The sequence below is a fragment of the Lolium perenne genome, chromosome 4, assembly GCF_019359855.2.
Source record: "Lolium perenne isolate Kyuss_39 chromosome 4, Kyuss_2.0, whole genome shotgun sequence".
Classification (NCBI taxonomy): Eukaryota; Viridiplantae; Streptophyta; class Magnoliopsida; order Poales; family Poaceae; genus Lolium; species Lolium perenne.
The window spans coordinates 6,111,453-6,248,118 of NC_067247.2; the positions used below are offsets into that span (position 1 = coordinate 6,111,453).

The 136,666-nt window shown below is 45.8% G+C and overlaps 3 protein-coding genes and 1 pseudogene across 4 annotated transcripts; 1 reads left to right on the forward strand and 3 right to left on the reverse strand.

Moving 5' to 3' along the window:
• Nucleotides 1–9,544: 9,544 nt before the first annotated feature.
• Nucleotides 9,545–10,372, reverse strand: LOC127346516 (uncharacterized). Its single transcript, XM_051372809.1, has one exon. The coding sequence runs from the start codon at nt 10,370–10,372 to the stop codon at nt 9,545–9,547; it is 828 nt and encodes a 275-aa protein (XP_051228769.1).
• A 19,981-nt stretch (nt 10,373–30,353) lies between these two features.
• On the reverse strand, nt 30,354–33,477 carry LOC127349416 (transcriptional repressor ILP1). Its single transcript, XM_051375171.2, has one exon. It carries the CDS (start codon nt 33,354–33,356, stop codon nt 30,534–30,536), a length of 2,823 nt encoding a protein of 940 aa, XP_051231131.1. The 5' UTR covers nt 33,357–33,477; the 3' UTR covers nt 30,354–30,533.
• A 267-nt stretch (nt 33,478–33,744) lies between these two features.
• On the forward strand, nt 33,745–51,952 carry LOC127349417 (uncharacterized). 2 transcript variants are annotated; one of them, XM_051375173.2, is made up of 2 exons: nt 33,745–33,853; nt 51,143–51,952. In XM_051375173.2, exons 1-2 carry the CDS (start codon nt 33,748–33,750, stop codon nt 51,820–51,822), a joined length of 786 nt encoding a protein of 261 aa, XP_051231133.1. In that variant the 5' UTR covers nt 33,745–33,747; the 3' UTR covers nt 51,823–51,952. The 2 variants fall into 2 exon arrangements, with proteins under 2 accessions (XP_051231133.1, XP_051231132.1); XM_051375172.2 differs by lacking the exon at nt 33,745–33,853 and adding an exon at nt 49,517–49,673.
• A 402-nt stretch (nt 51,953–52,354) lies between these two features.
• LOC127346517 (uncharacterized) lies at nt 52,355–67,759 on the reverse strand (annotated as a pseudogene).
• Between the last annotated feature and the right edge of the window lie 68,907 nt (nt 67,760–136,666).

The window sequence follows — 136,666 nt, forward strand, 5'->3', positions numbered from 1 at the left end:
CACTACATCTCGCCGCCATCAACCTTCAACGTGCTTCTTGACTCCTACTGGTCCGATTAAACCTTGGTTTCTTACTGAGGGAAACTTGCCGCTGTGCACATCACACCTTCCTCTTGGGGTTCCCAACGGACGTGCCAACCACACGCATCAATAAGCGGAAGCAATTCTATGATTAATACCATATTTAGCAAGAGTTTTTCTAAAACCACCATGAATAAAATGAGAACCTCCATCAGTCATAATATATCTAGGAACTCCAAATCTAGGAAAAATAATATCTAAAAGCATTCTTAAAGAGGTCTCACCATCAGCACTTTTTGTAGGTATGGCTTCCACCCATTTAGTAACATAATCAACATCAACAAGTATATGAGTGTTACCTTCTGAAGAGGGAAAATGCCCCATGAAGTCAAATCCCCAACAATCAAACGGTTCAATAACAAGAGTATAATTCATAGGCATTTCATTACGTCTGGAGATATTTCCAACCCTTTGGCATTCATCGCAAGATAAAATAAACTTCCTTGCATCTTTGAAGAGAGTTGGCCAATAAAAACCTGATTGTAGAACCTTTTGGGCGGTTCTATCTCCGGCATGATGTCCTCCATAAGCACTACCATGACATTTACTCAATATCTCTTGTTGTTCATATTCGGGAACACATCTTCGCAGAATACCATCCACTCCTTCTTTATATAAGTGTGGGTCATCCCAGAAATAATGCCTCAAGTCATAAAAGAATTTCCTCCTTTGCTGGGCTGAAAAGGTTGGAGGCAAGTACTTGGAAATAATAAAGTTAGCATAATCAGCATACCAAGGACTATCTCGCGAGCTCACCTTTATTACAGCCAATTGTTCATTTGGAAAACTATCATTAACAGGAACAGGATCATAAGCAATATTTTCCAATCTAGACAAATTATCAGCGACAGGATTATCAGCACCTTTCCTATCTACAATATGTAAATCAAATTCTTGCAACAGAAGTACCCATCTAATAAGCCTTGGCTTAGCATCTTTCTTTTGCATAAGGTATCTGATTGCAACATGATCAGTATGAATAGTAACTTTTGAATCAACAATATAAGATCTAAACTTATCACAAGCAAAGACTACAGCTAACAATTCTTTTTCAGTAGTAGCATAATTTCTTTGAGCAGCATCAAGAGTTTTACTAGCATAATGAATAACATTCAATTTTTTATTTACTCGCTGTCCAAGAACAGCGCCTACAGCAAAATCACTAGCATCACACATAATTTCAAATGGTAAGTTCCAATCAGGAGGTTCAACTATAGGAGCAGTTGTTAAGGCTTTCTTTAGAGTTTCAAAAGCTTCCTTACAATCATCATCAAAAACAAAAGGTACATCTTTTTGAAGAAGATTAGCAAGAGGCTTTGAAATCTTGGAGAAGTCTTTAATGAACCTCCTATAAAACCCACCATGACCAAGAACACTACGAATACCTTTAACATCCCTAGGATAGGGCATCTTCTCAATTGCTTCAACTTTAGCTCTATCAACTTCAATACCTCTCTCGGAAATTTTATGTCCCAATACAATTCCTTCATTAACCATAAAGTGGCATTTCTCCCAATTAAGAACAAGGTTAGTTTCTTCACATCTCTGCAAAACTTTATCAAGGTTCCGCAAGCAATTATCAAAAGAATTCCCATAGACAGAAAAATCATCCATGAATACCTCTACAATACTCTCGCAAAAGCCATGAAAAATAGCAGACATGCATCTTTGAAAAGTAGCAGGAGCATTACATAAACCAAAAGGCATACGTCTATAAGCATAAGTTCCATAGGGACAAGTGAAAGTGGTTTTCTCTTGATCCGTAGTTTTAACAGCAATTTGTGAAAACCCAGAATAACCATCAAGAAAGCAAAAATGAGTATTTTTAGATAACCTTTCTAACATTCGATCAATAAAAGGCAAAGGGTAATGATCTTTTTTAGTAACCTTATTAACTTTACGATAATCAATGCACATTCTATACCCTACAACTACTCTTTGAGGTATGAGCTCATCATTATCATTAGGCACAACAGTCATTCCTCCTTTCTTAGGAACACAATGCACAGGACTAACCCATCTACTATCAGCAATAGGATATATAATACCAGCTTCAAGAAGTCTTAATACCTCATTTCTTACCACATCCTTCATCTTAGGAATTAGACGACGCTGAGGTTCAACAATAGGCTTCGCATCATCTTCCATATTAATGGCGTGTTGGCAAATAGAGGGAGAAATCCCCTTCAAGTCATCAAGAGTGTAGCCAATAGCACCTCGGTGTTTCTTCAATATTTCCAATAACCTTAAACCCTCCTTAGAAGCATCTTCACAGAAAATAATATGACCATCCTCCACATTTTCAGTCACAAGATCTTTAACTATTGCAACAGCAGGTTCAACTTTTATTTGTTCTTCAGGTTCTTTAGGTTTCTTTTCACTTTTATGAACCGCACTATTTATAACAGAGTACTCCTTCATTTTAGCAGGGAAAGGAGTTTTTTCAATATAAGCTTCAGGAATGACATGATCAACAGTTTCAACTACAACACATTTATTAATAGATGAATCAATTTTATCTTTATACGGTTCATGATACTTATCAAAGTTCTTCTTAGGCAATTCATAATGAGATGCAAAAGCTTTATAAAGATTTGCAGCAACTTGAGAATCAAGACCATAAGTAGCACTCATATTACGAAATTTATCAGTATCCATAAAAGCTTCAATGCATTTATAATCATAATTTATACCTGATTCTCTATCTTTGTCGTTCTCCCATCCTTCAGTATTTTCCTGGATCCGATTAAGAAGGTCCCTTTTAAACTCTTCTTTGTTGCGCGTGAATGATCCAGAACAAGAAGTATCCAGCAAGGTCTTGTCTTCAAAAGAAAGTCTTGCATAGAAATTGTCAATAATAACATTACCAGGAAGCTCATGAATGGGGCATTTGAGCATTAAAGACTTCAATCTCCCCCACGCTTGGGCAATACTCTCTCCATCATGAGGCCAAAAATTATATATGCGGTTCCGATCCTTGTGAATTTCACTTGGAGGATAGAACTTAGAATAAAACCGGGGCACAATATCATTCCATTCAAGAGAATCCCCATTATCCAGTAATTTATACCAATGCGTCGCTTTACCAGACAGCGATATAGAGAATAGTTTCTTCCTCACTTCATCCATAGCAATACCTGCACACTTGAATAAACCGCATAATTCATGTAAGAACAGTAAATGATCTCCAGGGTGGACAGTTCCATCCCCTGTATAACGGTTATCCACTACACGTTCAATAATTTTCATAGGTATTTTGTATGGTATCTCTTCCTCACCTGGCGCCTCATCCACTACCTTTGCAGTAGTAGTAGATTTTCCAAATAAAAACTCAAGAGAAGATCTCTCCATAATGAATTATGGCAGCAGGCAGAAATAAAATCAGCACAAACAGTAGAAATTTCCCTTACCAATTCCACTTATCAATAACGCTTCACTCCCCGGCAACGGCGCCAGAAAATAGTCTTGATGACCCACAAGTATAGGGGGTGTATCGTAGTATCTTCGATAAGTAAGAATGTCGATCCCAACGAGGAGCAGAAGGTGTTGACAAGCAGTTTCGATGAAGGATTCACTGTAAATGCTCACAGACAAGTATTCAGGGGGGTTTGATGTAGCAGATGAATAAAGTACGAGTAAGTAAAGTGCGAGAGTAACAATTGCAGCGAGTGGCCCAATCCTTTTTAGCACAAAGGACAAGCCGGTTTGTTTACTTATAATGACCAAACGTTCTCGAGGACACACGGGATTTTAGTCTAGTGCTTTCGCTACATACGGCTAATTAATCTTCATTGTTTTGATAAGTCTTGTGTGGGTGAACCTGTGCTAATGTACCGCCCTTCCTAGGACTAATACATACTTGTGATTATACCCCTTGCAAGCATCCGCAACTACAAGAAAGTAATTAAGATAAATCTAACCACAACCTTAAACTCTGAGATCCTGCTATCCCTCCTGCATCGATATACCAACGGGGGTTTAGGTTTCTGTCACTCCGGCAACCCCGCAATTGGCAAACGAGTACAAGATGCATTCCCCTAGGCCCATAAAGGTGAAGTGTCGTGTAGTCGACGTTCACACGACACCACTAGAAGAATAACACCACAACTTAAATATCATAACATTGAATATTACTCAACCATACTTCACTACTAACATTTAGACTTCACCCATGTCCTCAAGAACTAAATGAACTACTCACGAGACATCATATGGAACATGATCAGAGGTGATATGATGATGAATAACAATCTGAACATAAACCTTGGTTCAACGGTTTCACTCAATAGCATCAATAACAAGTAGAAATCAACACCGGGAGAGTTTCCCCTATCAAACAATCAAGATCAAACCCAAATTGTTACAGCGGTGACGATGTGTGATGACGCGTAAAGCACACGCTCGTTGGGAACCCCAAGTGGAAGGTGTGATGCGTACAGCAGCAAGTTTCCCTCAGTAAGAAACCAAGGTTTATCGAACCAGTAGGAGTCAAGAAGCACGTCGAAGGTTGATGGCGGCGGGATGTAGTGCGGCGCAACACCAGGGATTCCGGCGCCAACGTGGAACCTGCACAACACAACCAAAGTACTTTGCCCCAACGAAACAGTGAGGTTGTCAATCTCACCGGCTTGCTGTAACAAAGGATTAACCGTATTGTGTGGAAGATGATTGTTTGCAGAAAACAGTAGAACAAGTATTGCAGTAGATTGTATTTCAGTAAAGAGAATTGGACCGGGGTCCACAGTTCACTAGAGGTGTCTCTCCCATAAGATAAACAGCATGTTGGGTGAACAAATTACAGTTGGGCAATTGACAAATAAAGAGAGCATGACCATGCACATACATATCATGATGAGTATAGTGAGATTTAATTGGGCATTACGACAAAGTACATAGACCGCCATCCAACTGCATCTATGCCTAAAAAGTCCACCTTCAGGTTATCATCCGAACCCCCTCCAGTATTAAGTTGCAAAGCAACAGACAATTGCATTAAGTATGGTGCGTAATGTAATCAACAACTACATCCTTAGACATAGCATCAATGTTTTATCCCTAGTGGCAACAGCACAACACAACCTTAGAACTTTCTCATCCTTTGTCCCGGTGTCAATGCAGGCATGAACCCACTATCGAGCATAAAGACTCCCTCTTGGAGTTACAAGCATCTACTTGGCCAGAGCATCTACTAGTAACGGAGAGCATGCAAGATCATAAACAACACATAGATATAACTTTGATAATCAACATAACAAGTATTCTCTATTCATCGGATCCCAACAAACGCAACATATAGAATTACAGATAGATGATCTTGATCATGTTAGGCAGCTCACAAGATCTGACAATGATAGCACAATGGGGAGAAGACAACCATCTAGCTACTGCTATGGACCCATAGTCCAGGGGTAGACTACTCACACATCACACCGGAGGCGACCATGGCGGCGTAGAGTCCTCCGGGAGATGATTCCCCTCTCCGGCAGGGTGCCGGAGGCGATCTCCTGGATCCCCCGAGATGGGATCGGCGTTGGCCGCGTCTCTGGAAGGTTTTCCGTATCGTGGCTCTCGGTACTGGGGGTTTCGTCACGGAGGCTTTAAGTAGGCGGAAGGGCAAGTCAAGAGGCGGCGCGAGGGGCCCAGACCATAGGGCCGCGCGGCCAGGGCAGGGGCCGCGCCGCCCTATGCTCTGGCTGCCTCGTGGCCCCTCTTCGTTTCGTCTTCGGACTTCTGGAAGCTTCGTGGAAAAATAGGCCCCTGGGCGTTGATTTCGTCCAATTCCGAGAATATTTCCTTACTAGGATTTCTGAAACCAAAAACAGCAGAAAACAGCAACTGGCACTTCGGCATCTTGTTAATAGGTTAGTTCCAGAAAATGCACGAATATGACATAAAGTGTGCATAAAACATGTAGATAACATCAATAATGTGGCATGGAACATAAGAAATTATCGATACGTCGGAGACGTATCAATGTGCAGCGGTGGAGACGGCGGTGATGATGATGGAGATGATGATGATGATGGAGATGATGTCCAACTCGATGGCGGTGACGATGGCGTCGATTTCCCCCTCCGGGAGGGAATTTCCCCGGCGGATCTCAGCCCCGCAGAGGCGGCTGTGACTCTTCGCGACCTATCCCCTGGAGCTTAGGTTTTCGGGACGAAGACGTTCGCGAAGAAAAGGAGGCGAGAGAGGGCTGTGGCCCCCCTCCTCACAGGGCGGCGCGGCTAGGCCTTGGGCCGCGCCGGCCTATGAGGTGGGCCCACCTCGGGTCCCCTCGGCTCCCCCTTCTGGCTCCCTTCGTCATCTGGAAAAATAGGATTTTTCATATAATTTCCGTCAACTGTTGATCTTCTGAAATATTGCATTCTGACGGCGCTTTTTCCAGCAGAATCCTGACTCCGGTGCGCGATCCTCCAATAATCATGAATCATGCAAAATAGATGAAATAACATAAGTATTATCCCCAAATATGAAATATATCAATGAATAACAGCAAATTACGATATAAAATAGTGATGCAAATTGGACGTATCAATGGTCCATTCAAGGTCCTCAAGCGCATCAACGACAATGCATACGTCATCGACATACCAACATCCAAGTATTTGGTGAGCAACACATTCAATGTGTCCGACCTCTCACCCTATCATGGCGATGAGGAGAACATCGAGTCGAGGACGACTCTTTCCCAAGGGGGGGGGAGATGATACGGGGTGGACTTCGGACACCGCCGCCTCAAGACCAACAAGCCCTCCTCGTGGTCCAATGACACGAGCTCGAGCCCAAGCCCTACACCAAGAGGTGAATTCGCTCCTTTCCACGTATGCTTTTGATACCCCTTTGGATGGCTTGCTACTTCATGCAAATACCCTATGTTCAATCAGGTACATCGACCAAGACGCGAGCCATGGAGACCAAGCCAATGGAGAGAGAGCTGGAAATGATGAAGATGGAGCTACAGTGCCCAGGCCGGAACTTCCGCCCCCCCAGGACCGGAACTTCCGGCCAGATGCCTTCCAGATGCCTTCCAGCACCCAGAGAAATGGATGAAGCCGGAACTTCCGCCCCGAGGGACCGGAACTTCCGCCCACCGAAACTTCCGCCCAAGTTCCGCCCTACTTCCGGAATTGCGCCAAAACGCCCCTGGATGTTACTGCGAGGAAATGGAAAAATTCCGGAACAAGGCCGGAAGTTGGCCGGAACTTCCGCCCCGACCGGAACTTCCGGCCCCCAAGACCGGAACTTCCGCCCATGACCGGAACTTCCGCCCAGGATGACCGGAACTTCCGCCCCATCGAACTTCAGCACAACAGCACTTTTCAGCGTGTAACTTATCCCTTCGCCCCCACCTATAAATAGCCTTGTTGGCTCAGATCTGAGATTAGACTTGATGTGAAATTAAACCTGAGCTTAGCTCACCCTTGTGGGAACCCTACCTAGATCTTTGATCTTGTACCCACTCGGGCTCCTTATCGACTCGTGAAGATCTCTTTGGTGACTTCTACCGTTTGTTTGATCTTTTGCTTGCACTTCTACCTATTTGGTCTTTTGCTTGCATTTCTATCAACCTTCCGGTCTTTTCACCCTTCTAGATCTCTCGAGCTTCGATTTGTCGATCTCTTTGCGGAACTTCTACCGGAAGGTCTTTTCTCGCAACCTCTATCGAGTTGGTGGTTCGGGCCAACGAGGGAAAACCGATTTGTGTGCATGTGTGTGTTGTATCCCCACGATTCCCCCTCGCGTTCTTCGTGTTCATCGCGTTCATCCACCTCCCCCATGATTTCCACCCAAATCCGTGAAGATCGGGCACATCCTTGGGCTTAGCCCTTATCACATGGTGCATACAAATAGTAGTCATACATGGTGCATATAAATAGTAGTCATACATGGTGCATACAAATAGTACTCATACACTAGATGAAGAAAATAATAGTAGGAATAAGGCTTATCCATACAGATGACCCACTAAGTATCATCTCACTGACCACGGCCCCTCCCTCGACCACGCCTCGGTGGCTGTCCAGCCTGAAAAGGTGACGGCGAGTACATACAGACAGGTGGCTGCCGATGTCGTGGAGGAAGCATGTACCCCTGCTCATGCTAACTGTACTGCGTGGGATCTGGAGGTGAAGTTTGATGTTGACTTGAAATCCAGTCTTGATAGCTCTGCTGTGTTTCGTCCTGATCCTGAGCACTGGACCAGAAGGATCGTGATCCGTACCCCGTCGACATATGTCCCTCACCTTTGATTAGATTAAAAAACCGTTAGTCGATCATGAGGAAATTCACACATGGTGCACAATTAATATGGATAGTGATGAATTGCTTACCCTCTGGCTCATCCATACGGGGACGCCACCCGTAGTTAGGCATGGGAGATTGCTGCTCCATGCCGAAACCGCCACGCTGCCAATACTCGTAAGTAGGCTCCTGCTACTGCTGGTTTTGCCAACCAGAACCTCCTTCCTGGTTAGGAGATGGTGGCCTCGGGCTCGGCGGTACCTCCATACGTGGGCGTGGGGCGTGCCGCGGCTGATGCACCTGCAAAGAGGGACGAGGTGGCCGCTGTGCTGCTCGGTACTCGGCAACATCCGAAGATCGGGTGCATGTGATAGTCGCGTAGATACGACGTAGTTTGTCCTGAAGACGCTGTGCGAAGGAGGCGTGGTGCTCATACCGTCCAAGAAGTGGGCCGGAGGAGAGCGAGCGTGCATACTGGGCGGCGTTATCTTGCAGCTCCGCCGTCAACACGGCCTACAATTGTGAGCTCAAATTAGTTATGCACGAAGTTGTATGACTCAGCTAGGTTGGTAGTCATCACACCATACCTAGCTCCATGTGTGTCATGCAGCAAAGACCACCTTTCTAATGGCTCGTGCTCTATCCACTTTGCAAAAATTTTAATCCATCATCCAGGCCTCCTTCTAGTATTGGGTGGGTCAAATCCAGGCTGGTCACATAGCCCAATAGGATCTGGCTCGGGGGCTACTGGAACCTGTGTACCCTGTGCCACATCTGCTGCATGAGCTGCTGCTAATGCAGCTCGGGCGGCTAACCTGTGCCGCACATGGTCCTTAGTGAACTCATCCAGCTTGCCACGGAGAAAAGTGTACTTGCATTCTTGATTCTGCTTGCACAACTTCTTGAACAGATTCATAAGACCCTTGTTCCTAAACTACGAGAAGAAATTGGCCCCCAGGTGGCGCATGCACCACCTACTCTGCATATCCTGCCATGGCGTCTCTTCATCAGGCCCGGCTTCTATCAGCATCTTGATAGCCGCAAGTATATATGCATGCCTGTCATGGAGCACGCACACATTTTCGCGATCTTTCACTACCGATTTTTTTAACTGCCTAAAGAACCATAACCAGCTAGCAGTGTTCTCGCTCTCAACAAATGCAAATGCGAGAGGCACAATTCAATTGTTGCCATCCACTCCAATTGCTGTCAGAATCTATCCCTTGTACCTCCCAGTCAGAAAAGTTCCATCTACACACATCACCGGACGACGGTGCATGAAAGCCTCGATGCATATGCTGAATGCGAAAAACACCCTGTGCAGAACCCTGACATTAGGGAACTCTGGTATCACAAAGTCTTGTATGTCCACATGGGTGCCCGGATTCCGGTCCTTCAATGTCTGCAGGAGACGGACGACATCGTCATAAGCATCATAGAAGGTCCTGAATCTGTTCTCCAGTGCCGTCTGTTTAGCCCTCCATGCCTTGCCATATTCAATTACATACTTATATTGAAGGTGAACTCTTTTCTGGATGGCTTCAACCCCCATTGCTGTATTCTCTACAATCTCCTTGTAGAATAGGCGAGCAATCAGAGTGGATGTAAGGTTTCGGTGATCCTTCAACATACTCTTAAGGACACATGTGTGCGGCACGAAGTCGCTCACCACCCATGTTGTGTCATACTTCGGACAGTACCCATGCACCCTTGATGGACATCTAGCATCGCTGCAGACCACTGTCAAGAATTTCAGACTTGAAACGGTGGTTCTGAATACCCTTTGCGTGTTCATTGCCCACTGAGTGATTGCTTCCTGCAGATGTCTCTTGTCAGCATATCTAGCACCAACTGAGATGGTGTTCATGTTGTACTCCCAGGCAGAATCGTGCCGATCATCGACTATCATTGCCTCCGACAAATCATGGTTCCAAGAAGAGGGGATCGGATCCTCCTCTTCGTTATCATTTGAAGTATCGGATCCACCGGATTCATCTGAGTCAAGCTCATAGTCCACTCCATCCTCGTCTTCCTCGTCCATCATGTTCTGCATCTGGTCTTCTTCTTCGTTGTCGCTTTCAAGCTCAACACTACCGTCATGACTACCTGCTGCATGGTTACTCTGCCCGGATTGGAAACTGCTGCCACCAGCATCAGAACTTTGACTGCTCTGGCCTGGATGGAACTCACCCTTGCCTTCTTGGGAATTCACCACCTTCGCCTCGGGAAGCATTAAGGCGATGGGGTGAGTTCCCCTGCGCTCGCACGCTTCCAACCAGTGCACCCACTGAGAGGTCCGCTCAATCGGCTTCAACCGCCAGAAAATCTGGGTACTGGAGCTGCTCCACAAAGGATGCACACCAACAGTGTATGCTTCGGGATTAAGCCCGAAATTCACGGTCAACCACTCCTTCAACTGACTAACTCGCCATGTTTTTGGGTTTGTCAGATGCAACTCCTCGTACTGAAACTTGCTCAGATCAGCTCCCATCGGAGTTGTTCGGACCGTGCCATGACCGAAGTAAACAACGAATTTTACTCTATCTGACATATCTGCTCACCTATACAAATTACAGACTCGTCAAAAAAATCTAGCACCTACACTCCAAAATAAATAAAAATCTAGCACCTACAGTCCTAAATAAATACTTTCTACCGGTACATATTTCAGTAACTAATCTGTGAAGCTAACGAACGCAACATGCATTATGATTACACCATCTAATATCAGGAATTAGGGTTTACCCTTGAAGCGTGTCAAACACCTCGGTCAGCAGGTTCGCTCCTCCACCTCGCAGCAGCTGCACCACCAAGCAGCAGCTGCAGCAGCACCACCACCAGCTCCACCACCACCACCACCACCACCAAAACGCTCCCAAATCTAACCCATCTATAGATCAGGTGATTCTACAACACTTGGTGGTGAAATAACACCAAAATGTAGGATAAATCGCAGCTAAATGGGAGAAAACAGAGGTGGAAGAGCTGAGAGAATGAGAGAGTGAGAGGAGTTGTTGTGAGGAAGAAGAGCAGCGTCGCGCCGGTCGATTTTATGCTGCGGAATTTCGGGGTGGAGAAACCTGAACTGCCCGTGTCGGGTTCAACGACGCCGATTCCTCCACCTCGGGATTCTGCGACCCAACAACTCTGCCGGTGGCAGGCCGACCGGCCGACACTGCTTTCCTTGGGATTCCGTCGCCCGACTAAAGCTGTTCGGGTTCACTGACTCCGACACGGCGTGGCACGGCCTGGCAGGGATAAGATTCCCCTCGTTTTGGGGTCCTGTGCCCTGATTTTCGAATTTCGGGTTCTACAAACCCGACGGTGTATTATTTCTGAAATTTGCTGAAAACGAATATTATTTCTAGATTAAATAATAAAAAGTGTATTTTTTTAGATCAAAAATAATAAAAAGTGTATTATTTTAAAAAATCGCCATATACTGAGTAGACAAATACCGGATCTTGCTTTCTTTTCTTTTTTTGCGAGAAAAAAATTATATTAATGCGTCGATGTCCTACGTGGATGTCTGAATCGATTTCTTGACTGATATATATGCCATTTGTCATGGAGTAGGACTTCCTTTATGCGGGCATATGGAGAACAATAAGAATATATCGATCAACAGCTGAAACGTTAAATTGACACAAGAAACACATGCCTATTAGTACAAGGCGCAACCGAAATTATTTCTCCTAACACACGGCAGGGACGACGATTCTAAAATCCTTGACTAGATAAATTTCAAACACATGTCGGAAAACCAGTAGCTAAAACCTTGGCATGATCCAAATTGGAGCAGGCAAATGTAGCCAAGGATGTAAGTTTGGCCACACATAGCCAAGTTTCTGCATACTCCTCTTTTTGATATTCCATATACCAAGATCATTTCTTAAAATTGGACCGAAGTTAAAACAGTCGTCCGTTAGGTAGATGCAGTTTGGCTCGAACACCTGAGAGTCCTTAATTGGGAGGCACACCGCGCAGTTTCACCTGATGAAGAGTGCATGGTCTCTAATGTCTTTTAGCTCCACCAACTTTTTCCTTTCCTTGTCAACCTTGAACACTAGTATCTCATTTGTTGTGACCTCATCGGTGAGCCCATGTGACAAGTCGATACCTTCACGAAGCCATTGGGAGAAATCAGTCTCTTAGTCCGTCCTGATGGCTTCATGGAGCTCGTCTTCCTCCTCATTTGAAGCCATTGGGAGACACCAGGCTCTTCGTCTGTGTTTATGGCTTCATGGAGCTCTTCTTCCTCATCATTTGCATGTAGACCACTTAGCTTGTTCTTGTTGTTTTCATCTCGGCCCAGAAAATCGATACCATCCTTGCATGCCCCATTCATGATCTCTTTGAACATCGCGATACTTGCGTGGAAAATCTACGTGTTCCTAGTTCCTCCATACCTGCAAGAGTTCACCACATACCCCGAGGGCGAGGTACATCTCCCTACACTGGGGCTCGTCTAAAACCCGGCGCATGATAGTCTTCGTTGTTGGTGAAGGTCCGCTCAGATCTAAAGTATAGATGGAAGCACGATCGTACATTCGGAGAGCAACGTCCACTCATTGTCACTCAGCCTGGTGAATGATCGATAGCTTACCGAATGGCATGTGCACAATCAAGACGTTGCATTGTGTCACCTCGGCAGCGGTAGACATGGCGACACAGAAAAACTCTGAGTGTCGCGCCCATCTAAAGTAAGGCAAGCTACCTTCCTCTGGGTCGGTATCCCATGTTAGAGTTGTATTTGTATTGCCTTCGTATACCATACAAACTCTGTGTATTGGATACGGTTTCGATGTACTCCTATACCCCTATATATTAACACGTAACCCGTACTAGCTCCACGTACGGTTCAACCCTAATTTCCACATGGTATCAGAGCAGCCTTCTCCCTTCTAGCTGTCTCTCTCTCTCGGCGACCCACGCCGCCCGCCGTCGCCATTGGCCGGTGCAGGACCCGACAACCACGATCAAAACCTCTCTCCGGCCGCCTCACGCCGCCGGGAGCCAGAAACACCACAACCAAACCAAAAACCAAATCAAAACCCTCTCCGATCGTCATCTGATCGTGATCCAGAAAACCAAAACCCAAAACCAAGAAAAACCTAGATCGATTTTTTCCTCTGCCCGGCCGCCGCTGTTTGCCGCCGTGAAGCACCACATCCCACACACAACCAATGGCCTCGTCTTCGTCTGCCACTGCCGCCGCAAACCTTGCGGCCGCCCTTGGCTCGCCGCCTACTGAGAAGCTCACCCGCCAGAACCATCTGTTCTGGAAAACTCAAGTCCTCCCGGCCCTTCGTGGTGCTCAAGTCCTCGGTCTGCTTGATGGATCTGATGCTGCTCCCTCCAAAACCCTTGAAGTTGAAGACAGTGAGAAGCAGAAGTCCACTGTTCCCAATGAAGCCTACGCTGTGTGGCTTGCCCGAGATCAAACTGTCCTGAGCTATCTGGTGAAAGGGCTCGATGTTGATCTCCTCTCTCATGTTGTTGGTCTCGAATCTGCTCATCAAGCCTGGACAACCATTGAAGGTCTGTTTACCTCTCAGTCTCGCTCTCGCGTGAATATGCTCCGAGGTGCCCTTGCCAATACCAAGAAATTAGAGCTGACAGTGCCGCAGTTTATCTCCAAGATGCGCGGTTTTGCGTCTGAGCTTGCCGCCGCCGGGAAAACAGTTGATGATGATGAGTTAAAAGGATACATATTAGGAGGACTTCAGGGGCCTTATACCCCCTTTGTTGCATCAATGAACGCTACACCCAACACCACCCTCACGGACATGTGTGCTCAGCTCCAAGCGTTCGATGATCGTGAGGTACTGCTAGCTGAGTCCAGCCAGATTAATCCTGTCTTTCAGACTTCTGCAAACATAGCTGCTCGTGGAGGTCCTCCGCCTCGTTCAGAGGAGCCACGCCGTGATGGTGGAGGATACAGAGATGATGGTGGTTACCGTGATGGTGGCTACCGTGACCGCCGTGAAGACTACCGTCGTGATGACCGTGGAGGAGGATACCGTGATCGTCGAGATGATCGCGGAAATTGGAGACGTGATGACCGTGATCGTGATCGTGGCAACTACAGGCGTGATGATCGCCGTGATGTTCAGCGCCGTGATGGTGCAGGTGGTGGCCGCGGTCGTGATGATCGTGGTGCACCCAAGGGAGGTCGTGGTCGAGGCCGGACCCCCACACGCTTTGTTGATACCACATGCCAAATCTGCACCAAGTATGGTCACCCTGCAAATGAGTGTTGGTGGCGCTACTCTGATCGTGATGATGATGATGATGATCGCCGCAATGACCGTGACCGTGCTGAAAAAGGAGCCTATGGCGTTGATACCAATTGGTATATGGACACTGGCGCCACTGATCATATCACTGGGCAGCTGAACAAGCTACACACTCATGATGATTATCGAGGTCGCGATCAAGTTCACAATGCAGGTGGTACAGGTATGACAATACAGCATATTGGTAGATCAACATTGCATACACCTCATAGTTCTCTTCAATTAAATAACATTCTTCATGTTCCTAGTGCCACCAAAAATCTCTTATCTGCTCATAAAATCACTCTAGACAATGATGCCTTTATTGAAATTCACCCATTTTTCTTTTTGATAAAGGACTAGGCCACCAAGCAAATAATGTTTAGAGGTCCATGTCATGGCGGCTTATATCCTCTTGTGCCCACTACTGCCGGCTCTGACAAGCATGCTTTCATCACCATCAAGCCGTCTTCATCCACTTGGCATCGTCGTCTAGGTCATCCGTCGTCCTTCATTGTTCAGCAAGTTCTTAGGAAGAATAATCTCCAATATTCCCCAGAAATAAATCCCTATGTGTGTGATCCTTGTCAACAAGCAAAAAGTCATCAGTTGCCATACCCCACTTCTACTAGTGTATCCACTGTTCCATTGGAACAAGTGTTTTCTGATGTATGGGGCCCTGCTCCATTTTCTGTTGGCAAACACAAATATTATGTAAGCTTTATTGATGACTATAGTAAGTTTACATGGATATATTTGATTAAGCAAAAGAGTGATGTGTATCAAGTCTTTCTTAACTTTCAGCAACTTGTTGAGAGAAAATTTGGTTGCAAAATTATCACTATGCAAACTGATTGGGGTGGTGAGTATGAGAAACTTCATGGGTTCTTTCAGAAAATTGGCATTACACATCATGTCTCTTGTCCACATGCTCATCAACAAAATGGTTCTGCTGAACGAAAACATAGACATATTGTTGAGGTTGGTCTTGCTCTTCTTGCCAATGCCTTTATGCCTTTGAAATTCTGGGATGAAGCTTTTCTCACTGCCACCTTTCTCATTAACCTTCTTCCTACCAAGGTCCTAGATCTTCAGTCTCCTGTTGAAAAACTTCTCCAAGTCAAGCCTAACTATGATGCCCTTCGCACCTTCGGTTGTGCATGTTGGCCAAACCTTCGCCCTTATAATCAACGCAAGCTCTCTTTTCGCTCCAAACGCTGTGTGTTTCTTGGATACAGTCCTATTCATAAAGGAGTTAAATGCTTAGATATCTCCACAGGGCGCGTCTATATCTCTCGTGATGTGGTCTTTGATGAAAACATTTTTCCTTTCCAGTCATTACATCCTAATGCTGGTGCCCAACTTAGAAAATAAATATTGTTGCTTCCTGAACATCTCACATCATCATCGCATGCTAACAATGAGGGTGCACATGTTGATCTTCCTATGCATATTGTTCCTGTGACTGACCCTACACAGGTTCATGCTGATGGCCCTGAAGAAAATAGCTCGAATTCTGATGACAGTGCTGAAGATTTGAGCTCAAATGATGGAGAAATCGACTTGCCACATAATTCCCCTGGCGCGGATCCCGAAGCAGATTCTGCTGCAGGGATAGAACCTTCCCTGTCTTCCTCGACTGCCACCCTGCCTGAGTCGCCTGGGTCGCCTTCCTCGGGCAGCGCCACGTCGCGCCCTGTCTCCAACCCTGCACCCGACCACGCTGGGCCCTGCCGCGCACATGCAGAAGATGACACCGTCGAGCGCGGGAATTCCTCTCCGCCTGGGTCCCACTCGCCATCATCACCCCCTGCGTCCACTCCTGGATCGTCACGTGGCGCATCAGCATCGGGCACGGCAGACGGGGCTGATTCCCCTGTCAGCCAGGACAGTGCGGCCGGATCCTCCTTGCCGGCCTCTCCTGTGCCCTCCCCTATGGCTTCTGCCACGCCAGCACCAGTTCAACGAAGACCGACTACACGTCTTCAGCAAGGGATTCGCCAACCAAAACAATACACTGATGGGACTATTCGTTATGGTTTATTTTCTGCTGCAGGTGAACCTGACAACTTGAATGAAGCACTTGCTGATACTCAATGGAAACAGGCAATGACTGAGGAATATACAGCTTTGATGGACAACAGAACCTGGCATCTTGTGCCACCAAGTGCAAACAGAAATCTTATTGACTGCAAATGGGTCTATCGAGTAAAGAAGCATGCAGATGGTACCATTGAAAGGTATAAGGCACGTCTTGTTGCAAAAGGCTTCAAACAAAGGTACGGCATTGATTATGAGGATACTTTTAGTCCTGTTGTTAAGGCCGCAACTGTTAGACTTGTATTATCAATTGCTGTGTCTCAAGGATGGAATCTAAGACAGCTAGATGTCAAGAACGCATTTCTTCATGGCGTTCTGGAGGAGGAAGTCTATATGAAACAACCCCCTGGTTTTGTTGATCCTCGCTTTCCGCATTATATTTGCAAATTGGATAAGTCACTGTATGGTCTTAAACAGGCACCGCGTGCATGGTATGCGCGGCTCAGTTCCAAACTGCAAGAGTTGGATTTCACTCCATCTAAGGCCGATACATCTCTTTTCTTATACAACAAGAGAGGTATCACTATGTTTATGCTCATATACGTTGATGATATTATTGTTGTGAGCTCGTCTGCTGAAGCGACAACAGTCTTACTTCATAATCTAAGTACTCACTTTGCTCTCAAGGATTTGGGTGAATTACATTTCTTTCTAGGCATTGAAGTTAAGAAGTGCTCAAATGGAATTCTCTTGACACAAGAGAAGTATGCTAAGGATTTGCTAAAAAAGGTTGGGATGTTACATTGTACATCATGTCCAACTCCATTGTCTACTGCAGAAAAACTCTCATTGACAGATGGTACACCCCTTGGCTCTGAGGACTGTACAAATTACAGAAGCATAGTTGGAGCATTGCAGTATTTGACTTTGACACGACCAGATTTATCCTTTTCTGTCAACAAGGTATGTCAGTACCTTCATGCTCCTACCACAGCCCATTGGACAGCTGTGAAGCGCATCCTCAGATATATTCAGGGAACTATTCAGCTTGGTCTCAAGTTTCATAGATCATCATCTACCCTGCTTAGTGCTTTTTAAGATGCAGACTGGGCAGGAGATATTGATGACAGACGTTCCACTGGTGGTTTTGCTGTTTTCTTTGGTCCAAACTTAATATCATGGAGTGCCAGAAAGCAAGCTACAGTATCTCGTTCTAGTACTGAAGCAGAATACAAATCTTTAGCCAATGCAACTACTGAATTAATATGGATGGAAAAACTTATTCGTGAATTGGGAGTACCACTAAGGCAGCGTCCTTGCATTTGGTGTGACAATCTTGGAGCAACTTATCTTTCTGTTAATCCTGTGTTTCATGCTCGTACCAAGCATATTGAGATTGATTTTCATTTTGTTAGAGAAAGAGTTGCTGCAAAATTTCTTGACATCAGGTTTATTTCTACAAAGGATCAAGTGGCTGATGGCTTCACAAAAACCTTAGGTGTTAAAGATCTAGAAAAGTTCAAGCATAATCTCAACCTCTCCCGAGGTTTAGATTAAGGGAGGGTGTTAGAGTTGTATTTGTATTGCCTTCGTATACCATACAAACTCTGTGTATTGGATACGGTTTCGATGTACTCCTATACCCCTATATATTAACACGTAACCCGTACTAGCTCCACGTACGGTTCAACCCTAATTTCCACATCCCATACATGCTTATGCCTGCCATGGTCATCATAGTAGCCGTCATGTTCGTAGATTGTGTTGATCGCGGGGAGCGTTTCCTGGATGCCAGTGATCGGGTTGAGGAGGTATGGGTCGCCGACTGCGTCTGTGGTAAACACCCAGCCCCTAGGACACGAGAAGGCAGCGTGAAGGGCTGGCCAAGAGCTGGTTATCTTTTGACAAAATATAAGGGCGGGCCATGGCCTAGGTTTTCCCTAAGGAAGCTCCGCCAGTGCCACTATGCTCGGAAGGCGGTGGCGGATATTGCCGGAGACGTTGCCTTTCTCCCTTGCACACTAATCCTGTCACCAAGATTTAAGTCCACATGCATGCAATTTTTTTTTGATAAATAGCATATATTAATATCGCGTAGATACCAATTAGACTCAGCCTCTGCAACAACATCATGTTCTAATGGTATAAAGGATGCACACAGCTAAAAAAGAAAGAAAATTATAAAAAATGAAAAGTCCCGCTATAGAGATCGAAAAACAGCAACACTGACACCACCAAGAAAATACCAGAAAATCAGTTTCTCCATAAGCGACGCCTCTAAAAAAGAAACAATGCACAAACGCTGTCATCGATGCATGCAAACTTGGGTACTTATTATTTACAAAATCACCGTAGGGGTTTCCCCTACGATATTCCATTATTAAAAAAAATAGGAAGGGTTGTCAGATCCCAACAATAGAGCTAGGAGTAGGAGTAAAATAGAGAATGAGATCTTAACGACACCTTTTACTGAAAAGGAGGTTTTTGAGGCAATTTCTCAGATGGAACTGAATAAGGCTCCTGGACCTGATGGTTTCACAGCGGAGTTTTATCAAAAATTTTGGGAAGTAATAAAAGATGATTTGATGGCTTTGTTCTCTCAGTTTATTAATGGGGACTTGCCCCTTTACAAACTAAACTTTGGTGTTATTACTTTACTACCAAAGAAGGAGAATGCGGTCCAAATTCAACAATATAGTCCAATTTTTTTGCTAAATGTTGTTTTAAGATCTTCACTAAAGTTGGTACGAATCGTATCTCGGGGATTGCCCCAAGAGTAATTAAACCAACTTAATCGGCCTTTATGCCAGGTAGAAACATTTTGGAAGGGGTTGTCATACTTCATGAAACAATCCATGAATTGCATACTAAGAAATTGGATGGGGTCTTATTTAAAATTGATTTCGAAAAAGCATATGATAAGGTGAAATGGCCTTTTTTTACAACAGACTTTGAGGATGAAGGGTTTTGCTCCAGAATGGGGTAGAATAGTGCAATAGTTTGTCCAAGGAGGTAGTGTTGGGGTGAAGGTGAATGATGATATTGGTCATTATTTTCAGACAAAGAAAGGTCTAAGACAAGGGGACCCCTTATCTCCAATGTTGTTTAATATTGTATTGGATATGCTTGCCATCCTAATTGAACGAGCAAAAAGTGATGGTCAAGTCGGAGGGTTAATTCCACATTCAGTTGAGGGAGGACTCTCTATATTACAATATGCAGATGATACTATCCTATTCTTGGAACATGACCTTAATAAAGCAGTTAATATGAAATTAATCCTATGCCTCTTTGAAGAGTTATCGGGGGTTAAGATTAATTTTCATAAAAGTTGGATTTTTGTTTTGGAAAGGCAAAGGAGGAGGAGGATCAGTATAAGAAGATCTTTGGATGTGATGCTGGACAACCCCCTTTAGATACTTGGGTATTCCGATCCATTACAAAAAAAAACTCCAAAATTCTGATTGGTATCCGGTGGAAACACGGTTTGAGAGTAAATTAGGATGCTGGAAAGGGAAGTTACTATCCTATGGTGATAGGTTAGTGCTTATTAATTCAGTATTAACTAGCTTACCGATGTTTATGTTGTCTTTCCTACAAATACCTGTTGGGGTAAGGAAATGTTTGGACTTCTATAGATCTAGGTTCTATTGGCAGTCCGACGAAAACAAAAAGAAATGCCGGCTTACAAAATGGAACATTGTATGTAGGCCCAAAGATCAAGGGGGCTTAGGCATTGAGGTGCTCGAAATAAAAGTAGATGTTTACTGAGTAAATGGTTGTTTAAACTTCTTAACGAAGACGAGGTTTGGCAAGAACTGCTACAGAACAAATACCTAAGACAAAAGACATTATCAGAGGTACAAGCTAAACCTACTGATTCTTCTTTTTGGAAAGGTTTGATGGAGGTCAAGCATGAGTTTTTTTCGAGGGGATGTTTCAAAGTGGGTAATGGTGAGACCACCCGCTTCTCGGAAGATACCTGGTTAGGAAATACTTCTTTGGCCCATCAATACCCATCTTTATATAATATTGTTCATCATAAGAATGTTACAGTTGCACAGGTGCTTTCCCAAACACCACTAGATATTAATTCCGAAGGTTGTTGATTGGTAGCAAATGGACTTCATGTTGTGCAGAAAATTAATGTCGGTTACTCTGAATAATGCATGAGGTTGATCGTTCTGTTTGGAAGTTGACGTCTAATGGGTTGTTTACTGTCAAGTCGATGTATGAAGATCTTATGTGTGACCATATCCCTTTTTTGTGAAAGTACCTTTGGAAGGTTAAAGTACCTCTTAAGATTAAGGTTTTCATGTGGTTTATGAGTAATAAAGTACTGTTAACTAAAGATAATCTAGTTAAACGTCATTGAAATGGGTGTACTAAATGTGTTTTCTGTGGGGAACAGGAGACCATTGAACACCTTTTTATTGAATGTCCTTTAGCTAGACTCTTGTGGCGTACGGTTAATTTCACTTATGATCTTCCACCTCCCACCAATATTACTAATATGTTTGGTAATTGGTTAAATGGATTAGATAGACAATCTAAGGCTTTTATCCGGATTGAGATTTCTGCCTTATGTTGGTCTATTTGGAGAACTAGAAATGATATAATTTTCAATAAAAAACCTTCTTTTCATTTCTTGCAGTTTATTCATATGGTCTTCCATTGGGTCCAGCTTTGGGCCCTACTCTCCCGGAGGGGCAGCGGGATACCATGGCTTCTGGATGCACACGACTCCTGATGGTCGCTCAGGATATCTTGTGCCAGGCTGGTTGGCGACATACTAGAAGACTATGTTGATTTGTAGTCATAGTATGGGTTGTTTTCGATGGTTGATTCTTGTATCAATCCTCGGTGATGGTCGAGATGTAAACAATACTTTTTGAATCTTTTTCTAATAAAAGGCCGTGTGCATCACCATGATGCAGAAGCCGGGGTATACCCCCATTTTGAAAAAAAACTTGGGAAAGTCACAGACACCTCGTTTCCATCACGCCTATTCACACAAGAAATTAAGGGGGGAAATAATCACCCAAATGAGAAAGTATACTATGATAACCGGATCATTAACTCTGGCCATATCAAGTGATTATATCATCAGTGCACATCTTCAATCAGTCAGCTAATTAAGGTCTATAGAAAATTAGAAGCAACTATTTCACAGCAACACCGAAGTCAAACGAGAATGATTAGAAATTATTTCTCCTAACACACGGCAGGGACGATGATTCTAAAACCCCTGTCAAGATGAATTTCAAGCACGTGTTGGGAAACCAGTAGCTAAAACCTTGACATGATCCAAATTGGAGCAGGCAAATGTAGCTAAGGATGTAAGTTTGGCCACACGTCGCCAAGTTTCTACATACTCCTCCTTTTGACATTCCATATACCAAATCCTTTCTTAAAATTGGACCTAGTTAAAACAGTCGTCCGTTAGGTAGGTGCAGTTTAGCTCGAACAGCTGATAGTCCTTAACTAGAATTATGATTTGTAGAGAACCAACCTGAGGTTGGATGGTTAGGAGGATGGTTGTATCCCCAGCCCACCAGAGTTCAAACCCCAGGTTTGACATCTGTGTGTCTCATAAAAGGCGGAATATTCATTTAGTGGGAGGCGACGTTCCCGTCGACAGCGAGGCGCCTGTGGTGACTTCGTCAATTTCAAGATCCAATCCGCCGGCTCAGTCTTCCGGAGGTGCTCATAGGGGTAGGGTGTGCGTGTGTGCGTTCATAGGGGTGAGTGTATGCGCGTGTATGTGAGTGTCTGCGTTTGTACTGTGTTTCTCAAAAAAAAAAGAATTATGATTTGTATCACTTCAAGCATTTGTGTATGTTACCGCTGTAATATCATTGTAACACATTCTCATTTTCTACCTAGTACATGTTACTGTCCAGCAGATCACGTGAGGTCACATATGGTGGCCAACGGACGGGTGGCATCGAAAGGGCTTGAGCAGGAGCAAACTCGACCTTTTCTGCTGGTTCATGGCCTCCATCGATGCCATCAAAACCTTGGCTTCTACATGCTCGTCGCCGCCCGAGCGGTGGAAGAAAATGACATTTTTCCTCTAGATATCTAAAATATATTTTCTTCATCAATTAAGTCTAGGGGGTGGTGCCCCCCCCCCCCCTCCCCTACTGCTTCACTCTATAGATACATGTTTTGCATTGGACTGTCAGTGAACTATACCTCGTGTCGGTGGGTACATGAAGGCACAAGCTGGCGCTCGAGAGGGCGCCAACTAGTTCGACGACGGACACACCGGCGAGTGGCAAAAGAATATGTCCTACTTCAACAGGTGGAACTCCGCGCTGTGCTCTGGGGTGCTTCTCGGCGTCACCTTCGTCCTCTACGTCCAGGAGCGCGTGGGGTGGGGCGCCGCCACCATCCTGGTCACCATCCCCGCACGTGGTGGATCAGAAAGTTGTGATGATCATTGATGAGTCTCGTTCGGTTTCTCCACGTCGGGACGGGTTTGGCCCGACAAAAAAAAGTCACACGCTGAATGCTTAATTTTCCAGATTATTCACAGGCCCACTCATTAGTTTTTTTTTCAAAATTTTCACTAATATATTAATAATTATCCACCATAGTATAAATAGCCTAAAAAGAAAAAAATACAGACAGGTACTCGGACCACCTAGCGATGACTAAAAATACTAGCACGAGCTGAAAGCACGTCTCAATCCTTGCTCCTCCATCACTAGAACCGACTCAAACTTGTCATAATTAAGATTGTTGTAGTAGACATACGAGAAAACGTAATGCTAAGGCGCCAAATGCCTTTGCACAAGAGCAGCAACCATTGGTAATAATGACAACAATAGATCGAAAGAGACTGACATAAAACCACATGAACGAACACGAAAACCAATCGGACCCTAGGAGATCCGCCGGGCACACGGCTCCACGGGCCCTCCGCTAACGCTCGGTGCATCACCGGAGTGAGGGTTGGGCGGGGAGGACCGTATTCTGACTTTGGGATGTAGCCGCTGCCACACCACCCTGAATAAGGCACTGACAAACAACCTAAAAACAAAGCCTCGACGAGAGGTTGTGGTCTGCCACACCTCCAAAGCCGCAAAGGCCACCGAAAGTGGAGAGAACCAGCGACGTCGCCAGCGAGGAGAATGAAACCCTAAATGGTTTTTGTGACCACCGCGTCTCATCTCCCTGGTTTATATAGATTCTGAATGCACTCGATGGTTGGACGGGCGGCGGCGACCAAGGGAGGGCGGGGCGCAGCCCCCTCAGGCTACACCTTGCCAAACTTGATCCCTACCCTCACCCCCTATATAAAGAGAGACAACCCCTCTCTCCTAATTTATCCATTGAGCCCGATAAACAGACTTTCCATATTTCTAATTGTCCAGAAAAATCCACCAATTTTTTTTGCATATATATCTCGACAATCCATGTGCTTTTATACGGTTTTGTAAAATACCAATATTTTGTGGTTAATGTAAAAAAAATAAAACATATCTGACAAAAAAAACTTTATTTTTAGCACTAAATTTTATCTTTTTACACAACATGAATGAAAAGTCATTTTTTCATGGAAACACTTTTTACGCACGTAGCGTGTGAAGATGTACACGTGATATTTCATTTAATTTTTTAAAATATTTTAAAATGTATCAAAGATGTATTTCAAAATAAAAGGAGCCTACGCATCCATCCAAGGTCGAAAATATTACTCCCACTTTAAAATATCTAAAATAATTACATTGGGTGAAAGAGAGGAATAGTATCCAGTATCCACCCACACCCTTGATCTAGAGCAATTAGAGAGTAGACACACCCGGTTATTAGATAGGCAAATGATCAAGTGCGTCGCGTGAGGCGCGCGGAGAGCGGCTTCCTCATCGTCTTCAAGAAGCCATCCAGCTCCGTGAGGTCGATGGCGTCATCCGGCGGCTCCCACTCGAACTCGCGCACGAGCGCAGCCAAGAAAGACTTGATGATCACCATCGCTAGGCCCACGCCCGGGCAGAACCTATGTCCCGCCCCGAACGTTCGCCGGCACGGTTGTTCCTCCGACGAGCATCGCCGTCGCGGCGGCGTCGGCCTGGACGTGGCGCAGGGCCACCGGCGCCGGCGGGTGCATTCTTAGGCTCTCCAGAATCACGGCGTTCAGGTATGTCATGCATGCCACGGATCACCTGGCTCCTGTCGGGGGAGACCGCGCCGTCGCCGGAGCGTTTTCTGGACCTCCGGCTGGGCTACGAGTTGAGCGAGAGGACATTCGAGGCACACCACCAACGACCCCGTGCCGGCGCCGAGGAACTCGTGCACCACCTCTTCGTCCGTAAGGGCGCGCCGGCCACCGCCCTTGTTGCTTCCCGTGAACTATTCGGGGTCGCCGAGTTCTATGAGCGTGTCGACGTATGGCCGGCTTCCGCCATCGTCCTCGTATGGCTGCTGAGATTCCCGCTGCCGCCGTGCCCCGACGAGAGGGAGACACAGCTCGGTGATCCGGCCGTGCAACGCCAAGAGCCGGCGCTGCTTCCTCCGCTGCGCGAGCTTGGCTAGCACGGAGGAGCCAGACAAGGGCTTGATCTCTCCAGTGGCGACCTGCATGTCATGTATGCTTATTTGTTTTGCCATGTTTTGTGTCTGATTTTTTTTTTTTCGATAAAGGGGATATATTAATATCGAGAGATACCAATTACACCCAGGCTCTGCAACAACGCACCACCCTAATGGCACTACGGATGCACACAGCCAAAAAAACGAAAAGAAAACTAAGAAACAAAAGTCCCGCTACAGTATCATGGACCTAACAACAGCAATACATCCACCACCATGACAACACCTGAATTGCAGACTCTCCAAAAAACGACGCCTCCAAGAAGGGAACAGTGCTCCAACACCGTCGTCGCCCGATCAAAGATCTTAGGTTTTCACCCTGAAGATAGTCCCCACTCTCAAAACAATGCCTCCACCAAGGTCACTGCCAGGCACAACCAGTTAAGGCCAGACCTTGAATTTTCATCCTGAAAGGTAGGACTCTGCGCTTCACATGTGTTGTCGCCCCCACTTTCATACCGCTGATGTGAAGCCCGGACACCAAGCAAGCCCCTCAACAGCGCGGAGACTTGAACCTCCCTTAGCTAGTCCTCCCCTCCGGCCTTCATGAAATTCTCTTCTTCCGACTTTCATCATGGATCCATAGTCACTTGATGTCAACACAGAAAAAGAGCTTCGCGCCGCTCCCTCCAGAACCAAACGGTCGGAATAAACGCATGGGTGCGCACGGCCGAATACCTCTGATCCAGCAAACTCCAGGCAAAGCACTGTTACATTCGCCGGCGGAGCCTTCCGGAACTCAACCCTCCGGCCAGATCACGAGTCCAGGCCTCCGGTAGGTCCTCCTCTTCACGCAAGAGAGGCCCTAGGACCGCCGCCTTTATTCAGGCCGGACCCCCACGTCGGCGACCATCCCAGGCTGGCCAACCCAACCCTCCACCGGCGACACCATCGCCGGCTTCCATGCACCTCCATCTCACCGCCGGCTGGCGATGATAGATCAAAAATCCACCACCACCAACCGCAGGCCGACCCTCTCCGGCGAAGAAGAGGCCACCTCCTCCGTCAAACCCAAGGCTGCTGCCCCGGGCGCCCTCGTGTCGCGGAAGATGCCCGAGATCGCCTCCACGCACCAACTAGAGGCGGGGGTGGATGGCATGGCGCAGACCGAGGGTCTGGACGCCGCCCACCACCAACCTCTGCCGGAGTGCTGCGGGAAGCCGACGAGAAGAGGGAGACCGCAGCGCCGCCCATCCCACCCGCGCCGACCGGTCCGCCAGGGGACAGCCGACGGGAGGAGGGCCGCCGTCGCCCATCCACGCGCGTCTGCTCCGCCAAGCATCGAGGAGGTGGGGATCCGGCCGCCGATCTGCACGCGGCGACGAGGAAGGGCCCCCGCCACGCCCCGAGGGGCTTTGCCCCCGGCGGCGCTACCGGCGGCGGCGGCAGCGGAGGGCGGGGTGTGGGAGGGTTAGGATTGGGGGCGGAAGATTGGGGGCGGAGGGTTCTCGCTGATGTAACTGTACACCCGTCGCCTGCATATGTAGTAAGTGTGTACGCGCAACGCCGTCTCTAGCAATGCTCTAAATAATTTAACAACGTTGCACAATATTTCAATCGATGCTCAAGTTGAAACAGAGAAATAAAGATAGTTACTGCCTTTGTCCCATTTTATTAGTCCTACGCATATCCCGTAAGTCGTTAATTATGCCAAGTTAATATGATGGGAAGCAGTCCGGCGTATGCGATCATCATCATATCCCTTCGAGCATCTTGTTCTTCTGCCTATTTGATACTGTTTGATCTTGAGCCTCCTGTTCTTCCAAGAGATTGTGAAACTAACTTTCAGCAAGATAAAATGCTCGAGCAATCTGGAGAAAACATGAACAACCAAATGGTAAAACCAGACAACCGTAAAATCTCTTAGAAGTCGTTTGGTATCCATCATTTGGGCCTGGAATCCTAGAATTCATTTTGCAATTCTATAGGTGGGCTGTTTGGTTGCTACAGAATTGGGCTATCATTTCATTTAGTAAATCCAGCAAAATGACACCATGGGTAAACACAATTCTAAGCTGAAACCTGTCATTTGCGTATGGAAGCCATTTACAAATTCAATATTGAATTCTGCTATCATTCGCAATTCCTGTGACAACCAAACAAGTGTCCATTTCTGAAATTACAATGTAAATGAAATGAATACATGTATTCATTTCAAAATGCTACAAACGAAATGAAAGCGTGGCTTCCAAACGACCTCTTAGTTAAATGCAAGTGAGCACCGACTATTCTCAAAAACGCCATCCATTTTATCTCTATTTTCAAAATGTACCATAACTGAGCAGCAATACTGTTTTTCTTTTGATGTAGAGAAGCAATACTGTTGGGTACCTGTACTTATTGGTGAATTAACACCAAGAAAATAAAATATTACCATCAGTGTGACAAATCTCCATGTGTGCACCTCTTTCTGCATATATGGAACAGCCACCACACGACAATACCTCCACATCTATGCAACACCAACTATATTTCACGACAGTTCATCAGAAATCAAAGGGGATTACACATAGAAATCAATGGCCGGGAAGGGGGAGAAAGGAAAGATCACCAGTGCACCCTCAAATCCGATGCGGGAACACAAAGAAAGAGGATTCTCTTGGAACCCCGCAACATTCTTCACCACATGCATAGATGAAGCAGGGGTCATGAGCTCCAAAGAGGTGGCCACCATGGTCACGAGCTGGTCCAGACAGAGAAGTTCTCCACACAAGCAATAAGCAAATCACAGCACAAATAGGATATTTCAGCTCACGACAAAAGTCATGCGCCTCTCCTTTTATACAGTAGAAAAGCATACAGCTAAAGCTTGGTAATGAAATGTGTATTTTCCTTTTTTAAAACATGAAACCCATAGCTGGGCCTGGACATCAACCTCATATTCGCAGAAATGGATTAATTGTTTCCCATGCAATTAGAACACACATACTACAATTAGAGCAATGCAGGTCCAGCAAATTTGGGAACCACCAGCAGCGAAGCGGACAAGTCAATGGAGATCAGGTAATAGCATTGCGGTCGGATCTATTAGTGGAGAAACATAATAAATTGCAAAGCATAATTCATGATGTATCATGACAGTTATGTGTTAATACTGTTTGTCTGATCCATAAGACAGGTGAACATATATTTGTATAACAGAGAAAACCAACCAAAAAGTGCTGAGAAAAACAGGGATGCCAACCTCCTTTGAAACCGGTTTCAGAGGTCAGCCAGATGGAAAAAAAAAAAGAAATTCCGCTAGACAAAAAAAAAGTATGCTCTGAGTTCCATGTTTAAGTTGTTTGCATGATCCATAAGACTGGTGAACGAACATATGTATAACAGAGAAAACCAGCCAAAATGTGCCTAACAAAACAGGGATAGCCACTATGTCGAAAGGTTAAAGAGGTCAGGCAAATAGAAAAATATATGCAAGAGTTGGATTTAGCATTCGAAGAATGAGCTACTAGACATGTACAATGAAGAGCAGACGAAAACCCTGCATGGTATTTCAGTCAAACAAGGACCAACTATTTAACGGTAGATGGTAATTCTTCTTGTACTCCCTCCGTCTCAAAAGCTTCTGCTCAACCTTTTCTAGATACATATGTATCTACAACTAAAATATGTCTATATACGTCCGTATTTAGACAAAGTTGAGCAACTTTTTTTAGAGACGGAGGGAATAACAGAAAAAGCCAGGTCATAATGTTGTTCAGGCATCAAACTGAACTATTATTGCTACCCACGTCTTACAGAGAAGTGGATAAGGATTTTTTATGCTGTCCAGATCTCACAAAATCAGTTGTTGGTAATTAAAACCTCACCATTTTTCATATTTTGCACGTTTCACACAAATGAGCAACCATAACTACTAACTAGGTTTCTAAAGCTCAGATAATCGTTTATATCTTGTGTTTAAAGTTTGGCAAGAGATTCTTGCTTGGATAAGAATGACCGCAAGGGCACCAGACCATGAAGCTTCCATCATGGACTGGTAGCGTCGAGCAAAATGGGACACACCCAAGCCGCTTTGCAAAGGCCTGGCCTCTGCCACGTTGTTAATCCCTTGGATGACATGATAAGAATGACCGCAAGGGCACCAGACCATGAAGCTTCCATCATGGACTGGTGGCGTCGAGCAAAATGGGACACACCCAAGCCGCTTTGCAAAGGCCTGGCCTCTGCCACGTTGTTAATCCCTTGGATGACATGGAAGCACAGGAACTCTTGCGTCTTTGAGGGCGCCCAGCCATCAATCCCAAACCTGCTGCCAAAGATAAAGGAGGAGGTCAACTCATGGACAAAAGTGTGCCAAAGGGCTACAAGTAGTCCTGCCATTCACTTGGGATGTGCACTGATGTATGAGCTAACATATGTAATTCACCTCCTAGGAGGATATAAACCAAACTCTATCTTCTCAAGGAAATGAAACGCAAAGGTCCTGGTCCTTTGCGTTTTCTCGAATAAAAAAAGATAACAGGATCATAAATATCTGTGAAACAAATGACAATGGCATAGCACACTGGACTCGGAATCGATGAACTGAAACTGATGTCAACGTAAATATGCAAGCAAGGCTATGTGCAATACCATGCTTTTATCTATGTTGAGCAAGATTGGCTTGGGTACCCTGGTACCGTTCGCTGACTGCAAAACCTTTGCCTCCTAAATAAATGAATTTCAGTTGTACAAATACGACCCCATATTTCGTCAATTACGTGCTAAAATCCAGCCCTTGAAATGTGCCTCAAAGTCAGATATATTATACCAAGCTGGGCTATAACCTATTTCAAGGAATGCAAACAGATTAACTTTCAAATGTCCTGCCATGTTCCTCATGTGCTAAGCTGTGTTGTGTTAAACTGGATCTTGAAGGTGATCATGTGCTGTTCAGATGCGTTGCAATCTTTCAAGCAACATATAATCTCAGGGAGCTTAATGTAAAAAAAATACACTGATAATGCAAAATTGAATATATTAGTTTAGCTCAAAGCCACAAAATTCTGCTAGAATTGTCCACAACTTAACATACGGAAAATATCTAATGCAATAAATTGCAGAACAGAGAAGTCTCTGAATCAGTTAAATTACCATAACATTGGTGCTTATCGAAAATGACAATGCTCACTGAAATCCAAGGCACCATACAAATTGCTTGGATACCATCAGACAAGATTGAACTAGGTACTCATGACCATTCGATGTACAGGTAATCAGGCGTTACAACACTCTCGTAAAACTGAAATGATACAGAACCTGCCGCTGTCAAAACTCAAAAATGGAATCTTGAACTACAAGGGAAAGCTAGAGAGCTTCTTTGAGTTCAAAGGTCTTCCTAATATCTCTAGCTCTATCGTAGTCGTTGAGTGCTACAAATATGTTCATCAAACGACGAGCCATTCCACGAATCTCCTCATCACTAATGCCTGCCCTGCGTCTCTGCTCGACTTTCCATGATATTTCCACCACAAGATCTTTGAAAGGCTTCAGCTTCTCACTTGGTGAAGACCCAACTCCTGAAAGTGATGCAGCAATCCGTTCAGCCCTAGTGATTGCATCGTGGACATCCAATATTATGCTCTTCATGTGAGGAAGAATCTTTCCCACCAATAGCTCTTCTATAGCAAGTTTCTCCAGAACGTTCGCTGCAAGGACCTTTTTCCAAAGGCACACATTTCTAAGAAGGCGTGTGGCGACCCCGAATCTATATGCAGCATACTGCACAGCTCCTGGTACAGTCCTTGTCAGCATTGATCCCCAAGCCGGTACTGAGACATCACCAACTGCCTCAGTCAGACGCTTACACACGGAAGCCAGCAGTTGATGCAGAGCCTTGCTCGAGGCCGGTACATAGGTAATCAACATAAAAATTGCATCCACAGCCTTCTGTGTCCCTTGAGTGCTCAAAACATCCCAACAGTGCATAATACGGTGGTGCAAAATAGGAAGAGCCACCTTTTCAGCTAGAATTCCAACAAGGTTTATATCTGAATCATTAGGATCAATATCTTGCACATCATAATCCACGAGAATGTTAGGCCAGTCCATGTCAAAGAAGTCGGTTGTTTTATGGAGAGGATCCCACTTCAGAAGCTCCAGCCTCACATAAGGGGTGAACACAGATGGTACACTCAGTGCTACATGAGCATCTCGGTAGGCCAAAGGATACTGAGTTTTCCACCCTTCAAACTTGTCCTTGACAATTGTAAGGCTCGAGTATTCCTCTGCAGCATCACTGAATACAAGATCAGCAGTCTTGAGCAATTCATCACGGCTGGACAGATAAGCACTGCTGTCAGTGTCACTCTCATCAGTGCTTAGCTCACCTTCAACATGGTCACTGTTACCACTCTTTCCTGCAGATGACTGTCTTTTGGATTCTGACCGCACTTTTCTTCGCATCCTGTTCTCTTCTCTGCGCTTAAGATCCATACGCTTCTGGAGATTGATATCTCTGCCAAACTCATCGAGCTCTGGTGGCAGGTTTGCGCTCTCCTTAGCAGCAGTGGCTGCTGCTTGTGCAGCAAGCGATGCAGCAGACAGGTTATTTGAGCTTGATCCTTTGCTAAGAACAGATATTGCTGCATTCACCGCAGCTTCGATCACACTGGATTCATCAGCTAGGTCGGCTGCCCGCCTCTCTGAAACGGCCAATGCTCGGTTTTCATGCAATTTTTGCATGTGCTCCTCCAACTCCTCGATGAAGAATGCCTTATCATTCAAGAAATCACACATCACAGACACATAATTTCGGAGCTCCTGCATGTACACGAACTTCTTCTCTGCATCCTGCAGACCACTCTCCAGGCTAGATATCTCTGAAAGGGCTTCATTCAGATGTGTGTCAGTCCTCGCTAAAGCATCAACTGTTGTCTTGTGGGTCTCCTTGAGCTTCCTGATGTTCTCCAGCAGCGCTTTGCTTGCTACATCAGCTTGCTGAGAGATGGACAAGAACTCGGCACTACCCGGTGCAAAAGCAGATGCCCCAGGCACAGCCCCGCTAAAAGAGGGCTGATAATGAGGACCTGCTGAGTATCCAGATGGCTGCTGCTGAACCTGCATCGGAGCAGGTGCACCATTCACCGCTCTTTGGGCAGAAGAGCCAAGCGCCTTCTTGACCTGCTCCTCCTCCCACTTCCTCTGTTCCTCCTCCTCATCATCGTCGTCCCCATCATCCTGAACCTCCATAAACCCATCGTTGATAACCCCCAAACTAGCAGCCGGCCCCCTGTTATTGATCCCTTGGAACACTCCTTTCGAGCTCCTCTGGCCATCACCCGACTTCTCAGTATACATGGCAATCCTACCCTGCATCTCATTGTCGTCTTCATCACTGGACGCGCCAGCAGCATCCCTGCTGCTGAGTACACCGCCGCCATCAAGGGAGATGAAATCTGGCGCCGCATGCCTCGGCTGTTGCCGCTGCTGCCGCTTCGCCCGGATGGCGTCAATCGTCGCCTTGTCAGGTATCGCTGCCCCTTTCTCCTCATCGTCTTCCTCCTCCTCCCCGGACTCGTCGCTTTCGTCTGCATTCTGCAACGGTTTCCGCGGTCCAATGGTCGCCTGCGCCATAGGTTTCACTAGACCTTTGAGAACAACCACCGGCTCCCTGGCAGCAGCGGCCACAGGAGCAGACGAGGTACTGGCCGTAGCTCCAGCCAACCGGTGCTGCCGGGACTCTGCCACGGGAGCAGGCGCCCGCCCATGGAGCGGGCGCGTGTTCTTCTGGAGCTCCCGGAGCCGCTCGGGGGTGTACTCCCCAGCGTGCGACTGCAAGTTGGACGGCTTGGGCGGCGCCGCGACGGCCGGCGCGCCCCTGGCCCGGTCCCTGGCGGGCGTGACGCGGTGGAGCGCCGGCGCCGCCGGCGAGGCCGCGCTGGCCGCCCGCACGGAGGCCGACGGGCGGCGGCGCTGCTGCTGCGCGAAGGGCCCCTCCTCCGCGTCGTCCTCGTCCTCGTCGCCCGCGAAGCTGAGGCGGCTCGCGCTCTGGGACCTGGGCCGCGGCGCCGGCGGGGTCTGCGCCTTGGCGGCCGCGGGACGGCTCGGGGGCCCCGCGTCGTCGCCCTTGGTGGCGCCCCCGTCGTCGTCGTCTGTGCGGCGGCGGAAGTTTTTGCGGTGGCTGCTCATCCCGGCAGCGCGACGGGGCCTGGCGAGTTCGAGGTGGGGCGTGGGTGGAGAAGGATTAGATTTGAGGTGGCGGGTAGATGAGGGCGCCGGGATCTCACCGGCGGCGGCTAGGGTTCCGGCGCGGCGAGGAGATCCGCGAGGCGGCGAGTGAAACAAAACAAAGTGAAGTCCAAGACGATTCGGACCCGGTAAGGGACCGCCTACCTTTCGTCTTGGGCTTTTCTGTCCGAACCGGCCCATGATCTGCCCAGTAAAGGCCCAGGTGAGCCCAACAACAGCCCACTTTAAGTCCAGTTTAAGCCCAGGCCCGCTCGGCCCATGGCCATTCCATTCTCCGTCTTCTCCACCACCACTGCGCGAAAACCCTAGCTAATTCCCCACCACCGATCCCATGGCGACGGCGAGGCTGCGATCCGCGTCGGCGTCCTCTCTCCGCGGGGCGCTCCTCAGCCACTGCTCCGCGGGGCCCGCGCCCGCGCCCGCGCGCACCGTCTCAGGTTCCTCCTCCCCGCCTTCCTCGTGGTCGTCTCAGGTGTAACTAGATTTGATCCTCGTGGTGGGTGCCCTGTAGCGTCGAGCTGAGATGATCTGGCGAGATAGACGAGACGGTTCTGTTGTTTAGGTGTCGGTCTCCTGGTTTGGTTAGGTGTTGGGAGTTGTGTACCAGTGAGTGTCCTCGTGGTGCTTCTGAACTGAGAATTGCGGAGGTAGATGATTAAATTGTAGAGGACATGTGATCTTCAGTGGGCAGGAATGGTCGCTTGCTGTTCATTTTAGGGAGAATTGCGCCTTGCTCCCACATTGATTCTACCGTGTTTACTGTTTAAGCCTGTTGACGCTCCCTAGGAAAATTTCTCAACTAGTATTCTAGTATGCTTTGCAAATGGTGCGCATCAGCAGAACAGCCTCTTTTTTACACCATGTGATTTCAAAACATCTTATGCAGTTTCCTCAGGATTCACACGTATCTAGACGTATAGTCAAATCTAGACCAATCTTGGTCAAATAATTTCTTTTTAGCCATATATAATTATTTCTCTACTTTAAAGTAGTAGATCCGAAATTTTTGTATGTTCCCACTTCTCCCCCATTTAAGCGGTGTTTTAACCTCTGTCGCCGTGGAACTGGCTTGGTCCTCCCATCCGTGACGTTTGATTTTTTTCACCATGACGTTAGTTGGATGGTCAAAATCGAGGATGTTAGTCTGAAGGTGGTATATAAACTTTTCCCCGTGGCCGACCAGCTCCTCCCCTATCCTAGATGGCGAGGACACCATGACCACAACTATGTGCACGCGCCCCTCCTCCTCGCGGGATTTGATCCCTGTGCTCACCGGCGAATACGCCATGGATTTTTCAAGGAAGATGACCAGACCAAGGAGAAGAGACAAGTCACTTGATTGAACGTGGGAGACGACGTATGGCCGTATGGGAGTTAATTTTCCGCTGTGTGGGGCAGGGCAGGCGGGCGGTGGGGGTAGTTTTAAAACAAAACAAACTGGATCCGATCCGCGCTTTCCTTTTTACTAGTCGAGAAATCCTCACTTCTGACTTATCTCTCTCGCGCCCGTTGCCTCAGATTAGACAAACCCAAGAAGCCAGCTTTCCTCCCCTCCTTCCGAGTCCCGATCATCCCTCCCAATTAGCCTCCTCACTGAACACTTCCTAGGTGGATCGTTCGATCTCTCCTTGTCCGGCTCAATCACGGAATTGCTGCTTATGGCGGCCATGGACGAGGCACTCGATCCCCTCGGCCAGATCTAGGAGCCTTTTGGGGGCACCATGCTGAGCTGCTGGTAAGTTCGTCGCTCGAATCTATCCGCCGGGCAATTAGTACCGGGTGCCCCCTCCCCTACCAATTGAGATCCGAGCAGACGAGGAACCTTTCCGGGTTTTTTTTTTTTTTTTGTGTGTGTGTGTATATCTTCTTGGGTGTGCTCTGGGAGAAGTGAGATTGGCTATACACCAAAGCTGGGTGTGGGAGGGGAAAAAGATCCAATTTTTTTCTACATAGGTAGTAGCTCAGTTCCGCGTCGATTAAACACGTACAGATTTAGTAGTTTTTATACAGTTGCGCCTTGCCAAATCCAAAGCTGTTGAACGATTTTTATCTCAACTACTGTTTTCAGGAACACCAACAGACCTGCCTTGTGAAGTTGCTAAAGAATCGATGGAACATTTGATCGGCCAGATCAATGCACTCATCCATCGTCCGGACGATGGCTGCAACAAAATCCAAGTATTCCTGCGCGCGTTCGAGCACCTGGTGTCCAACACAAGAGGCGGTGCGGTGGTACGGTGTTGGGCAACCCAGAATGGATGGCTACTCATCGTTGACCCTGTTTCCCTGCATGCCGCACTGTTGGACCTGGAGGCTCGAGTCCGGGTCGACCTCCCACGCCTCGCCGACGGCGACCTGCCCAGAAACTGCAAGTGCCTGCTCTCCCACGAGAGGGCGACGTCACACGGCTGCGTGCTCCTCGTCGTGGACATGGACAAGCCCGTGTTCCGGTACTGCCGCGTCGACAGCCAGGCACAGCAGAGGTGGTACTCGTACGAGTACAGCTTCCAGAGGCGGCACGGATTCCATGTACAGAGCATCGCTGCCGCGAACGGGGACTTCTACTTCCCACTATCGCCGACGGAGCTGGTGTGTATGGAGCTCATGTGCTATGAGTTCAGTCCAGAGCCACGGTTCACAACCGTGGAGCACGGCGAGTTGTACCTCGCCCCCGAGCTTCCCTGGGAGGAGGCGCCGCGCCATCTCGTGGGGTTGCACGGGGAGCTGCTGATGGTCGTCCAGAGCTGCCCTCTCTATGATGGGACCTACCAGCGCCAGGACGTCTACAGGATGGATTTCATGAATCGGCGGTGGACCGAAGTGTCCCGGCTCGGTGACCAGGTCCTGCTGCTCGGCCCGTCGCAGTTCACGGCGTCGTTCATGGCGAGCGACCTTGGCGTGGAAAACAACTGCGTCTACATCGTCACGCCAGAGATGCCCATGTACGTCCACGACGTGAAAGCGCAGTTCAATCAGCTGTTTCGCCGGATCCCTGCCGATCCTGTTTTGTCCAGGATGCACACCCTCGCGGCCAATTCCTGCGGCTTCCTCGCCGGCTTGCCAGGCTTCAAGGATCCAACCAGCTCTTGACCCCAGTTTCAGTCATCTTTGCTCTTTTCAGCGCCTTGAATTGCTCTTTTTAATCGAACCAGATGCTTGTTTTCTTTATGTATATTGTTCTGCTGGTTCATTGCTTACCTACCTGAGAGCGGTATTTACTCGTTGTTGAATATGCTGGTCTGACTGGTAATGTTTCATTGGTCGACCAATTCATCCGTGAATACCTAAGAGCAAGTCCAGCAGGTCCCCTAAATTTCCCTCCCTACATCTCCATGTAGGGGATACCCCTAAAAAGATTCTCTCCCTATATCCCCTATACCATCTCCCCTATATCACATTCATATATATTTGAAGAATATTTTGTAACCAACTCTCTCAAATCCAATTATCTTATGCAGTTTCCTCAGGATTCACACGTATCTAGTCAAATCTTGGTCAAATAATTTCTTTTTAGCCATATATAATTATTTCTCTACTTTAAAGTAGTAGATCCGAAATTCTTGTATGTTCCCACTTCTCCCCCATCTAAGCGGTGTTTTAACCTCTGTCGCCGTGGAACTGGCTTGGTCCTCCCATCCGTGACGTTTGATTTTTTTCACCATGACGTTAGTTGGATGGTCAAAATCGAGGATGTTAGTCTGAAGGTGGTATATAAACTTTTCCCCGTGGCCGACCAGCTCCTCCCCTATCCTAGATGGCGAGGACACCATGACCACAACTATGTGCACGCGCCCCTCCTCCTCGCGGGATTTGATCCCTGTGCTCACCGGCGAATACGCCATGGATTTTTCAAGGAAGATGACCAGACCAAGGAGAAGAGACAAGTCACTGGATTGAACGTGGGAGACGACGTATGGCCGTATGGGAGTTAATTTTCCGCCGGTGTGGGGCAAGCGGATGGACGGGCGGTGGGGGTAGTTTTAAAACAAAACAAACTGGATCCGATCCGCGCTTTCCTTTTTACTAGTCGAGAAATCCTCACTTCTGACTTATCTCTCTCGCGCCCGTTGCCTCAGATTAGACAAACCCAAGAAGCCAGCTTTCCTCCCCTCCTTCCGAGTCCCGATCATCCCTCCCAATTAGCCTCCTCACTGAACACTTCCTAGGTGGATCGTTCGATCTCTCCTTGTCCGGCTCGATCACGGAATTGCTGCTTACGGCGGCCATGGACGAGGCGCTCGATCCCCTCGGCCAGATCTAGGAGCCTTTTGGGGGCACCATGCTGAGCTGCTGGTAAGTTCGTCGCTCGAATCTATCTGTCGGGCAATTAGTACCGGGTGCCCCCTCCCCTACCAATTGAGATCCGAGCAGACGAGGAACCTTTTCGGTTTTTTTTTTTGTGTGTATATCTTCCTGGGTGTGCTCTGGGAAGATATACACCCAGAGCACACCCAGGAAGATATACACACACACAAAAAAAACCCGGAAAGGTTCCTCGTCTGCTCGGATCTCAATTGGTAGGGGAGGGGGCACCCGGTACTATTTGCCCGGCGGATAGATTCGAGCGACGAACTTACCAGCAACTCAGCATGGTGCCCCCAAAAGGCTCCTAGATCTGGCCGAGGGGATCGAGCGCCTCGTCCATGGCCGCTGTAAGCAGCAATTCCGTGATCGAGCCGGACAAGGAGAGATCGATCCACCTAGGAAGTGTTCAGTGAGGAGGCTAATTGGGAGGGATGATCGGGACTCGGAAGGAGGGGAGGAAAGTTGGCTTCTTGGGTTTGTCTAATCTGAGGCAACGGGCGCGAGAGAGATAAGTCAGAAGTGAGGATTTCTCGACTAGTAAAAAGGAAAGCGCGGATCGGATCCAGTTTGTTTTGTTCCAAAACTACTGATACGTCCAATTTGCATCACTATTTTATATCATAATTTGCTGTTATTCATTGATATATTTCATATTGGGACACAATACTTATGTTATTTCATCTATTTTGCATGTTTCATCATTATTGGAGGATAGAACACCGGAGCCAGGATTACTCGCTGGAAAAAGCACCGTCGAGAAAGCAATATTTCGGAAGATCAACTACGGAAGGAAATTATACCAAAAATCCTATTTTTCAAGATGACGAAGGAAGCCGAAGGAGGAGCCGGGAGCAGCCAGGGTGGGCCCACACCCTAGGGCGGCGCGGCCCGAGCCCTGGCCGCGCCGGCGTGGTGTGGAGGGCCCACGACCCCTTTCGCCTCCTTTTCTTCGCCAAACCCTTCGTCCCGAAGACCTAAGCCACGGAAGGGTACCTCGCGAAGAGTTACACCCGCCTCTGCGGGGCGGAGAACACCGAGAGAGAAAAGAGCTCTCCGGCGGGCGAGAATCCGCCGGGGAAATTCCCTCCGGGAGGGGGAAATCGACGCCATCGTCACCGTCATCGAGCTGGACATCATCGCCATCACCATCATCATCATCTCCACCATCATCACCGCCGTCATCACCGCTGGACACCTTCACCGCCATAGCAATTTGGGTTTGATCTTGATTGTTTGATAGGGGAAACTCTCCCGGTATCGATTTCTACTTGTTGTTGATGCTATTGAGTGAAACCATTGAACCAAGTTTATGTTCAGATTGTTATTCATCATCATATCACCTCTGATCATGTTCCGTATGATGTCTCGTGAGTAGTTCGTTTAGTTCTTGAGGACATGGGTGAAGTCTAAATGTTAGTAGTGAACTATGGATGAGTAATATTCAATGGTGTGATATTTAAGTTGTGGTGTTATTCTTCTAGTGGTGTCATGTGAACGTCGACTACATGACACTTCACCATTTATGGGCCTAGGGGAATGCATCTTGTATTCGTTTGCCAATTGCGGGGTTGCCGGAGTGACAGAAACCTAAATCCCCGCTGGTATATCGATGCAGGAGGGATCGCAGGATCTCAGAGTTTAAGGCTGTGGTTAGATTTATTCTTAATTACTTTCTTGTAGTTGCGGATGCTTGCAAGGGGTATAATCACAAGTATGTATTAGTCCTAGGAAGGGCGGTACATTAGCATAGGTTCACCCACACAACACTTATCACAACAATGAAGATTATTTAGCCGTATGTAGCGAAAGCACTAGACTAAAATCCCGTGTGTCCTCGAGAACGTTTGGTCATTATAAGTAAACAAACCGGCTTGTCCTTTGTGCTAAAAAGGATTGAGCCACTCGCTGCAATTATTACTCTCGCACTTTACATACTCGTACTTTATTCAACTGTTACATCAAACCCCACGAATACTTGTACGTGAGCATTTACGGTGAATCCTTCATCGAAACCCCTTGACAACACCTTCTGCGCCTCGGTGGGATCGCCATGCTTACTTATCGAAGATACTACGATACACCCCTATACTTGTGGGTCATCAAGAATATTTTCTAAAGCGCCGTTGCCGGGGAGTGAAGCGCTATTGGTAAGTGGAATTGGTAAGGAAAACCTTTCTTGTTGTGCTGATTTTATTTCACTTTCTTGCTATAAGTCATTATGGAGAGATCTTCTCTTCAATTTCTATTTGGGAAATCTACTACTACTGCAACGGTAGTGGATGAGGCGCCAGGTGAGGAAGTGATACCATATAAAATACCTATGAAAATTATTGAACGTGTTATGGATAACCGCTATGAAGGGGATGGAACTGTCCATCCTGGTGATCATTTATTGTTTTTGCATGAATTATGCGGGTTATTCAAATGTGCGGTGTATTGCTATGGATGAAGTGAGGAAGAAACTATTCTCTTTGTCGTTGTCCCAGAAGGCGGCGCATTGGTATAAATTACTTGGATAATGGGGATTCTCTTGAATGGAATGATATTGTGCCCCGGTTTTATTCTAAGTTCTATCCTCCAAGTGAAATTCATAAGGATCGGAATCGCATATATAATTTTTGGCCTCATGATGGAGAGAGTATTGCCCAAGCTTGGGGGAGACTGAAGTCTTTAATGCTCAAATGCCCCATTCATGAGCTTCCTGGTAATGTTATTATTGATAATTTCTATGCAAGACTTTCTTTTCAAGACAAGACCTTCTTTGGATACTTCTTGTTCTGGATCATTTACACGCAACAAAGAAGAGTTTAAAAGGGACCTTCTTGATCGAATCCAAGAAAATACTGAAGGATGGGAGAACGACAAGGATAGAGAATCAGGTATAATTTATGATTATAAATGCATTGAAGCTTTTATGGATACTGATAAATTTCGTAATATGAGTGCTATATATGGTCTTGATTCTCAAGTTGCTGTAAATCTTTATAAAGCTTTTGCCTCTCATTATGAATTGCCAAAGAAGAACTTTGATAAGTATCATGAACCCTATAAAGATAAAATTGATTCATCTATTAATAAATGCGTTGAAGTTGAAACTGCTGATCGTGTTATTCCTGAAGCTTATATTGAAAAAACTCCTTTCCCTGCTAAAATGAAAGAGTACTCTGTTATAAATAGTGCGGTTCATAAAAGTGAAAAGAAACATGTAGAACCTGAAGAACAAATAAAAGTTGAACCTGCTGTTGCAATAGTTAAAGATCTTGTGATTGAAAATGTGGAGGATGGTCATATTATTTTCTGTGAAGATGCTTCTAATATTGTTTCACATCCTAATAAACCCAAACAAGCTAGTGTTCCTATGCTATCTGTTAGAATTGGTGATCATTGTAATTATGGATTATGTGATATTGGTGCAAGTGTTAGTGCTATTCCGTATGAGCTTTACACGGAGATTATGCACGAAATTGATTCTTGTGAACTTGAAGATATTGATGTGGTTATTCAGCTGGCTAATAGAGAAACTATTTCTCCAATTGGTATTGTTCGAGATGTGGAAGTTTTATGCGGTAAGATTAAATATCCTGCTGACTTTTTGGTACTTGGTTCTGCTGCTAGTGATTATTGTCCTATTATTTTTGGTAGACCTTTTCTAAATACTTGTGGAGCTATTATAGATTGCAAGAAAGAGAAAATTTTGACTAAATTTGCTGGTGAATCTTATGAGTTTAACTTCTCTAAATTTACTAAAACTCCTTATAAAGCTGATTTGCCTAGTAATGATTTTAAAATGGAGCAATGTGCATCTATTGTTCTTGTTCCTAATAATCCTTTGCAGCAACATTTGGAGGATAGCGAGAGCGAAATTTTTAGGAAAGAAAGAGATGAGCTTGAGGAAATTTTTCTTCGCCAACCTATTCTCAAGCATGATTTACCGGTGGAAGATTTGGGTACAACACCGCCACCAAAGGAAGATCCTGTTTTTGATTTAAAGCCTTTACACGATAATCTTAAATATGCTCATATTGATGATAAGAAAATATATCCTGTTATTATTAGTTCTAAGCTTTCAGAGATTGAGGAAGAAAGGTTATTGGAAATATTGAAGAAGCATCGAGGCGCTATTGGCTACACTCTTGATGATTTGAAGGGGATTTCTCCGTCTATATGCCAACATGCTATTAATATGGAAGATGATGCAAAGCCTGTTGTTGAACCTCGTCATTGCCTAATTCCAAAGATGAAGGAAGTGGTAAGGAATGAGGTATTACGACTTCTTGAAGCTGGTATTATATATCCTATTCTTTGATAGTAGATGGGTTAGTCCTGTGCATTGCGTTCCCAAGAAAGGAGGTATGACTGTTGTGCCTAATGATAATGATGAGCTCATTCCTCAAAGAGTAGTTGTAGGGTATAGAATGTGCATTGATTTTCGAAAAGTTAATAAAGTTACTAAGAAAGATCATTACCCTTTACCATTTATTGATCAAATGCTAGAAAGATTGTCTAAAAATACTCATTTTTGCTTTCTTGATGGTTATTCGGGTTTTCACAAATTCTTTGTTAAAGCTAAAGATCAAGAGAAAACCACCTTTACTTGTCCTTATGGAACTTATGCTTATAGACGCATGCCTTTTGGTTTATGTAATGCTCCTGCTACTTTTCAAAGATGCATGTCTCATATTTTTCATGGTTTTTGTGAAAGTATTGTAGAGGTATTCATGGATGATTTTTCCGTCTATGGGAATTCTTTTGATAGCTGCTTGCGAAACCTTGATAAAGTTTTGCGAGAGATGTGAAGAAACTAACCTTGTTCTTAATTGGGAGAAATGCCACTTTATGGTTAATGAAGGAATTGTATTGGGACATAAAATTTCTGAGAGAGGTATTGAAGTTGATAGAGCTAAAGTTGAAGCAATCGAGAAGATGCCTTATCCGAAGGATGTTAAAGGTATTCGTAGTGTTCTTGGTCATCTTGGGTTTTATAGGAGATTTATTAAAGATTTCTCTAAGATTTCAAAGCCTCTTACTAATCTTCTTCAAAAAGATGTACCATTTGTTTTTGATGATGATTGTAAGGAAGCGTTTGAAACTCTTAAGAAAGCCTTAACAACTGCTCCTATAGTTGAACCCCCGATTGGAATTTACCCTTTGAAATTATGTGTGATGCTAGTGATTTTCTTTGTAGGCGCTGTTCTTGGACGACGAGTAGATAAAAAACTGAATGTTATTCATTATGCTAGTAAAACTCTTGATGCCGCTCAAAGAAATTATGCTACAACTGAAAAGGAATTATTAGTCAGTAGTCTTTGCTTGTGATAAATTTAGATTTATATTGTTGATTCAAAAGTTACTATTCATACCGATCATGCTGCAATTAGATACCTTATGACAAAGAAAGATGCTAAGCCGAGGCTTATTAGATGGGTACTTCATTTGCAAGAATTTGACTTACATATTGTAGATAGGAAAGGTCTTGATAATCCTGTTCTTGATAATTTGTCTAGATTGGAAAATATTGCTTATGATCCTGTTCTGTTAATGATAGTTTTCCAAATGAACAATTGGCTGTAATAAAGGTGAGCTCGCGAGACAGTCCTTGGTATCTTGATTATGCTAACTTTATTGTTTCCAAGTACTTGCCTCCAACCTTTTCAGCTCAAAGAAAGGAGGAAATTCTTTTATGATTTGAGGCATTATTTACGGGATGACCCACACTTATATAAAGAAGGAGTGGATGGTATTATGCGAAGATGTGTCCCTGAATATGAACAACGGGGAGATATTGAGTAAATGTCATGGTAGTGCTTATGGAGGACATCACGCCGGAGAAAGAACCGCGCAAAAGGTTCTACAATCAGGTTTTTATTGGCCAACTCTCTTCAAAGATGCGAAAAGTTTATTTTATCTTGTGATGAATGCCAAAGGGTTGGTAATATCTCCAGACGCAATGAAATGCCTATGAATTATACTCTTGTTATTGAACCGTTTGATTGTTGGGGATTTGACTTCATGGGACCTTTTCCGTCTTCGGAAGGTAACACTCATATACTTGTTCTTGTTGATTATGTTACTAAATGGGTGGAGGCTATACCTACAAAAAGTGCTGATGGTGAGACCTCTTTAAGAATGCTCTTAGATATTATTTTTCCTAGATTTGGAGTACCTAGATATATTATGACTGATGGAGGTTCTCATTTTATTCATGGAGGTTTTAGAAAAACTCTTGCTAGGTATGGTATTAATCATAGAATTGCTTCGCTTATCATCCTCAAACTAGTGGTCAAGTAGAGTTATCAAATAGAGAGATTAAATCTATTTTGGGAAAGACCGTTAATAAAACTAGAAAGAATTGGGCTAGTAAATTGAAGGATGCACTTTGGGCTTATAGAACTGCTTATAAAAATCCCATGGGAATGTCACCTTATAAAATGGTTTATGGGAAAGCTTGTCATTTACCTTTAGAACTAGAGCACAAAGCTTATTGGGGTACATTAGAGAATTAAATAAAGATCCTAAACTTGCCGGTGATAAGAGGTTGTTGCAATTGAGTTCTCTAGATGAATGGAGAAGTGAAGCTTATGAAAATGCTAAACTCTTTAAAGAGAAAGTTAAAAAATGGCATGATAGGAGGATCATCAAAAGAGAATTTAATATTGGGGATAAAGTCCTATTGTATCGGTCTCGTCTCAGATTCTTTGCAGGGAAATTACTCTCGAAATGGGAAGGACCATATGTTGTCGAGGAGGTGTATCGTTCAGGAGCAATCAAAATTAGCTCTCTCCAAGGCAATGCTACGCAAGTGGTGAATGGACAAAGACTCAAGCATTATATCTCGGGTGATTCTTATAATGTTGATGTTGATATTATTCAAGTGGAAACACCGAGGCCTACATCAAAGGGCAAATTGACGGTCCGCGAGAACTCGACTTTGAATAGGTAACAAGATCGGTAATGAAAAGTACGCAATTTACTTTCCGAACTATATTTTTCTTTGTTTCGGAAAATATGAGAAATTACGAGTTCGAAACGGAGTGGAAAGGACGCACGAGGGTGCCACCATAGGGCGGCGCGGCCTTACAGGCCCGCGCCGGCCTATGGTTTGGCCGCCCGTCGCTCCTTTCCGACTCTCTGGTTCGATCTGGTATTTTCCTTATTTCGCGAAAATATTTGCTATATAATCTCCCGGACCCCTGGAGGTCCGTATATCGTGTTTTCGACGTGTTTTGTTTCGAGCTGTTTCTGCCAGGATCTGTTTTCGGTTTAGAAGCACCATGGCCTCCAACAACAAGGGCAAGGGGCTTTCGGAGGAAGAGAAGGAGGTGCCATCAAGACAAGATCAGCAAGCCGGAGGGAGCAAGCAAATCTTGGTGGGATCTGTTGACATTCGACGTTCTTTTTCTCATAACTTGCAGGGACCTCTATCACCCGCTCTCAGCCTCGACTCTTTCCCCACGATGGAAGAAGTCCTACGGGTTACCGATGAGTTTTGTGATCAATATCGGGCTCTGAAAAGAGAAGTGGAGATACTCCAGGAGGAGAACTGCCGTCTCCGAAGATTGATTGAATACCACTCGATTCGCGCTACAAGGTCGTCATCGCCAACTTCGGATAACAATGAGTCTCTTCGAATCTTAGTGCAGAATTATCAAGCTGAGAAACTGAAGACGAAGGAGCTTATTAAGAAGCTCGGGAGGAATTCATCACCACCATCGCCGCAGGAGTAATTCATCATCGGTATTGGCATCCCCTTGGTTTGTTCCAAGCTTGGGGGAGTGCCGCGGTATCACATTATCACTACCTTTTACTTTTATTGTCAAGTAGTGTCATATCATGAGTAGGGAAGTTATCATATAAGATGGGTTGCGTTTGGAAGTATCTCTCCTTTAGTTGGTTGTCTATGTATCCCTTGGTGTGAGTTATCGTTATGGAATATTAATGAGAAGTCTTATCATTTACATATTGCACATCTTATTTTAGTTTGCAATCTTTACTATATGATTCACCTTGTTGTTAGTATTGGTATCACTTTGGGAGCATTGAATAAATCTATTTGGTTTTGGCAAACTTAGCATTGGTCAATAGCAACAACACTTTGAGGTTTAAATAGAAAAGAGAAATACATGTAGATGTTTCATTGTCTTTCTTGTTAGCTCATAGCTTATTATTCTGAAGTTAAAATTGTTTGTGCTTACAAGGAAGATGCATGATTGTTTCTATCACATGTATATTTGTTTGTTTCCCTCGACTCTTATGCTTGCTAATTAACCTTGCTAGCCAAAGACCTGTACTGAGAGGGAATACTTCTCGTGCATCCAAACCTTAACCCAAACCTATGCCATTTGTGTCCACCATACCTACCTACTACATGGTATTTTCTGCCATTCCAAGTAAATACTTCATGTGCTACCTTTAAACAATTCAAAACTTAGTATCTCTTATTTGTGTCAATGTTTCATAGCTCATGAGGAAGTATGTGGTGTTTTATCTTTCAATCTTGTTGGGCAACTTCCACCAATGGACTAGTGGCTTCACCCGCTTATCCAATAATTTTGCAAAAAGAGCTGGCAATGGGATTCCCAGTCCCAAATTAATTAAACTAAATAGACACTCCTCCATGGTATGTGATTGATGGACGGCACCCGAAGGATTCGGTCAGCCATGGCTTGTGTAAGCGAAGGTTGGGGGGAGTGTCATCATCATAATAAAACTAAAATAAAAAGGCACTCCTTCATGGTATGAGATTGTTGGCAGGCACCCGAGGATTCGGTTAGCCATGGTTTGTGAAAGAAAGGTTGGAAGGAGTGCCACACAAAATGAAAATAATATGGGAGCCGCTCTTAGGAGGTTGTCTGGCAAGGGGGTTAGAGTACCCGCTACCAGTCGTTGACAACAACAAACACTTCTCAAAATGTTACTTTTATTCTCTTTATATGATTGCAAAACTGAAAAAGCTCTAGCACATGATTTAACCCCTGCTTCCCTCTGCGAAGGGCCTGTCTTTTACTTTATGTTGAGTCAGTAAACCTATTTCCCTCCATCTCAAGCAAGCATTTGAGTAGTTGTGATCAAACCATTATATTGTGATTTGCTACATCATGTCTTTTATTCTTCTTTGTTTAGTACAAGTTTTATTTGAATGAATATAGCTTTGCAAGTTATCAATGATTATGAGTAGACCATTACGATTGAGTATGCAAGTTGTGCCTTATAAACTCTAACATGAGAGCGCTGCTCAATGAGATAAATATAATCTGTTAATTGTTCTCTGACCAAGAACGAAGTTTGCCATCACCAATCATGATTTCTCATGCACCTTTACTTGTGATTACCTTATACTTGTTTCAATATGAGTTATAAGAGGTTGTTTACTATAATGTCCTGTGTGAATGAATATGATGCTTCTTGTCCGTATTTTATTTATCGACTCTTCACTCCATAAACATGTGGTCATGTCTATCGAGCTCAGTTTCGCTTGGGGACAAGCGAAGTCTAAGCTTGGGGAGTTGATACGTCCAATTTGCATCACTATTTTATATCATAATTTGCTGTTATTCATTGATATATTTCATATTGGGACACAATACTTATGTTATTTCATCTATTTTGCATGTTTCATCATTATTGGAGGATAGAACACCGGAGCCAGGATTCTGCTGGAAAAAGCACCGTCAGAAAGCAATATTTCGGAAGATCAACTCTGGAAGGAAATTATACCAAAAATCCTATTTTTCAAGATGACGAAGGAAGCCAGAAGGAGGAGCCAGGAGCAGCCAGGGTGGGCCCACACCCTAGGGCGGCGCGGCCCAGGCCCTGGCCGCGCCGGCCTGTGGTGTGGAGGGCCCACGACCCCTTTCGCCTCCTTTTCTTCGCCAAACCCTTCGTCCCGAAGACCTAAGCCACGAGAGGGTACCTCGCGAAGAGTTACAGCCCGCCTCTGCGGGGCGGAGAACACCAGAGAGAAAAGAGCTCTCCGGCGGGCAGGAATCCGCCGGGAAATTCCCCTCCGGGAGGGGGAAATCGACGCCATCGTCACCGTCATCGAGCTGGACATCATCGCCATCACCATCATCATCATCTCCACCATCATCACCGCCGTCATCACCGCTGGACACCGTCACCGCCATAGCAATTTGGGTTTGATCTTGATTGTTTGATAGGGGAAACTCTCCCGGTATCGATTTCTACTTGTTGTTGATGCTATTGAGTGAAACCATTGAACCAAGTTTATGTTCAGATTGTTATTCATCATCATATCACCTCTGATCATGTTCCGTATGATGTCTCGTGAGTAGTTCGTTTAGTTCTTGAGGACATGGGTGAAGTCTAAATGTTAGTAGTGAACTATGGATGAGTAATATTCAATGGTGTGATATTTAAGTTGTGGTGTTATTCTTCTAGTGGTGTCATGTGAACGTCGACTACATGACACTTCACCATTTATGGGCCTAGGGGAATGCATCTTGTATTCGTTTGCCAATTGCGGGGTTGCCGGAGTGACAGAAACCTAAACCCCCGCTGGTATATCGATGCAGGAGGGATCGCAGGATCTCAGAGTTTAAGGCTGTGGTTAGATTTATTCTTAATTACTTTCTTGTAGTTGCGGATGCTTGCAAGGGGTATAATCACAAGTATGTATTAGTCCTAGGAAGGGCGGTACATTAGCATAGGTTCACCCACACAACACTTATCACAACAATGAAGATTATTTAGCCGTATGTAGCGAAAGCACTAGACTAAAATCCCGTGTGTCCTCGAGAACGTTTGGTCATTATAAGTAAACAAACCGGCTTGTCCTTTGTGCTAAAAAGGATTGAGCCACTCGCTGCAATTATTACTCTCGCACTTTACATACTCGTACTTTATTCAACTGTTACATCAAACCCCCCTGAATACTTGTCTGTGAGCATTTACAGTGAATCCTTCATCGAAACTGCTTGTCAACACCTTCTGCTCCTCGTTGGGATCGACATTCTTACTTATCGAAGATACTACGATACACCCCCTATACTTGTGGGTCATCAACTACCCCCACCGCCCGTCTGCCCTGCCCTACACAACGGAAAATTAACTCCCATACGGCCATACGTCGTCTCCCACGTTCAATCCAATGCCTTGTCTCTTCTCCTTGGTCTGGTCATCTTCCTTGAAAAATCCATGGCGTATTCGCCGGTGAGCACAGGGATCAAATCCCGCGAGGAGGAGGGGCGCGTGCACATAGTTGTGGTCATGGTTTCCTCGCCATCTAGGATAGGGGAGGAGCTGGTCGGCCTCGGGGAAAAGTTTATATACCACCTTCAGACTAACATCCTCGATTTTGACCATCCAACTAACTGTCATGGTGAAAAAAATCAAACGTCATGGATGGGAGGACAAGCCAGTTCCACGGCGATAGAGGTTAAAACACCGCTTAGATGGGGGAGAAGTGGGAACATACAAGAATTTCGGATCTACTACTTTAAAGTAGAGAAATAATTATATATGGCTAAAAAGAAATTATTTGACCAAGATTCTAGATTTGACTATACGCTAGATACGTGTGAATCCTGAGGAAACTGCATAAGATAATTGGATTTGACGGCGGCGAGTGAAACAAAACAAAGTGAAGTCCAAGACGATTCGGACCCGGTAAGGGGCCGCGTACCTTTCCTCTTGGGCTTCTTTACCAGAACCGGCCCATAATCTGCCATGTAAAGGCCTAGTTATGCCCAGCAAAAGCCCACTGTTGTTCCAGTTTAAGCCCAGGCCCGCTCGGCCCATCGCCATTCCATTCGCCGTCTTCTCCACCAGCACGCGCGGCTCAGCGCGAAAACCCTAGCTAATTCCCCACCACCTCGGCGACCGATCCCATGGCGACGGCGAGGCTGCGATCCGCGTCGGCGTCCTCTCTCCGCGGGGCGCTCCTCCGCCACTGCGCCGCGGGGCCCGCAGCCGCTCCCGCGCGCACCGTCTCAGGTTCCTCCTCACCGCCTTCCTCGTGGTCGTCTCAGGTGTAACTAGATTTGATCCTCGTGGTGGGTGCCCTGTAGCGTCGAGCTGAGATGATTTGGTGAGATCGACGAAACGGTTCTGTTGTTTAGTGGTTGGTATCCTGGTTTGGTTAGGTGTTGGGAGTTGTCTACCAGTGAGTGCTCAAGTGCTGCTGATGTTGTCTTGGCTGATTGCTCGCTTGTGAACCTCTTGTGGTGCTTCTGAACTGAGAATTGCGGAGGTAGACGGTTAAACTGTAGAGGACGTGTGATCTGGAGTGGGTAACGATGGTCGCTTGCTGCTCATTTTAGGGACAATTGCGCCTTGCTCCCACATTGATTCTGCCGTGTTTCAGCCTGTTGACGCTCCCTGTGAAAATTTGTGAAACTACTAGTATGCTTTACAAATGGTGTGCATCCCCAGAACTGCCTCTTGTTTACACCATGCGATTGCATTTTGAGAAAATTAGATGGTACAAAAGAGACCATTTTAATGTGCTTGTTGTCAACTTGTAATACATGTCTAAATGTGCCCTTATTCTGAAATCTGGATAACATCCTAATGTATAGCAGTATAGGGTCAGAAGGGCATGTTGCTTTGGCTGATTTATCGTCTCGGCATGCATGGTTCTCTCTAGCTTGAAACTGACAAAATTTGATCCTGCTCTGTGGCACTGGTATTTGATTTCCTAGTTCGATTAGGTTATTTTTTTTTAGAGTATTTTGATTAGGTATTGGGAGTACCATACGAACAGGTGCTGAACTGATGATGTTATCTGACTCATCACTGACTTATGGACCTCTTTTTTGTTCTTGTTTGGCTTATGAACATCTGCTTTTGGTTATAAACTGACAACTGTTGAGGTATATGGTTAATTCATTGGGAAGATAGAGTGTTTTAGGTGGTTAAGAAAAGTCCCTGCAGTTCATTTAGGGAGAAAGTGTCCACATAGAACTTGTCATGTTTAACTGTACTTGCATGCCTGCTTCTGAATTTTTCTTGTATTTTGCCTTAAACTCGTAAGTGTCCTGATTCAGTGATAAATTTTTTGCACCTTTTCTGTGTTTCTCTAGATTAATGCTCTCAATTGGAATTAGTTTTTATTTATCTTCTAGTAGTATTTCAGATTGTGGCCCTCTGCAGCAGCACCTCTCATCTTGTCCATATCACATAGTTGCATTTGGGCAAACATACATAGTAATATCTACTGCTTTGAAGTGCTTGTTGGAGTATGTGTGTGAATATGCCTTGCAATTTTGGCATGTGTCATTTCCCCTTTTGAATTACCTTAAACTGTGTAGCGTCCTGAATTGAAGATAAAAAAACATGTAGCTATGACAGGTTTACTCTCCAAACATGCTTCTGTTGGATAACCAAAGTTAATCTTCTGCTGTCTTGCATGTATCACTGGAACTATATATGCAGAAATGGCTCATTGCCCTTTGCTTTGCCAGATTTTCAGGTTACTAAATCTGCAACGTGGAGGTATTTCTCAACGTTTAAGCAGAATCCTCTTGCAAAAGGCGACAGATTCAGTCCAATCCCTTCTCTGTACGGTCAGGCAAGATGGGCTTCTCAAGCCACTGCCATCAAAGAAACTGACCCCAGTGGCGGCAAGATAAGCATTGGGCCCAAATCCAAGCAGATCAAGGAGGACGGCGATAAAGATGACGAACTTGTTTATCAGGGACCGATATCATCAACCATCAAGAAAGTGAAGCTCCTGTCCCTATCCACCTGCTGCCTCTCCGTCTCCCTCGGCCCCGTGATAACCTTCATGACTTCACCCGACATGAACGTGATCCTCAAGGGCGGAGTTGCAGCCACTGTGATCTTCCTCAGCGCCACCACGACTGGAGCCTTGCACTGGTTCGTGAGCCCCTACATACACAAGCTGAGGTGGCGGCAGGGTTCAGACAGTTTTGACGCAGAGATCATGTCGTGGCTGGCTACACCCCTGAAGAAGACGATCAAGTTTGCTGACATCAGGCCTGCGGAGACGAACCGGCCTTTCGTCACCTTCAAGGCCAATGAGAGCTTCTACTTCGTAGACGCCGATCACTTCCAGAACAAGGCCTTGCTGGAGAGGCTCACGCCCAAGCACCCTCACGAGTCCGCATTCAAGAACTTATGATGCGAGTTGCTCCAGTGAGGCGGTGAGTGTGCCTGTGCTTGTGAACCTTGTTGGGCGCTCGGATTTTATTTTCATGTAGCTTATACTTGTGAGAAGATCTTAGTATATGTCATTGCTGTTATTTACCTTCTGTATGGAGACTTGCGGATCACATTTGTAGAATTTTTTTTACCAGCGAGAGCACAGGTGAATGGGCGATGTGCACTCCTATGCTATATTGAATAAGTAGCAGTGACATGTCCCTCTCGGATTGGCAGTTTCTTTGAAGATGGTAGCAATGCTCCCAGTTCCAGTCATGGACATTTTCAACTGTTTTGCCTTGAAAGGCAGTGATACTGTATTTTTTTTAACAGTTTCTGCCGAAGCTATTAATGTTGTATATCTGAACAATGCATGATTTTCTGTGTTTCTTGCAAGATATATTTGTTTGCAACAACCAGAACAAAGCTATCTTATACACAAGCACAAAAATGATCAGTATGCGATGTTACAAGTACTGTATGTATATGTTATTTTCCAGCTAAACTATGGAATTGTGCTCATACTCATAGATTATAGAGAAAAATAAAGAACATGCCTTGAACATTACACAGGGGACTCAAAATTGTCTGGGACCACATCTCGTGGTGTCTCATGGCTAAAAGAGTTCTACATCTCCAAGTCTCTACGGAAAATCAGTCAAAGCTGCACATTTGATCTTCAATCGCCACTGGACCATGAACTTCTATTCTACGAAACTTGGTATTTCAAACCCTTCCCGTCGTCAGCAGCGTCGATGGAGATCATCGAGCCTTCACCGGCTTCTTCGCTGACCATCATCTTGGAGATGGTTGTAACTATATGCTTTTCCACCCACCTCTTTAGGGGCCTTGCGCCGTACACCTGTGCAAGACACAGTGTATATGGTTGGTTATTACCAAAACTTACCAAAAGAATGTTGATGATTCGTCTAATAAAAGGTGAGCCGCATAGTATGATTATTTCGAAAGAAGAAACATTGCTTACAGGGTTGTACGATTCCGACAGAATGACATCCAGCGCGGCTTCCCTTAACACTAGAGAGATGCCCTTGCTGGCTAATCTGTCAGTGACACACTTCATCTGGATGTTCACGATCTCCTTCAGCTGGTGGTGTGAAAGCGGCTCGAATATCACAATCTCGCTCAATCTGTTAAGAAGTTCAGGCCTGAAGTGTCTCCGAACCTACACAAACAAGCATGTATTTATGTCAGCAAATCAACATGTGGCTTGATCTTACAATGGATATTTATGTTTCACAAACCTGTTTCATGAGAAGTTCATGTGCAACTTCAGTTGTTTTTCCTCCGGTTAGGTGCTCTGCTCCTAGATTTGAGGTCATAATGACGACCGTATTTTTGAAATCTACACTCCGGCCTTGTCCATCAGTCAACACACCATCGTCAAGAAGTTGAAGAAAAAGATTTATCACCGAGTAATCCGCCTTCTCCACCTCATCGAAAAGGATAACGCTGTATGGGCGTCTCCTGATTTTCTCTGTCAGTTGTCCACCGTCTTTATGACCACGGTAGCTTTATGACGTCGCAAAAAGGAGCACTGGTATTAGTAAAAAAAACTAACTACAAAGTATGACAAGATAATGTAATGTAAAAAAATATTTGTAATTAGAAACCTCGGGGGTGCTCCAATGAGACGCGTCACGGAAGATGAGCAAGTATATTCAGTCATGTCAAAGCGAACCAACATGTTCTCGCTATCGAATAACTGCTCGGCGAGAGCTTTTGCAAGTTCCGTTTTGCCAACGCCGGTCGAGCCTAGAAAGAGGAATGAGCCTATCGGTTGGCGAGGCTGAGCAATGCCGGCCCTAGAACGCAACACCGCTTCGGCAACCAACTCGACGGCCTCATTCTGGCCAATTACTCTCTTGTGCAATCTGTCGGCCAAGTGCATTAACTTGACCTTCTCCCTTTCGTCAAGCTTAGCTATAGGGATTCCAGTCCATCGGCTTACCACCTTCAAACAGTAACAAAATTGGTTGAATATAACCTTCAAATAGCAAAATTAATTAGTCAATACACGCATGGCAAATTACATGCTTACCTGTGCTACAATATCAGGGTTAACAATTGCACCCGCTTTTCCTTCTACCCATGTGCAAGCTTCGTCAATTAGATCAATCGCCTTATCAGGAAATTGACGGCCTAAAAAATATCAATGGAAGATTATTTTAGCTCTTACGGAATAAAAAAAGCTTATCGAAAATAACAAAAAGCTTAAAAATCACCTGTGATATAGCGGTCGGCGAGGTGTACTGCAGCCTCGATAGCGGAATCCTGAATTTTCACGCCATAGTGTCGTTCAGACCGCTCCTTAAGCCCCTGCAGAATGCCGAGGGTCGCTGGCATGCTCGGCTGCACGACGTGCACCTTCTGGAACCGCCGCTCGAGCGCAGGGTCCGCCTCGATGTGCTCACGGTACTCATCGTAGGTGGTGGCGCCGATGCAGCGGATACGGCCGCGGGCTAGCGCCGGCTTTAGTATGTTTGCGGCGTCGCTGCGGCCTCTCCAATCGCCGGCTCCGATGAGCATGTGCATCTCATCAATGAAAAGGATGATCTTGCCCTTGGACGCCTCGGCGCGATTGATCACGGCCTTGATGCGCTCCTCGAACATACCGCGCCACTGGGTCCCAGCGACGATGGCGGCCAGATCGAGCTCCACGAGGCGTGCACTGGCAAGCTGCGGGGGCACGTTGCCGGCAACGATGCGTTGCGCGAGGCCCTCGGCGATGGCCGTCTTGCCGACCCCCGCTGCGCCGACGAGCGCCACACAGTTCTTGGAGCGGCGGCACAGGATGTGGATGACGCGGTCGATCTCGTCGTCGCGGCCGACCACAGGGTAGTAACTAGAAGCTAATGTTTTTCATGTAGTAACGGAAGTTGTGCAACCAGCAACATGTAGTAAACTAGAAGCTAATGTTGGTGTACTAATAGGAGTTGAAAGATTTCTTACTTGTTCAAATGCTGAAAAATTTCTCTCACATGCTGATGAGCTGCATGTCAAACTAAGAATCTTTACTGCTAAATTCTTCAGGTTTGGTGAGTACTGGTATTAGTAAAAAAAACTAACTACAAAGTATGACAGAATAATATAATGTAAAAAATATTTGTAATTAGAAAACCTCGGGGGTGCTTCAATGAGACGCGTCACAGAAGAAGAGCAAGTGTATTCAGTAATGTCAAAGCGAACCAACATGTTCTCGCTATCGAATAACTGCTTGGCTAGAGATTTTACAAGTTCCATTTTGGCAACGCCGGTCGAGCCTAGAAAGAGGAATGAGCCTATCGGTTGGCCAGGCTGAGCAATGTTGGCCCTAGAACGGAACGCCGCTTCCGCAACCAACTCGACGGCCTCATTCTGGCCAACTACTCTCTCGCGCAATCTGTCGGCCAAGTGTATTAACTTGACCTTTTCCCTTTCATCAAGCTTAGCTATAGGGATTCCAGTCCATCGGCTTACCACCTTCAAACAGTAACAAAATTAGTTGAATATAACCTTCAAATAGCAAAATTAATTAATACACGCATGAATTTTCTCATCAACTTGATGAATTAATTTTAAGGAAGGTGTGGACAATTGTTCCGATCGAGATTCGATTGAGTCAATTATGTTGCGGCCACAGATGCACGATCTTTTACTCGACCCACAGGAATAGGAAATGGTTTCAGTTCGCTAAGTTTGAAAAGTCCAAAGATGATTCCGATATCAAGCTAGACCAGTTTCAATTTTTAGCAAAAGTAAACAAGACATAGGCGAGATTTTCCGATAAGCCTTCAGAACATGGGTCCAATAATTTGATTGATACGACCTGTACTTTTTTTTCTTCAATTGTGAAAACCCCGGGACGAGAAGTACTAGGATTGGTTCTAGTGAAGGGTTAGAAACACTAAAGTACATAAAGGATAAGTAATGGAGAATCTAACACATTAGAGACGGAAATCTGTCTCCGTTGTATCAAAACCGATGATCGGTCCGTTTTTTATTGAATTCGTAGAATGATAGATCTGGATGATTCAATGATTGATTCTTCCAGAAAGTCGTCGGCCCGATCGGGATCGGGCGTCTTCATTCAAGCGAGGGTACATAGGAAGAACGAAACGAAGTAAGAGGTCGTGGGGCAGTGGGTAGCTCTTCTATAACATCAGTTTCAGGTGTCGATGTACGATTTCCTATGCCGATGGCTGTCTTCTCCCTAAGTTTTGCTAAAACTGCTGTGATCCTGGGAAGGCAAGGCTAAGACGGTGCCTGGCATATGGGTTTCGATACCCCATCAATGTGCAAGAACATGCTCAAAAACGTCTTATGTGACTTCACCTCAAAGTGCATCTGGAACAGCTCCCGGTTAGACCGGTGAAGCAGAAGCTCTGAAACCCCTATTGCTATCAAATCCTATTTAAGAATTCTATAAAGAGGTTCAATAATGAATGGGGTCGGTTTAGTAGATCTAGTGATCTACAATCTCACATTTTGCTAGATTTCACTTCGGCGAAATGAGGTCTTTGCCTCCTGACCTCTAGTCACAGCAGGTGAGCAATTGGGCTTGGCTTGCTTCCATTCTTACACAAATGATTTTGAATCGCGTAGTTGCCCGAGTCCATCCAAATGATTTTAAGCAAAATCCTATTTCTGGAAAGAATGGCAAAGCCATTCCAGATAAATAGAGTTAGCCATAGCCATTCTAGTCAAGCTGAAAGTGAAATAAACTGTAGTAGGGAATCACTACTTTTACTAACAGGGGTGCCTAAATATAATTTGGAAAATGATAGTTAACTACTGCCAATCACATACAGGATACTCAAAATTTTCTGGGTCCACATATCATGGTGTCACATTGCTAAAAGAGTTCTACATCTCCAAGTCTATACGGTGTTAATGGTGTGGGCGAGAACAAAGGAAATCAGTCAAAGCTGTACATTTGATCCTCAAATCGTTACCCGACCATGCACTTCTATTCTACACCACTTGGTATTTCAAACCCTTCCCATCGTCAGCAGCGTCGATGGAGACCGTCGAGCCTTCACCAGCTTCTTCGCTGACCATCATCTTGGAGATGGTTGTAATTATGTGCTTTTCCACCCACCTCTTTAGGGGCCTTGCGCCGTACACCTGTGCAAGACACAGTGTATGTGGTTGGTTATTACCAAAACTTACCAAAAGAATGTTGATGATTCATCTAATAAAAGGTGAGCCGCATAGTATGATTGTTTCGAAAGAAGAAACATTGCTTACAGGGTTGTACGATTCCAACAGAATGACATCCAGCGCGGCTTCCCTTAACACTAGAGAGATGCCCTTGCTGGCTAATCTGTCAGTGACACACTTCATCTGGATGTTCACGATCTCCTTCAGCTGGTGGTGCGAAAGCGGCTCGAATATCACAATCTCGCTCAATCTGTTGAGAAGTTCAGGCCTGAAGTGTCTCCGAACCTACACAAACAAGCATGTATTTATGTCAGCAAATCAACATGTGGCTTGATCTTACAATGGATATTTATGTTTCACAAACCTGTTTCATGAGAAGTTCATGTGCAACTTCAGTTGTTTTTCCTCCGGTTAGGTGCTCTGCTCCTAGATTTGAGGTCATAATGACGACCGTATTTTTGAAATCTACACTCCGGCCTTGTCCATCAGTCAACACACCATCGTCAAGAAGTTGAAGAAAAAGATTTATCACCGAGTAATCCGCCTTCTCCACCTCATCGAAAAGGATAACGCTGTATGGGCGTCTCCTGATTTTCTCTGTCAGTTGTCCACCGTCTTTATGACCACGGTAGCTTTATGACGTCGCAAAAAGGAGCACTGGTATTAGTAAAAAAAACTAACTACAAAGTATGACAAGATAATGTAATGTAAAAAAATATTTGTAATTAGAAACCTCGGGGGTGCTCCAATGAGACGCGTCACGGAAGAAGAGCAAGTATATTCAGTCATGTCAAAGCGAACCAACATGTTCTCGCTATCGAATAACTGCTCGGCGAGAGCTTTTGCAAGTTCCGTTTTGCCAACGCCGGTCGAGCCTAGAAAGAGGAATGAGCCTATCGGTTGGCGAGGCTGAGCAATGCCGGCCCTAGAACGCAACACCGCTTCGGCAACCAACTCGACGGCCTCATTCTGGCCAATTACTCTCTTGTGCAATCTGTCGGCCAAGTGCATTAACTTGACCTTCTCCCTTTCGTCAAGCTTAGCTATAGGGATTCCAGTCCATCGGCTTACCACCTTCAAACAGTAACAAAATTGGTTGAATATAACCTTCAAATAGCAAAATTAATTAGTCAATACACGCATGGCAAATTACATGCTTACCTGTGCTACAATATCAGGGTTAACAATTGCACCCGCTTTTCCTTCTACCCATGTGCAAGCTTCGTCAATTAGATCAATCGCCTTATCAGGAAATTGACGGCCTAAAAAATATCAATGGAAGATTATTTTAGCTCTTACGGAATAAAAAAAGCTTATCGAAAATAACAAAAAGCTTAAAAATCACCTGTGATATAGCGGTCGGCGAGGTGTACTGCAGCCTCGATAGCGGAATCCTGAATTTTCACGCCATAGTGTCGTTCAGACCGCTCCTTAAGCCCCTGCAGAATGCCGAGGGTCGCTGGCATGCTCGGCTGCACGACGTGCACCTTCTGGAACCGCCGCTCGAGCGCAGGGTCCGCCTCGATGTGCTCACGGTACTCATCGTAGGTGGTGGCGCCGATGCAGCGGATACGGCCGCGGGCTAGCGCCGGCTTTAGTATGTTTGCGGCGTCGCTGCGGCCTCTCCAATCGCCGGCTCCGATGAGCATGTGCATCTCATCAATGAAAAGGATGATCTTGCCCTTGGACGCCTCGGCGCGATTGATCACGGCCTTGATGCGCTCCTCGAACATACCGCGCCACTGGGTCCCAGCGACGATGGCGGCCAGATCGAGCTCCACGAGGCGTGCACTGGCAAGCTGCGGGGGCACGTTGCCGGCAACGATGCGTTGCGCGAGGCCCTCGGCGATGGCCGTCTTGCCGACCCCCGCTGCGCCGACGAGCGCCACACAGTTCTTGGAGCGGCGGCACAGGATGTGGATGACGCGGTCGATCTCGTCGTCGCGGCCGACCACAGGGTAGTAACTAGAAGCTAATGTTTTTCATGTAGTAACGGAAGTTGTGCAACCAGCAACATGTAGTAAACTAGAAGCTAATGTTGGTGTACTAATAGGAGTTGAAAGATTTCTTACTTGTTCAAATGCTGAAAAATTTCTCTCACATGCTGATGAGCTGCATGTCAAACTAAGAATCTTTACTGCTAAATTCTTCAGGTTTGGTGAGTACTGGTATTAGTAAAAAAAACTAACTACAAAGTATGACAGAATAATATAATGTAAAAAATATTTGTAATTAGAAAACCTCGGGGGTGCTTCAATGAGACGCGTCACAGAAGAAGAGCAAGTGTATTCAGTAATGTCAAAGCGAACCAACATGTTCTCGCTATCGAATAACTGCTTGGCTAGAGATTTTACAAGTTCCATTTTGGCAACGCCGGTCGAGCCTAGAAAGAGGAATGAGCCTATCGGTTGGCCAGGCTGAGCAATGTTGGCCCTAGAACGGAACGCCGCTTCCGCAACCAACTCGACGGCCTCATTCTGGCCAACTACTCTCTCGCGCAATCTGTCGGCCAAGTGTATTAACTTGACCTTTTCCCTTTCATCAAGCTTAGCTATAGGGATTCCAGTCCATCGGCTTACCACCTTCAAACAGTAACAAAATTAGTTGAATATAACCTTCAAATAGCAAAATTAATTAATACACGCATGAATTTTCTCATCAACTTGATGAATTAATTTTAAGGAAGGTGTGGACAATTGTTCCGATCGAGATTCGATTGAGTCAATTATGTTGCAGCCACAGATGCACGATCTTTTACTCGACCCACGGGAATAGGAAATGGTTTCAGTTCGCTAAGTTTGAAAAGTCCAAAGATGATTCCGATATCAAGCTAGACCAGTTTCAATTTTTAGCAAAAGTAAACAAGACATAGGCGAGATTTTCCGATAAGCCTTCAGAACATGGGTCCAATAATTTGATTGATACGACCTGTACTTTTTTTTCTTCAATTGTGAAAACCCCGGGACGAGAAGTACTAGGATTGGTTCTAGTGAAGGGTTAGAAACACTAAAGTACATAAAGGATAAGTAATGGAGAATCTAACACATTAGAGACGGAAATCTGTCTCCGTTGTATCAAAACCGATGATCGGTCCGTTTTTTATTGAATTCGTAGAATGATAGATCTGGATGATTCAATGATTGATTCTTCCAGAAAGTCGTCGGCCCGATCGGGATCGGGCGTCTTCATTCAAGCGAGGGTACATAGGAAGAACGAAACGAAGTAAGAGGTCGTGGGGCAGTGGGTAGCTCTTCTATAACATCAGTTTCAGGTGTCGATGTACGATTTCCTATGCCGATGGCTGTCTTCTCCCTAAGTTTTGCTAAAACTGCTGTGATCCTGGGAAGGCAAGGCTAAGACGGTGCCTGGCATATGGGTTTCGATACCCCATCAATGTGCAAGAACATGCTCAAAAACGTCTTATGTGACTTCACCTCAAAGTGCATCTGGAACAGCTCCCGGTTAGACCGGTGAAGCAGAAGCTCTGAAACCCCTATTGCTATCAAATCCTATTTAAGAATTCTATAAAGAGGTTCAATAATGAATGGGGTCGGTTTAGTAGATCTAGTGATCTACAATCTCACATTTTGCTAGATTTCACTTGGCGAAATGAGGTCTTTGCCTCCCGACCTCTGGTCACAGCAGCTTAGCAATTGGGCTTGGCTTGCTTCCATTCTTACAAAAATGATGTTGAATCGCGTAGTTGCCCGAGTCCATCCAAATGATTTTAAGCAAAATCCTATTTCTGGAAAGAATGGCAAAGCCATTCCAGATAAATAGAGTTAGCCATAGCCATTCTAGTCAAGCTGAAAGTGAAATAAACTGTAGTAGGGAATCACTACTTTTACTAACAGGGGTGCCTAAATATAATTTGGAAAATGATAGTTAACTACTGCCAATCACATACAGGATACTCAAAATTTTCTGGGTCCACATATCATGGTGTCACATTGCTAAAAGAGTTCTACATCTCCAAGTCTATACGGTGTTAATGGTGTGGGCGAGAACAAAGGAAATCAGTCAAAGCTGTACATTTGATCCTCAAATCGTTACCCGACCATGCACTTCTATTCTACACCACTTGGTATTTCAAACCCTTCCCATCGTCAGCAGCGTCGATGGAGACCGTCGAGCCTTCACCAGCTTCTTCGCTGACCATCATCTTGGAGATGGTTGTAATTATGTGCTTTTCCACCCACCTCTTTAGGGGCCTTGCGCCGTACACCTGTGCAAGACACAGTGTATGTGGTTGGTTATTACCAAAACTTACCAAAAGAATGTTGATGATTCATCTAATAAAAGGTGAGCCGCATAGTATGATTGTTTCGAAAGAAGAAACATTGCTTACAGGGTTGTACGATTCCAACAGAATGACATCCAGCGCGGCTTCCCTTAACACTAGAGAGATGCCCTTGCTGGCTAATCTGTCAGTGACACACTTCATCTGGATGTTCACGATCTCCTTCAGCTGGTGGTGCGAAAGCGGCTCGAATATCACAATCTCGCTCAATCTGTTGAGAAGTTCAGGCCTGAAGTGTCTCCGAACCTACACCACCAAGCATGTATCTACGTTAGCAAATCAACATGTGGCTTGAATTTTCAAGGGGTACTTATGTTCCACAAACCTGTTTCATGAGAAGGTCATGTGCAACTTCGGTTGATTTTCCTCCGGTTAGGTGTTCTGCTCCTAGATTTGAGGTCATAATGATGACCGTATTTTTGAAATCTACACTCCGGCCTTGTCCATCAGTCAACACACCATCGTCAAGAAGTTGAAGAAAAAGATTTATCACTGAGTAATCCGCCTTCTCCACCTCGTCAAAAAGGATAACACTGTATGGGCGTCTCCTGATTTTCTCTGTCAGTTGTCCACCGTCTTTATGACCACGGTAGCTTTATGATGTCGCAAAAGGAGCACTGGTATTAGTAAAAAAACTAACTACAAAGTATGACAAGATAATGTAATGTAAAAAAAATATTTATAATTTGAAACCTCGGGGGTGCTCCAATGAGACGCGTCACGGAAGAAGAGCAAGTATATTCAGTCATGTCAAAGCGAACCAACATGTTCTCGCTATCGAATAACTGCTCGGCGAGAGCTTTTGCAAGTTCCGTTTTGCCAACGCCGGTCGAGCCTAGAAAGAGGAATGAGCCTATCGGTTGGCCAGGCTGAGCAATGCCGGCCCTAGAACGCAACACCGCTTCGGCAACCAACTCGACCGCCTCATTCTGGCCAATTACTCTCTTGTGCAATCTGTCGGCCAAGTGCATTAACTTGACCTTCTCCCTTTCGTCAAGCTTAGCTATAGGGATTCCAGTCCATCGGCTTACCACCTTCAAACAGTAACAAAATTGGTTGAATATAACCTTCAAATAGCAAAACTAATTAGTCAATACACGCATGACAAATTACATACCTACCTGTGCTACAAGATCGGGGTTAACAATTGCACCCGGTTTTCCTTCTACCCATGTGCAAGCCTCGTCAATTAGATCAATCGCCTTATCAGGAAATTGACGACCTAAACAATATCAATGGAAGATTATTTTAGCTCTTACGCAATAAAAAAGCTTATCGAAAATAACAAAAAGCTTAAAAATCACCTGTGATATAGCGGTCGGCGAGGTGTACTGCAGCCTCGATAGCGGAATCCTGAATTTCCACGCCATAGTGTCGTTCAGACCGCTCCTTGAGCCCCTGCAGAATGCCGAGGGTCGCTGGCATGCTCGGCTGCACGACGTGCACCTTCTGGAACCGCCGCTCGAGCGCAGGGTCCGCCTCGATGTGCTCACGGTACTCATCGTAGGTGGTGGCGCCGATGCAGCGGATACGGCCGCGGGCTAGCGCCGGCTTTAGTATGTTTGCGGCGTCGCTGCGGCCTCTCCAATCGCCGGCTCCGATGAGCATGTGCATCTCATCAATGAAAAGGATGATCTTGCCCTTGGACGCCTCGGCGCGATTGATCACGGCCTTGATGCGCTCCTCGAACATACCGCGCCACTGGGTCCCAGCGACGATGGCGGCCAGATCGAGCTCCACGAGGCGTGCACCGGCAAGCTGCGGGGGCACGTTGCCGGCAACGATGCGTTGCGCGAGGCCCTCGGCGATGGCCGTCTTGCCGACCCCCGCTGCGCCGACGAGCGCCACACAGTTCTTGGAGCGGCGGCACAGGATGTGGACGACGCGGTCGATCTCGTCGTCGCGGCCGACCACAGGGTAGTAACTAGAAGCTAATGTTTTTCATGTAGTAACGGAAGTTGTGCAACCAGCAACATGTAGTAAACTAGAAGCTAATGTTGGTGTACTAATAGGAGTTGAAAGATTTCTTACTTGTTCAAATGCTGAAAAATTTCTCTCACATGCTGATGAGCTGCATGTCAAACTAAGAATCTTTACTGCTAAATTCTTCAGGTTTGATGAGTACTGGTATTAGTAAAAAAAACTAACTACAAAGTATGACAGAATAATATAATGTAAAAAATATTTGTAATTAGAAAACCTCGGGGGTGCTCCAATGAGACGCGTCACAGAAGAAGAGCAAGTGTATTCAGTAATGTCAAAGCGAACCAACATGTTCTCGCTATCGAATAACTGCTTGGCTAGAGATTTTACAAGTTCCATTTTGGCAACGCCGGTCGAGCCTAGAAAGAGGAATGAGCCTATCGGTTGGCCAGGCTGAGCAATGTTGGCCCTAGAACGGAACACCGCTTCCGCAACCAACTCGACGGCCTCATTCTGGCCAACTACTCTCTCGCGCAATCTGTCGGCCAAGTGTATTAACTTGACCTTTTCCCTTTCATCAAGCTTAGCTATAGGGATTCCAGTCCATCGGCTTACCACCTTCAAACAGTAACAAAATTAGTTGAATATAACCTTCAAATAGCAAAATTAATTAATACACGCATGAATTTTCTCATCAACTTGATGAATTAATTTTAAGGAAGGTGTGGACAATTGTTCCGATCGAGATTCGATTGACTCAATTATGTTGCAGCCACAGATGCACGATCTTTTACTCGACCCACGGGAATAGGAAATGGTTTCAGTTCGCTAAGTTTGAAAAGTCCAAAGATGATTCCGGTATCAAGCTAGACCAGTTTCAATTTTTAGCAAAAGTAAACAAGACATAGGCGAGATTTTCCGATAAGCCTTCAGAACATGGGTCCAATAATTTGATTGATACGACCTGTACTTTTTTTTCTTCAATTGTGAAAACCCCGGGACGAGAAGTACTAGGATTGGTTCTAGTGAAGGGTTAGAAACACTAAAGTACATAAAGGATAAGTAATGGAGAATCTAACACATTAGAGACGGAAATCTGTCTCCGTTGTATCAAAACCGATGATCGGTCCGTTTTTTATTGAATTCGTAGAATGATAGATCTGGATGATTCAATGATTGATTCTTCCAGAAAGTCGTCGGCCCGATCGGGATCGGGCGTCTTCATTCAAGCGAGGGTACATAGGAAGAACGAAACGAAGTAAGAGGTCATGGGGCAGTGGGTAGCTCTTCTATAACATCAGTTTCAGGTGTCGATGTACGATTTCCTATGCCGATGGCTGTCTTCTCCCTAAGTTTTGCTAAAACTGCTGCGATCCTGGGAAGGCAAGGCTAAGACGGCGCCTTGCATATGGGTTTCGATACCCCATCAATGTGCAAGAACATGCTCAAAAACGTCTTATGTGACTTCACCTCAAAGTGCATCTGGAACAGCTCCCGGTTAGACCGGTGAAGCAGAAGCTCTGAAACCCCTATTGCTATCAAATCCTATTTAAGAATTCTATAAAGAGGTTCAATAATGAATGGGGTCGGTTTAGTAGATCTAGTGATCTACAATCTCACATTTTGCTAGATTTCACTTCGGCGAAATGAGGTCTTTGCCTCCTGACCTCTAGTCACAGCAGGTGAGCAATTGGGCTTGGCTTGCTTCCATTCTTACACAAATGATTTTGAATCGCGTAGTTGCCCGAGTCCATCCAAATGATTTTAAGCAAAATCCTATTTCTGGAAAGAATGGCAAAGCCATTCCAGATAAATAGAGTTAGCCATAGCCATTCTAGTCAAGCTGAAAGTGAAATAAACTGTAGTAGGGAATCACTACTTTTACTAACAGGGGTGCCTAAATATAATTTGGAAAATGATAGTTAACTACTGCCAATCACATACAGGATACTCAAAATTTTCTGGGTCCACATATCATGGTGTCACATTGCTAAAAGAGTTCTACATCTCCAAGTCTATACGGTGTTAATGGTGTGGGCGAGAACAAAGGAAATCAGTCAAAGCTGTACATTTGATCCTCAAATCGTTACCCGACCATGCACTTCTATTCTACACCACTTGGTATTTCAAACCCTTCCCATCGTCAGCAGCGTCGATGGAGACCGTCGAGCCTTCACCAGCTTCTTCGCTGACCATCATCTTGGAGATGGTTGTAATTATGTGCTTTTCCACCCACCTCTTTAGGGGCCTTGCGCCGTACACCTGTGCAAGACACAGTGTATGTGGTTGGTTATTACCAAAACTTACCAAAAGAATGTTGATGATTCATCTAATAAAAGGTGAGCCGCATAGTATGATTGTTTCGAAAGAAGAAACATTGCTTACAGGGTTGTACGATTCCAACAGAATGACATCCAGCGCGGCTTCCCTTAACACTAGAGAGATGCCCTTGCTGGCTAATCTGTCAGTGACACACTTCATCTGGATGTTCACGATCTCCTTCAGCTGGTGGTGCGAAAGCGGCTCGAATATCACAATCTCGCTCAATCTGTTGAGAAGTTCAGGCCTGAAGTGTCTCCGAACCTACACCACCAAGCATGTATCTACGTTAGCAAATCAACATGTGGCTTGAATTTTCAAGGGGTACTTATGTTCCACAAACCTGTTTCATGAGAAGGTCATGTGCAACTTCGGTTGATTTTCCTCCGGTTAGGTGTTCTGCTCCTAGATTTGAGGTCATAATGATGACCGTATTTTTGAAATCTACACTCCGGCCTTGTCCATCAGTCAACACACCATCGTCAAGAAGTTGAAGAAAAAGATTTATCACTGAGTAATCCGCCTTCTCCACCTCGTCAAAAAGGATAACACTGTATGGGCGTCTCCTGATTTTCTCAGTCAGTTGTCCACCGTCTTTATGACCACGGTAGCTTTATGATGTCGCAAAAAGGAGCACTGGTATTAGTAAAAAAACTAACTACAAAGTATGACAAGATAATGTAATGTAAAAAAATATTTATAATTTGAAACCTCGGGGGTGCTCCAATGAGACGCGTCACGGAAGAAGAGCAAGTATATTCAGTCATGTCAAAGCGAACCAACATGTTCTCGCTATCGAATAACTGCTCGGCGAGAGCTTTTGCAAGTTCCGTTTTGCCAACGCCGGTCGAGCCTAGAAAGAGGAATGAGCCTATTGGTTGGCCAGGCTGAGCAATGCCGGCCCTAGAACGCAACACCGCTTCCGCCACCAATTCGACGGCCTCATTCTGGCCAATTACTCTCTGGTGCAATCTGTCGGCCAAGTGCATTAACTTGACCTTCTCCCTTTCATCAAGCTTAGCTATAGGGATTCCAGTCCATCGGCTTACCACCTTCAAACAGTAACAAAATTGGTTGAATATAACCTTCAAATAGCAAAAGTAATTAGTCAATACACGCATGACAAATTACATGCCTACCTGTGCTACAAGATCGGAGTTAACAATTGCACCCGGTTTTCCTTCTACCCATGTGCAAGCTTCGTCAATTAGATCAATCGCCTTATCAGGAAATTGACGGCCTAAAAAATATCAATGGAAGATTATTTTAGCTCTTACGGAATAAAAAAAGCTTATCGAAAATAACAAAAAGCTTAAAAATCACCTGTGATATAGCGGTCGGCGAGGTGTACTGCAGCCTCGATAGCGGAATCCTGAATTTTCACGCCATAGTGTCGTTCAGACCGCTCCTTGAGCCCCTGCAGAATGCCGAGGGTCGCTGGCATGCTCGGCTGCTCGACGTGCACCTTCTGGAACCGCCGCTCGAGCGCAGGGTCCGCCTCGATGTGCTCACGGTACTCGTCGTAGGTGGTGGCGCCGATGCAGCGGATACGGCCGCGGGCTAGCGCCGGCTTTAGTATGTTTGCGGCGTCGCTGCGGCCTCTCCAGTCGCCGGCTCCGATGAGCATGTGCATCTCATCAATGAAAAGGATGATCTTGCCCTTGGACGCCTCGGCGCGATTGATCACGGCCTTGATGCGCTCCTCGAACATGCCGCGCCACTGGGTCCCAGCGACGATGGCGGCCAGATCGAGCTCCACCAGGCGTGCACCTGCAAGCTGCGGGGGCACGTTGCCGGCAGCGATGCGCTGAGCGAGGCCCTCGGCGATGGCCGTCTTGCCGACCCCCGCTGCGCCGACGAGCGCCACACAGTTCTTGGAGCGGCGGCACAGGATGTGGATGACGCGGTTGATCTCGTCGTCGCGGCCGACCACCGGGTCGACCTCGCGGCGGCCGGCGGCGGCCGTCATGTCCCGGCCGTACTTGCGCAGGCAGGTGCGGCGGCTGTAGTACCGCCACGCCCCGTAGCACAGGCCGAGCCCCCCGTACAAGTAGATGAGCGGCTCCAGGACCTCCAACACCCCGGAGGCGTGTGCTTGGGCGCGCGATAGGATGGTGCCCAGCCCGGCGCTCGCCATCGTCGGTGGCGGCGTCGTTCCTCCGCCGTCCATCCATATCCTGAGCATGGGATCGTAGGATCTGGTCCCGGCTTCCATGGTAGGTAGTCGGTAGATCGATTAAAACCCTGAACAAAACCGTGATGATCTCAAGCGATAGTACAAAACTAACGCCTCGTTCTTGCTTTGTGTCATGTTATGTACTCCTATAATGACTTCTTGTTGTGCAAGCTAGCATGCACTACATACGGTACGTTGGAGTTGTAATCGATCGGACTTCTGTTGATTTGTTCCTATTTCACTTGTATGAAACCTTGAGGGCACTCCAATGAGACACGAGACACGATTAGTACAAGGCTCCAAGCATATCAATTCTGACATGTCAAAGGAATCGAAGCAACATCGTATCATCGTTGCGGAGCTCTGTGAATTCATGGAGGGTGTCGCCTTAGCCATAGGGTACCCGATTGAAACTTACAACATTTGATCGCCCGGGTTATCATTAGCAGGGAGCGGGACTATCTATTAGTAATCTTCAACAAGAGTACAAGATATGCAAAAGTAATAAAATTTACAAAAATGTATTTTGACCACCTAGGAATACAAGGTACGCAAACGTAATAAAACTTTACAAAAAAGTATTTTTACCACCTAGGAGTACAAGATACGCAAAAGTAATGAAAATTTACAAAAAAAAAGTGTTTTGGCCACCTAGGGATCACTACAAGGCTACAAGCACTCGAACAAGCCAAAGGCGTGGCTTCGTCCTCGCCACTCCCTCACTTTTTTTTGATAAAGGGAATATATTAACATCAAAAGATTCCAATTACATCCAGCCTAAGCAACAATGCAATACCCTAATGACAATACGGATGCACACCGCCAAAAAGGAAAAGGAAACTAATAAAAGAAAAGTCCCACTACAGTATTCCAGCCCTAGGAGCAACGATACATCCACCACCAAGACAACACCTGAACTCTAGGTTCTTCAAAAGAGACGCCTCCAAGAAGGGAACATTGCACAAGCGACATCGTCGCCCGATCAAAGATCTTAGGTTTTCACCCTAAAGATAGTCACCACTCTCAAAACAATGCCTCCAACAAGATCATTACCAGGCATAACCAATTAAGGCAGGCCTTGGAGTTTCACCCTGAAAGGTAGAACTCTGAACTTCACCTGTGTTACCGCCCCCACTTGCATACCGCTGCTGCGAAACCCAAAACACCAAGCAAATCCCTCAATAGCACAGAGACTTGAACCTCCATTGCTAGTACTCCAATCCGGTCCTCATGGTATTCTCCGCCTCTAACTTCACCATGGAACAAGATGTGCCCCTTTCCACCATATGAAGCAAGATGTGCCCCCTTTCCACCATCATCTCTGTCCTTCTTATCATCTGAGTAGCGCCACCAACACTCATTGGCAGGATGGCCATGTTTCTTGCAAATCTGGCATTCAATATTGACATATGGAGTAGGGACACGGTCTAGGCGATGTCCACCACCATCATCCCAACATCTGTCACGTCGATCATCTCGACGGTCACCACGGTCACCACCGAGACTCAACGCCAACAAAGTGGTAGATGAACACCACTCCACCGAAATCCGCCAACATCCAGCAGCTGCTCCAAAAACGATGCCCCAAGAGGTAGAGCGACGCAGGGCGCGCCGCCATCGTCCGATCCGGGAGACTCGGACCTAGGGTTTCCCCCGGAGCATCACGAGTGAGAAACCGCAGACTGCGTCGACGATGCCTTCAAGAAGGTAGCGGCGCGACACGTCGCCATCATCTGCCAACCGAGGTCGGAACACGGTTTTCACCGGCAGCCGCGCTTCCCCAACTCGCCGAGTGTAGTGCCAAGACGGGTAAAGATTATGCCTTCGACAAGGTAACGACGTCGACCGACACCGCCATCATCCGCCAAGACCGAGGTCGAGGCTCAGTTTTCACTGGGCGCCATGACACCCCAGACTAGATCACCATCGCCGGAGACCTGTGTGAGATCCCATGATCCCCCACACAGGACTACCAGCCTGGCCGACCACCTCCGGTGAAGAAGAAGGCCGCCTCCACCGTCGAACCCGAGGCTGCTGCCCCGGGCGTCCTCGAACCGCGGGAGAAACCCAAGGTTACCGCCCCGCACCGGCGAGAAGCGGAGGAGATGGCGCAAACCGTCCCACCCAGCCACCACTGGTGTGCCACCGACGTGAGGCAAGGGAGGCTGCAGCACGCCGCCCCTCCTACCTCCGACCGCCGCCGCCCCTCCATCACACGGGAGGCAGAAGATCTACCGCCGCCGCCGTCGAGGTGGGCACCCAGCCGCCGTCCCATCCGCGCACGGGGGAAGCCCGCCGCCGCCGTCACGCCCCGCGGCCTTTGCCCGGCGGTGGCGCCGGTGGCGGCGCTGGGAGGAGTAGTCTAGGGTTTCGAGGGGGGTTGGGCGCGGGAGGGCTCGCTCTCCACCTTAATTTCTTGTGTGAATAGGCATGATGGAAACGAGGTGTCTGTGACTTTCCCAAGTAAAACAATTCTACTCCTACTCCTAGCTCTATTGGTGGGATCCGACAATCCATTTCTATTTTTTTAATAATGAAATATTGTAGGGGAATTCCCTACGGTGATTTTTGTAAATAGCAAGTACCCAAATTTGCATGCATGGGGACTTAAATCTTGGTGACAGGGTTGTACATGAAAAATAATTAACTTCCTCTAGAGGCTGTAGCGCGGGCAACCTCAGAGGCGTATTTTTTTTCCAACTGGAACTTTTCTTCCCATTTCCATTACATCACATAACGAAAATACACAACATCCAGTTTGTTTCCACCACAACAGGAAACAAAGGAAACAAAGGAACTGGAATACCAGATTTCCAGGAGCACAGCTAAAGGAAGAAGTTTTTGGTAGGAAAACCCGCTGCTCAGCCTCGGCATCGAAAACCAAGCTACGGGGCAAAAAAAAAACCTACCCCTGCACTACTAAGTTCAAGGTAACCGAGGCCACATCAAGCTTCAGGATACAAAATATCGCAATATCAAGTCTAACAGGAAGCTAACAAAGCAACAACAGCCAGCATTCTTCAAGCTCCCCCATTTGTGATCATCAGGATCCCAGTCCTTGCCCTTAGGGTCCCTGGAGCTACCGCGGCATCATGTTGTAGAGCGGACGCCCGTTGCAGAATCTGGTCCGCTCCCTTCTTGATCTTCCTTTCTTCCTCCGCGTCATAGAGTCCTGCCCAAAAATGTAGAAAAGAGCAAATCGTAGCGATCGTTACCAAGGGAGAACGAACAACAACCCCATCAAAGGTTATCTTGTTCCTGACATTCCAAATGCCCCGGCAAATCATGGCAAGGAGAAGCATGTGAATTGTTTTCCCATATGGATAAAAGCAATGCAACCAAGCTATACTTTGCCATAAGGACATGGGAAAAACATTAGTTCCCAGAATCTTTCCCAAAACCCCCCAAACCACCTTGGCATTAGCACATTCAAAGAACAAGTGTTTTGCAGTCTCATTCTGGTTACAAAAGGAACAAAGAGGGGAACCAGTCCATTTGCGCCGTTTCAGGTTATCTCTAGTCAGGATAGTATCCCTGAAAAGTTGCCAGAGGAAGATTTTAATTTTGAGAGGAATTTTTGCCTTCCAAATCCTTTTGTTATGAGAACTGACATAGATTTCTCTCGAGGTATTGATACATAGATTTGATAGAGAAAACTTTCTTATCGTTCAAGTTCCAAGTAACTACATCCGGATCATTCGATATGAGGCAAGCCCGCGCATTGGTTTTGATAAGATCCCACTACACTAACATACCAGGTAAAAGCCTTCTTCTAAAAGGGACAGCGAAATCACAACTGAGCATTTTCTCAAAGGTCCAATTCTGTCCTTGACAAATATCGAAAAGAGTCGGATAAACTTCAGACAAAGGTTTATTGTCTAGCCAGAGATCAATCCAAATCTCACTAAGTCCCCTTTTTTTAGAACAATTTTCCGCCCCGCTAGTGCTCTTTTACTTTCAATAAAGTTTTCCAGCCCGGAGAATCGTGTATGCAAGGTTTCACCATCACAACAGATTTATTTCTTAGGTATTTTGCTTTCACAATTTGTTGCCATAACCCATTTTGCGTCTCTAACTTGTAGCGGCGCGGTTGTGTTGGTTTGTAGCGGCAGCAGCAAAGACAACTAGGTCAGGGAAGAGGTAGCTCTGATACCATGTTTGTGTTTTGGGTGGAACGATGACGTTGTTCTCGGTCTCGGTTGCCAAAACGTGGGCCAAAACAGAAATAAAAGCCCTATTACATATTCTAACAGCCAGGGGCGGATCCAGCATACCTGTTGCCTGGGCACTTGCACAGGCTTCAGTCTTGGATTCCTTGGTTAAAATTGCATCTTGCCTTGATATTTTCTTTGAATTAGACTTCAGCTTTGTTGTGTGCCCAGGCTTCGCAAAATCCTAGGTCCGCCTTTGCTAACAGCTACAACGCAGCAGTGCCCGTCAGCAACAGGCTGTGCGTGTTAGAGGCTGTGGGAAATACGCCGTTCTACCTGTATGAGAAGCAGCAGCGCTACTACCTTGACGAGTGGACCTGGGAGCATGGCCCGTCGCCGCTCCCGCTTGACGCCACTGATGACAACAACCCCGTCAAGTCACACGATGTCCACCCTGACGGACACACCATCTTTGCCTCGTCCTCCTTCACCTTCGCCCTCGTCACAAACACTGGTAGAAAAAGAGGCTTCCGTCCAGCCCCATTAGTCGCGAAACTGTAGGAACCGCGAGTAATGAAGTCTTTAGTCGCGGTTCGGCAGGCGAACCGCGACCAAAGGCCTGGGCCCCGGGCGCTCGGTGGCCAGCTGGTGCACGTGAGGGGCTTTAGTCGCGGTTGGCCAGGCCAACCGCGACTAAAGATGCCCGAAGGCCTTTAGTCGCGGTTGGCCACCTCCCCTATATATACCAGTTCAGCACACTCACTTAGCCATTTGGTGCCACTTCTCCTCACAAACTTCACAAGGGGGTGTTAGGTTTGCTTTTGGCTCCTCTTATGCACACAAAGTGTTTGATGAAATGCCCCAAGAGCATGAAACAAACATGATATGAAGTGTCGGAGCCACACTTGAGCTTCCTCATTTATTTTTTCCTCCTCGATCGCGGTTAGCAAGTTGAACCTTTCATATGTGTCATTGATAAAATATGCATGTGTGTAGTTCATTGTTTAATTTCTATTGTTTATAGCTAGTTAGTTTAACAAATGCATGATGATTAATTATATATTTTATATTATAATAATGCAGATGAATCGGCAATGGATGTACGGTAACCGACTCTCCGGCGAGTTCACTACAGGTTTGAAAGATTTCCTCGTAGTGGCTAATGCGAACAAGCAGAAGGGTTTTGTTATCTGTCCATGTGTTGACTGTAAGAATCAGAAGGGTTACTCTTCCTCAAGAGAAGTTCACATGCACCTGCTTCGGCACGATTTCATGCCAAGCTATAATTATTGGACCAAGCATGGAGAAATAGTGGTTATAATGGAAGAAGATGAAGAAGGGGATGATTTCATCGATGAAAACTATCTTGATCATTTCGGTGATACTTTCATGGAGGATGCTGAAGGTGAAGGGGAAGGTGAAGGGGAAGGGGAAGGTGAAGAAGAGGCACGTGATGAGCCCGTTGATGATCTTGGTCGGACCATTGCTGATGCACGGAGACGCTGCGAAACTGAAAAGGAGAGGGAGAATTTGGATCGCATGTTAGAGGATCACAGAAAGTCGCTGTACCCCGGATGCGATAATGGTCTGAAAAAGCTGGGCTGCACACTGGATTTGCTTAAATGGAAGGCACAGGCAGGTGTAGCTGACTCGGTGATACGTCTCCAACGTATCGATACCTACATGTTTTGTTCACACTTTATATCGTTTTGATGCATTTTCCGGAACTAACCTATTGACGAGATGCCAAAGGGCCAGTTGCTGTTTTCTGCTGTTTTTGGTTTCAGAAATCCTAGTAAGAAATATTCTCGGAATCGGACGAAATCAACGCCCAGCATCTTAGAATTCCACGAAGCTTCCAGAACACCCGAGAGCCACCAGAGGGGGCCCTGTGGGCCCCACACATGTAGGCGGCGCGGCCCAGGCCCTGGTCGCGCCCCCCTATTGTGTCGTCGCCCCGTCAGCCCTCCGACTCCGCCTCTTCGCCTATTTAAAGGTCCCTGACCTAAATCTTCGATACGAAAAAGCCACGGTACGAGAAACCTTCCAGAGCCGCCGCCATCGCGAAGCCAAGATCTGGGGGACAGGAGTCTCTGTTCCGGCACGCTGCCGGGACGGGGAAGTGCCCCCGGAAGGCATCTCCATCGACACCACCGCCATCTCCATCAACGCTGCTGTCTCCCATGAGGAGGGAGTAGTTCTCCATCGAGGCTAAGGGTTGTACCGGTAGCTATGTGGTTAATCTCTCTGCTATGTACTTCAATACAATGATCTCATGAGCTGCCTTACGTGATTGAGATTCATATGAGTTCTGTATCACTATTCATCTATGTGCTACTCTAGTGATGTTATTAAAGTACTCTATTCCTCCTCCATGATGTAATGGTGACAGTGTGTGCATCATGTAGTACTTGGCGTAGTTTATGATTATGATCTCTTGTAGATTATGAAGTTAACTATTACTATGATGGTATTAATGTGATCTATTCCTCCTTTCATAGTATGAAGGTGACAGTGTGCATGCTATGTTAGTACTTGGTATAATTGTGTTGATCTATCATGCACTCTAAGGTTAATTAAATATGAATATCGAATGTTGTGGAGCTTGTTAACTCCGGCATTGAGGTGCTCTTGTAGCCCTACACAAATAGCGGTGTTCATCATCCAGCAAGAGAGTGTAGAGTGGTTTTATTATGTGATCAATATTGAGAGTGTCCACTAGTGAAAGTAGGATCCTTAGGCCTTGTTTCCAAATACTGCAATCTCCGTTTATTTACTGTTCTGCTGCATGTTTACTTACTACACGCCAGCAAGCACTTTTCTGGCGCCGTTACTACTGCTCATATACATTCATACCACCTGTATTTCACTCTCTCTTCGCCGAACTAGTGCACCTATACATCTGACAAGTGTATTAGGTGTGTTGGGGACACAAGAGACTTCTTGTATCGTGATTGCAGGGTTGCTTGAGAGGAATATCTTTGACCTCTTCCTCCCTGAGTTCGATAAACCTTGGGTGATCCACTTAAGGGAAACTTGATGCTGTTCTACAAACCTCTGCTCTTGGAGGCCCAACATTGTCTACAGGAATAGAAGCGCGCGTAGACATCAAGCACTTTTCTGGCGCCGTTGCCGGGGACCAGAAAGCTACACAACAGGGATTTCCTCCCTCGTCAACCACGCGCCAGACCTGGACATCGAGCACTTTTCTGGCGCCGTTGCCGGGGAGGAAAGGTAAAAGGTACTCACACTCTGGTCCCAGGTAACCAAACACTTTTCTGGTACCGTTGTGATTGCTCGAAGCTATTTCCTTTAGATCCTGCAATTGCATCTTTTTTGTTTCTTGTTTACACTAGTAAGGCATAATGGAAAACAACAAAAATATGAGAGATCTTTATGAACTTTATCTTGAATTAGGACATGATGTGTTTGAAGAGAGAATTAAAAAACCTATGGAGCTTTATATGCATGCTAATGGGAATGTTATTACTATGAATGCTTTGAACACCATTGTTGCTAATGCTATGGAAAATTCTAAGCTTGGGGAAGCTAGTTTTGATGAGCATGATATTTTTAGTCCCCCAAGCATTGAGGAGAAAATTTTCTTTGATGATACTTTGCCTCCTATTTATGATGATTATAATGATAGTAGCCTTTTGGTGCCGCCTGTTATGGAGGATAAATTTGATTATGATTACAATATGCCTCCTATATTTGATGATGAGAATAATAATGATAGCTACTTTGTTGAATTTGATCCCACTACAACTAAAATTGATTATGCTTATGTGGAGAGTAATAATTCTATGCATGAGACTCATGATAAGAATGCTTTATGTGATAGTTATATTGTTGAGTTTGCTCATGATACTACTGAAAGTTATTATGAGAGAGGACAATATGGTTGTAGAAATTTTCCTGTTACTAAAACACCTCTCTTTTTGCTGAAAATCTTGAAGCTGCGCTTGTTTTATCTTTCTATGCTTGTTGCATTATGCTTCATGAATTTGTTTATTTACAAGATTCCTATGCATAGGAAGTGGGTTAGACTTAAATTTGTTTTGAATTTGCCTCTTGATGCTCTCTTTTTCTTCAAATACTATTTCTCGCGAGTGCATCATTAAAACTATGAGCCCATCTTAATGGCTATAAAGAAAGAACTTCTTGGGAGATAACCCATGTGTTTATTTTACTACAGTACTTTGTTTTATATTTGAGTCTTGGAAGTTGTTACTACTGTAGCAACCTCTCCTTATCTTAATTTTATTGCATTGTTGTGCCAAGTAAAGTCTTTGATAGTAGAGTTGATACTAGATTTGGATTGCTGCGCAGTAACAGATTTCTTACTGTCACGAATTTGAGTCGCCCCATCTGTAGGTAACTCAGAAAAATATGCCAATTTACGTGCGTGATCCTCAGATATGTACGCAACTTTCATTAAATTTTAGCATTTTCATCTGAGCAAGTCTGGTGCCTCTAAAAAATTCGTCTTTACGGACTGTTCTGTTTTGACAGATTCTGCCTTTTATTTCACATTGCCTCTTTTGCTGTGTTGGATGGATTTCTTTGTTCCATTAACCTCCAGTAGCTTTGTGCAATATCTAGAACTGTTAAGAATGATTGTGTTACCTCTGAACATGTGAATTTATGATTATGTACTAACCCTCTAATGAGTTTGTTTTGAGTTTGGTGTGGAGGAAGTTTTCAAGGGTCAAGAGAGGAGGATGATATATGATTAAGAAGAGTGAAAAGTCTAAGCTTGGGGATGCCCCCGTGGTTCATCCCTGCATATTTCAAGAAGACTCAAGCGTCTAAGCTTGGGGATGCCCAAGGCATCCCCTTCTTCATCAACAATTTATCAGGTCACTTCTCTTGAAACTATATTTTTATTCAGTCACATCTTATGTACTTTACTTGGAGCGTCTGTTTGTTTTTATTTTTGTTTTGCTTGAATAAATGCTTGTGTGAGAGAGAGACATGCTCCGCTGGTTCATATGAACACATGTGTTCTTAGCTTTTAATGTTCATGGCGAAGGTTGAAACTGCTTCGTTAATTATTATATGGTTGGAAACAGAAAATGCTACATGTGGTAATTGGTATAATGTCTTGAATAATTTGATACTTGGCAATTGTTGTGCTCATGTTTAAGCTCTTGCATCATATACTTTGCACCTATTAGTGAAGAAATATTGTAGAGCTTGTTAAAATTTGGTTTGCATGATTGGTCTCTCTAAGTCTAGATATTTTCTGGTAAGGGTTTGAACAACAAGGAAGACAGTGTAGAGTCTTATAATGCTTGCAATATGTTCTTATGTAAGTCTTGATGTACTAGTTCATACTTGTGTTTGCTTCAAATAACCTTGCTAGCCTAAGCCTTGTACTGAGAGGGAATACTTCTCGTGCATCCAAATCCTTGAGCCAAAAACTATGCCATTTGTGTCCACCATACCTACCTACTACATGGTATTTTCTGCCATTCCAAGTAAATACTTCGTGTGCTACCTTTAAACAATTCAAAATTTACTATTTCTTAATTTGTGTCAATGTTTTATAGCTCATGAGGAAGTATGTGGTGTTTTATCTTTCAATCTTGTTGGGAAACTTTCACCAATGGACTAGTGGCTTCATCCGCTTATCCAATAATTTTGCAAAAAGAGCTGGCAATGGGATTCCCAGTCCCAAATTAATTAAACTTCATAATTTTACAAAAATAGACACTCCTCCATGGTATGTGATTGTTGGACGGCACCCGAGGATTCGGTTAGCCATGGCTTGAGAAAGCAAAGGTGGGGAGGAGTGTCATCTAAATAAAACTAAAATAAAAAGGCACTCCTTCATGGTATGAGATTGTTGGCAGGCACTGATACGTCTCCGACGTATCGATAATTTCTTATGTTCCATGCCACATTATTGATTTTATCTACATGTTTTATGCACACTTTATGTCACATTCGTGCATTTTCTGGAACTAACCTATTAACAAGATGCCGAAGTGCCGCTCTTTGTTTCTGCTGTTTTTGGTTTCAGAAATCCTAGTAACGAAATATTCTCGGAATTGGACGAAATCAACGCCCAGGGTCCTATTTTGCCACGAAGCTTCCAGAAGTCCGAAGAGGAGACGAAGTGGGGCCACGAGGTGGCCACACCCTAGGGCGGCGCGGCCCCCCCTTGGCCGCGCGGCCCTGTGGTGTGGGGCCCTCGTGCCGCCTCCTGACCTGCCCTTCCGCCTACTTGAAGCCTCCGTTGCGAAACCCCCAGTACCGAGAGCCACGATACGGAAAACCTTCCAGAGACGCCGCCGCCGCCGATCCCATCTCGGGGGATCCAGGAGATCACCTCCGGCACCCTGCCGGAGAGGGGATTCATCTCCCGGAGGACTCTACGCCGCCATGGTCGCCTCCGGAGTGACGTGTGAGTAGTCTACCCCTGGACTATGGGTCCATAGCAGTAGCTAGATGGTTGTCTTCTCCCCATTGTGTTTCATTGTCGGATCTTGTGAGCTGCCTAACATGATCAAGATCATCTATCTGTAATTCTATATGTTGCGTTTGTTGGGATCCGATGAATAGAGAATACTTGTTATGTTGATTATCAAAGTTATGTCTATGTGTTGTTTATGATCTTGCATGCTCTCCGTTACTAGTAGATGCTCTGGCCAAGTAGATGCTTGTAACTCCAAGAGGGAGTATTTATGCTCGTGTTGTCGTCAGAAACCCACCGGCGGGCAGCGACGGGCAACACCGTAGAGCCGGGAACAACCTAGAGCTGCGGCTGGCTGAGGTCCCTCCGAGCGACGGCCCGCAAAGCGTTCTGGTCACACGTCCGATGCTGATGCAAGGGCGTGCCACCTGACCTATACCTGGTCAGGAAGGTGATGGAGATGCCTCGCTTAGTTTCCTGCATGGCATACACGTAAACATTAAATACGAGCCTCGATCGGCTCTCAGGTTATCCTGTGAATCGGCTCAGGGAGCCGATCCACCCATGATTTGTACGAGGTGCACGGATATATGGTGGTCCTGCTTGATCAAGATAAAGCTAATGAGATCTACGACGATTTAGGGTTTTCACCGCATAATCGGATCATCCTACTCACGGTTGGGCCTCGCGGCACGCACGGTGATCGTAAGCCGATCCTAAACAAGGCCTAAAAACCAACACAAGGTTGATCCTCGGAACATCCTGTTTAGGGCCAGCGAACGACACCCTACGTGCCGCTGGATCCTCCACCCCTTTGTAAGGCCTAACTATTGCAGATATTAAACTAATCCTTGTAGAACAAGGAGCAATCGTAACGGATCAGATCTACTAAATAATGATCAAGCGGGGTGCCGCCCCCACACCTAAGATAGGTGTGAGGGCGGCTAGACATGCAAGGGTTGCACTACGATAGCATGTTACGCGAAGAACTATGCTAACCCTAACACATCTATGATAACTACGCTGCTCGCCATCAACAAGGCTTCAGTACGAGCAACGCATGAACAACGTGGAGCTTGTGCTGCCTAGATCGCAAGATGCGATCTAGGCAGCATGTTGCTTACCGGTAGAAACCCTCGAGACGAAGGAGTTGGCGATGCGCCAAGATTGATTTGTTGGTTGAACGTTGGTTGTTGTTTATTCCATAAACCCTAGATACATATTTATAGTCCAGGGGACTTTCTAATTTAGGCGTGCACCTAACCGTGCACGGGTCAAACTCTATCTTTTAATCTAAGATGCGATCTACTAAATTAAGATACACGGGCAATCTAGCCCAAACCCCTCGTGCAAGGCCGCTTCAGAGATCTTCTACATGTAATCTTCCAAGCCCATCTCCCCTACGGCCCATCTCCTGATTTAGCCAAAATCTGGTGATAACACATGCCCCCCTGGTTTTGGTAATGATAATTTCAAAACCACTCTGTTTTTCCTTCGAAGGGTCATGTCGTGGCAGATCAGAACCGTCGCAGTATTCTTCATCATGATGACCTGCCTTCTCAACTTCTCTGCACGATTTGACAATTTTGGCTTCACCTCCTTGGAAACTGCTCGAGCAATAAATCTCTATTCTATTCCCTTTATTTATCGAACAGTTCACCTCTTCGTCCCTCTGCTCCAAATTAGCCTTCAGCCAAAAAACCCTCTCCTTCCATGGCCATGTCGTCCTCGTCCTCCTCTTCCGTCTCTCTCCAATCCTCTTCCTCAAGCGAGTCGATCCCAGGGCACAACCAGATGGAGGCGTACAACAGGCGCGCTCCCAAGCATTGGGACGAGCAGGAGTGGGACTTCGATTTCGTGCCAGAGGGCCGACCCGAGGACCTCGTCTGGTCAGATGGGGCCATGCCCCTAACTGACGGGGAGGATGACCTCCGGTTCCTGATTGACGGAGCACTGGAGGCGGAGAGTGACGACGACGACCCTTCTTTCCGAGGTAAATTCACCTCCATCACCAAAGAAGCAACAGAGGATGACGAAGACGAAGACATCTCCTCCGGCACGAAGAAAGAACAGGAGGACGACACCTCCTCCGACGAACCGCCGCCAAAGCGCATCCGTGGCTGGGCTTGGTCAGATGAGGACGATGATGATGACGAGGAAGAAGCCTCCGCTGAAGGTCACAGTAGCAGCAACGAGGAACCCGTCGACAGCAGCAATGACGACAGCTACCCCAGCGACGGCGAAGACGGCAACAACCCTTAGAGTAGGGACCTACTAGCACAGGATTAGCAGTAGCAATCTGCCCCTTTTGTCGAACAATCGGCTTCTCTTTGTAAGAAATCTCATTATTAATGGAAAACTTCCTTTGATTTTGCCGATGTCCTTTATGCTGATTTAGCCGATTTTTCCTCATCTGACTTTGTCGATTGTTAGCCTAACCAATGCTCAATGACTAGATGGGGCCACGCATTGGTCTCTCACGATAATCTGCGAGACAGGCCAATTCAGTCATCCCTCCAAGTTAGCCAGCTCCGCCGATGAGATAGCACTGGGTGCAGCCGATCGCAGTAGGCCGGCGATTCGGTCTTGAGCGAGCATTTTCAAGAGAGCCCTGGAACTGTTGTTGAATCATCTTGGATGCTGAAACTGATAACTCTATAACAAAAGCACCACTCTTCAGAACAGTCACAATGTAGAGCCAGCCGAATCAAATCGGCTCCCCAGAGCCAAGAACCTTTCGGGCGAGTTGCCCCCCAAGCCTTATCCAAGGCGAGAACAGTAATGAATCGGCCAAACGTGTCACCATCGGCTTCCAAGTTATAATGCAGAACCAGCCGATTCTAACAAAATCGGCTTTCCAGAGTAAAGATTCTTCAGGGCGAACTGCCCCCCGAGCCTCTTCCGCTCCCATCAAAACGTGACAGGAAAGCTCAAAAAACCCACGCACTGAAAGGGTTCGGAGAGATCAGCAAATGCGTTCCTTGAACCAAGAAACCTCAACAATAATGGCTTTCCGACTCCTCCTAGTTCAATCCGTTGCGCCTTGCTGATCAGATCAGCTCCTCATCTTTGGCAGCCTGATGCAACTTCCGGTGAGGATGTTTTGAATTTCTGATGCCCTCCAAGACTCTGGACGTAACAACCTCTGAAAGTGACATCAACCAAGCCACCACCTTGGTCCATGCCAGGCAAAAAAACGCCATGGCCGCTTGATTCGCCCATCGGCTATGCTCATGCTCCTAGGATCTGCATGCTTACACTGGCACTGCTGAACTTGAAGACTTGCAGAAGGAGTTGGAGATCTTGAGAAAGAATTCATCAGTAGAGCCTCTCTTTGTAACTCAACAACTGCTCCATCAGGCTTCTGCTTATATCAGCTGTACCTCTTGAGTCGATGGTCATGCATCGGCTTTCTACTCTAAAGTCGATGTCTGTGCATCGGCTGTATACCCACTGTGAGTATATTTTTTTTTACTGGCCGATTTTTTCTATCAGCCCCCAATATTTCACGGCACACATGTTTATCTGCACCTGTTCATCTGATTATTAGATGCCCCCCGAGCCGAATCTGCCAGGTGACTGCAGATATCGGCTTTTATGGTTAGCCAGGGCACTGCACTTGTACGTCGGCTTCGCGAGGATTCGTGCTGACTTTCATCCGCCGACGTGGCTGCTGCCCAATAGATTGATGTTAAACACAAGCAGCAATACGTGGAGAAGATAATTTTGGCCGATTGCTGGAATCGGCCTCCATATCCATTGAAGCGCTGACTGAAGGTTTTATAATGCTCCTTCATAATTTTTGGGGCCGATCACAAAGATCAGCCTCGCCCCGTTTGCTCATCGGTTTAATCTTGCTACTCGGTCAGGCTGGTGGATAAAACCAGCCCAACCTCTGACTTGATGCGCCTGCTGTCGTCCACCTTGAGTGCATCGTAGAATCGTGGAGCACTAAGCTCCGTCGGAAGGACGAGCACCATGTTTGTGCCAGCCGATGTTTCATCATCGGCTTTCCTTTGCTTGGGGCGCCACTCCATTTTCCGTGGACGACCCTCTTCGTCCAGGGTTCGCTGAACTTTCGCAGCCAGATCAGGTCGTGCCTTCCTTAACGTATGCAAGTATAACCTTTCGGCTTCCTCCAGGCCGCGCAATCGCTGAACCCTGCGCTTTTGTGAACGGCTGAGTCCATCAGGGCACCACCTTGGACGGTGGTACCTGTCTTCTTCCTCTTCTTGTCCCTCGTCTTCTGAATCCTCGAGATCTGCCCAGCGAGGGGACTCAGCGCGTTTGCTTTGTGGCGGGAGAGGCCCTAAGCGCTTGAACACAGACACGTTGGCTGCCTCCTTCTTCTTCTGGTTGCATTCTGGGCAATTGCCGATTGTGGGCAATCGGCTCATTCCTGAATCCCAGCAGTGTCTGAAGAAGGGGCAGTCCCAGTGCCTGTCGTTGTCGTCTTGCTCCCTTGATTTTTCCGTGGCACGGCGCTCGTGCTCCTCCTCATCGCGATCGTGCCGACGATGTCTTCTGGCTTCTCTAGCGTACGATCTCTCTCATCATCATCGCCGGATCGTCGGCGTTGGTCATACCGACTCACATACTTGTTGAGGAGGTGATCGAGAGGGGGCTTTGCTATCTCATGTTCTTCACGTCTCCTCTCGTGACGTAGCGCTTGCCATCATGACGGAGCCGATCGCGTGGAGCGGCCTCTTCTGTGTCCTTGCTATGAGAGCAGCTGCCCTCGTCTCCATCTTTGCCAGAGTGGTTCCCAGGTCCTACCATGTTGATGCTGAACGAGGATCCTGGCTGGCAACCTTCAGGGTAAGTGCACTCTACCATGTTAACGGCGGGGAAGGGCTGGGTGTCGACCTTCATGGCGTATTGGTTGAAAATTAGACGCCCTTTTTCTATCGCCGCTTGGATGTGCTGACGCCATACCCTGCAGTCGTTGGTGGCATGGGAGAGCGAGTTGTGCCATTTGCAGTATGGCTTTCCGTTCAGCTCTTGCACCGTGGGGAATTTGAGACCTTCAGGAATCGTCAACTGTTTCTCCTTGAGCAGGAGGTCGAAGATTTGCTCAGTCTTGGTCACGTCAAAATCAAATCCCCTGGGCGGGCCTGGTGGCTTTACCCATTTGCAGGATACGGGGGTTCCTCCCCGAGTCCATTCAGCCACTGCTACCTCTTGGTCTCCCGCAGGAACTTCGTCTTCCTCTGCATCGACCAGGACTACTGCACGCTTGAACTTGTCTTGGTACAGGTCCGGGTGGCGCTGTTCATATGCCGATAGTTTCTGAACCATGTGCGCCAGTGAGGGATAATCTGCTTGGGAGGCCATGTCCTTGAGCTGTGTTGCAAGGCCTGCTACTGCCAACTCGACTGCTTCTTTTTCAGTTATACGAACCGAATAACATCGGTTCCTAAGATTCCTGAAGCGCTGGATGTATTCTGTCACAGTTTCTCCGCGCTTCTGACGTAGTTGTGCTAGATCGGCAATGCCAGACTCGGAAGCCTCTGAATGGTACTGCATATGGAACTGCTCTTCCAACTGCTTCCAAGTCCGGATGGAGTCTGGTGGCAAAGAGGTGTACCATCCGAAAGCCGATCCCGTGAGGGACTGTGAGAAGAGCCTCACGCGTAGTTGATCCGACACTGAAGCCGGTCCTAGTTGCGCCAAATATCGGCCCACGTGCTCGATGGAGCTGGAACCATCTGATCCACTGAATTTGGAGAAGTCAGGGAGCCGATATTTAGGTGGTAGCGGGATCATCTCGTAGTCGTCGGGGTACGGCCTGGAATAGCCGATGGCCCTCCTTTTCGGTACCATGCCGAACTGGTCTCTCAGTATGGTACTGATCTGATCCACTGTGCTGGCTGCAGGAGTTGAATTCTGAAGATTCGCCGGGGCGGCGTACTTAGCCAGCCATGTTTGCTTTTCCAGCTCTGAGCCAACTGCAGGAGCTGAGCTGCGGAGGTTCGTCGGGGTGGCGTGCTTAGTTAGCCACGTGCGCTTCTCAAGCTCTGTCGCCGACGTCCCTCCCATTTTCCTGTGAGTTCCCGATCTTTGTGGCCTGGTTTGTGAGTGCCCGGTTACCACAACTGGCACATACGTGCACGTGTACCCGTGAGGATCTCCTTAGGCGCCTCGGGCAAGAACTGGTAGTCACTAGGGTCACCACCGATCTTGTAGACGACGAATGCCGGTGTAGCCGGCACTTCTGGTGCTGCCAACGCATATGGCAGCGGTGGACGGGAGTGGAGTGGCAACTCTCCTTGATGCGTCCCGAGAGCTGGTCCTGACGGCGAGTACTGGTGCCTCATGATCTCCTGGATCACGCGAAGAGCGACACGCTCCAACGTGTTGACCAGGTTCTCAGAGTGGCGGTGTAGCGAGTGAGCCACCAAGTAGTTGATCTCCTGCCGCAGGGACCTGGTGCGTTCTTCCGACGGGGCAGAGAGGTCTATCCCATCCAAAGGCACCATTAGGCGAGAACCCCTTCCACCTCGATGCCATGTGAACGGGTTACGTGGAAAGAGCCGATGAGGTCGGCTTCGAGGATGACTTTGATCTCGTCATACTTCTTCTTGAGCTCGTCCGTCGATCCTCGTACGTGATCAAGGTGCGTGCCGTCCGCCATCTCAGATGTAGATGGCGATGTGGTTGATGTAGAAGCTTGTCCCACCGGGCGTGCCAGAATGTGTTGTCGTCAGAAACCCACCGGCGGGCAGCGACGGGCAACACCGTAGAGCCGGGAACAACCTAGAGCTGCGGCTGGCTGAGGTCCCTCCGAGCGACGGCCCGCAAAGCGTTCTGGTCACACGTCCGATGCTGATGCAAGGGCGTGCCACCTGACCTATACCTGGTCAGGAAGGTGATGGAGATGCCTCGCTTAGTTTCCTGCATGGCATACACGTAAACATTAAATACGAGCCTCGATCGGCTCTCAGGTTATCTGTGAATCGGCTCAGAGCCGATCCACCCATGATTCGTACGAGGTGCACGAATATATGGTGGTCCTGCTTGATCAAGATAAAGCTAATGAGATCTACGACGATTTAGGGTTTTCACCGCATAATCGGATCATCCTACTCACGGTTGGGCCTCGCGGCCACGCACGGTGATCGTAAGCCAATCCTAAACAAGGCCTAAAAACCAACACAAGGTTGATCCCCGGAACATCCTGTTTAGGGCCAGCGAACGACACCCTACGTGCCGCTGGATCCTCCACCCCTTTGTAAGGCCTAACTATTGCAGATATTAAACTAATCCTTGTAGAACAAGGAGCAATCGTAACGGATCAGATCTACTAAATAATGATCAAGCGTGTCGCCCCCACACCTAAGATAGGTGTGAGGGCGGCTAGACATGCAAGGGTTGCACTACGATAGCATGTTACGCGAAGAACTATGCTAACCCTAACACATCTATGATAACTACGCTGCTCGCCATCAACAAGGCTTCAAAGATGAGCAACGCATGAACAACGTGGAGCTTGTCTTTGCCTAGATCGCAAGATGCGATCTAGGCAGCATGTTGCTTACCGGTAGAAACCCTCGAGACGAAGGAGTTGGCGATGCGCCGAGATTGATTTGTTGGTTGAACGTTGGTTGTTGTTTATTCCATAAACCCTAGATACATATTTATAGTCCAGGGGACTTTCTAATTTAGGCGTGCACCTAACCGTGCACGGGTCAAACTCTATCTTTTAATCTAAGATGCGATCTACTAAATTAAGATACACGGGCAATCTAGCCCAAACCCCTCGTGCAAGGCCGCTTCAGAGATCTTCTACATGTAATCTTCCAAGCCCATCTCCCCTACGGCCCATCTCCTGATTTAGCCAAAATCTGGTGATAACAGCTCGATAGTGGGTTCATGCCTCCATTGATATCTGGGACAGTGACAGAAAGTTCTAAGGTTGTGGATGTGCTGTTGCCACTAGGGATAAAACATTAGTGCTATGTTCAAGGATGTAGTTACTAGTTACATTACGCGCAATACTTAATGCAATTGTCTGTTGTTAGCAACTTAATACTGGAGGGGGTTCGGATGATAACCTGAAGGTGGACTTTTTAGGCATAGATGCATGCTGGATGGCGGTCTATGTACTTTGTCGTAATGCCCAATTAAATCTCACTATACTCATCATAATATGTATGTGCATGTTCATGCCCTCTTTATTTGTCAATTGCCCAACTGTAATTTGTTCACCCAACATGTTGTTTATCTTATGGGAGAGACACCTCTAGTGAACTGTGGACCCCGGTCCAATTCTCTATACTGAAATACAATCTACTGCAATACTTGTTCTACTGTTTTCTGCAAACAATCATCTTCCACACAATACGGTTAATCCTTTGTTACAGCAAGCCGGTGAGATTGACAACCTCACTGTTTCGTTGGGGCAAAGTACTTTGGTTGTGTTGTGCAGGTTCCACATTGGCGCCGGAATCTCTGGTGTTGCGCCGCACTACATCCCGCCGCCATCAACCTTCAACGTGCTTCTTGACTCCTACTGGTTCGATTAAACCTTGGTTTCTTACTGAGGGAAACTTGCCGCTGTGCGCATCACACCTTCCTCTTGGGGTTCCCAACGGACGTGTCAACCACACGCATCAAGCAAATTTCTGGCGCCGTTGCCGGGAAATCAAGACACGCTGCAAGGAGTCTCCACTTCCCAATCTCTTTACTTTGTTTTTGTCTTGCTTAGTTTTATTTACTACTTTGTTTGCTGCACTAAATCAAAATACAAAAAAATTAGTTGCTAGTTTTACTTTATTTGCTATCTTGTTTGCTATATCAAAAACACAAAAAAATTAGTTACTTGCATTTACTTTATCTAGTTTGCTTTATTTACTGTTGCTAAAAGGGCCAACCCTGAAAATACTAAGTTGTGTGACTTCACAACCACAAATAATAATGATTTCTTATGCACACCTATTGCTCCACCTGCTACTACAGCAGAATTCTTTGAAATTAAACCTGCTTTACTGAATCTTGTTATGCGAGAGCAATTTTCTGGTGTTAGTTCTGATGATGCTGCTGCCCATCTTAATAATTTTGTTGAACTATGTGAAATGCAAAAATATAAAGATGTAGATGGTGACATTATAAAATTAAAATTGTTCCCTTTCTCATTAAGAGGAAGAGCTAAAGATTGGTTGCTATCTCTGCCTAAGAATAGTATTGATTCATGGACTAAATGCAAGGATGCTTTTATTGGTAGATATTATCCCCCTGCTAAAATTATATCTTTGAGGAGTAGCATAATGAATTTTAAACAATTAGATACTGAACATGTTGCTCAAGCTTGGGAAAGAATGAAATCTCTGGTTAAAAATTGCCCAACCCATGGACTGACTACTTGGATGATCATCCAAACCTTCTATGCAGGATTAAATTTTTCTTCGCGGAATTTATTGGATTCAGCTGCTGGAGGTACCTTTATGTCCATCACTCTTGGTGAAGCAACAAAGCTTCTTGATAATATGATGATCAACTACTCTGAATGGCACACGGAAAGAGCTCCACAAGGTAAGAAGGTAAATTCTGTCGAAGAAACTTCTTCCTTGAGTGATAAGATTGATGCTATTATGTCTATGCTTGTGAATGATAGGACTAATATTGATCCTAATAATGTTCCGTTAGCTTCATTGGTTGCACAAGAAGAACATGTTGATGTAAACTTCATTAAAAATAATAATTTCAACAACAATGCTTACCGGAACAATTCTAGTAACAACTATAGGCCATATCCTTATAATAATGGTAATGGTTATGCTAATTCTTATGGGAATTCTTACAACAATAATAGGAGTTCACCCCCTGGACTTGAAGCCATGCTTAAAGAATTTATTAGTACACAAACTGCTTTTAACAAATCTGTTGAAGAAAAGCTTGGGAAAATTGATATACTTGCTTCTAAAGTCGATAGTCTTGCTGCTGATGTTGATCTTTTAAAATCGAAAGTTATGCCTAATGAAAATCATCATAACAAAATTACTACTACAGAAAATGCCATCCAAGTTAGAATTAATGAGAATATAAGATTAATGGCTGAACTGCGTGCTAGGTGGGATAGAGAAGAAAATGAAAAACTAGCTAAAGAGAAGAATGTAGCTAAAGTTTGGACTATTACCACCACTAGTAATGCTAATGCTACACATGTTGCTGCACCTCCTACTATTAATAATAAAAGAATTGGTGTTAGCAATGTTTCCACTTCTAATGCAAAGCGCGAGAAACTGCCTGAAACTGCTAAAACTGCCTGTGATAAAGCTGCTGAAATTTTTTCCAACATTGGGGATGATGATCCCATTGCTTTAGATTATAATGGTTTGAATTTTGATGATTGCCACATCTCTGAAGTTATAAAGTTCTTGCAAAAACTTGCTAAAAGTCCTAATGCTAGTGCTATAAATTTGGCTTTCACGCAACATATTACAAATGCTCTCATAAAAGCTAGAGAAGAGAAACTAGAGCGCGAAGCCTCTATTCCTAGAAAGCTAGAGGATGGTTGGGAGCCCATCATTAAGATGAAGGTTAAAGATTTTGATTGTAATGCTTTATGTGATCTTGGTGCAAGTATTTCTGTTATGCCTAAGAAAATTTATAATATGCTTGACTTGCCACCGCTGAAAAATTGTTATTTGGATGTTAATCTTGCTGATCATTCTACAAAGAAACCTTTGGGGAAAGTTGATAATGTTCGCATTACCGTTAACAATAACCTTGTCCCCGTTGATTTTGTTGTCTTGGATATTGAATGCAATGCATCTTGTCCCATTATATTGGGAAGACCTTTTCTTAGAACTGTTGGTGCTATCATTGATATGAAGGAAGGTAATATAAAATATCAATTTCCTCTCAAGAAAGGTATGGAACACTTCCCTAGAAAGAGAATGAAGTTACCTTTTTATTCTATTATTAGAACAAATTATGATGTTGATACTTCGTCTCTTGATAATACTTGATACACACTTTCTGCGCCTAGCTGAAAGGCGTTAAAGAAAAGCGCTTATGGGAGACAACCCATGTTTTTACCTACAGTACTTTGTTTTTATTTTGTGTCTTGGAAGTTGTTTACTACTGTAGCAACCTCTCCTTATCTTAGTTTAGTGTTTTGTTGTGCCAAGTAAAGTCGTTGATAGAAAAGTTCATACTAGATTTGGATTACTGCGCATAAACAGATTTCTTTGCTGTCACGAATCTGGGCTGTTTTCCCTGTAGGTAACTCAGAAAATTATGCCAATTTACGTGAGTGATCCTCAGATATGTATGCAACTTTCATTCAATTTGAGCATTTTCATTTGAGCAAGTCTGGTGCCTCGATAAAATTCGTCAATACGAACTGTTCTGTTTTGACAGATTCTGCCTTTTATTTCGCATTGCCTCTTTTGCTATGTTGGATGAATTTCTTTGATCCATTAATGTCGAGTAGCTTTATGCAATGTTCAGAAGTGTTAAGAATGATTGTGTCACCTCTGAACATGTTAATTTTTATTGTCGCTAACCCTCTAATGAGTTGTTCTAAGTTTGGTGTGGAGGAAGTTTTCAAGGATCAAGAGAGGAGTATGATGCAACATGATCAAGGAGAGTGAAAGCTCTAAGCTTGGGGATGCCCCGGTGGTTCACCCCTGCATATATCAAGAAGACTCAAGCATCTAAGCTTGGGGATGCCCAAGGCATCCCCTTCTTCATCGACAACATTATCAGGTTCCTCCCCTGAAACTATATTTTTATTCCATCACATCTTATATGCTTTGCTTGGAGCGTCGGTTTGTTTTTGTTTTTTGTTTTGTTTGAATAAAATGGATCCTAGCATTCACTTTATGGGAGAGAGACACGCTCCGCTGTAGCATATGGACAAGTATGTCCTTAGTTTCTACTCATAGTATTCATGGCGAAGTTTCTCCTTCGTTAAATTGTTATATGGTTGGAATTGGAAAATGATACATGTAGTAATTGCTATAATGTCTTGGGTAATGTGATACTTGGCAATTGTTGTGCTCATGTTTAAGCTCTTGTATCATATGCTTTGCACCCATTAATGAAGAAATAAATAGAGCATGCTAAAATTTGGTTTGCATATTTGGTTTCTCTAAGGTCTAGATAATTTCTAGTATTGAGTTTGAACAACAAGGAAGACGGTGTAGAGTCTTATAATGTTTTCAATATGTCTTTTATGTGAGTTTTGCTGCACCGGTTCGTCCTTGTGTTTGTTTCAAATAAGCCTTGCTAGCCTAAACCTTGTATCGAGAGGGATTACTTCTCATGCATCCAAAATACTTGAGCCAACCACTATGCCATTTGTGTCCACCATACCTACCTACTACATGGTATTTCTCCGCCATTCCAAAGTAAATTGCTTGAGTGCTACCTTTAAAATTCCATCATTCACCTTTGCAATATATAGCTCATGGGACAAATAGCTTAAAAACTATTGTGGTATTGAATATGTAATTATGCACTTTATCTCTTATTAAGTTGCTTGTTGTGCGATAACCATGTTTACTGGGGACGCCATCAACTACTCTTTGTTGAATTTCATGTGAGTTGCTATGCATGTTCGTCTTGTCTGAAGTAAGAGCGATCTACCACCTTATGGTTAAGCATGCATATTGTTAGAGAAGAACATTGGGCCGCTAACTAAAGCCATGATCCATGGTGGAAGTTTCAGTTTTGGACATATATCCTCAATCTCATATGAGAAAATTATTAATTGTTGTTACATGCTTATGCATAAAAGAGGAGTCCATTATCTGTTGTCTATGTTGTCCCGGTATGGATGTCTAAGTTGAGAATAATCAATAGCGAGAAATCCAATGCGAGCTTTCTCCTTAGACCTTTGTACAGACGGCATAGAGGTACCCCTTTGTGACACTTGGTTAAAACATGTGCATTGTGATGATCCGATAGTCCAAGCTAATTAGGACAAGGTGCGGGCACTATTAGTATACTATGCATGAGGCTTGCAACTTGTAAGATATAATTTACATGATACATATGCTTTATTACTACCGTTGACAAAATTGTTTCATGTTTTCAAAATCAAAGCTCTAGCACAAATATAGCAATCGATGCTTTTCCTCTATGGAGGACAATTCTTTTACTTTCAGTGTTGATTCAGTTCACCTATTTCTCTCCACCTCAAGAAGCAAACACTTGTGTGAACTGTGCATTGATTCCTACATACTTGCATATTGCACTTATTATATTACTCTATGTTGACAATATCCATGAGATATACATGTTACAAGTTGAAAGCAACCGCTGAAACTTAATCTTCATTTGTGTTGCTTCAATGCTTTTACTTTGAATTATTGCTTTATGAGTTAACTCTTATGCAAGACTTATTGATGCTTGTCTTGAAGTGCTATTCATGAAAAGTCTTTGCTATATGATTCACTTGTTTACTCATGTCATATACATTGTTTTGATCGCTGCATTCACTACATATGCTTTACAAATAGTATGATCAAGATTATGATGGCATGTCACTCCAGAAATTATCCGTGTTATCGTTTTACCTACTCGGGACGAGCAGAACTAATCTTGGGGATGCTGATACGTCTCCGACGTATCGATAATTTCTTATGTTCCATGCCACATTATTGATGTTATCTACATGTTTTATGCACACTTTATGTCACATTCGTGCATTTTCTGGAACTAACCTATTAACAAGATGCCGAAGTGCCAGTTGCTGTTTTCTGTTGTTTTTGGTTTCAGAAATCCTAGTAACGAAATATTCTCGGAATTGGACGAAATCAACACCCAGGGTCCTATTTTGCCACGAAGCTTCCAGAAGTCCGAAGAGGAGACGAAGTGGGGCCACGAGGTGGCCACACCCTAGGGCGGCGTGGCCCCCCTTGGCCGCGCGGCCCTCTGGTGTGGGGCCCTCGTGCCGCCTCCTGACCTGCCCTTCCGCCTACTTAAAGCCTCCGTTGCGAAACCCCGCATGCGAGAGCCATGATACGGAAAACCTTCCAGAGACGCCGCCGCCGCCGATCCCATCTCGGGGGATCCAGGAGATCGCCTCCGGCACCCTGCCGGAGAGGGGATTCATCTCCCGGAGGACTCTACGCCGCCATGGTCGCCTCCGGAGTGATGTGTGAGTAGTCTACCCCTGGACTATGGGTCCATAGCAGTAGCTAGATGGTTGTCTTCTCCCCATTGTGTTTCATTGTCGGATCTTGTGAGCTGCCTAACATGATCAAGATCATCTATCTGTAATTCTATATGTTGCGTTTGTTGGGATCCGATGAATAGAGAATACTTGTTATGTTGATTATCAAAGTTATGTCTATGTGTTGTTTATGATCTTGCATGCTCTCCATTACTAGTAGATGCTCTGGCCAAGTAGATGCTTGTAACTCCAAGAGGGAGTATTTATGCTCGATAGTGGGTTCATGCCTCCATTGATATCCTGGGACAAGGATGAAAGTTCTAAGGTTGTGGATGTGCTGTTGCCACTAGGGATAAAACATTAGTGCTATGTTCAAGGATGTAGTTACTAGTTACATTACGCGCAATACTTAATGCAATTGTCTGTTGTTAGCAACTTAATACTGGAGGGGGTTCGGATGATAACCTGAAGGTGGACTTTTTAGGCATAGATGCATGCTGGATGGCGGTCTATGTACTTTGTTGTAATGCCCAATTAAATCTCACTATACTCATCATAATATGTATGTGCATGGTCATGCCCTCTTTATTTGTCAATTGCCCAACTGTAATTTGTTCACCCAACATGCTGTTTATCTTATGGGAGAGACACCTCTAGTGAACTGTGGACCCCGGTCCAATTCTCTATACTGAAATACAATCTACTGCAATACTTGTTTTACTGTTTTCTGCAAACAATCATCTTCCACACAATACGGTTAATCCTTTGTTACAGCAAGCCGGTGAGATTGACAACCTCACTGTTTCGTTGGGGCAAAGTACTTTGGTTGTGTTGTGCAGGTTCCACGTTGGCGCCGGAATCTCTGGTGTTGCGCCACACTACATCCCGCCGCCATCAACCTTCAACGTGCTTCTTGACTCCTACTGGTTCGATTAAACCTTGGTTTCTTACTGAGGGAAACTTGCCGCTGTGCGCATCACACCTTCCTCTTGGGGTTCCCAACGGACGTGTCAACCACACGCATCAGGCACCCGAGGATTCGGTTAGCCATGGTTTGTGAAAGCAAAGGTTGGAAGGAGTGCCACCCAAAAATAAAAATGTTTCATGGGAGCCGCTCTTTGAAGGTTTGTCTGGCAAGGGGGTTAGAGTACCCACTACCATTCGTTGACAACAACAAACACCTCTCAAAATTTTACTTTTATGCTCTCTTTATGATTTCAAAACTTGAAAAGCTCTAGCACATGATTTATCCCTGCTTCCCTCTGCGAAGGGCCATTCTTTTACTTTTATGTTGAGTCAGTTTACCTACTTCCTTCCACCTTAGAAGCAAACACTTGTGTTAACTGTGCATTGATTCTTACATGTTTACCTATTGCACTTGTTATATTGCTTTATGTTGACAACTATCCATGAGATATACATGTTACAAGTTGAAAGCAACTGCTGAAACTTATATCTTCATTTGTGTTGCTTCAATGCCTTTACTTTGAATTTGTTGCTTTATGAGTTAACTCTTATGCAAGACTTATTGATGCTTGTCTTGAAAGTACTATTCATGAAAAGTCTTTGCTATATGATTCAGTTGTTTACTCATTGTCTTTACCATTGCTTTGAATCACTTCATTCATCTTATATGCTTTACAATAGTATGATTAAGATCATGTTGGTAGCATGTCACTTCAGAAATTATCCTTGTTATCGTTTACCTACTCGGGACGAGTAGGAACTAAGCTTGGGGATGCTGATACGTCTCCAACGTATCGATAATTTCTTATGTTCCATGCTTGTTTTATGACAATACCTACATGTTTTGTTCACACTTTATATCGTTTTGATGCATTTTCCGGAACTAACCTATTGATGAGATGCCAAAGGGCCAGTTGCCGTTTTCTGCTGTTTTTGGTTTCAGAAATCCTAGTAAGGAAATATTCTCGGAATCAGACGAAATCAACGCCTAGCATCTTAGAATTCCACGAAGCTTCCAGAACACCCGAGAGCCACTAGAGGGGGGCCCTGTGGGCCCCACACATGTAGGCGGCGTGGCCCAGGCCCTGGCCGAGCCCCCCTATTGTGTCGTCACCCCGTCAGCCCTCCGACTCCACCTCTTCGCCTATTTAAAGGTCCCTGACCTAAATCTTCGATACGAAAAAGCCACGGTACGAGAAACCTTCCAGAGCCGCCGCCATCGCGAAGCCAAGATCTGGGGGACAGGAGTCTCTGTTCCGGCACGCTGCCGGGACGGGGAAGTGCCCCCGGAAGGCATCTCCATCGACACCACCTCCATCTCCATCAACGCTGCTGTCTCCCATGAGGAGGGAGTAGTTCTCCATCGAGGCTAAGGGCTGTACCGGTAGCTATGTGGTTAATCTCTCTCCTATGTACTTCAATACAATGATCTCATGAGCTGCCTTACATGATTGAGATTCATATGAGTTTTGTATCACTATTCATCTATGTGCTACTCTAGTGATGTTATTAAAGTACTCTATTCCTCCTCCATGATGTAATGGTGACAGTGTGTGCATCATGTAGTACTTGGCGTAGTTTATGATTATGATCTCTTGTAGATTATGAAGTTAACTATTACTATGATGGAATTAATGTGATCTATTCCTCCTTTCATAGTATGAAGGTGACAGTGTGCATGCTATGTTAGTACTTGGTATAATTGTGTTGATCTATCATGCACTCTAAGGTTAATTAAATATGAATATCGAATGTTGTGGAGCTTGTTAACTCCGGCATTGAGGTGCTCTTGTAGCCCTACACAAATAGCGGTGTTCATCAACCAACAAGAGAGTGTAGAGTGGTTTTATTATGTGATCAATATTGAAAGTGTCCACTAGTGAAAGTAGGATCCTTAGGCCTTGTTTCCAAATACTGCAATCTCCGTTTATTTACGATTCTGCTGCATGTTTACTTACTACGCGCCAGCAAGCACTTTTCTGGCGCCGTTACTACTGCTCATATACATTCATACCACCTGTATTTCACTCTCTCTTCGCCGAACTAGTGCACCTATACATCTGACAAGTGTATTAGGTGTGTTGGGGACACAAGAGACTTCTTGTATCGTGATTGCAGGGTTGCTTGAGAGGAATATCTTTGACCTCTTCCTCCCTGAGTTCGATAAACCTTGGGTGATCCACTTAAGGGAAACTTGCTGCTGTTCTACAAACCTCTGCTCTTGGAGGCCCAACACTGTCTACAGGAATAGAAGCGCGCGTAGACATCACTCGGCATTTGAAAACTTGCTGAAAATGTTGAAGAATATGTTTCCAAAGAATAACGAGTTGCCCGCCAGTACGTACGAAGCAAAGAAGGTTGTCTGCCCTCTAGGTTTAGAGGTTCTGAAGATACATGCATGCATCAACGACTGCATCCTCTACCGCGGTGAATACAAGAATTTGAATGAATGTCCGGTATGCACTGCATTGCGTTATAAGATCAGAGGCGATGACCCTGGTGACGATGTTGAGGGCGAGAAACCCAGGAAGAGGGTTCCCGCCAAGGTGATGTGGTATGCTCCTATAATACCACGGTTGAAACGTCTGTTCAGGAACAAAGAGCATGCCAAGTTGTTGCGATGGCACAAAGAGGACCGTAAGTCGGATGGGGAGTTGAGACACCCCGCAGATGGAACGCAATGGAGAAAGATCGACAGAGAGTTCAAAGATTTTGCAGCTGACACAAGGAACATAAGATTTGGTCTAAATACAGATGGCATGAATCCTTTTGGCGAGCAGAGCTCCAGCCATAGCACCTGGCCCGTGACTCTATGCATCTACAACCTTCCTCCTTGGTTGTGCATGAAGCGGAAGTTCATTATGATGCCAGTGCTCATCCAAGGTCCGAAGCAACCCGGCAACGACATCGATGTGTACCTAAGGCCATTAGTTGATGAACTTTTACAGTTGTGGGGCAGACCTAGTGTCCGTGTGTGGGATGAGCACAAAGAAGAGGAATTTGACCTACGAGCGTTGCTTTTCGTAACCATCAACGATTGGCCTGCTCTTAGTAACCTTTCGGGACTGTCAAATAAGGGATACAATGCATGCACGCACTGCTTACATGAGACTGAAAGTGTACATTTGCCAAATTGTAAGAAGAACGTGTACCTTGGGCATCGTCGATTTCTGCCGAAAATTCATTCAGTAAGAAAGAAAGGCAAGCATTACAACGGCAAGGCAGATCACCGGCCGAAGCCTGCGGAACGCACTGGTGCTGAGGTATTTGATATGGTCAAGGATTTGAAAGTCATCTTTGGAAAGGGTCCTGGCGGACAATCAATTCCGAAGGGAGCTGACGGGCACGCAGCCATGTGGAAGAAGAAATCTATATTCTGGGAGCTAGAATATTGGAATGTCCTAGATGTCCGCTCTGCAATCGACGTGATGCATGTTACGAAGAATATTTGCGTGAACCTCCTAAGCTTCTTGGGCGTGTATGGGAAGACAAATGATAAAAGGAAGCACGGCAGGACCAGCAACGTTTGAAAGACCCTGATGACCGGCATCCGGAATGGTTTCAAGGTCGTGCCAGCTACGCTCTGACCAAAGAAGAGAAGGTCATCTTTTTTGAATGCCTGAGCAGTATGAAGGTCCCGTCTGGATTCTCGTCCAATATAAAGGGAATAATAAACATGGCGGAAAAAAGTTCCAAAACCTGAAGTCTCACGACTGCCACGTGATTATGACGCAATTGCTTCCGATTGCTTTGAGGGGGCTCCTGCCGGAAAATGTTCGAGTAGCCATTGTGAAGCTATGTGCATTCCTCAATGCAATCTCTCAGAAGGTAATCAATCCAGAAGTTCTACCACGGTTACAGAACGATGTGGTCCAATGTCTTGTCAGTTTCGAGTTGGTGTTCCCGCCATCCTTCTTCAATATTATGACGCACCTCCTGGTTCACCTAGTCGAAGAGATTTCCATTCTCGGTCCTGTATTTCTACACAATATGTTCCCCTTCGAGAGGTTCATGGGAGTATTAAAGAAATATGTTCGTAACCGTGCTAGGCCAGAAGGAAGCATCGCCAAGGGCTATGGAAATGAGGAGGTAATTGAGTTTTGTGTTGACTTTGTTCCTGACCTTAAGCCGATTGGTCTTCCTCGATCGCGGCACGAGGGGAGACTAAGTGGAAAAGGCACGATCGGAAGGAAATCAACGATATGTATGGACGGCCATTCTATGACTGAAGCACACCACACAGTTCTGACCAATTCCAGCTTGGTGGCTCCGTACTTTGAGAAACACAAGAATATTTTACGCTCGGACAACCCGGGGAAGCCTGAATCCTGGATTAGGAAGGCCCACATGGAGACTTTCGGCAGTTGGTTGAGAAAACATTTAATGAATGACAATGATGTTGTAGATCAGCTGTACATGTGTTATCACCAGAATTTGACCGAGTCAGAGGTGGGCCGCGATCAAGATGGGCTTAAAGATTATACATGGAAGAATATACATGAATCGGCCTTATGTGCAAAGTTTGGGCTAGTTTGCCCGTGTATCTGTAATATAGTAGATTACGTGTTGATTAGTTAGAGTTTGCCTCGTGCACGGTTGGGATTATTCCCACGTTAGAAAGTCTACGGACTATAAATATGTATCTAGGGTTTATGAAATAAACAACAACCATCGTTCAACACAAATCAATCTAGGTGCATCGCCAACTCCTTCGTCTCGAGGGTTTCTTCCGGGTAAGCATCATGCTGCCTAGATCGCATCCTGCGATCTAGGCAGTACAAGTTTATTCGTTACCATGCGTTGCTCGTACTGAAGCCTTTTTGATGGCGAGCAACGTAGTTATCTTAGATGTGTTAGGGTTAGCATTGTTCTTCGTATCATATGCTGTCGTAGTGCAACCCTTATACATCTAGCCGCCCTTACACCTATCTTAGGTGTAGGGGCGGCACCCCGCTTGATCTTTATGTAGTAGATCCGATCCGTTACGGTTGCTCCTTGTTCTTCAAGGATTAGTTTGATATCTGCAATAGTTAGGCCTTACAATGGGTTGGAGGATCCAGCGACGTGTAGGGTGTAGTTTGCTAGCCCTAGACAGGATGTTCCGGGGATCAACCTCGTGTTGGTTTTTAGGCCTTGTCTAGGATCGGCTTACGATCACCGTATGTGACCGCGAGGCCCAATCGTGAGTAGGATGATCCGATTATGCGGTGAAAACCCTAAATCGTCGTAGATCGTTTTAGCTTTATCTTGATCAAGCAGGACCACCATATATTCGTACACCTCGTACGAATCATGGGTGGATCGGCTCTCTGAGCCGATTCACAGGATAACCTGAGAGCCGATCGAGGCTCGTATTTAATGTTTACGTGTATGCCATGCAGGAAACTAAGCGAGGCATCTCCATCACCTTCCTGACCAGGTATAGGTCAGGTGGCACGCCCTTGCACCAGCATCGGACATGCGTGCTGGAGGCTTTGCGGGCCGTCGCTCGGAGGGACTAGGGCCAGCCACAGCCCTAAGTTGTTCCCGGCTCTACTGTGTTGCCCGTCGCTGCTCGCCGGTGGGTTTCTGACCGCAACACATTCTGGCACGCCCGGTGGGACAATCTTCGACATCAACCACATCGCCATCTACATCTGAGATGGCGGACGGCACCCCAGTCACGTACGAGGATCTGACCGACGAGCTCAAGAAGAAGTATGACGAGGTCAAAGCGATCCTCGAAGCCGACCTCATCGGCTCTTTTCACAGAACCCGTTCGCATGGCATCAGGTGGAAAGGGTTCTCACCTGAAGGCGCGCTCGATGGAGTGGACCTGTCCGTCCCGTCAGAAGAACGCACCAGGTCCCTGCGTCAGGAGATTGGCTACATGGTGACTCACTCGCTGCGTCGCCATTCTGAGAGCCTGGTGAATACTTTGGAGCATGTCGCTTTTCGGATGATACAGGAAATCATGAGGCATCAGTGCTCTCCGTCAGGACCAGCTCTCGGGACCTACCAAGGAGAGGTGCCACTCCAGTCCCGTCCACCGTTGTCATTCGCATTGGCAGCACCAGAAGTGCCGAATTCACCGGCATACGCCGTTGACATGGTGGAAGACATGTGCCCTGGGAGGTGCCAGCCAAGATACTCGTTCAACATCAACATGGTAGAACTGGGGCACCGCCCTGGCAAGGGTAGAGACGAGGGCAGCTGCTCTCATAGCGAAGATAAGGAGGAAGCCGCTCCACGCGATCGGCCCCGACACTGCCAAGAGATCCTGGTGATGATCAAGATGAAGGCCGATTCTAGCGATCGGCCCGTATTATCCGTACCACCTGCTCTCCCAGTATGTGGCGTTGACCTCACAGGTGACGGAAAGCTAGGGTATGGGTTTACATCTGCTGATGAGCTAGAGGAAGGCGACATCGGTCCTGGGGATAAGCCGCGACTAACTTTTATCAGCAAGAAGTTAGATCCACAGCTCAGGGGTTAGATGATAGCTCTGTTAAAAGAATACCCAGATTGCTTTGCATGGGATTACACAGAGATGCCTGGGTTGGACAGGAGCATCATTGAACATCGGCTCCCCCTTAAGAAAGGATTTCGGCCGTTCCAACAACGAGCACGTCAGATGAGGGCCGAAATTCTGGAAGAAGTCAAGAAAGAGATCGAGAAGATGTTGGCCGCCGGGTTCATCAGGCCATGCAGGTATGCTGAGTGGATCTCCAGTATCGTTCCTGTAGAGAAGAAGGACGGCCGATGGCGTGTGGCCATCGATTTCCGAGATCTCAACAGAGCCACTCCAAAAGATGAGTATCCGATGCCTGTGGCAGAAACATTGATCAATGCAGCTGCTGGCCACAAGGTGTTGAGCTTCATGGATGGCAACGCCGGCTATAACCAAATCTTCATGGCTCCGGAAGATATACACAAGACCGCATTCAGAGTACCAGGGGCAGTAGGCTTGTTTGAATATGTAGTCATGACTTTTGGGTTGAAGAATGCTGGTGCAACGTACCAACGAGCCATGAATTATATATTTCACGATCTGATCGGTAAGTTGGTGGAAATCTACATCGACGATGTGGTAGTCAAATCTGTCTCCATGGAGGGACACTTGGATGATTTACGGCGCATCCTAGACTGAACTCGGAAGTTCGGACTGAGAATGAATCAGAAGAAGTGTGCTTTTGGTGTGACGGCTGGTCAGTTCCTAGGTTTTCTGGTTCATGAGCGGGGAATTGAGATCGGCCTGAAAAGTCAAGAGGCAGTGCGTACCATGCAGCCGCCCACCATGAAGAAGGAGCTCCAACGTCTCATCGGCAAGATCAATTTTGTCCGACGATTCATCTCTAATCTGTCAGGACGAATCGAGCCGTTCATGGCACTGGTGAAAACTAAATCTGATGACGAGTTTCACTGGGGGGCAGAACAGCAGCAGGCGTTTGATGAGATTAAGCGGTATCTGACGACGCCGCCTGTGCTAGTTCCGCCCCAACAAGACAGGCCGTTCTACATCTACCTGTCAGTGGCTGACACGTCCATCGCTTCGGTGGTGGTGCAACTTTACGAGGGTGTTGAAAAGGTCGTTTTCTACCTCAGCAGAAGGATGTTGGACGCAGAGACAAGGTATCCTGAGGTCGAGAAGCTTTGCCTCTGCCTGTTCTTCACCTGCACCAAGCTTCATCACATCCTTTTGACGGCAGAGATCATCGTCATATGCAAGTCAGACGTTGTCAAGCACATGCTGTTGGCCCCTGTTTTGAAAGGCCGACTTGGTAAGTGGATGTTTGCTTTGTCAGAGTTCGATCTTCGGTATCGGCCTGCGAAAGCAGTCAAGGGGCAAGCGTTGGCCGATCTCATAGCTGAACGAATCAGTACCAATATAGCAGCACTGTCTATACGTGCATGGGCTATGTTCTTCGATGGATCGGCTTGCGATGACGGTTGTGGCATCGGCATTCTGCTCGTGTCGCCTCGGGGGGCAGCATACTCTTTTTCCATCAGACTATCTACCCCTTGCACCAACAATGTCGCGGAATATGAGGCAGTGCGTAAGGGAATGGAGTTGTTATTGGAAGCCGGAGCAGAAGCAGTAGAGCTTTTTGGAGACTCCAAGTTGGTGATTAACCAGCTCACGGATGAATATAAGTGCAAGAGTGAATCGCTTTTCCCATATTGGGTGGAATGCCGTGAGTTGATGACACGGTTTCGGTACATCAACTTTAATTGGATCCCAAGATCCCAAAACGTTGAGGCTAACAATCTCGCGCAAATGGCGTCAGGCTATATAGACACATCTGACGGGTCAGAAGTTCAGGTGCAGTTCCTGGAACAAGATGATTGGAGAGCCGAAATCTTCAATTACTTAAAAGATTCGGCTCGGGGGGCACCTAAACGGATAAGATACAAAGCCATGAAGTATGTCCTCATAGGAGACGACATGTTCTACAGGACGTTGGAAGGGTTACTGCTCAAATGCCTAGGACCAACTGAGTCTAATCGGCTCTTACATGAGGTGCATGAAGGCGCATGTGGAACTCATCAGTCGGCTCATAAGATGAAGTGGCTAATCAGGCGATCAGGGTTTTATTGGCCCACCATGCTTGAAGATTGCTTCAATTACTACAAGGGGTGCCAAGCATGCCAGATGTTCGGGAAGATTCAGATGGTACCCGCATCAGCAATATACCCTATCATCAAGCCTTGGCCGTTTCGAGGGTGGGGCATGGATATGATCGGCAAAATCCATCCGGTGTCGAGCAAAAAAACATGAATGGATTTTGGTTATCACAGATTACTTCACCAAGTGGGTGGAAGCTGTCCCTATGAAGAAGGTGAAATCAGAAGATGTGATCAAGTTTGTGAAAGAACACGTCATTCATAGGTTCGGGATTCCCCAAACTATCACGACCGATGGAGGTTCGGTCTTTATTTCTAAAGAATTCAGAAAGTTCTGCGATGATATGGGGATTAAACTGATCCGATCATCTCCATACTATGCTCAAGCCAATGGGCAAGCTGAAGCGTCCAATCAGAGCTTGATCAAGCTGATCAAGAGAAAAATTGACGAGAACCCTAGGGATTGGCATGAAAAGTTATCAGAAGCTTTGTGGGCCTACCGCATGTCGTGCCATGGAGCTATAAAAACTTCGCCGTACCAGCTCGTCTATGGACAGGAAGCCGTATTACCTTGGGAAATTACGGCTGGATCAAGACGTGTCACGTTTTAGAATGATCTGACAGCTGAAGAATATGCAGCTTTGATGAGTGACACTATTGAGGACGCAACAGAACTTAGGCTTTGGTCGTTGGAGAAGATTAAGGAGAACAAAGCCAGGGTAGCTCGTGCCTACAATAAGAAGGTTAGACCAAAGGAGTTTCAAGTTGGTGATCTAGTATGGGAAGCTGTGTTGCCATTAGGAACTAGGGAGAAGGCATATGGCAAATGGTCTCCTAATTGGCACGGTCCGTACAAAGTCGCCCAGGCCTTGAAGGGTAATGCATACATGCTGGAACAGTTGGACGGCGTGAGGTTCCCAGTAGCCGTCAATGGTCAACACCTCAAGAAGTATTTCCCAAGCATGTGGGATGATGGGCAGTAAGGTATGGAGGCCGATTTTAAATCGGCCAGTAAAAAAAAAATCACAGCCGATGCGCAGACATCGACTTAAGAAAACATGCGGAGACAACAGTATGCGAGTACAGCCGATGCACGGACATCGAGTTCAGAATAATAAAGCCGATACATTGCTATCGACTTTAGACGAATAAGCTCAAATTAGCAGGGTAACGGGATCGGTTCAGGCCAGAAATCATGATATTTGGGATGAATCTCCTAGTGGGTTGCTGAGGAGTTCAATCTGATGGTTTGGACGTGGTTTGGACGTGAGTTAGACCTGTTGGACCGCGTGTTTAGGTGACGGCTTGGCCTCAGATCGCGTTTATACTGCGAGCCGATGTCCTGCTATCGGCTCTCTATACGACGACTTCGTTCGACGATCGGCAAAGTTGACAAGGAAGCGAAATTAATTGAGGAATGTTTTCTTCATTAATAGAGGGATTTCTTACGAAGAAAGAGCCGATCGCTCAGAGAAGAAGAGGACAAAAGCCGACTACTACTACTAGTCCCTAATCTAAGGGCCGTTGCTGCCCTCATCGTCACTGCCGCTGGCGCGGCTGTTGATAGGCTCCTCATCAGAACTCCCGTAGCCTTCTACGGGAGCCTCATCTTCCTCATCGTCGTCATCGCTGTCGTCGTCCCACCAGGTGCGGAGGCGTTTCGCTGGTGGGTAACCTTCGAGGGAGTCGTCGTCCTCCTCCTCCGCCTCTTCCTCGGAGGAGGTGAAATCATCCCAGGAGAAGCGATCGTCCTCGCTCTCCGCCTCCTCTTCCCTTCGACGAGGAATTGAAGGTCACCCTCTCCGTCGGTCAAGGATTTGTCATCCTCGGACCAGACGAAGGAATCGTGTTCCTCCTTGTCCCACGTCGTTGGGGCGAGAATGTCGTGCGCCGCCAACGAGCCCCACTCCGGCGTCGGCTCGCGAGATGAGGAAGAGTCGGAGAAGACCGACGAGGCGGAGGAGGAAGAAGAGGAGGGCATGGCTACGGGAGATTGGGGGGGTTTTTTGGGTGCCGATGGCCGGAACAGAGCAAAGGGATGAAGTGGCAAACTGCTCAGAGCGGTTAAATAAGGGGGGTATAGTAGAGATTCAATGCCATAGCAGTTTCCGAGGAGGCGGTGCCCAAAGACAACGGTCAAATCACGCGGAATAGTTGAGAAGGCAGGGCATCATGATGAAGGGTGCTGCGACGGTTCTGCTCTGCCACGACATGACCCGACGAAGAAAAATAGAGTGATTTTGGAATTATCAATTCCAAAACCAGGGGGGCATGTGTTATCACCAGAATTTGACCGAGTCAGAGGTGGGCCGCGATCAAGATGGGCTTAAATATTATACATGGAAGAATATACATGAATCGGCCTTATGTGCAAAGTTTGGGCTAGTTTGCCTGTGTATCTGTAATATAGTAGATTACGTGTTGATTAGTTAGAGTTTGCCTCGTGCACGGTTGGGATTATTCCCACGTTAGAAAGTCTACGGACTATAAATATGTATCTAGGGTTTATGAAATAAACAACAACCATCGTTCAACACAAATCAATCTAGGCGCATCGCCAACTCCTTCGTCTCGAGGGTTTCTTCCGGGTAAGCATCATGCTGCCTAGATCGCATCCTGCGATCTAGGCAGTACAAGTTTATTCGTTACCATGCGTTGCTCGTACTGAAGATTTTTTGATGGCGAGCAACGTAGTTATCTTAGATGTGTTAGGGTTAGCATTGTTCTTCGTATCATATGATGTCGTAGTGCAACCCTTATACATCTAGCCGCCCTTACACCTATCTTAGGTGTAGGGGCGGCACCCCGCTTGATCTTTATTTAGTAGATCCGATCCGTTACGGTTGCTCCTTGTTCTTCAAGGATTAGTTTGATATCTGCAATAGTTAGCCTTACAAAGGGTTGGAGGATCCAGCGACGCGTAGGGTGTAGTTTGCTAGCCCTAGACAGGATGTTCCGGGGATCAACCTCGTGTTGGTTTTTAGGCCTTGTCTAGGATCGGCTTACGATCACCGTATGTGACCGCGAGGCCCAATCGTGAGTAGGATGATCCGATTATGCGGTGAAAACCCTAAATCGTCGTAGATCGTTTTAGCTTTATCTTGATCAAGCAGGACCACCATATATTCGTACACCTCGTACGAATCATGGGTGGATCGGCTCTCTGAGCCGATTCACAGGATAACCTGAGAGCCGATCGAGGCTCGTATTTAATGTTTACGTGTATGCCATGCAGGAAACTAAGCGAGGCATCTCCATCACCTTCCTGACCAGGTATAGGTCAGGTGGCACGCCCTTGCACCAGCATCGGACGTGTGTGCCGGAGGCTTTGCGGGCCGTCGCTCGGAGGGACCAGGGCCAGCCGCAGCCCTAAGTTGTTCCCGGCTCTACTGTGTTGCCCGTCGCTGCTCGTCGGTGGGTTTCTGACCGCAACAACATGTTGGCCAAGACACCATCTTCGACTATAACGACTTTCCAAGGGTACGAGATAAATGGGAATACATTTTACACGATCGCCCAAAATAAAAAGAGCACCAACCAAAACAGTGGTGTCCGCTTTGATGCAGCAACCGAGAATGGGAAAAAGGTCACATATTATGGTTACATAGAGGAGATATGGGAACTTGACTATGGACCCTCCTTTAAGGTCCCTTTGTTCCGGTGCAAATGGTTCAAGCTAACAGGAGGTGGGGTAAAGGTGGACCAGTAATACGGAATGACAATGGTGGATTTCAACAATCTTGGTTACCTTGACGAACCATTCGTCCTAGCGAAAGATGTCGCTCAGGTTTTCTATGTGAAGGACATGAGTAGCAAACCGAGGAAACGGAAAGATAAGAAAACGATGAGTACATCATGCGATGATCCAAAGTGCCACATTGTTCTTTCAGGGAAAAGAAACATCGTGGGAGTGGAGGACAAGACAGACATGTCAGAAGATTATAATATGTTTGCTGAAATTCCGCCCTTCAAAGTGAACACCGACCCAAGCATTAAGTTAAATGATGAGGATGCTCCATGGATACGGCACAATCGTAAGCAAGCAGGGACACAAGGGAAGAAATGATGTGTGTCAACACCCGGATTTTTAAGTCCGAATGCCTATTATGTCATACATCGCAATCCCAGGAATATTGTTGTTGCGAGGCATAATAGTTAAGTATCACAGTCATCATTCATTACAAACCATAAGTCTTACAAATTTGGAATCACATGATCCATATTACACGAATAGTTGATCTATTGATCAACAAACAAACACAAGTTCATAGTTCAACATAGCGGAAGCGTAAGATACAAGGACTCTCTAGTCCACAGGCCAACGCTTGATGTCAGAAGGTGCTTAGTTGTCGTAGGCGTCCTGCTGGTCATCTCCTTGTTCATCTTCATACTCTGGCCATTTGAATAGCCAGGGACAAAGCCGTGAGTACGTTGAGTACTCGCAAACTAATACTAAAGTAAGTGCCAGACATTCTAGTATGGTTTGCTAAGCTCTAGTTTATTTGCATAAAGCTAGTTTTAGTTCACAAAGTTTTGAGAAAAGCTTATTCAAGTGCTAACTAACTCAGGTGGGAACATTAGTGTCATTCCCACCATTCAAGTGGTGATTTCAATTCAATCCACCACAAGTCATTTCACCATCATCCTTTTCAACATCATTTTCAAAGATATGACATCGGAAACTGTATGGCCTTTCCAACCGTCCGTAACCATGGACGCGGCTATTCGAATAGGTTTACACTCTGCAGAGGTTGCACACTGGTGCCACAACATTTGATTTCATCCGTCGGGATTTCCCCGAATCATCGTAACACAGTACGCGGATCATCAACCATAACCTTTCACTTACGAATCCTAGTATGAGCACCTCTCCCCATGAGCTTGGCCTCCCAAAGAAGACAGCAATCGGCTGGGAACTGCACAGGGCTTGGGCCGGACATTCACCTCATTTCGCATCAGATCATATCGTTTCTTTTGTGGTAGAGGCAGCTTTCGGCATAACCCCGATGACGCTTGTTTAGAGGGAACCCATACTAAGACGCATAAACTTCCAGTTAAGCCCTACCCATAATCAGGTATTGTGGGGGTACTTGATAATTGGAAAGGTATCGCATTCAAACCAACATCATGTTTTATCAAAAATCACCATCTTCTCTTGGTCATATTCACCTTCAAAAATCATTCAATGGAATGCATCTTTATTCCAAGGTTTAAAAATCCTTTCAAACTCACATGGTTCCCATCTAGAGTAGTCAAGTTTTAATTCATTAGCACTAGCTCTAATTCATGAGGGGTGCTAACTTGCTTTGCTTTGGGAAGACTAACTCACTACTCTAGGACTCAACTTGTACTTTGACCAAAGTTAACTATAAAAGTAACTCATTTAGAAAACAAGTAAAAACTGGTAAAGTAAAAACTTGGGATGGGTTCATATAAGAAAGGGTAAGAAACATGGTGCCTTGCCCCAAGGGGCTTTGCACTTTGTAAGAATATTAGCTTGCATTGGTAGTAGCTTGCCTTGGTAGTTCTCAAACTGTTCCTCCTCCTCCTCCTGGTAGCAACCTTCTTCTTCAGCGTACTCTCCGGTGCTACCGTCTAAATTTGAATACGAGTATAATTACTCACTAATTCAATGGCTATTCCATACATCACATAGAACACACAAACTACTCTATGCACACAAGTAAATAAACTAGGGTGCATGGGTTGTGGGGTTTAAATAGAATTCACTTCTTTGTATTCCATATGTAAATGATAGTTTCCATAGAGTTCTTGAGAAATAATTTCCTCTCATTGAAATCTTCTTAAGATTTAATTTCTCCAACAATCATGGATGAACTCCTATTGACCTAAGTCAAATGTTCATCATCATCATTTGGGAAAATGATTTAAATGAGGTAAATCACCTCATACCATTTAAATAACACTACCTTTGATTTAAATCTCAAGTAATTCATATAAGAGAGTTTGGAACCAGGGGTCCAAACATCCCATGAATCCATGTGAGACAAGTTTAAATGAAGTGTAAGACTTCACACAATTTAACTTTAATAGTTTTGGACAATATCAACTAGTTAAACTAGTCAAAATATCCATTCCTTAAACCATGGCATGATCATGCAAAGTGACCACACCATTTTATTGCATAAACAATTAGTGTAAGTCAAAAGTGAGCTATTAGAGTTGGAATTAACTTAATATCTATTTTGGTTGATTTTTAAGAATTATTTGAATAGGGAAAAGTCCCTGTCTTGTTATTTTTATCATATTTATTCTACAAAGAGATTGACCATGAGGCCAGTGGCATGTTGTAGAGAATTTCCGTGGCTTTCTAACAATATAAAATTCACTAAATTTGGTTTAGCCAATTTGAAATGGTTGAATTTCAAAGTGGAGGCAGTATTCAAATTCATTTGAATTAATTAAACTAAGTTTGAATTAAAAGGGCCGGCGGGAAAAGCTACTGGGCCAAATCGTTTAAACGGGCCCAAGGCCAGCCCAGCCACGGTCCAGTACCGCGCGGGCTGCCTGACAGGGTGGGGTCCGCCTGTCAGCCTCTTTTAAAACCCGAAACGGTATGTTTCAACGTGGGACGTAGGATTAGATCGCAGATCTACGGTCGTGGTTCATCGTCGTCTCCGACGAGAACCCGACGATGCGGCGGCGGCAGTAGGGGGTGGGAGAGCTCACCGCGGCTCCAGCAAGGTATGGCAGTGTGCGCGAGGTAGATGTGGACGACGGCGAAGCAGCTGGTAGCAGTGGCGGAGCTCGAGGTGGCCTGGATCAATGGCGATTTCTCCAGGGCTTCCGCGGCTCCGATCTTGCAATTGGCCTTGCTCCGGCGACGATCGAGGTGGCTAACGGTGCGAGGCGAAGTGGTGAAGGGTGGGGAGTGAGGTGGTGTGCTCAGTTGCTTCCAGGGAACCTCCTATTTATAGGATTGAGAGAGGGTGGCGGGGCAGTGGCAAGGTCGACCATGGCGCGGCTCCTCCGGCGGCTGGTCGAGCTAGGCGTGGTCATGGCGATGCTCTACGGGTCCAGGCGATGCTATTGGCGGCGACAGCTTGGTCGGGGAGGGCCTGGTTGGGTCGCATTGCTTCCGGGCATGTCGCGGCAGTGGCGGGATCTTCTTCCCCGTTCACGGCGGCGGCGGTCTAGGGTCTGGTCGTGGCCATGTCTGGCGGCGTCGTGGTGGCGTGGTGATGCTCAACGGCAGGCAAGCGGGGCCAGGGCGAGCGCGAGGTAGTGGCGCGGCGCGTGGCCAGTGCACGTCCACGGCATGCACTCGCGCGACATGAGCGGCATCCAGGGCGCGTTCTGGGCGCGCTGTCTCCGGCGAGCTCACGGCGTCTACGGCGACAGGGCCATGCTAGGCGAGGTAGAGAGGTGAGGTGGCGAGTGTGGGTTCCAGGGCCAGGGCTGGGGAGTGAGGGAGAAGAGAGGGGCTCGACATGGCCGGCATGTGGCCGGCATGGCTATGCCATGCTTGCTATGCCTCTCCTCCTAGGGTTTCTATGTTGGTGTTAGGGAGAGAGGGAACCAGGGGACCAATTGGTGTAGGTTGGGGTAGGTTAGTTAGAGTAGAATCACTATAGCAAATAGTGTTCAATAGTGTTCAATTTTGGAATTTACAAAATTGTCCAAATTTGAAATAATTCAAAAGGTGAAAGTTTTTGAAATGTGAGTGTTGCTATTAGTTGTAATTGACCAGAGGTGATTTGAGGTGGTGGTGGAAAAAGTAGAATTCAAGAATTGCAAAAAATGACAAGTGTGAGATTGTTCCACTTGTTAAAATGTTGCAACTTTGGATGAGCATAGCTATTGATCAAGGATGAATTTGGCAGGGTGATCTTCATCAAAGTTGTTCACCTTGATGTTGACTGTGAAATGGTGCAAAGAGTTAGCAAGAATTGGTTTGGGCAAATTGAATTGCAGGGGCTCAAAGTGGTGATCAGACTATAAATTTCAGTTTTGGCCATTATCATATGTGAGTGGGAATTGTGTTTGAATTTCATTTGAATGGTGCAACCTTGGTTCCAAAAGTTGTAATAAAGGTTTACTAACATTATTCAACGAATGGTGAAGACCAAATAGGTCCAGGGTCAAAATTTATAAAAATGCCATAGGGCATATGTGGGGGTTTTTAGGGTTTTGCATTTTTTTGGATTTTTCTTCCTCTTGGGTTTATTTGGTTGGTGATCTTCCCATGATCACACTAGGGTTTTAGAGTATAGAAAATACAAGTAAAAGCAATCATCATGGCATATCACTCAGATGCACAAGTCCTATGCATGGTACTATATGCAAAAATAAAAGTTTTTGTTGGTTTGAGATTTTGCTTTCTGGAATTCTCTAACTTTCTTTTTATTGAAACTTGGGGTGTTACAAACCCTTCCCCCTTACAAAAGATCTCGTCCCGAGATCGAAAAGAAAGTTAGGTACTAAAGAGATCTGGGTACTCCTTCTTCATGAAGTCTTCGCGTTCCGATGTGGCTTCATCCTCGGTATGATTGCTCCATTGGATTTTCAGAAACTTGATGCTTCGGGTGCGAGTGGTTCGGTAAGCTTCTTCCAATATGCGAATCGGCACTTCGCGGTAAGTCAGATCCTTGTTGATATCTACCAATCTGTGATCGATGTTCTTGAACACATCGGTCTTCTCCGGGACTTCAAGGCATTTCCGGAGAAGTGAGATGTGAAACACGTCGTGCACAGCCGACATTTCTTCAGGCAACTCCAGTTGATAAGATACTTCACCTCGGCGACTGAGGACTTGGAAAGGTCCTACATAGCGAGGTGCAAGCTTTCCTTTCAGCTGAAACCTTTGCATTCCTTTCAAGGGGGATACTTTGAGATAGACGAAATCTCCGATCTCAAAGGTCATCTCCCGACGTCTCTTGTCGGCGTAGCTCTTCTGTCTGGATTGCGCAGTCTTGAGGTACTCGCGGATCTTGTGGACTTTCTCTTCGGCTTCACGAAGAATATCTAGGCCGAAAACTTGGCTTTCTCCGACTTCTGACCAGTTCAGGGGGGTGCGGCACTTCCTTCCGTACAAGGCTTCAAAGGGAGCCATCTGTAGGCTGGCTTGATAACTATTGTTGTAAGAGAATTCTGCGTAAGGTAGGCAGTCTTCCCACTTGGATCCGTATTCCAGTACGCATGCTCTAAGCATGTCTTCCAAGATCTCGGTTTACTCTCTCGATCCTGTCCGTCGATCACGAGGGTGATAGGCGGTGCTGAAATTTAGGCGAGTGCCTAGTCCTTCATGCACTTTCTCGCCGAACCTTGAGGTGAACTGTGATCCTCTATCGACACTATCGATTTGGGGTTCCGTGCAGAGCGACTATTCTGGAGATGTAAAGTTCAGCTAACTTGGGGCCTTGATAGGTGGTTTTGACGGCGATGAAATGGGCGACTTTGGTCAATCTATCGACCACTACCCATATTGAATCATTGCCTTTGCTGGATTTGGGCAGTCCGGTGATAAAGTCCATTCCTACGGAGTCCCATTTCCATTCCGGAATCTGAAGGGGTTGCAACGATCCGGCGGGTCGTTGGTGTTCTGCCTTGACTCTCTGACAGATGTCACACTTAGCGATATAGCTACCGATCTCTCTCTTCATTCCGTGCCACCAGAATTGTTCTTTCAGGTCCTGGTACATCTTGGTACCTCCGGGGTGGATTGAATAAAGGGTGTCATGGGCTTCTTGCAGGATGACTCGTTTCAAGTCAGAGTCCGATGGTACGCAGAGACGTTCTTTGTACCAAAGCACTCCGGCTTCGTCTACGGTGAATCCGGGGGCTTTTCTCTGACTATCTGTTTCTTGATTCCGTCAATGCTGGCGTTGTCCTTCTGGGCTTCCTTGATCTGACCAACCAAGGTGGGTTGCAGTTCTATGCTGGCTAGGAATCCTTCACTCACAAGTTCAAGTCTGAACTGTTCAAACTCTTGGTGCAAGCTGGGCTGTTCGGTTGCGAGCATGGAGTTCAACTGGCACGGCAGTCGACTCAAAGCATCCGCTACCACATTGGCCTTGCCGGGGTGGTAGTGAATCTCCATGTCGTAATCCTTGATCAATTCGATCCATCAGCGTTGTCTCATGTTCAACTCCTTCTGGGTGAAAATATATTTGAGGCTTTTGTGGTCGGAGTAGATCTCGCATCGATTACCCATGAGGTAATGACGCCAAACTTTCAGGGCTAAGACCACAGCTGCAAGCTCGAGGTCATGGGTTGGGTAATTCTGTTCATGTTGCTTGAGTTGCCTTGAAAGGTAGGACACAACCTTGCCTTCTTGCATAAGCACGCATCCAAGTCCAGTCTTGGAGGCGTCGCAATATACGTCAAAGGGCTTTGCGATATCTGGCATGATCAGGATTGGGGTTGTTGTCAGTCTACTCTTGAGCTGTTGAAAGCTCTCCTCGCATTTGTCGGTCCACTCAAACTTTCTGTCCTTTTTCAGCAGTTGGGTCATTGGTCGAGCGATGCTCGAAAAGCCTTCTACAAATCGGCGGTAGTATCCGGCTAATCCAAGAAAAGCGCGGACCTCGGTTTGTGTGGTTGGGGCTTTCCATTCCATAACAGTTTTGATTTTGGCGGGATCTACGGCAATTCCTCCTGCAGACAAGATGTGTCCGAGGAATCCAACTTCTTCCAGCCAAAACTCACACTTGCTAAACTTGGCATACAACTTGTGCTGTCTAAGGGTTTCTAGAACAATCTCCAAATGCTGTTCATGTTCCTCTTTGGACTTGGAGTAGACGAGGATGTCGTCGATGAACACAACGACAAACTTGTCCAAAAAGTTCATGAAGATCTTATTCATGAGATTCATGAAATAAGCGGGGGCATTGGTCAATCCAAATGACATGACGTTGTACTCATACAACCCATATCTGGTGGTAAAGGCAGTTTTTGGAATGTCGGTGGCTCGGATCTTCAGTTGGTGGTATCCAGTTCTAAGATCAATCTTGGAGAAAACTCGAGATCCGGTGAGTTGGTCAAACAAATCTTCTATCTTGGGTAGGGGGTATTTGTTTTTGATGGTGACATCGTTAAGCTTACGATAGTCCGTGCATAAACGATTTGCACCATCCTTCTTGTCGACAAACAAGACGGGGGATCTCCAGGGGGATGCACTTGGTCTAATCAAGCCTTTGGCTAACATGTCATCTATTTGCTTCTTCAGCTCCACAAGCAAGGTTGCGTTCATGCTGTAGGCTCTCTGGGCGATGGGTCCAGTTCCGGGGATTAACTCGATGATAAACTCGATATCCCTATCCGGGGGCATACCGGGTAGATCATCCGGAAACACATCTGGGTAGCGACAAACGACCCTGATTTGATCCAGAGTTGGCTTGGATACACTTTGGTTGCAGGTGAATTTCCTGGGTAGTTTTTCAGAGACGTGCTCAACTACGATACCGGTGCTGCTAGTCATGGTTATGGCTTTCTTGGCGCAGTCTATCAATCCATTGTGCTTGGGCATCCAGTCCATTCCTAGGACAACTTCCAAACCTTTGGTTCCAAGTATGATTAGATTTGCAAAGAAATCTACATCATGGATTTTGATTGGCACATTTTTGCAAAATTTTCTGGCTTTGGTGGTTGATCCGGGGATTTGAACTATCATAACATGCTTCAAACTGAGGGGTTGAATTTTACTTGTTGATGCAAAATCTTCGGTGACAAAGGAATGAGATGCTCCAGAATCAAACAACACTCTAGCAGGGGTGTGGTTGACAGAAAACATACCCAGCACAACATCTGGTGCTTCCTGGGCTTCTTCGGTGTTCATGTGGTAGAGGCGGCCGTTGCTGTTGTTGGGGTTGTTGGGGGCGAACTTCTTGCCGGTGGAGACACGGCGTTGCTGCTGAGCAGGGGCAGCGGTGTTGCCGGCGAGCTTGGCAAGACGCTTGGGTCACTCATTGGAGTAGTGCCCCACTACACCACACTCATAACAAGTGATAGTGCTCTTGTCCTGCTTGTTCGCAACGGGAACGGCATTGCTTCCGGTTGTGGGAGCGGTGTTGGTGTTGGTGTTGTTGTTGTTAGGGGCTCGGGGTGGAGCGCGGTTGTAGTAGTAGTTGTTGTTGTAGTTGTTGTTGTAGCCTCCCGGCTTGGAGTTTCCTCCACTCCGGTTCTGATAACCGGGGCGAGAGTTCTGCATCTGGGGTTTGTTGTTTCTCGGAGTGAATCCTCCGCTTGAGCTAGGGCGAAACTTTTGGGGGTGGCTTGATCCACTCTGACTTGCCATGCGGCGCTTGCGGTTCTCATTGGCTTGGTTTAACTTGCCCTCCATCTGGATGGCGGAGTCAACAAGGGCTTCGAGGTCGGCGAAGGGGATGTTGACGAGGACCGTCTGCATCTCATCATGCAGTCCGTTCAGGAATCTCTCCTTCCTCTTCTCAACGGTGTCGGTCTCATCAGGGGCATACCTTGACAAGGTGAGAAACTTGTCGCGGTATTCAACCACCGTCATGCGACCTTGTTTCAGCTCACAGAATTCATCCCTCATCTTCTTGATAAGACCCGGGGGTACATGGTACTTGCTGAACTTGAGTTTGAAATCCTCCCAAGTCATGAATTGACCTCCGTTCATGGCACGGGTGCTTGTCCACCAAGCGCGAGCTGGTCCAGCGAGATAGTGAGTGGCGAACAACACCTTCTCGTTGGCTTCCACTCCAGCTACCTCCAGATTGTTTTCCATAGTCTGGAGCCAATCGTCGGCGTCGAGGGGCTCCTCGGTCTTGCTAAACACCGGAGGGTTGGTGTTTTGGAAGTTCTTGAGCTTGGATCCGGGGTGGTCATGATTTCCATGGCCTTGGTTGGCGATGTTCTGCAAGGCGATGAGGTTGGCTTGGCGCTCGGCTCTTTCGGTTTCCTGGTCGGCAAGCATGGTTTGCAGAAGTTGCAGCATCGCGTCGTTGGTGCGATTCGGAGGGGCCATCTGAAGATGTAGAAGATTATGAGATAAGAGGGAACATTCTATGGTTCATTTTGGTTAAGTTTGAAAAACCTTTGAAAACTTGTAATATTTTCATGACAAACATAACATTCATTCATTCATGCAACACATAGTACAAACTACACACATACTTCAATGGTTTTAAGAACCATTCTCATGCTACGATACAAAGGACGGGATACAACTCACACCTACTATAAGTGAACTAGTGCAACTACTCCTCATCATCGACATCGATCGGTACGTGGTCGTCGGGTCCTGCCTCCAGGAACTCGTAGTCCTCCTCCTCGGTGTTCTTGTCCTCCTCAAAGTCGTCGTCATCGCTCAGAAAGGCGTCTCCTCCCTGAATATCGATGCCTCCATCGTCATCCTCCAGATGACGAATCTGATCCTCCTGGGCCTTGACAGTGGCCTCAAGTGACGCGATCCGGGCGCGAAGGCGGCGAATCGTAGCGTCCTTCTTGGCACGCTGCTGGCGAAGGCTCCTACGGTCGTTGTTGAGTAGCTTGATCGCCTCACCCTGCTCGGTGATGTGAGCATGGGTCTGGTTTGCGTAAGCGCGAGTGGCGTCGAGGTCCCTCTGAGTCTGGTAAAGCATGAAGTCCAGGTGCTCAGCATGGTGCCTCAACTCAGGGTGCGGCTGCAGCTCCATGGGCACTCCCGCAGCATCACGCCTCACAAGGTGGGCGTAGCGAGAGGCGAGTATGCTCACCATGTTCTGTCCACAGAGGCGCGCAAGTGCCTCCACGTAGGCCACGTGCGAGTCCGTCGAGCCAGTTGCTCTCGCGGAAGGAGAAGAGGATCCTCTCAGAAGTGGGAGGCTCCATCTTGCCCCTCAAGTCGGCAGTGATCACCCACTGCAACTCTCCTCCGGGCGTGTCGTCCAGCTGAACCCCGTGAAACTCGGGGTGTGGGCGCCCAAGGAAGTCAGAGAGGGCGTTGAGGTCGTGCTCGAAGATCAAGCTTCCTCCGTTCCCAAGCTGGTAAAACTTGGTGTTGATGGCTTCATTCAGCGCCATCTGAAAGAGAATTGGATGAGTAAGTTAGAGAGTGCAAAGTGTGGCAAAGTTTTAGTTGATTCAAATAAGATAGAACATGTTTCATCAAATTTTGGCAAAGTCTCAAAGACAAGAGTGTATGAGTTTTTCACTAATATTTTCTTTCATTTGATTTTTTTAAAGTTAAGTTTTTCAGAACGCCCATTCTAACTAAGGTCTTCTAAGGTCAAACAATGGCTCTGATACCAACTTGTCAACACCCGGATTTTTAAGTCCGAATGCCTATTATGTCATACATCGCAATCCCAGGAATATTGTTGTTGCGAGGCATAATAGTTAAGTATCACAGTCATCATTCATTACAAACCATAAGTCTTACAAATTTGGAATCACATGATCCATATTACACGAATAGTTGATCTATTGATCAACAAACAAACACAAGTTCATAGTTCAACATAGCGGAAGCGTAAGATACAAGGACTCTCTAGTCCACAGGCCAACGCTTGACGTCAGAAGGTGCTTAGTTGTCGTAGGCGTCCTGCTGGTCATCTCCTTGTTCATCTTCATACTCTGGCCATTTGAATAGCCAGGGACAAAGCCGTGAGTACGTTGAGTACTCGCAAACTAATACTAAAGTAAGTGCCAGACATTCTAGTATGGTTTGCTAAGCTCTAGTTTATTTGCATAAAGCTAGTTTTAGTTCACAAAGTTTTGAGAAAAGCTTATTCAAGTGCTAACTAACTCAGGTGGGAACATTAGTGTCATTCCCACCATTCAAGTGGTGATTTAAATTCAATCCACCACAAGTCATTTCACCATCATCCTTTTCAACATCATTTTCAAAGATATGACATCGGAAACTGTATGGCCTTTCCAACCGTCCGTAACCGTGGACGCGGCTATTCGAATAGGTTTACACTCTGCAGAGGTTGCACACTGGTGCCACAACATTTGATTTCATCCGTCGGGATTTCCCCGAATCATCGTAACACAGTACGCGGATCATCAACCATAACCTTTCACTTACGAATCCTAGTATGAGCACCTCTCCCCATGAGCTTGGCCTCCCAGTGAAGACAGGCAGTCAGCCTGGGAACTGCACAAGGCTTGGGCCGGACATTCACCTCATTTCGCATCAGATCATATCGTTTCTTTTGTGGTAGAGGCAGCTTTCGGCATAACCCCGATGACGCTTGTTTAGAGGGAACCCATACTAAGACGCATAAACTTCCAGTTAAGCCCTACCCATAATCAGGTATTGTGGGGGTACTTGATAATTGGAAAGGTATCGCATTCAAACCAACATCATGTTTTATCAAAAATCACCATCTTCTCTTGGTCATATTCACCTTCAAAAATCATTCAATGGAATGCATCTTTATTCCAAGGTTTAAAAATCCTTTCAAACTCACATGGTTCCCATCTAGAGTAGTCAAGTTTTAATTCATTAGCACTAGCTCTAATTCATGAGGGGTGCTAACTTGCTTTGCTTTGGGAAGACTAACTCACTACTCTAGGACTCAACTTGTACTTTGACCAAAGTTAACTATAAAAGTAACTCATTTAGAAAACAAGTAAAAACTGGTAAAGTAAAAACTTGGGATGGGTTCATATAAGAAAGGGTAAGAAACATGGTGCCTTGCCCCAAGGGGCTTTGCACTTTGTAAGAATATTAGCTTGCATTGGTAGTAGCTTGCCTTGGTAGTTCTCAAACTGTTCCTCCTCCTCCTCCTGGTAGCAACCTTCTTCTTCAGCGTACTCTCCGGTGCTACCGTCTAAATTTGAATACGAGTATAATTACTCACTAATTCAATGGCTATTCCATACATCACATAGAACACACAAACTACTCTATGCACACAAGTAAATAAACTAGGGTGCATGGGTTGTGGGGTTTAAATAGAATTCACTTCTTTGTATTCCATATGTAAATGATAGTTTCCATAGAGTTCTTGAGAAATAATTTCCTCTCATTGAAATCTTCTTAAGATTTAATTTCTCCAACAATCATGGATGAACTCCTATTGACCTAAGTCAAATGTTCATCATCATCATTTGGGAAAATGATTTAAATGAGGTAAATCACCTCATACCATTTAAATAACACTACCTTTGATTTAAATCTCAAGTAATTCATATAAGAGAGTTTGGAACCAGGGGTCCAAACATCCCATGAATCCATGTGAGACAAGTTTAAATGAAGTGTAAGACTTCACACAATTTAACTTTAATAGTTTTGGACAATATCAACTAGTTAAACTAGTCAAAATATCCATTCCTTAAACCATGGCATGATCATGCAAAGTGACCACACCATTTTATTGCATAAACAATTAGTGTAAGTCAAAAGTGAGCTATTAGAGTTGGAATTAACTTAATATCTATTTTGGTTGATTTTTAAGAATTATTTGAATAGGGAAAAGTCCCTGTCTTGTTATTTTTATCATATTTATTCTACAAAGGGATTGACCATGAGGCCAGTGGCATGTTGTAGAGAATTTCCGTGGCTTTCTAACAATATAAAATTCACTAAATTTGGTTTAGCCAATTTGAAATGGTTGAATTTCAAAGTGGAGGCAGTATTCAAATTCATTTGAATTAATTAAACTAAGTTTGAATTAAAAGGGCCGGCGGGAAAAGCTACTGGGCCAAATCGTTTAAACGGGCCCAAGGCCAGCCCAGCCACGGTCCAGTACCGCGCGGGCTGCCTGACAGGGTGGGGTCCGCCTGTCAGCCTCTTTTAAAACCCGAAACGCTATGTTTCAACGTGGGACGTAGGATTAGATCGCAGATCTACGGTCGTGGTTCATCGTCGTCTCCGACGAGAACCCGACGATGCGGTGGCGGCAGTAGGGGGTGGGAGAGCTCACCGCGGCTCCAGCAAGGTATGGCAGTGTGCGCGAGGTAGATGTGGACGACGGCGAAGCAGCTGGTAGCAGTGGCGGAGCTCGAGGTGGCCTGGATCAATGGTGATTTCTCCAGGGCTTCCGCGGCTCTGATCTTGCAATTGGCCTTGCTCCGGCGACGATCGAGGTGGCTAACGGTGCGAGGCGAAGTGGTGAAGGGTGGGGAGTGAGGTGGTGTGCTCAGTTGCTTCCAGGGAACCTCCTATTTATAGGATTGAGAGAGGGTGGCGGGGCAGTGGCAAGGTCGACCATGGCGCGGCTCCTCCGGCGGCTGGTCGAGCTAGGCGTGGTCATGGCGATGCTCTACGGGTCCAGGTGATGCTATTGGCGGCGACAGCTTGGTCGGGGAGGGCCTGGTTGGGTCGCATTGCTTCCGGGCATGTCGCGGCGATGGCGGGATCTTCTTCCCCGTTCACGGTGGCGGCGGTCCAGGGTCTGGTCGTGGCCATGTCTGGCGGCGTCGTGGTGGCGTGGTGATGCTCAACGGCAGGCAAGCGGGGCCAGGGCGAGCGCGAGGTAGTGGCGCGGCGCGTGGCCAGTGCACGTCCACGGCATGCACTCGCGCGACATGAGCGGCATCCAGGGCGCGTTCTGGGCGCGCTGTCTCCGGCGAGCTCACGGCGTCTACGGCGACAGGGCCATGCTAGGCGAGGTAGAGAGGTGAGGTGGCGAGTGTGGGTGCCAGGGCCAGGGCTGGGGAGTGAGGGAGAAGAGAGGGGCTCGACATGGCCGGCATGTGGCCGGCATGGCTATGCCATGCTTGCTATGCCTCTCCTCCTAGGGTTTCTATGTTGGTGTTAGGGAGAGAGGGAACCAGGGGACCAATTGGTGTAGGTTGGGGTAGGTTAGTTAGAGTAGAATCACTATAGCAAATAGTGTTCAATAGTGTTCAATTTTGGAATTTACAAAATTGTCCAAATTTGAAATAATTCAAAAGGTGAAAGTTTTTGAAATGTGAGTGTTGCTATTAGTTGTAATTGACCAGAGGTGATTTGAGGTGGTGGTGGAAAAAGTAGAATTCAAGAATTGCAAAAAATGACAAGTGTGAGATTGTTCCACTTGTTAAAATGTTGCAACTTTGGATGAGCATAGCTATTGATCAAGGATGAATTTGGCAGGGTGATCTTCATCAAAGTTGTTCACCTTGATGTTGACTGTGAAATGGTGCAAAGAGTTAGCAAGAATTGGTTTGGGCAAATTGAATTGCAGGGGCTCAAAGTGGTGATCAGACTATAAATTTCAGTTTTGGCCATTATCATATGTGAGTGGGAATTGTGTTTGAATTTCATTTGAATGGTGCAACCTTGGTTCCAAAAGTTGTAATAAGGGTTTACTAACATTATTCAACTAATGGTGAAGACCAAATAGGTCTAGGGTCAAAATTTATAAAAATGCCATAGGGCATATGTGGGGGTTTTTAGGGTTTTGCATTTTTTTGGATTTTTCTTCCTCTTGGGTTTATTTGGTTGGTGATCTTCCCATGATCACACTAGGGTTTTAGAGCATAGCAAATACAAGTAAAAGCAATCATCATGGCATATCACTCAGATGCACAAGTCCTATGCATGGTACTATATGCAAAAATAAAAGTTTTTGTTGGTTTGAGATTTTGCTTTCTGGAATTCTCTAACTTTCTTTTTATTGAAACTTGGGGTGTTACAATGTGTAATAATTTTTTGTACCAAACTTTATTGAATGGGTCATGTGAATTATATTACCCGTGATGTGTTTGGTGTCCATTTTCGAATGATTCGATTGATTCGAGAAACCACACTGATGATACATGAAATTTGGAGTGATTTAGTCATACTCCTGCCTAGGCGTATAATATGCATACTCGTAGTCTTCATAGCCGCCGCCGTTGTACTGGTAGTCGTCGCCTTCTAAGTTGCCGCCGTCATCGTCGCTGCTGTCGTCGCTGTCGTCGGGCGGCGCTCGTGGCTCGAAAACTGAGGGTAGCGCAGGCGGGGGATATCGCCGGCCGTGATGTAGTCCATGACGCTCTGCAGAGTCCGGCCGTACCACCATAGCCGACGGCCGGCCTCGTGGAAGTTCCCAGGAGGCAGACCGTCCTCCTCATACCTGGCGAGCGCCCTGTCACGCCGATTGATGAAGAAGGCGTCCCAAGTATGCTGGTTATCGGGATGCCAGCGGGGATTCATCCGCTGGTCCGGCGTGAGGTCGAGGTAGTAGTGGTTTGTGATGGCCGCCCGGCGCGCAGTACCCTGAGGGACGGGAGGGACCGGCACGCTGATACGTCTCCGACGTATCGATAATTTCTTATGTTCCATGCCACATTATTGATGTTATCTACATGTTTTATGCACACTTTATGTCACATTCGTGCATTTTCTGGAACTAACCTATTAACAAGATGCCGAAGTGCCAGTTGCTATTTTTTGCTGTTTTTGGTTTCAGAAATCCTAGTAACGAAATATTCTCGGAATTGGACGAAATCAACGCCCAGGGTCCTATTTTGCCACGAAGCTTCCAGAAGTCCGAAGAGGAGACGAAGTGGGGCCACGAGGTGGCCACACCCTAGGGCGGCGCGGCCCCCCCCCCCGTGGGCGCGCGGCCCGGTGGGGTGGGGCCCGCGTGCCGCCGCCTGACCTGCCCTTCCGCCGACTTAAATCCTCCGTTGCGAAACCCCCACTACCGAGAGCCACGATACGGAAAACCTTCCAGAGACGCCGCCGCCGCCGATCCCATCTCGGGGGATCCAGGAGATCGCCTCCGGCACCCTGCCAGAGAGGGGATTCATCTCCCGGAGGACTCTACGCAGCCATGGTCGCCTCCGGAGTGATGTGTGAGTAGTCTACCCCTGGACTATGGGTCCATAGCAGTAGCTAGATGGTTGTCTTCTCCCCATTGTGCTTCATTGTCGGATCTTGTGAGCTGCCTAACATGATCAAGATCATCTATCTGTAATTCTATATGTTGCGTTTGTTGGGATCCGATGAATAGAGAATACTTGTTATGTTGATTATCAAAGTTATGTCTATGTGTTGTTTATGATCTTGCATGCTCTCCGTTACTAGTAGATGCTCTGGCCAAGTAGATGCTTGTAACTCCAAGAGGGAGTATTTATGCTCGATAGTGGGTTCATGCCTCCATTGATATCTGGGACAGTGATAGAAAGTTCTAAGGTTGTGGATGTGCTGTTGCCACTAGGGATAAAACATTAGTGCTATGTTCAAGGATGTAGTTACTAGTTACATTACGCGCAATACTTAATGCAATTGTCTGTTGTTAGCAACTTAATACTGGAGGGGGTTCGGATGATAACCTGAAGGTGGACTTTTTAGGCATAGATGCATGTTTGGATGGCGGTCTATGTACTTTATCGTAATGCCCAATTAAATCTCACTATACTCATCATAATATGTATGTGCATGGTCATGCCCTCTTTATTTGTCAATTGCCCAACTGTAATTTGTTCACCCAACATGCTGTTTATCTTATGGGAGAGACACCTCTAGTGAACTATGGACCCCGGTCCAATTCTCTATACTGAAATACAATCTACTGCAATACTTGTTCTACTGTTTTCTGCAAACAATCATCTTCCACACAATACGGTTAATCCTTTGTTACAGCAAGCCGGTGAGATTGACAACCTCACTGTTTCGTTGGGACAAAGTACTTTGGTTGTGTTGTGCAGGTTCCACGTTGGCGCCGGAATCTCTGGTGTTGCGCCGCACTACATCCCGCCGCCATCAACCTTCAACGTGCTTCTTGACTCCCTACTGGTTCGATTAAACCTTGGTTTCTTCTTGAGGAAACTTGCCACTGTGCGCATCACACCTTCCTCTTGGGGTTCCCAACGGACGTGTCAACCACACGCATCAAGCAAATTTCTGGCGCCGTTGCCGGGGAGATCAAGACACGCTGCAAGGGGGGTCTCCACTTCCCAATCTCTTTACTTTGTTTTTGTCTTGCTTAGTTTTATTTACTACTTTGTTTGCTGCACTAAATCAAAATACAAAAAAATTAGTTGCTAGTTTTACTTTATTTGCTATCTTGTTTGCTATATCAAAAACACAAAAAAAATTAGTTACTTGCATTTACTTTATCTAGTTTGCTTTATTTACTGTTGCTAAAATGGCCAACCCTGAAAATACTAAGTTGTGTGACTTCACAACCACAAATAATAATGATTTCTTATGCACACCTATTGCTCCACCTGCTACTACAGCAGAATTCTTTGAAATTAAACCTGCTTTATCAATCTTGTTATGCGAGAGCAATTTTCTGGTGTTAGTTCTGATGATGCTGCTGCCCATCTTAATAATTTTGTTGAACTATGTGAAATGCAAAAATATAAAGATGTAGATGGTGACATTATAAAATTAAAATTGTTCCCTTTCTCATTAAGAGGAAGAGCTAAAGATTGGTTGCTATCTCTGCCTAAGAATAGTATTGATTCATGGACTAAATGCAAGGATGCTTTTATTGGTAGATATTATCCCCCTGCTAAAATTATATCTTTGAGGAGTAGCATAATGAATTTTAAACAATTAGATACTGAACATGTTGCTCAAGCTTGGGAAAGAATGAAATCTCTGGTTAAAAATTGCCCAACCCATGGACTGACTACTTGGATGATCATCCAAACCTTCTATGCAGGACTAAATTTTTCTTCGCGGAATTTATTGGATTCAGCTGCTGGAGGTACCTTTATGTCCATCACTCTTGGTGAAGCAACAAAGCTTCTTGATAATATGATGATCAACTACTCTGAATGGCACACGGAAAGAGCTCCACAAGGTAAGAAGGTAAATTCTGTCGAAGAAACTTCTTCCTTGAGTGATAAGATTGATGCTATTATGTCTATGCTTGTGAATGATAGGACTAATATTGATCCTAATAATGTTCCGTTAGCTTCATTGGTTGCACAAGAAGAACATGTTGATGTAAACTTCATTAAAAATAATAATTTCAACAACAATGCTTACCGGAACAATTCTAGTAACAACTATAGGCCATATCCTTATAATAATGGTAACGGTTATGCTAATTCTTATGGGAATTCTTACAACAATAATAGGAGTTCACCCCCTGGACTTGAAGCCATGCTTAAAGAATTTATTAGTACACAAACTGCTTTTAACAAATCTGTTGAAGAAAAGCTTGGGAAAATTGATATACTTGCTTCTAAAGTCGATAGTCTTGCTGCTGATGTTGATCTTTTGAAATCGAAAGTTATGCCTAATGAAAATCATCATAACAAAATTACTACTACAGCAAATGCCATCCAAGTTAGAATTAATGAGAATATAAGATTAATGGCTGAACTGCGTGCTAGGTGGGATAGAGAAGAAAATGAAAAACTAGCTAAAGAGAAGAATGTAGCTAAAGTTTGGACTATTACCACCACTAGTAATGCTAATGCTACACATGTTGCTGCACCTCCTACTATTAATAATAAAAGAATTGGTGTTAGCAATGTTTCCACTTCTAATGCAAAGCGCGAGAAACTGCCTGAAACTGCTAAAACTGTTGAAACTGCCTGTGATAAAGCTGCTGAAATTTTTTCCAACATTGGGGATGATGATCCCATTGCTTTAGATTATAATGGTTTGAATTTTGATGATTGCCACATCTCTGAAGTTATAAAGTTCTTGCAAAAACTTGCTAAAAGTCCTAATGCTAGTGCTATAAATTTGGCTTTCACGCAACATATTACAAATGCTCTCATAAAAGCTAGAGAAGAGAAACTAGAGCGCGAAGCCTCTATTCCTAAAAAGCTAGAGGATGGTTGGGAGCCCATCATTAAGATGAAGGTTAAAGATTTTGATTGTAATGCTTTATGTGATCTTGGTGCAAGTATTTCTGTTATGCCTAAGAAAATTTATAATATGCTTGACTTGCCACCGCTGAAAAATTGTTATTTGGATGTTAATCTTGCTGATCATTCTACAAAGAAACCTTTGGGGAAAGTTGATAATGTTCGCATTACCGTTAACAATAACCTTGTCCCCGTTGATTTTGTTGTCTTGGATATTGAATGCAATGCATCTTGTCCCATTATATTGGGAAGACCTTTTCTTGTAACTGTTGGTGCTATCATTGATATGAAGGAAGGTAATATAAAATATCAATTTCCTCTCAAGAAAGGTATGGAACACTTCCCTAGAAAGAGAATGAAGTTACCTTTTGATTCTATTATTAGAACAAATTATTATGTTGATACTTCGTCTCTTGATAATACTTGATACACACTTTCTGCGCCTAGCTGAAAGGCGTTAAAGAAAAGCGCTTATGGGAGACAACCCATGTTTTTACCTACAGTACTTTGTTTTTATTTTGTGTCTTGGAAGTTGTTTACTACTGTAGCAACCTCTCCTTATCTTAGTTTAGTGTTTTGTTGTGCCAAGTAAAGTCGTTGATAGAAAAGTTCATACTAGATTTGGATTACTGCGCAGAAACAGATTTCTTTGCTGTCACGAATCTGGGCTGTTTTCCCTGTAGGTAACTCAGAAAATTATGCCAATTTACTTGAGTGATCCTCAGATATGTACGCAACTTTCATTCAATTTGAGCATTTTCATTTGAGCAAGTCTGGTGCCTCGATAAAATTCGTCAATACGAACTGTTCTGTTTTGACAGATTCTGCCTTTTATTTCGCATTGCCTCTTTTGCTATGTTGGATGAATTTCTTTGATCCATTAATGTCCAGTAGCTTTATGAAATGTCCAGAAGTGTTAAGAATGATTGTGTCACCTCTGAACATGTTAATTTTTATTGTCGCTAACCCTCTAATGAGTTGTTCTAAGTTTGGTGTGGAGGAAGTTTTCAAGGATCAAGAGAGGAGTATGATGCAACATGATCAAGGAGAGTGAAAGCTCTAAGCTTGGGGATGCCCCGGTGGTTCACCCCTGCATATATCAAGAAGACTCAAGCGTCTAAGCTTGGGGATGCCCAAGGCATCCCCTTCTTCATCGACAACATTATCAGGTTCCTCCCCTGAAACTATATTTTTATTCCATCACATCTTATGTGCTTTGCTTGGAGCGTCGGTTTGTTTTTGTTTTTTGTTTTGTTTGAATAAAATGGATCCTAGCATTCACTTTATGGGAGAGAGACACGCTCCGCTGTAGCATATGGACAAGTATGTCCTTAGTTTCTACTCATAGTATTCATGGCGAAGTTTCTCCTTCGTTAAATTGTTATATGGTTGGAATTGGAAAATGATACATGTAGTAATTTGCTATAATGTCTTGGGTAATGTGATACTTGGAAATTGTTGTGCTCATGTTTAAGCTCTTGCATCATATGCTTTGCACCCATTAATGAAGAAATACATAGAGCATGCTAAAATTTGGTTTGCATATTTGGTTTCTCTAAGGTCTAGATAATTTCTAGTATTGAGTTTGAACAACAAGGAAGACGGTGTAGAGTCTTATAATGTTTACAATATGTCTTTTATATGAGTTTTGCTGCACCGGTTCATCCTTGTGTTTGTTTCAAATAAGCCTTGCTAGCCTAAACCTTGTATCGAGAGGGAATACTTCTCATGCATCCAAAATACTTGAGCCAACCACTATGCCATTTGTGTCCACCATACCTACCTACTACATGGTATTTTCCGCCATTCCAAAGTAAATTGCTTGAGTGCTACCTTTAAAATTCCATCATTCACCTTTGCAATATATAGCTCATGGGACAAATAGCTTAAAAACTATTGTGGTATTGAATATGTAATTATGCACTTTATCTCTTATTAAGTTGCTTGTTGTGCGATAACCATGTTTACTGGGGACGCCATCAACTACTCTTTGTTGAATTCAATGTGAGTTGCTATGCATGTTCGTCTTGTCTGAAGTAAGATCGATCTACCACCTTATGGTTAAGCATGCATATTGTTAGAGAAGAACATTGGGCCGCTAATTAAAGCCATGATCCATGGTGGAAGTTTCAGTTTTGGACATATATCCTCAATCTCATATGAGAAAGTTATTAATTGTAATTACATGCTTATGCATAAAAGAGGAGTCCATTATCTGTTGTCTATGTTGTCCCGGTATGGATGTCTAAGTTGAGAATAATCAATAGCGAGAAATCCAATGCGAGCTTTCTCCTTAGACCTTTGTACAAAGTGACATAGAGGTACCCCTTTGTGACACTTGGTTAAAACATGTGCATTGTGATGATCCGGTAGTCCAAGCTAATTAGGACAAGGTGCGGGCACTATTAGTATACTATGCATGAGGCTTGCAACTTGTAAGATATAATTTACATGATACATATGCTTTATTACTACCGTTGACAAAATTGTTTCATGTTTTCAAAATCAAAGCTCTAGCACAAATATAGCAATCGATGCTTTTCCTCTATGGAGGACAATTCTTTTACTTTCAATGTTGAGTCAGTTCACCTATTTCTCTCCACCTCAAGAAGCAAACACTTGTGTGAACTGTGCATTGATTCCTACATACTTGCATATTGCACTTATTATATTACTCTATGTTGACAATATCCATGAGATATACATGTTACAAGTTGAAAGCAACCGCTGAAACTTAATCTTCCTTTGTGTTGCTTCAATGCTTTTACTTTGAATTATTGCTTTATGAGTTAACTCTTATGCAAGACTTATTGATGCTTGTCTTGAAGTGCTATTCATGAAAAGTCTTTGCTATATGATTCACTTGTTTACTCATGTCATATACATTGTTTTGATCGCTGCATTCACTACATATGCTTTACAAATAGTATGATCAAGGTTATGATGGCATGTCACTCCAGAAATTATCTGTGTTATCGTTTTACCTGCTCGGGACGAGCAGAACTAAGCTTGGGGATGCTGATACGTCTCCGACGTATCGATAATTTCTTATGTTCCATGCCACATTATTGATGTTATCTACATGTTTTATGCACACTTTATGTCACATTCGTGCATTTTCTGGAACTAACCTATTAACAAGATGCCGAAGTGCCAGTTGCTGTTTTCTGCTGTTTTTGGTTTCAGAAATCCTAGTAACGAAATATTCTCGGAATTGGACGAAATCAACGCCCAGGGTCCTATTTTGCCACGAAGCTTCCAGAAGTCCGAAGAGGAGACGAAGTGGGGCCACGAGGTGGCCACACCCTAGGGCGGCGCGGCCCCCCCTTGGCCGCGCGGCCCCCCCTTGGCCGCGCGGCCCTGTGGTGTGGGGCCCTCGTGCCGCCTCCTGACCTGCCCTTCCGCCTACTTAAAGCCTCCGTTGCGAAACCCCCAGTACCGAGAGCCACGATACGGAAAACCTTCCAGAGACGCCGCCGCCGCCGATCCCATCTCGGGGGATCCAGGAGATCGCCTCCGGCACCCTGCCGGAGAGGGGATTCATCTCCCGGAGGACTCTACGCCGCCATGGTCGCCTCCGGAGTGATGTGTGAGTAGTCTACCCCTGGACTATGGGTCCATAGCAGTAGCTAGATGGTTGTCTTCTCCCCATTGTGCTTCATTGTTGGATCTTGTGAGCTTCCTAACATGATCAAGATCATCTATCTGTAATTCTATATGTTGCGTTTGTTGGGATCCGATGAATAGAGAATACTTGTTATGTTGATTATCAAAGTTATGTCTATGTGTTGTTTATGATCTTGCATGCTCTCCGTTACTAGTAGATGCTCTGGCCAAGTAGATGCTTGTAACTCCAAGAGGGAGTATTTATGCTCGATAGTGGGTTCATGCCTCCATTGATATCTCGGGACAATGATGAAAGTTCTAAGGTTGTGGATGTCTTGTTGCCACTAGGGATAAAACATTAGTGCTATGTTCAAGGATGTAGTTACTAGTTACATTACGCGCAATACTTAATGCAATTGTCTGTTGTTAGCAACTTAATACCGGAGGGGTTCGGATGATAACTTTGAAGGTGGACTTTTTAGGCATAGATGCATCTTTGGATGGCGGTCTATGTACTTTGTCGTAATGCCCAATTAAATCTCACTATACTCATCATAATATGTATGTGCATGGTCATGCCCTCTTTATTTGTCAATTGCCCAACTGTAATTTGTTCACCCAACATGCTGTTTATCTTATGGGAGAGACACCTCTAGTGAACTGTGGACCCCGGTCCAATTATCTATACTGAAATACAATCTACTGCAATACTTGTTCTACTGTTTTCTGCAAACAATCATCTTCCACACAATACGGTTAATCCTTTGTTACAGCAAGCCGGTGAGATTGACAACCTCACTGTTTCGTTGGGGCAAAGTACTTTGGTTGTGTTGTGCAGGTTCCACGTTGGCGCCGGAATCTCTGGTGTTGCGCCGCACTACATCCCGCCGCCATCAACCTTCAACGTGCTTCTTGACTCCTACTGGTTCGATTAAACCTTGGTTTCTTACTGAGGGAAACTTGCCGCTGTGCGCATCACACCTTCCTCTTGGGGTTCCCAACGGACGTGTCAACCACACGCATCACACTCCTCTGGCGCTTAGGCTCCAGCCGGCGGGGACGCGGTAGCCTGGTGGGCAAGGGTAGTTCGAGGCGCAAAGCTCCTCCACCTGCTGGTAGGTTAGAGTGGGTGCGGTGGAAGCCATGTGAGAGTGATGAGAGATTGTAGAGATGTGATAATGCTGGCCAAGCAGGGCTACATATATGTAGTGAGAAATGGCGGGAAAATGGGAGCGGGAAGACAGGAGGCGGGAAGAAAGAGGCGGGAAGACAGGGAAGAAATGGCGGGAAGAAGAGGAATCCAGAGCTGGTCATCTAACCTTTAGTCCCAGCTGGTGGGTGCAACCGGGACTAAAGGTGGTTTTGTATCATCTAACAAAACTGTCGGTGGGATAAGGACATCTGGGTAAGCTTTAGTCCCGGCTGGTGGGTGCAACCGGGACTAAATGTGGTGTTTGTGTCATCTAAGAAAACCGTCGGTGGGATAAGGACGTTTGGGTAAGCTTTAGTCCCGGCTGGAGACTGCAACCGTGACTAAAGCTGTCGGCAGGATAAGGACGCGTGGGTGGACGCACTGCTCGATGAGATAAAGCATGTAGCGCACGACACCCTGTCGGAGGAACAAGACAAAGCAGCAGCGGCGCCGTGCCTATAAAAGGAGCATCGATACGCCTTGGCAAGCAGACCAACAAGCCAACCTAGCAGGTAGGGAGAGTTTCATCCCCATGGATGGAGTAAAGGGTTGGAAAATCTCCCGTGGCGCAACTTCTCGAAGATGTCATCGGTGCACACGCCCTACGACATCTTTGGAAGTTTCTCCTCGGGAAAATTTTCCTGCAAACTCGTGAAAGACTCCATCTCCTCTAATAGTGCTGGGTAAAGGGTTGGAAAATCTCCCGTGGCGCAGCTTCTCGAAGATGTCGTCGGTGCACACGCCCTACGACATCTTCGGAAGTTGCTCCTCGGGAAAATTTTCCTGCAAACCCGTGAAAGACTCCATCTCCTCTAACAGTGCTGGGTAAAGGGTTGGAAAATCTCCCGTGGCGCAGCTTCTCGAAGATGTCGTCGGTGCACACGCCCTACGACATCTTCGGAAGTTGCTCCTCGGGAAAATTTTCCTGCAAACCCGTGAAAGACACCATCTCCTCTAACAGTGATGGGTAAAGGGTTGGAAAATCTCCCGTGGCGCAGCTTCTCGAAGATGTCGTCGGTGCACACGCCCTACGACATCTTCGGAAGTTGCTCCTCGGGAAAATTTTCCTGCAAACCCGTGAAAGACTCCATCTCCTCTGGTGGGAAGACAGAGGCGGCCGGGAAGAACTGGTGGGAAGAGGGGGCGGGAAGACAGAGGCGGCCGAAAAGAACTGGTGGGAAGAGGGGGCGGGAAGACAGAAGAAGACAGGAAAGAAGCGGTGGGAAGAGGGGGCGGGAAGACAAAGGCGGGAATAAATTTATTTTTAACATTTTGAAATGAATTAGTTTTATTTTTATGAATTTTTTGATATATTTTTTGTATTTTTAACATTCTAAAATGAATTAGTTTTATTTTCTGAATTTTTTGATGTATTATTTGTATTTTTAAGATTTTGAAATGAACTAGTTTTATTTTTCTGAATTTTTTGATGTATTATTAGTATTTTTAACAATTTGAAATGAACTAGTTTTATTTTTCTGAATTTTTTGATGTATTATTTGTATTTTTAACAATTTGAAATGAATTAGTTTTATTTTTCTGAATTTTTTGATGTATTCTTTGTATTTTTAAGATTTTGAAATTAATTAGTTTTATTTTTCTGAATTTTTTGATATATTATTTGTATTTTTAAGATTTTGAAATGAATTAGTTTTATTTTTCTGAATTTTTTGATACATTATTTGTATTTTTAAGATTTTGAAATGAATTAGTTTTATTTTTCTGAATTTTTTGATATGTTATTTGTATTTTTAAGATTTTGAAATCAAAATAATTTGGAAAATGGCCTTTAGTCGCGGTTGGCCTCGCCAACCGCGACTAAAGGTGGTTCCGCGCGAAACCAAAACCCGCCGAAAGTACCTTTACCCGCGGTTGGTGTGGTCAACCGCGACTAAAGGGTCACCAACCGCGACTAAAGGCCCATCCCCATAAATACGCGCGGGCGCCCGCGCAGGGCCACTTCTTCTTCCTCGACTCGAACCGCCAGGCTGCGCCTCCGTCTGCCGATCGACCGCCGTCTCCGCCGTCTACGCCTCCGCCGTCTCCCTCGTCCTCGCCGACCGCCGCCCTCGTCGCCGCCGTCGGCCGCCGCCTCCTCCTCTTCTTCCCGCGCCCGCCCGGCCCGTATGTGTCGTCCTCGATCTCAGCTCTGGCCGGCGCCCCCGCGCGCACGTAGCTCAGCCGCCGAACCTCCCCGCACCGAACGTTGCCGCCGCCGCCGTGTCGCCGTGTCCACGCGCCACGTGCCGTGCCAAATCGCCGCCGCCGCCGCCGTGTCGCCATGCCACATGCGCCGCGCGCCGCGTAGTGCGCCCCCGCGCTCGGCAGAGAAGCGCGCAGAGAAGGCCGCCTGGCCGATTTTTTTTTGCTTATTTTGTTTTTTAAAATTTGTAACTAAGTTTGTTAATTAAAAATGTAACTTTAATTAAATTGTAAACGTGTATTATGTGAAGAACTAATTTGTAATTAACTAAGTTTTTTTTGTTTTTTTAATTTGTAACTAAGTTGAATTTCAAAAAATTGAAACGAAAAATTCGCGCGTAAATCTTCACATGCTACACGCTTACAAAGTTGTTTCATAAAAAATCGACTTATCATGTGATGTGTGTAAAAAAACTTAGAACTTGTAAAAAAACCCGGCCCGCGCGTATACGGAGGGGGCGACGAGAGGGGGCCCCTCTCGTCGCCCCTCCGTATACGCGCGGGCCGGGGTTTTTTTTTGTTTTTTTACGAGAGAGAGGATCGGAGGGCGCCGGTGCACTACCGCCCTTTCACCACCGCCCCCTCTGATCGATCGATCTGAGAGCTCCCTGCAGCCGCGCCCTCGCCGTCGTTGCCGTCGCCACCCTCGTCGTCGCGCAATTAGGACGACGCTACCGTCGCCACCCTCGCCGTCGCGCAAATTTTGACAACACCACCGCCACCGCCCCCCTTTCGCCACCGCCCTTTCGCCACCGACCCCACGTATATACGGAGGGGGCGGCGAGGCCCTCGCCGCCCCCTCCGTATACGCGCGGGGTATTTTTTTTGTCACCGCCACCGCCCTTTCGCCACCGCCACCGCCACCGTCTAATACGCGTCGTCCCTCTCGCCTCCCTCTTCGCCCTCTCTCTTTATATGTAGAAGAGATGTGATAATGCTGGCATATACACAATTAATTTGTTTTTACTACATGTTTTCAGGACTGACATATGGCGGACGATAGAGTTGACCCGATTATGGCCAACTATGATCCGGAAGCTGAAGAACACATCTTCGGCATCATAAAAGGCGATGTTATTAATGTGCCGACCGAACAAGATGAAGAAGATGATATCTCTTCTTATCTGAACCTTGACGGTCAAGATGAAGGCCGTCAGCAAGATGATGCCGAACAAACGTCGATAAACGACGATCTTCAATTGGAAGTAGCAACCACCTCCGGCGCCGAGGTATATATATACATTGAGCCTCTGGTGATACAAACTTACTGATTTGAATAAATATGTGTGTACTAATGCGCGCGACTCTCTTTCTTATTTTAGCCCTCGGCCGGATCGTCGAAACAATCGAGTACGTCGTCAAAGCGTGGCGCAACCAAGATGCTGAAACAAGGAGAAACATTTACCATCGAGGTTGTCTGTGCTGCAACCGGCAGGCCGCTGGAGCCCCAGAAGAACTCAACCAAGTTTATCAACCAATGCGGAGCCGTTGTTAGAGATAACGTCCCGATCACGTCCAGGAGTGGAATCAGCCAAAGAAGGCACGTTTTGGTTTCAGTTTTGTCGAGAAGAGAACAAAAAAAGATTGCTTCAAAAAGCTTATGGAACATTTCGTTCTACCTCCGGAATACAACAAATTCGATGAGGAGGGTAACAATATTGAGGAAAACAAGGAGAGGAGGAGGCTAGTCAAACACTTCGCTCTCGGTAAGATGGCCGACGCATTCCGGAAATTCAAGCAAAATCTAGCCCGTGACTATGTCAACAAGAACAAGACTCCGGATTTCAAAGGACAATATGAGAAACTGAAAGATGATTGGCCAGAATTTGTGAGGCAAAAGAAATCGGAGCATTTCATTGAAATATCGAAAAAAATAAGGAAAATGCGGCTAAAAAGGAGTACAATCATATTATGGGGCCAGGAGGGTATAGCCTTTGGGAGCCTAGGTGGGAGAAGATGGAGGACGAGCTGAGGGCGCGAGGAATCCGTCCAGGTACGGAGGGATGGGACCCAAGGGCCAAAAGCTGGTGGTACGGGCATGGGGGAACGCTACACCCGGAGACAGGGGAGTGTGTTCATCGGAACAAAACGTTTAAACCCACCCAAGCCCTTATTGACGCAATGAGGGATGCTCAAGAGGGGAAGATCAAGTTCAACAGAGAGAACGACGCGCTGACAAAAGCCCTCGGGAATCCTGAACATGGAGGACGTGTACGAGGCAAGGGGCACATTCCGTGGAAAATAGGGTTCTCCCAGAACGATGACCCGTACGGTTACAGAAGCCGTAAGAGAAAGATGGATCGGGATGCATATGTTGTGGCGCGGTTAGTATCGGAATTCGATGAGATGAAGAAAAATGTGAATATACTAGTACAAGAAAGATCGGCAGCTGGGACGCATGAAGATCATCCAGCGGATCTCGGAAGCCAGCAGCGGAGAAGCAGCGTGGCTTCCACGGAGGCCCCGTCGGCTACTGCTAATGCACCGGCGATCGATATTACTGCACCGGAGCCTCCTCGCTACCCCGTGGACGATGTAAAGGAGATGAAAGAATGTCATCTGCATTATCCAATTGGGAACATGTCCACGAAGGTAGCCATCGGCAGTGCTTTACCATGTGAACCTGGAGCACTCCACCACAACAACCCCATTCAAGATGGCTATGCTCGTGTCACGGTGGAGGACATAGTCCCAGGGTTTGAGGACCTGGAGATTGACATTGCTACACCCGAAGGGGAGACAAGACTTGGAGGTGTCAAGCGCCAGTTCATTCTATGGAAAAAGAAGTTAATCAAGTTTCCAGGCGAGTCGCCAGGGCCAACAAGTCCACCCCCCTCCGGTGGTGGTGGCGGCGGCGGTGGTGGTGGTGGTGGTGGTTCACCTACACCTCCGTCACGTCAGCCGACGCCACCCCCCAGTCCACAACGTCCGGCGGGTGATCAGTCGCCGCCCCCCAGTCCTCGTCCGGCGGGTGATCAGACGCCGCCCCCCCAATCCACCTCCGGCAAAGAAGTAGAAGCAGTCCTGGACTATTAACCCGGACCCTTATGTACCTAAGACCACAAAGGTACCGGAGCCATCACTGAAGCCTCTCCCCACAAGGCCTTGGGAACGTAGTGCCGAGGAAACTGACGCGGCCGCGGCTGCTGATTATGAGAAATGGAAGGCGGACTGCAAGAAGAAAAGAGAGCCCGAGCCCAAGCCAGTATTTTCTGATGAGCAAAAGAAGTGGGCTAAGTCATTTTTGAGCACACCGTCCCAAGCCGCGAAGAATATGCCTGACGACTATGGACGTGAACTTCGTACGCAGGCACTCATGTTCAAGGAGAAGAAGGCGGAGAAGCAGGAGAAAGAATTAGCAAGTAAAAAAAGCGGGAAACAAGTTGCCCAGCTCGGCGAACAAAGTAAACAATCGATTGCCCCGCTCATAGTGAAAGCCGCCGGTCCGGATGCCCCCGATATCATAGCAGCTGCGGCAGCACAGGGATTGACTGTAACGAGTGCCAGAGAATAAGCGGCCAACTTAGGTATGACTCTTCGTGCAGTGTTAGGCCTTGAGGAGGCGCCAATGAGTGAACCAGTAATTACATATGTGCGGAATGGAGCCCTCACCGAGCCTGCGCAGGAAGAGGATCTACCTCAACAAATGAAAAGTCTGCTAAATTGGTACAAGGGTTACATAAAAAATAAAAACGCCAAAGAATATATTTATGCGGAAGTTAGACATGAGCATCACTTCAAACATTACTATGTAACAATTCATATGAGTGAATTGTTCCAGCTTTTCAATATGCGCGAGCTCGACAAATCTATCATCAGTTGCTACGTTCTGTAAGTGATTTATTTCTACCCCATCTCGTTCATTGCCTGCACTATATATATGTCCTAACTATATTGTTGTGTACGCTATTATGCAGAATGAAGATTAAGGAATGCAGAGTAAAGAACATCCATGATGTTGGGTTCATTGACCCACACATCGTTAATGGATATGTGTTAGAACATCACCCCGCCGACGTGGAGGAAGACCTGTGGCGGTTTTTTAGAAAACATGAACTCAAAAGTGATATTCTATTTCCTTACCATTTTGGGTGAGTGTTTCTGTCTTGAGCACATTCTCTTTTGTTTACTCCATGCATGGTATGTGGCTAATCGATGAGTTATGCATGACTGTGCATGTATCGTGTCCGCAGGTTCCACTGGATTCTGCTAGTAATTCAATTTCACGACTCCACAGTTCTCGTCCATGACTCTCTGAATATGGATTCAAAGCTTTGGGCCAACATTAGAAAAATGATGCAGAAGTAATTATTTTCATTCATTTGCGCTCTATATCGATCGGCCTATTTCGTTCATTTCCTAATATCAAGTAACTAATAACTCTCTTGTTCATTTAATTTTCTTTGCCTCGTAGGGTTTGGAGACGGTTCGTACATGAAAAGGTCGGTGAATTCAAAAAAGAGCTACAATTTAAAAGGTAAGTGGCTGGGACTGGGGATATTCAGCCAAAGGGGACCAATCTATGTGGATACTATGTTTGTGAGATGATCCGAAGATACACCTCTGAGCGGGTTCCGTGTGATAACAATGTCAAGAGGAATAACCTCCGGAAGATGTTTAGTCCAGAAGCTCGCTTCCGACCACTTCAAGAGGAACTAGCTGGATGGTTCAGGAGGGAAGTCGTCGATCCTAAAGGAGAACACTATGTAGAGGACGTAGAACTTCATATGCATTAAATTATGTACGGAAACTTGTTCAAAATTGTATATGGTCATCCGATGATATTGAATATATATTGTATATTTCTCTTGAATTCTTTTTGGTTCTAATTTCAAATTTGTTTGAAAATGTACATTCATATGCATGTATGTAGTACCGTAGAATATGTGAAACTCCTTCAAAATTAAAATAAAACACAAAAGAAATAAAACAATACAAATTAAAAAGAAAACAGGTTGGGGGGGGGGGGGGGTTAAAACCCTAAACCTGCGGCGGCCTTTAGTCGCGGTTGGCCAGG

Excerpts from the sequence above, each read along its gene's own strand:
- LOC127346516 (XM_051372809.1), bottom strand. The coding sequence starts at position 10,372 with ATGATGGACGAGGAAGACGAGGATGGAGTGGACTATGAGCTTGACTCA.
- LOC127349416 (XM_051375171.2), bottom strand. The coding sequence starts at position 33,356 with ATGAGCAGCCACCGCAAAAACTTCCGCCGCCGCACAGACGACGACGAC.
- LOC127349417 (XM_051375173.2), top strand. The coding sequence starts at position 33,748 with ATGGCGACGGCGAGGCTGCGATCCGCGTCGGCGTCCTCTCTCCGCGGG. Across the intron at positions 33,854-51,142 it reads GCCCGCGCGCACCGTCTCAG|ATTTTCAGGTTACTAAATCT; the intron begins GTTCCTCCTCCC and ends TTGCTTTGCCAG.